The sequence below is a fragment of the Pituophis catenifer genome, unplaced genomic scaffold, assembly GCF_029215685.1.
Source record: "Pituophis catenifer annectens isolate HBS135680 unplaced genomic scaffold, rPitCat1.0.hap2 SCAF_2, whole genome shotgun sequence".
Lineage (NCBI taxonomy): Eukaryota > Metazoa > Chordata > Lepidosauria > Squamata > Colubridae > Pituophis > Pituophis catenifer.
The window spans coordinates 149,473,437-149,614,009 of NW_027256882.1; the positions used below are offsets into that span (position 1 = coordinate 149,473,437).

Genomic DNA, 140,573 nt, shown 5'->3' on the forward strand with positions numbered 1-140,573 from the left:
ATCTGGCTGTACACCGGCCTGAGTTCCCAGGAAGAAGGGCGGTATATAAATTCGAAGTAAAATAAAAAAATAAAATAAAAATAAAAATATAATGCACAGCTATAATGGACTAGTTCACACGTCATGTTAAACCAAAACTAAACCACATTAATTTAATGTGGCCTCTAAAGTAGCCTCTAAAGATTTATCTGTTATAAAATTCATTAAATATACACACCAGGATTCTAAAGTAGTGAAGCCATTTAATAGTTTGATGAGAAGCCAGCCTCTATCACATACAGCATTCTTCTTTGGTTTTTTGTGGCATAAAATGGTTTTGCATCTCCATTAAGCATAAAGGCCAGAAAGACAGTGCAGATGAGCAGGCATAGTAATTGCTTGAATTGGGCTTTATTTTTGGGGGGGAGCTGACTTTCCTTTGAACTTGGTTAGTTCTGCTATTCAAAATTCATCTGACCTTTCTGATAAGTATTGCTTATCAGCTCTAGCCTCACAGTAAGCTGATGAGGTAGGTTGCTGTGTTCTGAAGGGAAAGGAAAGGAAAGGAGAGGAAAGGAAAGGAAAGGAAAGGAAAGGAAAGGAAAGGAAAGGAAAGGAAAGGAAAGGAAAGGAGAGGAGAGGAGAGGAGAGGAGAGGAGAGGAGAGGAGAGGAGAGGAGAGGAGAGGAGAGGAGAGGAGGGAGAGGAGAGGAGAGGAGAGGAGAGGAAAGGAGAGAGAGGAGAGGAAGGGAGGGAGGGAGGGAGAGGAAGGAAGGAAGGAAGGAAGGAAGGAAGGAAGGAAGGAAGGAAGGAAGGAAATCAATGGGTAGAGAGTTGTGAGTATATGTGTGTTTGTTTATGACAGAGATAGAAATCAGACAGACATCTATTATGATTGGATAGGGATGGGCCTCTGGAGTCTTACCTTTTTCGGGGAAGAAGACAAGCAACCAAGAGATATTTTAGTATTGTCTTTAAACATAGTAATAAGAACCTTCAATACTGAAAGCCTGTCCTATCACATTCAACTGAATATGCTTCTAGTGCTTCTAACATGAATTAAGACAATGAAAACTACTAAAAAGATGGCAGGAAGGCAGCAATCATGCTCAAAAGAAGGCAGTTTCTGTCACTCACTCATCCTCTGCATGCGCATACACCTGTGCGCAAGCACACACACACACACACAACCACACGTACACACAAAGAGAGGCTTTGAGTCCCTGTATGCTGCTCAAGCAACCCACATTCTCCTCATTTTCAAAGGACCAAATCCTGCAACATATTCCTGCTGTTCTTGCAGTGGTGTCCCCGGCTGTAGAAAAATGGTACCGGTAAGCCACTTCTGAAAATGTTGCCGAGAAAACTGCGGAGATTTGTCCTTAGAGTCAAGGTCGACTTGAAGGCCCACATACCCAAAGGTAGATGCAGTTCCAGCTCTCAACATCAGGGTGCGCAGTTCATTGGTCTTTTCGCCCTGGCTGATGACCGAGAGAGCATTTCTTCAGACAGAGGCTGGCTCTTTTCTTCTCATCAGATACTGCTCAGCTTTACAAGAAAATTCAAAATCCCTGGAAGTAAAAACTCTTCAAAGGTTTGGCCTTGTCAAATCAATTGGCACAACCTCCACCGTTAAGCATCAGTTCCCCACAAGCGTCTGTTGTACCTCCCCTGAAAGGGTCATCCAGTGCCTGCACAACACGTAGAGAGAAAAGCACGCCAAGAGCACAGCTCCAGTGAGCATGGCTGGTGCCACTAAAAGGTCCCTCCTTAAGAAGCAATCTTCTTATCGCCAGGAACGTGAAAGAAGAGAGAAGTAATTAGGTTGAAACGGGAACATGGCCATCACTGTCTCCACTCCAGCTAGTGACCCAGTCTTTCTTGGTGATGGTGCCTGTCTTTTCCTCATGAAAAAGCTGGCGCTCCTGGCGGGGAATCTTGATTGCATGGTACTGGGGTAGCTTGGCTTTCTCATAGTGGGCACGTTTGAAGAAGCCAAGCTGGAAGAGAGGAAGCCACTTTGTGAATTCAATGAGGTTAGCATTGCCCTCCATTACCACATGAATGCTAGGAGACGGGTTCTTGAGTTCGGCTGTTAAGCCATAAGCTCCGCCCATCAACTCTCTGCTGTAGGTTAAATCCAGCACCTATTCACACTTCACCTAATGGGATGGAAACGCTCAACGCATACCATGCATTTAGAACAGGGGTTTCCAACCTTGGCAGCTTTAAGACTTGTGGACTTCAACTCCCACAAACTCTGGGAGTTGTTGAAGTCCACAAGTCTTAAGTTGCCAAGGTTGGAGACCCCTGATTTAGAACATAGAGCTTTTGGGACCCTCAAGTTGTGTTGGGATTTCAACTGTCACAAACCTCTGCCAACTTCTGGAAAAATTCTGAAAACAGAAGTCCAATACACTGGAGGGGGAAGTGGGTGGGTTATTTTTTACACTAAGAAAAATAAGGAACAGATGTATATTGTCCTGCTCTCAAAAAAAAATTAGACAAGCTTCCAAAACAATGAGAGGAAATGGACACATGTTTTACTGCTCTAAATTATCTATATATAGGTGCCCTAGGGGACGCAGTGGCTAAGACGCTGAACTTGTCAATCAAAAGGTCAGCAGTTCAGTGGTTCGAATCCCTAGTGCCACATAACGGGGTGAGCTCCCATTACTTGTTCCAGATTCTGCCAACTTAGCAGTTTGAAAGCACATAAAAAATGCAAGTAGAAAAATAGGGACCACCTTTGGTGGGAAGGTAACAGCGTTCTATGCGCCTTTGGCGTTTAGTCATGCCGGCCACATGACCACAGAGACGTCTTCAGACAGCGCTGGCTCTTCGGCTTTGAAACTGAGAATCAGGGACGACTAGCACATATGTGCAAGGGGAACCTTTACCTTTACCTTAGGTGCCCTATCTAAAAATAAGAGTACTTGCATTCTAACCTCAATTCTTCTAATAAATATGATTAGAGGGTTTTTAAAAATCAGATTTCCAGTTTGGACTGCAAATAAAGGGGGGGGGGTGACTTTAAGGGATGAGTGTAGAAGACTGATCTATTATCAAGCTCTCTGACACATGTATAGACAGGAGGATTCATTCACCTTAAACTTATCCTTTTGCAATGAGATTCAGATCCCCTCCTGTGTGCTCTCCTAGCCCCAAACTAGATGCTGAATCCCATATCCCAGTGTTTGTATTTTAGTGTTTACTTCATTAATAACAAGAATTATGGGGAACAATAATTCTTTCCTGCCCAACAGAGTCCTGTAGCTCTTATGAAAAATCAGCCAGATCAAATGCATATCATTTTACAGATGGTGGCAAGAATGCAGATAGAGCTGGATTGGATGAAAATTAAATTATTAAAGTTGCTCCCATCCACTGGAAACATTTGAATGTATCCTTATATACTGTCAATGTTCATAGGCATCTTTCATGTTCTTTCTCACCATGCAATAACTCAAGATTTGAGGGGCCTTGGGTAAGATGCCATTAGAAGACCCTGTATTGTGTTAATACAGCTCTTCCTTGCTACAGTTTATAGCTACCCATTTGTTCTTTAGCCCTATTCAGAAGAGTTTCAACTGAAGCCCCAATCCATTAGTCCTGCTCCACTCATCTATCCAGCCCCAAAAGTATATTCTTTAATGTGACTTGCGTACAAACATTGGCGTAATACTAATGTTAACACCAAACAAGCAACCAGGCAATAAACAATACTCTAATCAAAGAACTACCAATTCAGACAAACAAGCAGCAGATAGACAACAACTCAATCAAGGGAAAACATTACCCCCCACTAACACTGATAACAGCAAGCTACTGTATATGAAGAGAGAACAAAACACCGTCTCTGCTACACTGAAGATGTTAGCCAGGTAATGAAACATCTGCACAAAAAACAATCAAGCTGAGAGAGCACCAAGGACTCCACAGTTCAACCCTGAGCTACAAATTGGGTATGTCTAGTTTAATGAACAGAAGGACTAGGGATGACATGATAGCAATGTTCCAATAGCTAAGTGGTCGCCATGAAGAAGAGGAAGGTCAATCTATTTTCCAAAGCACCTGAAGGCAGGACAAGAAGCAATGGATGGAAACTAGTCCAGGGGAGAAGCAACCTAGAACTAAGGAAGAATTTCTTGACGGTGAGAACAATTAATCAGAGGAATGACTTGCCTCCAGAGCAAGGGTGAAATGCTCCCGGTTCGGGACTGGATCGCCCGATCTGGTAGCGATGGTGGCGGGTGGTTCGGAGAACTGGTAGCAAAAATCCCTGCCCCCCCCATGCCCAGCTGAGCCGCGCGATCATCAGAGGCTGTTTTTTTTACTTTTAAAAGCATTTTTTTCTGCAACCCCTTCGGCCGAAGAGGTTGTAGGGGGAAAAAAGCCTTTAAAAGCCTCTGGCGATTCCAGCTGACTTGCCTGATCGTCAGAAGCTTCTAAAAGCATTTTTTTCTGCAACCTCTTAAGATTGTAGAAAAAATGCTTTTAAAAGTAAAAGAAAAAAAAGTTGGCCATGCCCACCCAGTCACATTACACCCTACCACCAAGCCATGCCCACAGAACCGGTAGTAACAAATTTTAGATTTCACCCCTGCTCCAGAGGTTGTGGGTGCCCCAAGCCTGGAAGGTTTTAAGAAGAGATTGGACACCCATTTGTCTGAAATGTTATAGGGTTTCCTGCCTGAGCAGGGGGTTGGACTAGAAGACCTCCAAGATCCCTTCTGTTATTCTGTTAAATATTCTCTTCTATTGGAACTAATGTTCTTCATGCTTTATAAGTACACCTTTCATGCCCCCAAATAGATTCAGAATTATGTTGTGCATATACACATCTTGCCAATGCCTGTAAAGTTTCTAGGCTTTGCCAACTGTTCATAATGCCCTTAATAATCCATGTGTTATTGTATTGCATTCAATATTGAATTATATTGTGTTACACGATGCAACACAACTGTGAGTTACAACTGTGTGACCTTTAATATTTTTGCATCCCACAGAGCACATGCAGACAAGGACTGTAAACCCTCTTTATCTGTTAGGATCTGCCAAGTTCTGTAGACATGCTTCCCTATATGCTTGGGGACACAGACAATGGGATTGCTATTTGTGAACACAACATGCACTAGTACTCTTAGTGGGCTTACAGGAACCGCATTCCATTACTTGCTATGTGTCATCGGTGCTCTCACACACTCCAATACACATACAGGGGGAGGGTCAGTTAGGTAGGTGAGACCAGGCATTACCACTAGGCCTCCATGGCCTGCCTGTCTGCATCAGATGGCTGTATCGCCAGCCGGGCCCGATAATAGTTTGTGGAGTATTTGGAGACCTGGCTGGTCCTCTTGAAGAAGCCACACTGGGAATTGGGAGAAGGAAGTAGGAATAGTATTAGCAGGCTTGCTACACTTCTGCTCCTCAAGATGAAGCCTTCCTTTAAATGCCCATCGGAGTCCATGGAGGCATTCAAGCTGATACCATCTCCCCATCAAGCTCAGAAAGGGAGTTTTCAGACTCCTGTCAACAGATACTTCTTTCCCTAGCACAGGGGTCTCCAACCTTGGCAACTTTACAACTTGTGGACTTTAATTCCCAGAATTCCTCAGCCAGCACATGCTGGCTGAGGAATTCTGGGAGTTAAAGTCCACAAGTCATAAAGTTGCCAAGGTTGGAGAGCTCTGTGGCCTAGCAGATACTGTGAATCCTAGCAGATCTAGTGCAATTGTTCTGGAAGGATGTAATCACTGGAACATTTCAGCTACAAAGAATGGCCTCTAGGGAATGGATTGTTACGGTAGAAATAATCACCATGAAATAGAAAATACTGTTAGACCGCAATTATGGTGGCTTCGGATATAATACGACTTGGAACTATCAGCTCGACTGGAGGGACATAGAAGCACTTAAAATGCATGCATGTATGTTTGTAGATAAAATTTGCCTTGATATCAAGGCAAAGGGGACAAGAGGCCCTCTCAGTAGCCACTGGCTCTTTCTCTGGCCAGCTCACCTTCCATAAGATGGAGACTAACAGGCCCAGTACTAGGATTCCAGCTAGTACTGCAATGAGGATAATCCACCAGGGCACACCTCTTGTCAAGGCCACAACAGGATCCAAGTAGACAGTCACTGGAATCTGGGGAATAGAAATTGCAGAAAGTGAGAGCGCAAAATCCGAAACATACAAGGGGGAATACAGGTTACATTGCTGTTAATGAAATAGCCGTTACAGTTTCTGTTCTGCTTTTACATACAAAATCTCATAGCTCATTGAAGGGATTGATTTGGTCACCTTCACTTTTGGCCTCAGAGCCTCTTTCTTGTTCTTTTAATGGGCAACAATGACTTGTGAGGCCTTCTCCAAAATCTGGCACTTAATGATTTTAGTATCATCTCTCTCAGAGGTGGGATTCACTTACCTTCCCTACCGGTTCGCAAATGTGAGTGTGCACGCATGCGCACAGCCTTCCACACATGCTCTTTGCTCGCGCATTATGTCCAGGTGGGTGGGCGGAGCCTCCCACAGTTGCCACTATCGGTTCACTCAAACCGGAAAGAACCGGCTGAATCCCACCTCTGATCTCTCTCTTTCCTAATTCAGAAGCAGTAGATGGTTCAGTAAGGAAGGAAATGGTCACTATAAACTTTTTGTGCCTTGGTCCCCTCCAGATGTGTGTTACTTCAGTTCCCATGAGCTTCAGTCAGCATACTGTTTTACCTTATAAGCTGGAAATTATCAGAATAGAAATCCAAGACATTTGGAGGACAACAGGCTGGGCGAAATGATGCTAAAGAGCTGCAATTTTTGTTTATATTACGCAAGGAAAACATAAAGGGGAAATGAGTTGTGATAAGGCTACACCACCTGGGTTGTGGCATCTCTTAGGACCAGGTTGCGAATAGTGGAGCTCACTGAGATGTTGGCACGAACAATCACTTCCACTGATGTCATATGAGCAAATTCCTAGGAGGAAAAGGAACAGGATTCAGCATAGTCAAAAGCCACCCAAGTACCCTGCAGGGAACAGTACAGTCTCTTAGTTATAGTTATAACATCGCAGTTATAAAATCAAAAAACTGTATCACTTGCTATGTGATAGGGAGTTCCAAAACCCTGAGGTTGAGGACTGCAAGCCACAGTGTTAACAATGCTACAGCAGCTCCCATAACGGTATTGTAGAGAGCAACTGATGATTCATTTTCCCATCAGTAAATATTGGGTGGGAGAGAAAAAGACACTGGGAAATAAACCTACCACCACTTGAAATTATCGTGCATTAAGTCAGCAAGGACAGCAGTGCTTCCTAGTTTTGCTGCTGAGGCTCAATAAAGCTTGGTCACAGAGCACCAAAAATATGCTAATAATACGTTAAAACATATTTTTCTTCAACTCAAGAAAGAGGACAACTGTCTGTAAGGAAATACCCTTTCTGTCTATCCGTTTATATATGATTCTGTGTTCTTTTAACATCCAACAGGGGGAGTCACACTAACCTCCAGGAAGGTGCTGTTCCAGAGACGGGCCCAGATGGTGAGCACAGCTGAACGGTCAAAACTGTAGAGGGGGCATTTGTATAGCAGACATCGAGCAGTGCCCAATACACAGTCCTGAAGCAGGAGGGAAAAAATGTGACTGAGGATATTAGAGTCAGGACAGGAAAGACTATCTGATAGTCTCATCTACAGCAGAGATATCCTTCTCCTATTATGGCAGTGTTTTCTATAAAGAAAACTTCACTGGAATAGCTTTGCAGTGCTGACCATCCCCCTTTCTTGACTCTTTCTGACTATAAGCACAATAGCCTGTTTTATCAGCCCTTGATTCACTCGATGCAGGGGACCTCTTTCACACCCTTTAAACCCCATTTTGGCTACGATTTCTGAAAGTTGATAATTGTCTGTTATAACATAGGTAATAGATGGAGATGCCAGGGTAAGTCAAAATTAGGCAGATTTAGACACATACATTCCCATTCTCGTTATTTATTTTTAAAAAATAGTTTATCAAAATACAATATAAAATACAAAAAGAAAATAAGGGGAAAATAAAGGAGGGAAAAGGGAAGAGAAAAGTGTAGGGCAGAAGTGAAAAAGAAAGAAAAAGTTGACTTCCGACTCCTTTTGGTGCAGTAGAAGGAAGTAATAGCATAAAACCTCAACTTATTGCTTTTATATAATAATATAAACTAGCCATTTCAATAACAATACATTCCCATTCTCCTAACTCACGGGTCTGCAACCTTAAACACTCAAAGAGCCATTTGGACCCGTTTCCCACAAGAAAGAAAACACCGGGAACCACAAAACCCTTCCTGTGCCTGACTATTTCTTAAGCGGCCACAAAACTAGCATATGTAGTTGAATTAAACATTCTGTTTTCTTCTGAAACTTTTCTTTTCTTGGATTTATCCATGGTTGGCCTACCAGGGGTTGAAAAGCTCAATAAATCGCATGTCAGCAGGTGTCGCACATTGGCTGTTGTGACACATATTTTGAGTGACAGGGAGCCGCAGCAGAGAGGTGGAAGAGCCACATGCAGCTCCAAAGCTGCAGGTTGCTGACCCCTGTCGTAACTCATTCTTACCAATTGTCTCCCCCCCCCAAAAAAAATTCAGTCCTTGGCTACCAAAGGTTGCCCATTTCTGACTTGAAGCCATTCAATTCCTGAATATTTTTACGTTCAGAAAAAAATAAGTTTACAAACTTCATGGATTCCAGGAGTTCCTCTTTATGTTCCACTAACAAAGATACCTTAATCACCATTTTTAGACACCACATCCTCATGATCTCACCTTTGACTCATCCCACAGCCTAACACGGAGGCAGTTTAGATTTGTCTTCAGCTGTTCTGCCTCCTATGATATCCCACCCTTCCTCCACCTCAGCAATCAGTCAATCATAGTCTTACTACACAAGGTTTTACTCCTGTCATAGAAGAACACAAGAATCATACTCAGAAGTGATAGGTTACTGGCATGGAGCACTTCCATACCACCAAGCTACCACTCCAGCAGCTTCAAAGTTACTAAAACTCTCTATCCTGAACATCTATGTGGAAATGCCCAATCCCACCTACACCACAAATTAAAGACAGTAATTGGTGGTTGTTATTATTCTGCTGGAAGATGATGCTGGATAGGAGAATAAATGAAATCAAGAAAATCACCAACTCATCATTATACAGAATGCTACGCAGACAGTTCTGAAGGCTCCTTGGGTGGCACATGTAACGTCCCTGTTGAGCAAACTACACTAGTTGCTAGTCTGCTTCCAGGTCCAGTTGAAGATATTGGTTATCACCTTTAAAGCCCTTTATGACATGGATTCAGCGCAGTGGTGGGATTCTAATTTTTTTATTACCAAGGCGTGGCTTGGTGGGTGTGGCAGGGGAAGGATACTGTAAAATTTCCATTTCCTCCCCACTCCAGGGAAGGATACTACAAAATCCCCATTTCCTCCCGATCAGCTGGGACTCGGGAGGCAGAGAATAGATGGGGGCGGGGCCAGTCAGAGGTGGTATTTACCGGTTCTCCGAATTACTCAAAATTTCCGCTACCAGTTCTCCAGAACTGGTCAGAACCTGCTGAATAACACCTCTGGTTCAGCGGTATTTGAGGAGCCATCTCAACACAATGGGATTGGTCCATCCCACTCGTTCCAGCAGAAGAGGCCTAGTTGGGATCCCATCTGCGAAAGAATTGGCTGGCAGGGGCCAGGAGAACAGCCTTTTCTGCTGTGACCTCCACCCTTTGGAATATTCTTCTGTCCAAGCCAAGATCAGCTTGCACGCTCCTGGCCTTCCATAAGAGCCTTAAAACTTGGTTCTGTTGGCTGGCCAGAGCCTTGACTGGTGCACTCTATGCTGGGGTAGTTAATGGGATAGAGAGAAGAAGCCCACCCCCATGTCGCCTGTCCTCTTGGTTTTTTAGTCTTTATTTTTTCTTAATTTTTAATTGTTTTATCTTTTTATTATGCTGTAAGCCGCCTAAGATCACTGTATTTATATTTAATTTAAAAAAAAACCCACCATCATTTCTCTTGTAAATCCAGCTTCTGAAGGCTCTTTTTCAGAAAATCACAGTTTTGTCATCTTTAGCAGATTTCCTGTAATTTTGCCGCTACTTCCCAGTAGACCAGAGAAACACCAAATGTCATGCAGAGCAGTTTAACTACCAGTACTTTCAGGGCATTTTCACAGAGATGGTGTTCAATACACATGGTCCTGACAAATAGCGAACTTCACTTACTAAGGTAGCATTTTTTCGTCCTTTCCAATAAGTCAGTGAGGGGCTGGACATTTCTGCCTGCTCAGTCTCACGTTTCTTCCTTCTCTGAGGAGGAGGTTCCTGAAAAACAACAACATTGGATGAGGGGCACTGCAAACGTTTGCTATTTTCTGTTCTCAACAAAACAAAACAAATTTGCAGATAACTGGTTGACAAAAAGACAAGAATTAGTTCCTGGATTGGCTTTTTTTTTCTTTTTCTTCCCTCTTCCTTTCCCTCCTCTTCCCATTTTCTTTTGGTTATGTCTTTTTCAGTTTGTCAACCCGTCATTTTTACTGCTGGTACATAAGCTGTTTTGAGAGGTTCAGGGGCTGAAAGTTATAAAGGTTCTTGAAAGAAACAAATAAGCAAATCAATAAATGTGTATTAATGTTTTTAATGGATCTTACAGTTATTTCTCCAGTAGTGATTTGTAGCTTCTTCTGCCATCATCCAACCATTGATGTGCTAATATTATACTACAGCTACTACTTAGCTAATATTACACTACAGATACTACTTGATGTATGACCAGTCATTTAAGACCATTCAAATTTACAAGGACCTCAGAAAAATGATTTACAGCCCATAAAATATTGTTGCTCCCTCCTCTGTCACATGAGCTAATTTTGGGATCTTGGCAACTGGCTCACACATACAACTAGTTTAGTTGCCAAGTGCTCCGCAATCATGTGATCGCCATTTGCAATCTTTTCTGCCAGCTTTCCCAAAAAGTCAACAGGGAAAGGGTTAGAAAGGATGCAAGCAAATGAGGTAGAGGGGATCTGAAATACTTCCGTGGGCTGCAGAAATGGAGTAGATCTAGCTTTTCCACAAAGAAAACATTCAATGGGCAGAATTTTAACTGAACATGAAATGGATTGTCCTTTTGAAAACAGTGTACAACTGAGATATATTTAATTTTCTGGATAATGAATTTATTCAACTGAGTTACAACAATGATTTTGGAATCATGAATATTCCTACAAAAATTACATTTCCCTTTTGCAAATGTATGCCCTGAATGTGAAGCATTTGTAGTATGGAGCACAAATATATTCACAAAAAAAAACCCAGCCAATATTTGAAAGGGGGAAATCATAAATTCCTTTAAGGGTGCTTTCTATATTATAAACAGTGGAGAGTATCTGGAACTTGGCACCTCTAAATATATCTGCCCTTAAAAGTAAGAGAAAGATATTCTCACTAGCCAATGTATCCCATTGCTGTCTGGAATCCATGGTACTTACCAGAGCCAGGCCCAGGGGGTTGGGATTAGGGGTGCAGGTTGAACGATGTTGGGAATGGCTCAATAACTCCATCTTAAGGGGATAAAGAAGCCATTTTCCATTTGAAATTTCATAGGGCCACATGAGGTAGAGGAAGGCAGAGCCCAAGGTGCTCAAGGATTGGCCTCTGTTTAAGACCTAGTAGAGGCAAAGAAAGAGATAAGCAACTCAGGAGATCATATTGACATGTTCAATCACATCTCCCTAATTCAGTATTTCTAGCAGAGCCTTTTAAAGTGAAAACACAGGATAGAAATTGTAAAAAAGAAAAAAAAAGAACTTTGCCTTTTAAGAAGACATTTTTAACAATCTTGAAGGATAAATAATCCAAGAATTAATAAAATAAAGAAGAGTTATTTGGGTTTCCTCAAAAAATATGGGGAAGAATTCTCAATTCACTTTTTTTGCTTAGAAGCAAATCAGTAATATATATAGCAAAAATTGGGTATCACCGAAGAATTCTAGCTCACAGTTGTATATCTTTCACATCCTAGATTTTATTCCATAGGAAATAATGAAATATACGAGAAATACAACAGTATATTTTAAAAAATCAAGACAACAAAGCTAAACACCTAATATGTTTTAACAAATATTTAGATATGTCTATATAAGCGAAAGAAAGAAAGAAAGAAAGAAAGAAAGAAAGAAAGAAAGAAAGAAAAGAAGGAAGTTTCTTCATCTTTTCCCAAATTGTGATTCAATTTTTAAATTTGGTTCCTGAGTCATAGCAAATCATATTGCCCAGTCTTGCCTCTCCATCAATACAGAACTAATGGTATAAAGGCTGGTGAGAGGTGACAAATTTCATTAAATTAACATTTAGGAGAAATGGAGGATACAGACATTCTACCATTAACACATAATCACATTTTGCCACAGCCGAAGAAAAATATATGTGTTCTTCATAGAGTGAAAGTTTCCAGAGTCATAATTTAACAAATACTGCTGTTTAAATCTTTAACTCTCTTTGAAGAAGAGCCCATAATATGTTATCAAATTTTCTTCAAAGTTATATCTCCAGCATAAAAACAGGCTGAACCAATTTTTTAAAAGACATTCTCAGAGAGTTCCAATACATGGAACTGATGATCCAATACATGGAATACAGCTGCTGATACAGTTCTACAGAGAAATTATTGAGTCTGTCATCTGCACCTCTATAACTGTCTGGTTTGGTTCTGCAACCCAACAAGACAGACACAGACTTCAGAGGATAATTAGAACTGCAGAAAAAACAATGGCTACCAACTTGCCTTCCATTGAGGACCCGTATACTGCATGAGTCAAAAAGAGGACTGTGAAAATATTTACAGACCCCTCACACCCTGGACATAAACTGTTTCAACTCCTGCCCTCAAAACAATGCTATAGAGCACTGCACATCAGAACAACTAGACACAAGAACAGTTTTTTCCTGAATGCCATTACTCTGCTAAACAAATAATTCCCTCAACACTGTCAAACTAGTTACTAAGTCTGCACTACTATTAATCTTCTCATCGTTCCCACCACCCATCTCTTTCCACTTATGACTGTAATTTTGTTGCTTGTATCCTTACGATTTATATTGATATTGTTTCCTGATTGCTTATTTGTACCCTATGGCTATCATTAAGTGTTGTACCTTATGATTCTTGACGAACGTATCTTTTCTTTTATGTACACCGAGAGCATATGCACCAAGACAAATTCCTTGTGTGTCCAATCACACTTGGCCAATAAAAAATTCTATTCTATTCTATTCTATTCTGTTCTGTTCTGTTCTGTTCTGTTCTGTTCTGTTCTGTTCTGTTCTGTTCTATTCTATTCTATTCTATTCTATTCTATTCTATTCTATTCAAAAGAGATTTCCCCCCTCTTAAACTAATCAAGTTTTTCAGTTTAAACATAATTACAGTACTATTCTTTAAAACCTGGAACCGCTGATTAGGACAGCGGTCCCAACCTTTCCAGCTCTGTGGACTAGTGGCACTAGTGGCAGCAAGGGAGAGGGAATGGTTTCGTGCATGCCTGCCACTTGCACAAACACAGCTTTGCATACTCAAGTGGTTGCCCGCTGCTTGCGCAGTCTGGTTCCCAATAGTGCTGGGTCGCAGACTGGGTGATGGGGACACTTGGATTAGGAAGTATTATTTTATTTTATTAGATTTTTATCCCACCTTTATTACTTTATTAGTACCTCAAGGCAGTAAACATACCTAATACTACTTCCTCCTCCTATTTTCCGCACAACAATCCTGTGAGGTGGGTTGGGCTGAGCGAGCGTGATTGGCCCAAAGTCACCCAGCCGGCTTTCATGGCTAAGGTGGGACTAGAACAGTCTCCCAGTTTCTAGCCCGATGCCTTAACACTGGACCAAACTAGCTGAAGTATAGGAGATCATTATTCTAAATATCATTAACATTTATTTTTGAATATCTTTTTTTGTTAACCTGTAACTCTTACAATCCTTATTGCTGACCACAGGACACAAGGCTGCCTCACCCTGCTTCAAACATAACAGGTGACTACAACGTGAAGTGTTGTAATCATGAAACTACATCTCTGCTCTGAAGGCATCAGGATCACTCACCGTCACATTGAAGCTCACTGGGCTGCCCACATCACTTTCCTTCTTCATGGCGCTTTCGCCCCGGACCACCCCACTGAAGAAGAGTTGCTTTGGTTCAGGCAGTCTGCAGAGAGATGGGTGAAAGTCTTAAGGGACGGAAAGCTAGAAAGTCAGCCATCCATATCCCGCAGATAGTTCTAGGCCAGCGATGACACGTGTGTTATAGGCCAGGGGTCTCCAAACCTTGGCAACTTTAAGCCTGGAGGACTTCAACTCCCAGAATTCCCAGAATTCCTTTGCTGGCTGGGGAATTCTGGGAGTTGAAGTCCTCCAGGCTTAAAGTTGCCAAGGTTGGAGACCCCTATTATAGGTGACACACCATGCCATTTTTGGTGACATGCCAGGCCTTTTGGACCCTCTGGAAGTTGCAGGAAAAGGCCTGGTCTCATGAAGCCACCGAGACCTCCAAGAAGCATGTGAGAATGGGCTTTTCCCACTCTTTTCTGAGGCTCCAAGAGCATTCTCCGAAACTTCCAGGCCTCAGGCAACTTGAAGTTGTCTCAGATAGGCATTTCGAAAAATATTTACAATTATGTAAGTATTTGTTTATTGATCTATTCAATGGCAAATTTAAATAACTTAATGTCATTTATTACTCTTTTCTTATGAAGTGTTTCTCTTTTGTCCATATGTGCGTGTGTGTGTGTGTGTGTGCATGCGTGTATGTGGGTGTGAGGCACATCAGCAGAATCAAGGTAGGCATTTTCTGAACTTTCGACATTCAGAAAATGTCAAATGTCAAGAATTTCTGACCAAAGGTTCGTCATCACAGTCCCAAGCTGTTTGGCTGAATGAAAAAGGTAGTTTCTTTCAGTCATTTTTAATAGGTGTATGAATAGAGTCTTGGCTATCAATGTATCTTAACCTGAGGGAGAAAAAAAAAGACCTCATTATTTGGGGCAAAACAAATGCTTCCCAAATTGTTTTTACCCAGTAATTGAGAGAGGAAGCTCTATGATCACTCGGGCTCGAGCTGCCACTGGGGCCAACGCAGGCTGTTCGGAGATCCTGTGAGGAAGGAAATACAGGAGTTCAGCAGGGTAAGATTGTGTGCATATATTTATGTTTATTAGTTCATATCCTGTCTTTGTCCAAGGAGACAGGTCAATTTCTGCCATTCATATTCAACTTGTTTCCTGACACCCATGCAAATTTGATTTGAAGAAGCTCTGCTCTCCTAAATATAGAAAACTCAAGCAAATCCAAGCTGTGGCTTGGGAATATTCGGGTCTTAGTGCCTTAGCATGATTAAATTGTGTAGGGAATGGAGGAGTAAAAAATACCAGAGCTGTGATTACAACCACACAATTAAAGCTTTTTACATGCAGTGCACATAAAGAAAGGATCAGGGATGTATTTGATCCCATGGCCATGATCTGTAGAAAGTCAAGGAGATGACCTTGAAGGAAACAGGATATTGTTACATAAGCAAGGAAGACTGAAACATTCCTTAAATCCTGGGAAACAAAATGGCTTTTGGAAGAGATTCCAGAAAGGAATTACTTACGTAGTCAATTCTAGGTTTACTTCCAGTTCTGTGGTCTCCAAGGTAATGCCTGAAGTACTCAGAACAAGGTAGAACCGAAACTGGAGGTAGAAAGAAGAGAAGAAACAGGGTTGGAAGTAAGAGTTCTAGAGAAGCAAAGGAAACTCTGTTTTGCAGACAGAGTAATAAAGAGGAACTGCCCTTCACCTGTGCTCCACGTTTCATGGGGTTGCCAAGTTCACATTCCACATGTGTAGCATTATGATTAGACACACAAGTTGGGATCTTCTCCTATGAAAAGCAAGAAAAGTTCAACTACAATCAGTCTTTGCATATCTGGACCCTTATGTACCGGTATCTTACTCTTCCAAAATCTGGCACTTGAAGGAATTGAGAAAAATATAGCCAAGATTCAAAGGTGGGTTTCAGCAGGTTCTGACCAGTTCTGGAGAACCGGTAGCAGAAATTTTGAGTAGTTCGGAGAACCAGTAGTAAAAATTCTGACCGGCCCCGCCCTCATCTATTCTCTGCCTCCCACGTCCCAGCTGATCGGGAGGAAATGGGGGTTTTGCAGTAACCTTCCCCTGGAGTGGGGTGGGAATGGAGATTTTACAGTATCCTTCCCCTGCCACGCTCACCAAGCGACGCCCACAGAACCAGTAGTCAAAATTTTTGAAACCCACGACTGCCAAGATTGGACCTAATAAAAATGTTATGAACTTGTGTAGTCTTTTTTTTTCCTTGTGTGAGAATGTGCATGCATCTGAGAAAGTATCAAGAATTTCAAAATACGTTATCTACTTTTCTTCAAACAATATTAATGGCTAAAAACGTATTTAAATATTCTGAATCTGTACCTGAATGAATACATACAGCCCTGAAAGTGCTTCTACCCCCAGAGGAAGAAACAGTAGCACTTCTATGACATTATCATCAGAATGATACCATTGTTCAAAATCACTCTTGCCGGTGCTTTTTTAAATAATGCAAGTACAATCCTACTTTATCCACTTCGCCTTTAAAACTGAGAATGCTCCAATGCAACTCTCATTGGCCCTATCATCCTCATAACTTCTGGACTTTTTAACTGTGCAACTCTCTATGGGTCTCTGTTATCCTGGTACAACCCTCCCTGCCTCCAGAAGCATTCTCCCCTTGCCTCTGCCAGCTTAACAATAGTATCTTTAGTCATAGCCCACAGAGCTATACATTCCATCTCTGTGTTGTAACTCCTAGTACCAGCATGCCAGCCCAGCTGGAATCCTTCGTCAAATCCCACCTACAGCACCACTAATTCCCAAACCCAGATGTTGTACAGTGTTTAACAATCTGTTTCACTGTGTCGTGCAGTCCCTTGAGAACCCCGTCTTTAAACTTCACTCAGCTTTCCATCTCAGGTGGCACTGCCATCTCTCCAACATCATTAGGCTTCTGGAAGTCAATCAGTCTTTCAGACCGGCCCTTCCCGTGGCTCTCCCCATGGGCTACCCAGTGCAGCATTTTCCAAAAGGTACCGTTGCATTGTAGTGCCGCAGACTAGCATAAGTCAAAGTAGATGGCAGTGAGATAAGCAGCATGGCTTCATGGGCATCATCGCCATCCCGCTGCGGCTCAGCAGCAACTGAAGGAAAGTTGGTGATAGAGATTCCAAGGGCGATGCCTTTCTGATCGCTCATAGAAAAAACATCCAAGCCGTCATCACCTCTGGAGGAAGGAAACAAAGGTGATGATTGAAATGTTGATCTAACGTAATTATGGCAAATTAGGAAACAGTCAAAATGAGAACTTCTAATTGGATTAACTCTTGTTAACCTAAGCCAACTTCAGCCAGGGTTCCTTCATAATGTGAGATTTATTTATTTATTTATTTATTTATTAGTCAGCTTATTGTCCCCACAAACCGGGTCCTCAATTTACCTACCTTAGAAAGGATGGAAGGCTGAGTCAACCTTGAGCCTGGTGAGAATTGAACTCGCAGTAATTGCAGGCAGCTGGAAGCTAAATACTACCTTTTAACAGTAGCATTAGTCTGCTGCGCCACTCAGGCTCCTTCTTATTGCAGTTCCTTCAAGCACTCATCTTACCTCTTAAAACCCCTGATATTCTTTCCCCAAATGGTCTTTGTGTCAGCCCCGGAACCATTTTCCCCCTTGGCACTTCAGGGCTGCCACAGTGAAGAAAGTCAAGCTGTGGGAATGGGAGTGGGGAGGAAGAGATAGCTGGTGGATTGTAGCCATAATAAAATTCTTTCTCTTGAGAACCAAGAGTTTTCCCACCAGGTACAAGGAGGTGGGGTCTAAGATTGAGTGACCCTTGAACTGTGACCTGATTGGACCATGTGATGGACTGCATAGGCAGGGGAGGGAAAACTCTACTTTTTTTTTTATTGCAAAAGTTTTACAATTACATTTTCACCCCTTCCCCCCCCCTCAACCCACCCAAACTTCCCAACCTCATCCTCCCTAACCCTCCCTAACCCTCCCTAACCCTCCCCTCCCCCCGGACTTCCATACAATATACTCAGATCAAGGAAAAAAAAACCCTTTGTATAAAACTTGAACCCCTCCCTCCCCCTTATAGTTTTTCATCTTCATTACATTAAAATATTTCTATCTTAATATAACATTTTCAAATGAAAGCTATTTGATACTTCCTGGTTTGATATTTGTTCTGAACATAATCTATCCACTTTTTCCATTCCCATTCATAAGTCTCTTGAGAACAGTCTTTTAAATATGCCGAAATCTTCGCCATCTCTGCAAAACTGGCCATCTTCAAAGTCCATTCCTCGATAGTGGGCAAAGCTTCATTTTTCCAGGATTTACCTATCAATAATCTCGCTGCTGTTATCATGTACAATATCAACTTTGTTTCACCCAATATAAAACCCTTAACTATACCCAATAAAAACAGTTGTGGAGAAAATTGAATTTTTTTCTTCAAAACATTCTGCATAACCCACCAAATTGGAAAACTCTACTTTTAATTAGGGGGAAACCCAAAGGAGGCGCGGAATCGGGTTTCCCCAGATGTGCCAATATGACGTGCCTAATAAATCTATACTTTGAGGAACGTGCCTGCCTTGGAGTTTTGATTCTGTTGGGTTTGTTACTTGGAACCCTGACACTTTGACCCTTCATCCACAGTCTAAGCTAATTAAGGGCAATACCTCCAAAAAGGCTGAAGCTGCGAAGCCACCTTGGAAATGGAGATTCATTTCTATTCTTCTTCTTTGATACATCGGTTACACTGATAGTTCTAGATCCTAGAAGAATCTTGAGATACAACATCACTGTTACCATCAAATGGGAATTTTGATTTTGTTCATACCTGGGCAGCGGTTGGAATACAGCATCATCAACACGAGAGTGGAACTTGTATTTCAGCTGCAGGTTGCTTTGGCAGATTTTATCCTCCCCACATCCTTGCTTGAGGAAATTGACCTGCAGGGATTGATACAGGGATTCAAAATCAAACCACACCGCTATAAGGGGAAGTAAAAGGAATTCTGCAAGGTTTGACAAAGGATTGGGTTCAAGCTCCAAACTGACTCAGAGCATAGTGAGTAGACACTATGCCTGCTTCTTTGTTCTCCTAAGAAATATATCTTTGTTAGCTATATGCTACAAAGGAACTTGGCATCTTCTGATTGCAAACTTATTGGGCCTCCCCATCAAACTGCAGATATTGGCCCCCAAAGCAACATGCTTAATTGAGTCATGAGTCATGCAAACAGGAAAACTGGCAATTGTAATTGATACAAATGAGGCTACCATTATAATAAGGGAATAGATGATGCAATTATTGCAGATTATCTCCTTAGAAAGCAGCGATAAAATTTAGCAAGCTGTGACTAACTGACTTTTTGTTATTCTTTAAACACAGCAACATCATCGCCCATCTAAGCTGTAATATAATACATATAAAAATAGCAAAAGGCGCATTGAACAGCAAGAGAAACTCTTTTCTTTAAACAGGCTTGAATCATCCCCTTTCCCGCAGAAACCCTAGGGCACCTATAATAAAATGCATAATTAATTGAAACACATAATTTGTGTTTAAATGTTCCTGCAGTTTGCCCGAGGTGAGGTGGGGAGGGATATTACAATTTCATGCTACGTTTTTTTAAGCCTTCATTAGCTTATGACATTACTAGCGACTTTGATGCGCGCTTTGTGAAGTGCTATACATTGCACACTGCTTTGGAAGAATGTACACACAAATAAATCCATAACTCTATATACAAATAGAAAAACCAGGACCAGTCACAGATTTTTCTTATTTGACCCCTTATCCTCGGCTGTTTGTTCAACCTCATAACAAAGGGATTCTGAAACAGTAATAACAATGATTAATAGAGCCTGCTTTCTCTCCTAGTTAACCAGTGAACAAGGGGGTGGGGGAACCTCTCCTTCACATAACCTTGTCCTCGGATGCTTGCCTACCTCAATCCTCTGAGAGTTGTGTGGCACGGCATTCAGTACAGGCAAGAGGGGCCCCAGGGTGGTCCCTGGGATCTGGCGTTTGCTGCGGCCATGCTTGATGTTGTAGGTCATCATCACAACAATGGGATGGAGCTTGTCTCGGACTTGCTCCTATAATAAAGACAATCACAATATATGTTGCTTCTAGTGGTGAAATGTAAAATTTGTTACTACCGGTTCTGTGGACATGGCTTGGTGGGGGTAATGTGACTGGGTGGGCGTGGCCAACTTTTTTTTTTTTTTACTTTTAAGAGGTTTTAGAAAAAATGCTTTTAAAAATAAAAAAAAAGCCTCTGATGATCGTGCGACTCAGCTGGGCATGGGGGGGAGGCAGGTATTTTTGCTACCGGTTCTCCGAACCACCCGCCACCATCGCTACCAGATTAGGCGATCCGGTCTGAACCGGGAGCATTTCACTCCTGTTTGCTTCCCTAAAACAATTTTGGAATGCAATTCTCAAAATGTTTATTTATTTATTAATTGGTTCAATTTATATGCCGCCCTTCTCCAGAGACTCAGGGCGGCTTACAATGTGTTAAGCAATAGCCTTCATACTTTTGTATATACCTGCTTAGTAGGGCTTTCGGGGCCCCCTAAGCGGCGTTCTTTTTTATACAAAGTCAGCTTATTGCCTCCACAATCCGGGTCCTCATTTTACCTACCTTGGAAGGATGGAAGGCTGAGTCAACCTTGAGCCTGGTGAGATTTGAACTCGCAGTAATTGCAGGCAGGTGGCAGCTAAGTGCTACTTAACAGCACTTTAGTCCGCTGTGCCACCAAGGCTCCTGGTATTATCATAGTATAGTCAAAAGCCAAAAGTGACTTTGAACCAGTCCAGTCTGGAAATGGAGTCCTTCTGATCTAATGGTTCCAGAATAACATTCAGAACAGGTTTCCTTTTCTGAACACTTGGAATGGCCTATTCCAGGAGGAATGGTCTGCTTCCGTCTTGGAATATTTTATGACAAATTTTGCATACCTTAAATGTCTCCCCCTGTTATTTAGTTCCTCTGAGTGCCATGGTGACAAGGAGCCACAGCTGTGAATTCATAGCCAATATTTCAGGCAGGATGTGGTGGTTACTAACAGGCTGTTAGAAACGTTAGGGTGCAAAAGCTTAATTGGATGGGGGAATTGTAGGAATCAGTGCAATATGGCAAAACCTAAATGCAGATGAGTCTTATAGGTCAGTTTGTTGTTTGGATGTTAAGAACTGGGCCAAGAATTTGTAAATTAGTCATTGTGCTGGACTTCTTAGACATAACATGGGGAGATCTGAATAAAACAGCTTCCTAATGAAGGTATTTTAAAAGGAATTAAATAAATGAAACATCTTGAAACAGAGGCTAGGTCCAACAGCATGTTTGTGGACAAAGGACTCTTGCTGTCCACCCCCGCCCTCTAATTTGCTTTGGAGGCTTGAGAGATCTATCGAGAAAGAGGAAATACCATTGTGTAAGTAAAGATTCACTGACATAACCCTGGATGCAGGCCATATTTTATAAATGGAAATTAAACATTCAAAAAGGAGCCTGAAATAAATCAAGCCTTCCCTCCCACCTACAGAATAGCCAAGGATAGAAAATCCTCTGTTGTTAGAACAAAGATCTTGTTCACTCAAGGAACTTTATGACTATTGTTATCCAAAATCTACCGCAAGCACCCTGGCTTACTTGGCTCTTTTTCAAATTCAGTTTGTGGTGATTACAGAGAAGCTTCAAATACATGGTGGCAGGGACTGCCTGCATGGGGTAAACTATCTTCCTTCCATCTTTTTATTTCCAAGTTGTTCCATCAACAACACAAGGCAAAACGGGTAACTGCTTATGTCAACCCAAAATAGTGATTCTGGATCTTGTCAACCACATATATTAAGCCAGCTTCTTTTATGGCTCATTTAGAGCAGACCAAGGAAAGCTACTTAGGTACTTACATTTCTTAAAGTCACCTACTTTTATGTGTCTTACAGAAATCAAGAGCTAAGAGACCCAGCAAAATCGTCTATGACACTCACCTTCAGCTGCAGTATAGCCTTGGTGCAAGCCTTTGATTGTTGTTTGGGCAGTTCCAGTATTCCAGAGTACTGATACTCAAGGTCTTTGGCATTCTGATATCGGAAAAAGACTCTAGAAATTTTTCCTTGTTGCCGGCGGTCACCATCAGCCTCAAAACTGTATTCAAGTCCTAGGGGAAGAAGGAGAGGCAGAGGAGAAGGCAAAAGAAAAGAGACTAGAAGTTATTTCTAGTGGTGTCCAGATTTACCGTAGTTTGTTGAAGCCTTCTATTCCTTGAACAGGATTCCCTTGCCCAATTTTAAGAGGCTGACCTACTACACAAGCCATTGTTCTTCCCCAGCTACGGACTCCAAAGAACGCAGCACACACAAAGTCCGTACAAACCTTAATTTACTAATTAAAGACTACTAATGAGTTTTCTTAGTAGTTGTTCAAACACAAGTACAATAAATCAGTCTTTTCTGAACAAGGGCTGTTAATTTAACTTCATTAACAGCCGACAAGAATTCAAAGAATAATAACTCAGTTCTGAGGTATAGTATTTCAGATAACCATAATCTTACTGTGGTTGGCATAATGCCCAGAAGCAATTTGCAGAAAAACTGATAAGAGAGAAACAAGAGCCAAATCAAACGTTTTCTGGAATCAAGACGCGAAGGAATTTGAACGAAGTTGTTTCCTGCAAATTGCATCAGTTGTCGTCCTTCCTGAAATAGGCTAGGGGAGTGGCCAATTAGCCCCAAGCCTTACTCTCTAGGAGACCTCTCCTGAGGAGCCACTCCTGCCTTTTCGCAGCTCTGTGCACTTGTGCATCGAGTAGAGGCTCCTCCTCTTCCTCTTCACTTATGGGACCTTCTGGAGGTTCTGAAGGCCCTGGCTAAATCCCCAACTCTGGCACCACATCTTCTCCAGCCTCCTCATTGTCCGACTTGAGTGCCAACTGCACAGGCTGCTGGCGCAGCACCACACCAGCCTCCTTGCTGTTGGAATCAGCTACTAACTGCACAGGCCGCTGACAGGCCACAACAGCCATATGATATAGTGATCAACTAATTCGCTAACACCGTTAAGATTTAGGCATTGAAACAGCAACACAAAACCAAGACTATAAGGATATTGAAAACTTGAAAAGTTCCAGACAATACTCACTGATGGGTGGGCTATAGCTCGAAGGGTTGGCTGTATAAAGGAAACAGGCTTGTATTTCCACACTGCTAAAAAAGCAGAAAGAAAGAAGGAAAGTAGGCCCTGACCTTTTAAAAGCTAACTATTTACAGCACCATCACAATGGCCCAGCAACCCCAATTCAACCTTTTGGTTCTCATGATGTTGTTCTTGTCTTACTCCAAAACAAAAATTTACAAATTTTATTCTCCTGACTGCTTGCCAATCACAAAGCACACAGTAGAGCAACATACTTCTAAAAATGCTCATTCAGCAATGGAAAATTATTAGCTTGGGCTATGCGGTAACTAAACTCAAAGTGGTTTGAAACATGCAAGGTGTAGATACGTATTACATCTGAAGGCGTATCAAGTCTGGTTTTTTTCCTGGGATTGTAATGAGCAGGCCCAGAAAAACATCATAGATCTTTTCCTTATTTTATCATAGAACAGGGATTCTCAACCTGTGGTCCGCGAAGGCTTGAAGAAATGTTATGATTTAAATCTTGAGTAAAGTCTTGGGGGTCCATGACCACGGTCTATGGCTACAAAAGGTATTTAAAGGGGGCCCATGGCAGTGGTGAAATCCAAATTTTTTTACTATTGGTTCTGTGGGTGTGGCTTGGTGGGCGTGGTGTGGCTTGGTAGGCGTGGCATGGGAAGGATACTGCAAAATCTCCATTCCCACCCCACTCCAGGGGAAGGGTATTGCAAAATCCCCATTCCCACCCCACTCTGGGACCAGCCAGAGGTGGTATTTGCCGGTTCTCCGAACTGCTCAAAATTTCCGCTACCGGTTCTCCAGAACCTGTCAGAACCTGCTGGATTTCACCCCTGGCCCATGGTGAAGAAAAGTTTGAGAACCACTATTGTAGAACATTATTTGAGACAGCATCAAAGTTACAGGCATATTCATGAAACATCTGCTCGGTGTTCGCAAAGAAAAAGAGTAGGAAGGGTTGCAGAAGCAAGGAGATACAATCGAGGAAGAGGAGATTGTCCTCACCAGATGCCCTCCATATAGCGGCAGTTAACATTCTCCAGGTCAACATTTTGGGGGTTGGCAGTGATATTTCTGGAGATATGGATGACAGGTCGAGATCTAAAAAATACATTGGATAGCAGTAAGAAACTAAGCCGGTTGCACACAGTGAGGCTCACTGAAGCCCAAAATGTTTAATACAGGTGAGTTCTGACAGCATTTGGCAATGCTCAAATTCCTAACTCAACATCCAAATGGGATGGAAACGTTCTCACACTTATGGCAGAGATACAATATGATCCTTTATGTCCCTGCTGTGTTTTCCTCAAATCTATTTCCAGTTATAACTACAATAGTAAGAGATGACAGTCATATTATAGGTTATATACAGATCTAATCATAATTGATGGTGGAATTCCCAAACCCACCTCCTTCTTGTGCTCAGAGGGCATTTCTTTTACATAATCGTTTCGCTGGTAGTCCATGCTGTAAGTATAGCCTGGTATTCTATGCTTTATCAATAGCCCACCCTTGTTGCTGATATTTGCTATTCCTAAAATCTACACTAGTTTCTCTGCGGGAGGCTGCAGCTCGTTAAGATTTTTATCCTACTTATTGTATATAGGAGCTAACACTGTTCCATCCTCCCATTTTTCTCCATAAAACCATCCTTGTTTGTTGGCCCAAAGTCACCGAATGGGCTTCCCTTTAAGCCAGGGGCCTCCAACCTTGGCAACTTTAAGCCTGGCGGACTTCAACTCCCAGAAGCTGGCTGGGGAATTCTGGGAGTTGAAGTCCACCAGGCTTAAAGTTGCCAAGGTTGGAGGCCTCTGCTTTAAGCAATTTGATTATTGAAGATCATTTTCCTACTCCCCCCCCCAGGTTTACCTGTACAATACTACTGTGTCGGACAGTGAGCCCACTAGGAGATCTGGATAAAAGTTGCCATCGATATCCAGCCCTCCAGAAAAGGAATAGCCAAACATCTTGATGCCAACACTCTCCCCAGTCAGGATCTACAAAGATCAAGGGTGTCATAATCAGAAGAAAGTAATGATGATAAATAGAGGAAAGGTGTTTTTTTTCCCCATGTTTTATTTATAGTACTTTTCATCTCCATTGAACAGTGAACAGGGTACAATTCTTTAAAAATTCATATTCACATATTTGTTGTTGTATTCATTACAATGACATTGATAATATAACTATTTATCAAAATTTATTTATTTATTTATTTATTTATTCAATTTATATACCGCCCTTCTCCTAGTGGACTCAGGGCGGTGCACAGCCAAAACTAAAATACATAACAATACAAAATTTAAAATTAATTAAAAGAATTATATACTTTGGCCCGAATTAAAACAGTGCGAATTAAAACCCATTAACAAATTAAAACTAAACAATTAATAACCATTAAAAACTAAAAAAGGGGGGCGGGGTTCACGCCAGCCCTGCTTGCTGGAAAAGAAGAGTTTTCAGGGCTCGGCGAAAGAAAATAATTTATAATAGTACATAACATCATCATAAACCTCTCTCCGTAGTAATTTGTATAAAATTTGTATACAATGTTTTACAGATGGCACTTTGCACCGGCAAGGTTGGCTAAAATATATAAAGACAGATCAGCAAAATGTTGGAAATGTAACCAAACACCGGGCTCATACTACCATATGTGGTGGACATGTCCCAAAACTAAAAAATACTAGTAAATACATATCTGGTTGGAAACAATGACAAAGAAGCATATTGAACTGAGACCAGAGACATTTTTTTTGGGCATTCTACCGGAAAAATACAACAAAAAGACTACATATTTGATTTTACATGTATTGACTGCGGCTAGGATTGTATTTGCGCAACAATGGAGAGTGAGGAGATCTCGTCAGATGAGAGGGTAATTCAGAAAATAATGGAATGCGCAGAAATGGACAGATCAATGCTTATCATTAAGGACAGAAAAGATACTGAATATTTTCTGACAAAGGGAATGTTTGTTGTCAGCCCCACTAGATAGCTTAGCCAGGAAGGTTTAATTGACTTTTATTGAGAATGGCTATAATAACAGAGTCTGGCAAATCTGATTGTGCAGTACCTCCTCCCCTTTCTTATGCTCCAATGAATTAGTGACATATCTGTCAGAGTCGCTTCTGAACGTTAGCTTTAGACTTTAAAAATGCTTCCACTTTTTTATTTTTTTGGCCTTTTTTTTTTACCCATTGCCCCCTTTCGGCCTTGTTTTTCTCTTGTGGCTCCCTTTCCAGATCCCATGACTAGTAACTGGTACACTTTTTGGTATCAAGAAGACAATATTTAATAATGCAGTCATAGCTTTTCTGCATTTCCCCTTGGCACATGCCATGACTGCACTATATGTTTTTCACCTGTGGCCCTCTTGAAATACTCTAAGGCCCCCACGGGGCCCTATGGCCCTGTTGAGAACCACCAGCTTAGGCAACGGTTCCTCCACATCTCTATCAAGATAATTTCCCTCACTTTCTACCTATGTAGAGCCAAGGCAGAGCATAAAGATGTACTATTTCTCAATCATTTAATTAAGTGGAAAGGGAACTGACCTGAGCAGGTTTTGTTACAATTCCTAAATTACTGCCATGATAGATGTAGACTTTCCCATCACCATCCAGAGGTGCTCCAACCGCAAAGTCTGGAAATTAGGAAATTAGAGCAGAGGGAAATAAGAACCGTATATCACAGCAATTGTAATTATATGTCAAATGTCTAGCTTGCATTGGAACTTCTAACACAGATATAGCAATAGCACTTAGACTTATATACCACTTCATAGTGCTTTTACCGCCCTCTCTAAGCGGTTTACAGAGTCAGCCTATTGCCCCCAACAATCTGGACCCTCATTTTACTCACCTCGGAAGGATGGAAGGCTGAATCAACCTTGAGCCTGGTGAGATTTGAACTGCTGAACTGCAGCTAGCAGTCAGCTGAAGTAGCCTGCAGTATTGCACTCTAACCACTGCGCCACCTCGGCTCTTGTCCGTCTTCTATTTTCTTTTCTCACACATGCGTACTTCTCTATTGGTTCTCTTTCTATTCCAAGAGCCACCCGATACCGTCCTACACACAGGCTTTGAACCTTTGTCCCCCTGATCCTCAGAGGCTTGCTTCCGAGCATGTATATTTTGCTTGGCCCCCCAGAATTCCCCCTAACCTTAACTCAAGTTCACAGATAGCACACGTGGAACCAACCTAAGAATTCGTGCCCATCTTTCCCACCAGAGGTTCAAGAATCTCACCTTGAAAACCATCTTGGTTGAGATCCCCAACAGCACCCACTGTGATGCCAAACAGGGAGTCAGAGGTGCCATTGAGGCGAATGGGGAGGATGTTTTCCCAGCGCCCTGCCTGGTTGATGTAAACGTAGACGGCACCCCCGATTCGTTCCTTTCGATCGAAGAAGTTTGGTGCTCCAACCACCAAGTCCATCCATCTAAAGGAAACAAGCTGTAAGTGTGGCTCACTTCTTGCTCTCTTCCTCAGATGGCTTTTCCAGCTCTGCTCCAACAGTGTCCCCAGTGGTGAAATACAATTTTTTTTTACTACCGGTTCTGTGGGCATGGTGTGGCTTGGTGGCCGTGGCTTGGTGGACATGGCAGAGGAAGGATACTGAAAAATCTTCATTCCCGCCCCACTCCAGGAGAAGGATACTCCAAAATCTCTATTCCCTCTCCACTCTGGGACCAGCCAGAGGTAGTATTTGCCGGTTTGCTGAATTACTCAAAATTTCCACTACCCGTTCTCCAGAACCTGTCAGAACCTGCTGGATTTCACCCCTGAGTATCCCCCTGTGCACTCGTGTGCTTGGGCTAGACAGGGCAATGGACCATCCATTGCAAGACCAGAGTAGAACATCAAACAGAGCATGGAGCAAAAAGCCCTTCGTCCATAGTGCTCTCTTCCTCCCACATTACTCACCCATCATGATTGAGATCTACTACAGCCAGAGAGTAGCCAAAGGACGAAGCCAGCTTCTCTCCTGAGAGGATAACCTCAGGCACTAAGCGGTTAACGTTGTCTTGATGCAGGATCACCACGGATCCAATATGATTTGCTCGGGGTGCCCCTGTTACAAAGCTCAGCTCATTCTTCCTGGTTATCCCCACTCCAGAGTCTATAGAAAAGCCTGGAAACGGAGGAAGGGGTACTTTGTCATTTGAGAAAGAGGTGTTAACGGGCATTAACACAATATTTCCAGAATTTTCATTCCAAAACTTACAAGATGAGCTATCAGATCATGAGCTTTCGATACCAGTACCAATACCAGTTCTAGACTTAATGTGTAAATGCACAACCATGCACACACCTGCATGCTCACAGTCACATACCATTCATAGACATCACAGGCCCAAGACCTACTCTGAACCGGTTGACATTCTTGTTCTTGAATTGCTCCTGAATTTGCCACCCCCCACCCCCCCCCCACCCCGTTTTAGCAAAGGGGAAAAGAGTTGCAATAGGTCACATGACGACATGTCATCCCGAGTTTGACACCTCTGCACCACAGTAAGAAGACTGGTGAAGGGTACTGTTCTTCCTCTTTGGGAGCTATATTAAGGAAAGGGATTGTAACATTTTTATTGAATTCTAATTTAAAATATAATTTTTATAAGATGATGTATCGCTGGTATTTAACACCAGATAAGATAAGCTATCTAAGATGTATAAAGGTATGTCAAATTAATGTTGGAAGTGTAAGAATAAAGAAGGGACTTTTTAACATTTATGGTGGACATGTGATAAAGCAAAAAAAAATTTGAAATGTGATTCATATTTTAATACAGAAAATCCTGAAAATGGAGATAGAAATGAAAACAGAATTTTTCCTTTTGGGACTAATGGAAAAAGAACTAGAGAAAAAAAATTTGGAACTTTGCTACTATACATGTTGATACCAGCAAGACTTTTGTATGCACAAAAATGAAAAGACACTTTGATTCCTACATGGACGAATGGATGCAGAAGTTGATGGAGTTGGCTGAAATGGCAAAACTGACTATTCTGATTAAAGAAAAAAAAACATAAGTACTTTTGTTTCCACATGGAAACCGCTTCTGAATTTCGTGCTTGATGTGGAAAAGAATGTAATTTTGACTTTGGGTTTTACAGATTAGATTGACAGGTTTTTATAGAAATGAATTGTTCTTATTACTATGGAAAAACACAAAGTTGTGATTTGATGTTAATGCCTTATTCTATTGCAAGAGAGAGAGTTGAAAGTCAATGCTTCTTTTTCTTTTCTTTTCTTTTCCCTACCCTTCCTCACTTCTCTCTCCCCCCTTCCCGTCCCCTTTCACTGCTCTTTTATTTACTTTTGTATTTTGCATTTTATAATAATTTATAACCTAATAAAAATGTGTTGTTGTTGTTTTTAACAAAAGGATAGGGATAGCTGGATTTCCCTAGTATTGTCTCCCTTCCCACCAAGCATGCCAGAATGCATCCATCACAAAGACTGTTTGGGAAGAAGAGGGAAATCAATACTTTAAAACTAGAACAGCAGGAAACACAACATCTTAAGGACCAGGCAGGAAAAAAAGAAGTTGCTTTTATGCTACAGGGGCCAGAGAAGAGGATAATTTAGAGAAGGAAAACCTCTTTTAAGACAAAAAACATTCCATTCTGAAAACGGCAGGCGAACTTCATAGGCTCTGCAGTCTGATTAGAGTCTCTCTTGGCCTCTGTCTGTTGTCATTTCCCATTCCTAAGGGACTGAGAGCGTTTTTGGCTTGAGTAACAGCTCTTAGTCAGGAATGCAAAGGCTCCTTGAAATACACGCTCTAGTAATCTCCCAGAAGACCAAGTTTTCTATTCTAGAATCTGAGAGAAATTTATCTTTTCAGCTAATTCCCATGAAAGAGCCTGCGATTTATCTGGGACTGGAATACAGTAGTATGAACTTGTGGCAACTTAAAAGTCTAGGAATTTTGTTGTAGCATAAAATTTTGGGCCTACGGTCTACTTCATCAGAAGATGGTCCCAACAACAGAATATTATGCAATATATCACCGTGCTTGAGAGAGTTGGATAAGGGAGAAACAGTCATACTAAATTGGTGACTTTATTCAAAATATGGCAAAAAAAAGTACTACTAATAGAAGAGAATGTTTGTAGCTCTGGGATAGTCTTTGGTGCTCTCTAAGATTGGTTGTTTTCTTACAGATGTTTCATTACCCAACTAGGTAACAAGCTCAGTGCTAGAAGACAGCTGGGTTTGTCTTCTATCACTGATGATGTTACTTGGTCATTTTCTTATTAGCATTTCTCTGTAGTGGATGGAGGGCTAAAGGGAGCCAGAAAATGCTTTGCTTTGGCAGTTCCAACCTAAATCAAACAGGTGTAGACTTCAGTTTCAAAAAATATTTAAAATGCCTTTAGCTGCAAAGGAGGCGGAATACTGATCAAAATGGCTAATTCCTATTTTACTAGATCAGTAGTTGCTGTTCACATCAGTTTCTGTGGATCATCAGGTAGACTGTCCCAAAACCAGTGCCTTAGCTCCATTTGCTCCTAAACTATCACACAACAAATATGCCCTAGCAAACTTTTCTTCCTGCCCTAGTCCCTTGGAATAGGAATGATTAAGAGACCCAGGTTTTTATTTTTATTTTTTTTTAACCTGCCTTTGTTTTTATAAATAACTCAAGGCAGCAAACATACCTAATGCTCCTTCATCCTATTTTCCCCACAACAACCTCTCTGTGAGGTAAGTTGGGCTGAGAGAAAATTGACTGATCCAAATCAACCCATCTGTCTTTCATGCCTAAAGTGAGACTGGAACTCACAGTCTCCTAATTTTTAGCTTGGTGCGCCTTAATTACTAGACCAAGCTGGCTCTCATTCTAGTCCCCACCCCCATCCAGCTACCAGAGTTTTCTTTATGACTCAAAACCAGTCACTCTCTGACCAACCTACCTTACAGGGTTGTTATTAATGGGAAAAATAGGAGAGGGGACCACTATGAATGCCCATTTGAGTTCCTGAAAGAAAGGCAGGAGGGAAATCAAATCAATAAATGCCTCACTCAGTCATTGATCACTAGCTATTCTAGTGTAAATTAATGTTTTTCTTCCTTAAGCAGGCAAGACATCTTATCTGAGGCACTTGGCCAACCGTTCTGTTTGGCTCCAAATAAAAAATTGGTCTTTCTTATTTGTTTATTAACATTTTGCCATACCACTTCACAGCACTCAGGTTAGTTTCCAACAATAAAATTACGAATTAAACAGCATTAAAATATCAGCGCTAAAAACAATTGCCTTAAATACTGTTATCAAAAACGTAGAAATTTATATATGAACTTGGATAGGGCCACTCAAATCTCAGGGCTGCCAAGGGAAACAAGTAGGCATTTTATATAAAGGGTATAAAAATACACTCCATAAATGCAGCAAGAACATAGGTAGGTCTTTAGCTGTTTTCTTAAAAAAAAAAAAACAGATTCAGCCTCCTTGGATATTTTTTTCCAAAGGAATGGTACTGATATAGAGAAGGCCTGATGATCCACATGCTCCAATGATAAATAGCACTAGCACATTAAAAATTGGGACCAGTATTCCACCTGCAATCAGTACCGAGCTCTCAGAACAGGAGTCACCTGCACCCATTTCCAAGCTCCCCTGCTACTGCCCATCACTGCTCTGCACCAACTAATAAGGACTGTCACATAGGGAACGTTACAGTCATCCAACTTGGGAGCAGCAGGTGCACTATTAAAATCAGATTAGCTCCATCTGGAAACAGCCAGAGATGATTTACAACTAAACCTGTGCCCTGGTGATTCTAGTCACTGGCATCACATGCAGTTCCAGCAACAATCTGAAGCTAAAGAGCATCCTGAATATCTGCATATAGCCCTGTAAGAAGAATACCACCCAAACCACACTAGAGTCAAGGCCGGTTCCTGGGTTCAAGAACTACTCATCCAGAATTGCCAACCTTCTCTACATCAGTCAAGAAGCACCTAGCTTGACAGGGAGGAGAGATCAAGCATGGAGTCTCGGTGCAACTGCAAAAGGGTTAGGACTGACCTCCTCCCCCACCCCCCAAGATCCTTGGAGTCTTATTGAATTGTTCCCAAGGGAGAGTTACCAGCCTGGGGTGATTCCTCTAATGTAAGTTAAAAGGTAACAAAATCCCTGCAGATTTTACTCCATTAGTTCTTGTGACTATAGGGGGCGGGGCTCATCTGTTTCAAGGCCATTGAGCCATTGAAATGTCCAAAGACATTTCTGCAGTCATGTGGCCTACATGACATCACAGAACGGCCTTACCTTCCCTGCAAAGTGGTACCTATTTACCTACTTGCATTTGCATGCTTTCAAACTACTGTACTAGGTTGGTAGGAGCTAAGGCAAGAACGGGAGCTCACCCCATTGCGTGATGCTCAGGTCTCGAACCTGGGCTGCTGGCTTTCCAGCTGACAAGCCCGGCATCTTTACCACTGAATCACCGCAGTTATACACATTATTGGCAAAACACAATAAAGTAGTTTGAAGAGCTTGAACTCTGCACTTGTGGGTCTGGTTGTTCACGCCTGACACACCATGTCCCTAAATAGCCCCACCTGGCAGCTCAACTGAAGTCAGGGCCAACTGATTAGCAGACCCCAATCCTGCAAAGACTTCTCACTAAGTCAAGATGCGGTCCCAGCAGTCCTACTTGTACGGCAGCTACACCAGACAGATGAGATGTTTTCACTCTGATCTGTCTGGGAGTTAATGGTAATGTTAGGAAGGCGGAAGCATTGTGCCCATGTTCCATCTGCTTATATAGATTTCGTCCATCCTTTCAGAGCTTCCTGCCATGATTCTCCACCTTGGTGACTCCTGGGTATGTCGGCTGAAAGATGGGGACCACAACATCTGAAAATTATCAGGCTGGAAAGACTGGATCTTCCAAATGATTACATCCAGGAAGTCTATAGAGTGGAGGGGAGGTGTCAAAAAAAGTCAAGATGGCCGTCATAACTATGAGAATTAATCCCTGGCCTTTTTTACGTGCAGTGCATACATTCAAATAATCATAGCTGCTATCTTGATTTTTTTTTTTTTTTTACTTTTCCATGAATGCTCCTGATTACATTCTTTCCCCCCCAACAAACACACACACACACACACATACATACACACACACATCTGGTCACATTCCTGACTCTCTCACACCTCACACGCACTTACACACACACAATGCCAAATGCTCTGACATAAAGCATATGACTGCGACATACAATGGAAGCATGCAGATGTAGATACATTTCATAATGTATTTTGAGCCCAGAGGTTTATGCTCCTTAAACTCCAGAATATCCAATATGCCTTTGGAAGCAGACCAAAATAATGTGGCATTTCTCTACTCACTCTTTTCTAACATAGATTTTTTTTTAAAAAAAAAAAACCCTTCCACTTTTTAGCTGTGATACTCTTGATGCCCATGTTAATGGTGATAATCCCTATCGAAACAGGCTGCACTGAGAAAGCTGAACAGTCATTATTAAGCTATTTACTGAATTGCTTTTCCCAGATCCCCTATTCTTAGTCATATGCTCCCTGTTACAGCAGCCTGTTAAACAAAAAAAGCCATGATAAAAGATTCCTGTTCTTTTACAGTTAAAGCTGCAGCAGGAGCTGGGACTGGCACCCTCTGCTGGTTAAAAGTAGCAGGACTTGAGAATTTGATTGCCATGTATTTGGGGGAGGTGGAGAAGAGGGGAATGACAAAACACAACAGAAGGGGAAAACAACAGAAACTAGCTAAAAATAATAGTGGGGAGGAAGAGGCAGAAATCACGGAGACGGGCACACCAACACCTTACAAACCTAAGTAGCTATTCTGGGCTACGTCTCCAACAGTCCCGGGGACCCGTTCGCTGGTATCTGGCGTTTTATAGACCAACTGATCAGGGTCTGAGCTATCAATGTTTGTCACAAACAATATCCCTGCAAGGCCAATGGAAGGAGAGAGAGAGAGGAGAGAGATGGTTAGCGGTATGAGAAAGTTCGGCGCCCAGGCAGGGAAACACCACAGAGCATTGAGCAGGAGTCAGGGGACTTCCATGGGTTGTGCTCACACATTATCGTCTGGTTGGGCCCCAGTTACCACCCAGGGCACATATTGTTGCTGATCAAACCATTCTACTTCCCAGCTATAACTGCCCAGGTCCAAAGAACGAGATAGCAGCTTGTTACAAGTGAAATTTACTCTTCCAATTCAAGACTGAGTTTGAGATGATGATTGTCGGCCAGTCTTTAGTTCTCCCCAGGTGAAATTTTTGCTTCCCACCCCCAACACCCTGCCCTGTGATGGCCTGTCGGATTGCTCTGCAGTGTTTGGCCTGCTGGGCACAACCCCGTACCGAGGTAGCTGTGAGCTGGCAAGGGGATGAGCGAGGGGTCCTGGTCCTTTTCTCCCCCGGCTTCATACGGCCCATCGTCGTAGTGAATGAAATCCAAGACACTCAGCTCTGCCCGTATGGTCCCTGCCAAACCAAACACCTGTTAATGATGGGCAGAGTGAGGGAGACACTGGAGAAAATGGCCAGTCTCGCAGGATAGTAGGAAAACAAGGATGTTGTTCAGATTTGCCCTTCTGTAGGGGTGACTGAAGAGGCAACGGCTTGTTATCAAATCTACAGGGAGGATCTGGGCAAAGGCTTAAAACAAGGGTTCCCTCTAGAATAATGCTGGGAGCAAAGAGCAGAAGACACAATGAGCATTTCCTAGGGATACCAAGCTCTAGATTTGCTTGTGACAAGCCCATTGGTTCCATGAAAGATCCTGGGAGTTAGCTTGTCTTTGCAGCAACTGTGTTGAACTGTGCTGTAGTGATTGTGCCCATGATCTGCTCTTTCTGGTACAGAAGAATACTCCTGCCAGTACTGGTCATATTGGGGAGGTCAGATCCTTCAGAGGCAATGCATTAGATTTGAAAACCCTCCACATAATCCCTGTAGGATTGGAGGGTTAGGAGATACACCCATCCAGTGCCATTCAGTATAGAAAATATGGAAACCGCTCCCCCCCTCTATGGGCACTTAGGAGGACATATTCCCAGATTTGGGTAGCAATTGATGAGGGCATGAATGGTACTCACAACCATCCTATTTGTTTGGGGTAGAATATCTGCAGCTTCAAATGGAGGGTACAGTATGATTGAGCTGCTTGCCAAATTGTGGGTCGGGCTACCTGACTTAATAATATTCCTTGTTGAAAGCAAAGGCTTACCCTTCCAGTTGTATGTGCCAGGTGCCCCAAAGAGGATGTAATGTCTATCTGCAGTGAAGCCTGTGGCTATTCCCTGTTGGCAGTAACCAAAGCGTTCGTGCCCCTGTTCGCGCCCTTGACAGAACTTCCACTCGCCACCATCCAGTTCATCGGCCACTTGCAGCCCTTCGCTGAGTACGTAACAACGGCCAATCACGTGCCTCGTCTCCAGGGACTCATTCACACGGTTGCGTGCTTCATATAAGTGAGCGCAGGTCTGGGATTCATGGGAGGAGAAAAGAGACAGGGCAGAGAGGGTTAGAAAGTATGTGTGGCCTCTAGGCTCTCTGCACATACATTAGTTGTAGAAGGCATAGGAGAGTTTCTGGACTTCCCTGGAATGTACCATTTCAGGCTATGAGTGGGGTTTAGGCCATAAGCCCCTCTTTTGTAGTTCCTAAGCAATGGGGAAGAGCTTTAATCATGGTTTTAACCATCCTTTCTGAGGTAACTTTATCTAGAGGTAGGGAAGCTCCAAAGCAAGGCATGATAATTATCAAATAATAGCCAAATATAGTGTGTGTGTGTGTGTGTGTGTGTGTGTATACACACACACACACACACGCACACACGCACACATGCACAAAACAGATAACAGGGATAATTCCAAGACAAGCTTTAAACATTTTGACAAGTTGACAATGCCTAACACTCACTTTGAGATTGCTTCAGTGATAAAAAAGCTAATGCTATTTTAATTGATTGATGGATGGATAGAAACACAAATAGAAAGCACTAGAAAATTGCATTTTCTTTTCCTACAATTGCTCAGGAGGCCCAAAGTATCACATACACCTTAGCCCACTTATCATGACTAGAGTGGTGTGTACTGTATATTCAGACCCACTTAATGGACATCAGCAGTGAAATACATGTGACAAGTTTGTCACCTTGTGAATGGATTTAAACTAAATAAAAATGATATGTATTCTTTCCTGGAAGGTACCACTTCAGGCTATGAATGGGAGGTATGCCACAAGCCAACGACTTCCTAGGACTGTGGCAGATAAATTAGAACTATACTTGAAAAGTGTGCTCTATAAACCATCGTTCCTGAAATCAATAGATGGAGCTGAAAGTTGAAGTCTATAAATCAGGCCCTGTTCACCAGTGAAGTCCAAAAGACACAGTTCTTATCACAGAGTAGCCATCCCAAACTTTTATGTAGAAAACCATAATCCAAACAGGATTTAGGAAGAGTATCTTTGGTTTTCACTGTGTTTTATGGATTGTTGTGAGCCAGATAGACGGCCATATAAGTAAATAAATATATAAATCTAAGCATAAACAATAATCCATAAACTCCTCAGATGAGCCTTGGATGCCCTGATACACCATATGAATTCTCCCTACTAATATTATTAAATCAGTGCAAAAGGAAAACCTTTCCTACAGACCGTTTTCTATATGTAATGAAGAATGTATTTATTTAATTTCAATAGCCACCCAATTTAACCAAGAATTATTGGCATAAGGATTTTTAAATTAGTCATCTAAACTGTTCCACTCAGAGGCAATGTTCACATGGGTAGCTATTTCAAATGAGTTGTAATTTCTTCGGAATCAAGCTTCACTTATCTTTAACTTTATGGATATGGATTTTTTCCTGACAACAACTAGAAATGTTTTGCAATTGTCATCCGCTTGTATTTTTAAAAACTTCTCAGTCTAGCTTATATCCCTTGTTATTTCCTAATATTCCCTTTCAAATAATAACAGACCAACCCTGCTCCACTGTTTAGAAATCAGCCAGACATTTATATTCTAGCTTTCCCAGAATAGTGTTCATGTTGTGTGTTGAAATCTTAGGTCCAGAAAATTAGCCTGGTTAAGGATCCTGGGAAAATATCTGCACAGTGTTAGGCTGGGAAAAGGTTTTCTTAGCATATATTCAGTTATTTTCAAGTATTTCTAGGAAGACAACATATCTTTATATTAGACTGCTTGAGTTCTACAAATGCTACCAAAGTAGGTAGGATTCTTTAACTTTCCCTGTGCACTCTAGTTTTCAGCTATACAACTTTTTCTGTAGAGAGGACACAGTGTTAGGATATGTTTACATTATTTTATTCAACAGCAGTGTGAAAGGTGATTGCAGTGTAAAGGAGCTTCCTTTCACCCAGAATACTAAGCACAATTTTACCTGTGTGAACACAGCAAAGAAAAGCTTCCTTCCTAATTTTATCTTCCCCAACTTCACTCTTCACCATCACTACCCATTTGAAATCTATCTCTTCGGGTTTCTCCATTTCCCCCAATCCACATGACTTAGATTGTAGTAGCTTCTAAATCTCTTTCCTCATAGCTGAGCATGCTGCCTCCTCATAAACTCAGATTTATGCAATTTAGCTACACCAGGCTGGACTCTGTTAGGTTACTTGGCCAGAACCAAAGAGGTTAAACAGAATGACCACCCACCCATCCAGTCATGGCCACTGACCACAATCTTTCCTCCGGGGCCTTGGCTGTTGACAGTAACACCCAGCCACTGGTTCTCCTTGCTCTCCTTCTTCAGGTCAACTGCAAAGTGGAAAAGAAATAGAGAGATATTAAAGAACGAAGATTATTTGACCCTTTGTTACTGGGGCACAGAGGACTTTCTTTTTTTTAAATTTGATTTATATGCCACCCTTTTCCGGAGACTCAGGGCGGCTTACAATGCGTTAAGCAATAGCCTTCATACTTTCGTATATTTTATACAAAGTCAGCTTATTTCCCCCACAAACTGGGTCCTCAATTTGCCTACCTTAGAAAGGATGGAAGGCTGAGTCAACCTTGAGCCTGGCGAGATTCAAACTTACAGTAATTGCAGACAGCTGGTGTTAAATTACAGTGCTTTTGTCTGCAGAGCTATCCAGGCTCTATCCAGACAAGACTTGATCTTTGCTTTCTATGATACAACAAATTGCAACAAATACAAGAGTGGCTAAGGCACAGAGAGATAGTGGTGTTAAAGTGCTTTTTTAATTTATCAGCTGGCAAAAAACCCCATGATAGTTTAATTGCCAAAATGGCCATGGAGGGCAGTTTCCAATGACCAAAGAGGGCTATCTTGAGCAGCCAATAGGATCTAGACAGGTTTCCTCCTGACGACATCATCAATGAAGTGCGATATATTGCATCCCCAGCAAAAAGAGAAGAGGAAAAACACTATCTTAAATCTGGAAGATTTAGGAAGACATGAGGATATATCCTTAGGCTAAAATTAAACTGATTAGACAGTATTTTCTTTTAGTTCTTCCTTGGGAAAAACAAAACTATACACACACACAGATACACACAGCACTACCCATTAAACAATCTCAATTTCTTTAATTGAAAGAAGCTGTGTGGCTCTGATTTGGATCACAATTACAGAAAGAGGGCTTTAACCCTCTTCTGTATCTGATTCCACCAAAGCTTTTATCAGCTTGACAAAGGAAAATGTGTAAGTATCTGTTCTTCCATAAATTCTAAGGACTTTAACAAGAGCAATTTAGACCATGTCTGCAGCATGGGATAAAAAGTTAATTTCCCTCCCAGCCTCCTTGCTCCACTTCAAATTACAGCTGTACTTAGACAACTGCAAAAACTCCCTTCTCTCGCTGCAGGGGAATGTGCCCACCTGGGAACATTTCTGACAATGCAATGTGAAACCAGAATGAGGAAGTAGGACAAGATTCTATGCTGGAAAGGTGTCCAATCCGGACCAATCATCAGCTCCATGACCATTCTTCATCATTGCCTCATGAGTAACACAGGTCAGCAAGGAATTGCCCCCTAGAGCACATACTGAGTCAAATGCAGCTGAGCTTTTTCCTTTTAAAGAAATGCAAATTGCCAGGTTGCAATCATGCTAGCTGCTCTGGAAATCACATATTTTAACTATGCTTCCCAACAGAGGCATTCATGGGCAGAGAGAGGGGGTTACTAAGAAGTCAAGAGGGCAGATGACGAAAGCAGTGTTGTCCTATACTGTTGGGGTGTCAAATTGGCGGGCCACAGGCCAGATACGTCATACACAGGCCACGCCCACCCCAGCTCCACAAAGGAGAAAAACATCATGAAACATCACGTGATGGCAACATGTCACCATGAGTTTGACACCCATGTCCTACTGTGATGCAAGTCCCACCCTTTTTCTACATGTGTCATGACTTCATACAAAAAGGGTGGAGCTTATATCATGATGATGAGGTCCTGCTTTTGTCATTTTGATAAAAGCTTTCAATCCTGCAAACGGCCATGGTCCCCACCATGATAATAGTCTCCTGGTGTGTTGATCCCACCTTCTCAACACCTAGCTAGATGGCCAAGGGAATTGAAATCCAATACATTTAGAAGACACTAGCTGGTGAAGTGACTTATGTTTATCTAGCGGCCAGCAACTGAGACCTTCTGAATGTTTAACATTTTATTATCATGTGTTTCGGGCCACAGGCTCTACACTGACTGAAAAAGATTCTCTGCTTACCCCTTTAGTAAACTCAGGAGGAATCACAGATGGGTTTAGGACAACTTGCCACAGTCAATTCGGCATGACCAGCACGCCACAGCCAGCGTGCCCCTGCCATCTCATTGCAGCCAATCCGGTCCAGCCATCTTCCCACAGGATTGTCTTGCCAATCTGGGTTGTCTGCGATCAGAAAGGGACAATTTGCCGTACCCAATTTGCTGAGGCCATCTCACTACGGTCAACTCGCCCCAAGGCAACTCGCTGCAGTCACAATAAATGTTATCCGCCACTGTTTCTTCAACATGATTTCCATGATTTCCAGCGTAAAATCTTTGAGGTATCCCGCATGCATTGTCCCACAGCAAGTTCTCCCGTAGCGAGTTGCCCTGCAGTGAGTTGGCCATGGTGATATGGCCGCAGCGAGTTAGCTACATGGCAAGTTGTCCCATTCTGATTGCAGACAACCCAGATTCCAAACTGACTCCAGTTTAAGCCTGATCCAAATCAGAGAAGGAAGGTTGCTATGTGGAAGGAAGAGTTCATTTTCACCCCAATTTAACCATACTGTTCCATACCTCCGTCATCAATGGGCACACGTTCACAGTCCTTAGTTTCGTAAGTCAAAGGACAGGCATATAAGCCACCCGTTCTTTGGGCCTGTTGATCGGGCAAAGCAGTAGCCTGTGGCGCTCCCACCAACAGCCTGAAAGAAATGGAGGAGAAAGTTAGAGGGACTGAAAGAAGATGGGAAGGAGCAAAGATGGGAGGACATGTGAGCTTTTTACTGAGTGCTCTGCATCTGGACAGCTGTGGCCTGCTAAGTGAAGCATTTGATTCTTCAGTCAAGCCTTTTGTTGAATATGGGCTAGCACTTTGGTCCTTTGCAGTCCTGCTGTCTCATAAAATGGTTTCTTAAACTTCTTGTAATTTTGCCAAGTATCTTCTTCACGGTTTTATTCTTTGCATCTTGTATCCTATTGCACTGGATTATTTTTAATAACGAACAGTCAGTTGTATAAACAAACTAAAGTGTTGGTTTTTGTTTTTAAGGGGAGAAAAATTACTGCATAATGGAAACAGATTAAAGTAAAAAGAAGCATCGAATGAAAGGAGAAAATGGGGCACCGGAACTAAAGGAAAGCCAAGGATTCTGCAGGATTGAAAGAAAATAAGGGAAAGGTTGAATTATGGTTCAAAAAAAAATGAATAGATGTACAGAAGGAGGAACTGAAATTATTATTGTGATAGATACAAAGATGTGAGCGAGGGAAACGAGGAGGGCTGAGCAGCACACTTGGGAACCAGATTTCTGCTGAGCTGGCAAAAGCTGCTGGTCTCCTTTCCCCTTCACGCTAAGCCACAACGACCTTGAGTATTCCCCCTTCTGACATTAATGTGCGTTCTGAAAAGATCAATTAGTTTAAAGAGAGAATAAATTCTATCCTAGGCATTTTTGTCAGGAGCACATATAGGGGGAGAAGGAGGCAGTGAACAGCTGGGGGTGGGGAGTGTATTCATACTCTTTTGCCTCAAGCAGATGCAGGGCCCACTTCAGCTCCTGACCACGCATCACCTGTTCCTGCATCTCCATCACAGCTGTCCTTTCCCTCCAGCAACCAGGATTCCTAACGGGGGACATGATGTCACTTGGAACAGCCCACAACCCATTTCATGCTTGCATTCCTGACCAAAACAGCTGTATTTTTGCTCGCGGTCTACCAATTCCCAAGACAAAATTTCACCCACAAAGTTAAGAGTTCCCATGCTGAATCACATTCGCAGAATCCCTTTCTTTTCCAAACGATTACGTTTCATAGTAGTGCTATTTATTTGTTTTCGCAGGCTGGGTTAAGCTATAATGATGTGGCAGCAGGGGTGAAATGCTCCCGGATCGGACCGGATCGCCCAATCCGGTAGCAATTTTTCCCTGTGGTTTGGCAATCTGGTAGCGATCGCCGCCCAGGTGTCATTACTTCCTGGTTTTAACCAGGAAGTAATTTTTGTTACCTTCTGTGCATGCACAGAAGGTTTTGTGCATGCGCAGGTGTGCACACGCACATGACACGCATGCACGCGTGAGCGAAGCAAGCACGCACACACGGTGCATGTGCTTCCGAACCGGTAAGGAAGGTAAGTAGATTTCACCCCTGCGTGGCAGGTTTGTTTGTGATTTAGAATGCTGCGTGGATGCAGCCATTCAATAAAATATGGATAAGCTACCCTTGTTCCTGTTTGTATGTCACACTTAAATGAGAAAAAGAGAAAATCAGAATGCTGCAGGACATAGATAGGAGTTAATTATTAACCTGAATGCCAGCTGGGTCATCAGAATACGAGGGTTGTTGGAGGCTTAATCCTTCTGTCCCACTGCTGAAACAAAGTCAAAATCTTAGCCAACTCTAGAAGAACAAGAGTTTCATTGTCTTTCCATTCTCTTCTACACTTTTGCTCCCTTTTTGGCACACAAAACAAATAGGTTTTTAAGTGACTAATCTACTGAGGTTCAACCTGCTTGGCCCACTGCAGATGTTTAACCATCCCTCACCCCCACCCCAAGTGAAACTGATAGCTTCCCAGTCTCCTTTCCAGCAAGTGGGAGGATTTAAAAATGGCCACACCTCTTTTACCAAGACATTGGTAATGCTGCAGCTGTTGCCACACAGGGATAAGTCACTTCCCTAGGGAGTGGGTAATTCGGACAGCCTGACACACTAAACCAGGGGTGTCAAACTCAATTTCATTGAGGGCTGCATCAGGGTTGTGTTTGACCTCAGGGGGCCAGGGTGGGTGTGGCCTGCTCAATGTCACTCATGTTGGGGGCGCTTGTGGCAGGCCTCTGCCAGCAAAAATGGGCTCCCGAGCTCCATTTCCGGCTACTGCAATTCCTCTGCCAGCGAAAATGGAGCTCAGGAGGGCCACACGCGTAAAATCTTTGTAAGTAAAATCTTCATAAGGAGCACTATTGCTCAGCAGCAGGTGATATAGGAATAGAGGAGATCGTTGGATTTTGAGATCTGAAACAAAATCTGTCTTGTCCTTATTTCATGCACATTTTAGAGAATATGCAGATATCTCCAGAACTACACGAGTTATGCAGAAGTCCCAAGGAGAAACAATAAAACCAGCTGTAGCTTTTCCTGCACAATTATGCACGCACCACACAAAAGTGCCCACAAACATCTCAGAAACATCTCAAATTTGTTCTCTGCAAAAAGAGCAAACCCACAGAATCCTCTTTTCTCTCTCTCTCTCTTTCTCTCTCTCTCTATAGTGCTCCTTGCTGAATTGGCCATTCACAATAGAGGCACAGTGGACAGAAGAAGGCCCAACACATGGACATTCATATGGGTTCATTTCATTAGACTGAAGGTCACCAAATGAAATAGAAAATCATCGCAGGGGAGGGGGAAAAGGTTATTGCTCATATCAGTTACGTTTCAAGAAGCCCAGCATTGTAACTTTGTGGGCATTTCAAAACCCACAAACCCATAGTTTGGAAAATGGAAATATGGGTTCTTTCATTGGAGAAAAAAGGCAATTTGAAGAACTCTTGGCATAACATGAATCTGCATAGTAGTAACGTGGCTTCCATTTACCACCACTTTTATAATCCCTCAAAAGTTCATTGTCAAATCTGCCACCATCCCAATGCCGAAAATACTGGACAAAAGTCATTGCTTTCTGTTGTGACTCTGACTCCTGAGCCTGTCCTAACAGAGGAAGAGGACTCAGAAGGTGATGGGGAGGAACTGATAAGGCCTCCCTCTCCAGGACCCTCCTCTCTGGCAATGCCTCAAGTTCCATCCAAAGGCCAAGAGGAACAGCCTGAGGTATGCCAGGAGGAAAGCATATCGGAACAACAACAGATAGGGAGCGAGGATGATGAATCCTGACTTGATCCCAGGCAGCGTCGGAGGGAGAAGCGTGCGCAACAACGAAAGAAGCGTGGGAGGGCCAGAGATTGAGCTGAGTCACTGAGCCACACCCCACAAGGAATAAAAGTGGGTGTGATTGCTCTTCAGGCTTTGTGACGGTCAAAGTTAAAAACCTGAGAGTCACATCGCGTTACGTGAAATCTGGCTTGGGCATATTTGGATTGGACCTTGGCTAACTCTTGCTTCGTGGATTACTTTTTGCTACTGAACCGGACTGAGGATAAACTCTCTCTTGCTTACTGTGAGTGAAAACTGACTTGGCAGGCATTTCGCAGTTTCCTGCCAAAACTCTTATCTGCAAGGGTTTCTAGTCTGATTGTTTAATAAAATCTTGGCAGGCGTGCCTGGTTGTGTGTTTGCCTGGGGGGGGGGGGAAGGGGGACAGAACAGCTTTCAGTCCAAGCTACCACAAGTTGCACACTAACAAACATCCCCTCACCAGCCCCATTCCAGCCAAAGTGAAATAAACTAGTCTATACCCGTAAATTTATTTACTCATTAGCAAAAGAAAAAAAAGTCCAGGCAGTTCCTTTGAGGGGGAGTTGAAAGATGGCCCTCAAGCCATCTTTCTCCCAGAAACCTGAAGCTCAGGAACCATGATGAGGCAGGAATGGTCGCAAATGCAAAAATGGGCCATCCACAAGATACACAGAGTCATGCATTTAAGAAAAAAAAAAAGAAACTAGTTTTACTATAATTGAGCCAGAAGTAAACTGGCCGAGTTCTCTCTTACAGCTCCTAGAAATCCAGAGCTGCGTTCAAACTGGTGCACTGTTCCCATGGGCAATCCTGAATGGTAAAACACGTGACAGAAGCCACATGGTTTACATACTTTCATCCAGCATTAGGACAAATGCATGAAGTTGGGGTTTGCACTGTGATGTCATGATGTGCGTTTCATCATTTTTGCATCCTTTCATACCTATATTTGTGTGGAAATGTCTTTAAGGTGACCAGGGGTAAAGGTTGCATAACCTAGATCGGGGTGGGCAAATGTGGCTCTTTTACAACCTGTGAACTTCAACTCCCAGAATTCCTGAGCCAGCTGGCTCAGGAATTCTGGGAGTTGAAGTCCACAGGTTGTAAAAGAGCCACATTTGCCCATCCCTGACTTAGATCTTTCTTTATATCATATAATATTAATGGTTAGGGCTAAGAAGGACAGTCAGCTTAAACTTTGGTAAGTTATCTAGAGATGAAGAAAGGGAAGGACTCACAATATAGATCTGGAGCATGAGAAATTACAACGGTACTGAAAAAAGTGACTTATGACCATTTTTCACACTTACGACTGTTACAGCATCCCCATGATCATGGGATCAAAATTCAGATGCTTGGCAACTGATTCATAATTATGACAATCATGACGGTTGCAATGTCCCGGGATCCAGGAGTGGGTTCTACTTACCTTTACTACCGGTTCGCAACTCGGCCACGCGCACGCATTTGCTTCGCTTGTGCGCGCACGCACTCTTCTGCGCATGCACAGAAGCGTTTTGATGACGTTGGGGCCGGTTGGCAGAGCCTCCCGCCGGTTTTACTACTGGTTCTATAGAACCGCTGCAAACCAGGGGCAACCCACCACTGCCGGGATCATGTGATCCCCTTTTGCGACCTTCTGACAAGCAAAGTCAATGGGGAAGCCAGATTCATTTAACAACTATGACACTAACTTATCTATCTGACTAGGTGGCTCAGAGGCTAAGATGCTGAGCTTGTCCATCAGAAAGGTCGGCAATTTGAATCCCTAGTACAGGTTTCCTGCGTGAGCAGGGGGTTGGACTAGATGACCTCCAAGTTCCCTTCCAATTCTGTTACTGTTAAACTAACTTAACAACTGCAATAATTCACTTAACAACTGTGGCAAGAAAGGTCATAAAATGGGGCAAACGTCACTTAACAAATGCTTCACTTAGCAACAGAAATGTTGGGCTCAATTGTGGTCGTAAGTTGAGGACTACCTGTATTATCAAAATCACCTGGAAGACATCTGAACTGATTGATCAGGGGTCGTCCTACAGGCCTTGAAGTATAATACATATACTTCCCCCCAACCCCTGAAAGCTACTCACAGCATTCTTTCAAATAAATGCATATAGACTTGTAACCTTAAATGTGCTTCTTCAAAAAAGATGGGGGAGGAGTTGTAGCTGTTTTTTATATCTAATTATCAATGGTTTGCAAACTTAGATAAGATTCTGAGCCAAATCTTGCTTTATGTTTGTCTCCCTCCCCTTTCTGACATATTGCCTTTCATAAGTCAGCAGACATTATCCAGAGACGAAGAGTTCTGTCTTTCACACAGATGGAAGGTTTTGCACAAGCTTTTGAATAAAATATAAACTGAGAAATCTCCCTACAAAGTCCACCTCAATCCTATATCAATTCAACAACCCTAAACGCACAATATATCCCAACTTCTCTTCTCATCTGTAAAAGGGAACTCTGCTTGCAAAAACCATTACTGGGACAATCAAGAATTGTCATGTGCTCCAAGAACACTCTTAAATCTGGATGACTTGTTAAAATTAACACTCAAAGAACAGGTGGAAAAACTGGCCTAACTTTCTCGCATGACATCAAAGTGCTTAATCGAAACCACATCAAGCCAAAGAGATGCAACAAGCAAGTCACACCTTCAGGAAAACTCAAAGCAAAATGAGGAGTTTCAAAGACACAGAAATATCCAGTATTAAATATGCTTTCAGACAATTAGCCAAAGGGAAACAAAAACAAATATTTAACTAAAATACTGATTTCCTGGAATAGAGGAAATTGCTAAAAGTCATGACAATGAAGTTACAAGAATTTAATGGAAAGTATCTGGCTGCCAATTTCTTCACAGAGGAACACAATTCTCCTCTTTTCACAGACTCTGACAAGCTGATTTCCCAGTAGGCGCTTTCTCTGTTTCTTATGCGTCCCATGCTGATGGAGAAGGAATCACCTCTTTTTAAAAATAGAAAAAGTTAAGGTGGAATTTTCAACCAATGAATTCCAGTTAACAGTACACAAGTTAAATCTCAGCTAAAAGCCAAAGGAAGGAAAAGTCCAGATGTGAAGAGACATGACCTTGTAGAAAAATATTCAGAAGCCATTACAAAAACAACAAGGGCAGAAGCAAGCCCTGGAAATAAGATAGTATTAGGAAGAGACCAGGGGTGAAATCCAGCAGGTTCTGACAGGTTCTGGAGAACCGGTAGCAGAAATTTTGAGCAGTTTGGAGAACTGGAAAATACCACCTCTGGCTGGCCCCAGAGTGGGGTGGGAATGGAGATTTTTCAATATCCTTCCCCCAGGAGTGGGGAGGGGATGGAGATTTTGCAGTATCCTTCCCCTGTCACGCCTACCAAGCCACGCCCACAGAACTGGCAGTAAAAAAATTTGGATTTCACCACTGGAAGAGACTCCAGCTGGCTCCTCACTGATTCAATTTATATGCTACTAAAACTGTCCTTGTCGTGGCCTTTAACCAGTGAAAACAGTGCATGATAGGGCAACAATTTTTGAACTAAGGTACCTCAAATGGGCTAATTTACAGAATGTATCTAAAATCCAGGACTCATGACTCCTGAGAGAATGAAATTTGGGGAAGTTATGGCTGCTTCAGAGTTTCTGGCTGCTGCTGTGCTTCTGCTATGGTCATGTAATCTTCATTTACAATGTTCCATGACAGTTTCCAAGCCAATCTAACAATCCCTTGCTCCCTCCCCCACAAAGCAGCAGCCACTTACCTGGTTGCTGGGAAGGGGAAGGGAGAGGAAGGGAAGGGAAGGGAAGGGAAGGGAAGCTTTCCGTTGTCCTTACCATATTCCCACAAAAAAACGCAATGGGGAACCCAGCCAGAAGTTAGACGTTGCTTTCACTCCCCACTGCGTTTTTGCCTTTAATCATCCTATTTAGATAAGGAAATATCTCCAAAACCATGACCCCATGGGGTATGGCTTGTTTGATAAGATACAAGAGGGAGGAAAGATAAAACAAGCAGACTTACAAGGTTCTGTTACTATAAACTACCTCAATCAAGTATAAGTAGATGTTCCTGAGGAGTTGGCTTCTTGATCAAGTTTATCTTATAGCACTGACAAGACAAGCTCAACAAATTCCCCATTCAATATTTTCTTGCAGGAAAAACAAAGCAGAGAGATGTGAAATGTTTCCACAAATTCTCCTGAGCAAAGGCCATCTCCAAAAGCTTACATTTGAGCCACAAGCAGGCCTGAGTGCTTAAGAAAAGCTTATCAACGGAATCCAAAACATCACCAACATAGTAGAGTCTTCATAGATTGGGAGGAAGCAGAAGTGGGCTTGAGATTCCTTTAAAGCTGAGCTATGTGGTTAGACAGACTAAAAATGGCTTTCGTCCAAAAAAAAAAAAAAAGAAGAAGAAGACAGAGGGACAGATTAGGTTTCACCAAAGGCTCAGATTCAATCCCTCCAAGTCAATTGGGGTGGATTCCAGATTAAGTGACATCACCTTGTGATATCACTGGAGTCCCACCACAGACCTCACCTACTGTTTTGTGGAAGAGGATATGGAGAGTCATCTTCGCCAGTTTAATAGGACATGTTGCTGCTTCTAACATATATCTTCTCCACCAAGGCCAGCTAATCAGCTCTGCCTTGAGTCTCCCAGCAGAATCTTATTGGGGAACACCTACTTCGCCTGTGTCTCTTTCTTCCTCTGTGTGTCCTGGTTCTGTCAGAGTTCCAGCAATAACACTAGCAGAGTCTGTGTGTGTGTGATATGTTGCGGAGGGAATGGCTTTAGGGATAGGGGAGCTTTAGGGACATGGGGAAACCCATGTCCTGCTTACATTTCAAGGAACAATTGCAGAACAGAAATATAAATAACTCCTAAATACAATTTTCCTATCCAGGCCTGTTTAACCATATTTTTGATACCCTCCAAATGTTATTCATACTGCAGTTTCCTACAACTCCGGGAGTTGTAGTACCATTATCTCTAGAGGGGACCAGATTGCAGAAGATTGTTTATGGGGTTTTATCGTCTTCTCCAGAGAGGATAAAAACTGAATCAGAGCAGTGTTATAATACAGTTACATGAAGATGTAGACCAGCTCCATAAGCCTTTGGAACTTGTCTGTAGCTTGGAAGCATTCTATTAAATTCAGGAGAACATTCAACTAATGTCCATCCCCTTTTTAAAAAATGGGTGGGCTTCAAGAACTAACAGAACTATAAATCACATCCAGCGATATGCCCTATTCTAAAAAGCTACTCTGCACAATTCCTTCTATCATCAGCAATCTATTTGGAAGAAAGCATCGCTGATTTAAAGGTGCCCCTGCCTTCTACGAAGTGGAGCTTCAAGGAGAGGAGATGGGGTTAGCTTTCCCAGAAATTCTCTAAAGCAGCACCCCCCAATCTTTTGGGCACCAGGGACCAGTTCTGTGGAGAGAGGTTTTCCTGCAAACTGGAAAGGGCCTGGTTGCGCATGCTGCCTGCATTCCGCGGATGGGGCTTCGCTTGTTTGCATGGCTCCGTTCGCTTGTAGGTTGCTTCTCTCCTTGATTGGTAAGTTGTAGGTTGCTTCTCTCCTTGATTAGTTTCCATCTATTGCTTCTTGTCCTGCCTTCAGCTGCTTTGGGAAATAGGTTGACCCCCTTTTCTTTGTGGCAGCCCTCAAATATTGGAACACTGCTATCATGTTGCCTCTAGGCCTTCTTTTCATTAGTCTAGACCAGGGGTGTCAAACTCGATTTCATTGAGGGCCGCATCAGGGTTGTGTTTTGACCTCGGGGGCCCGAGTGGGCGTGGCCAGGGTAGGAGTGGCCATCTTGATGTCACTCATGTCAGGGGGGCTTGTGGTGGCCCGAGTGCTCTTACAGCAAAAATAGAGCTTGAGTGGGCCACGTGTGCCCCCCCGGGCCCTGTTTTTGGCCACAACAGCCTCCTGGAGCTCCATTTTTCTTGGCAGAGGCATTGGGGGCCGGTCCTTCGCTGTTTCCAGGGCAGCCTTGCAGGCCAGATCTAAGCACCCCATGGGCCGGATCCAACTCCCAGGCCTTGAGTTTTACACTCCTGGTCTAGACCACGGGTGTCAAACTCGCAGCATCACGGCAGTGACACATGATGTATCGGGACTTTTTTCCCCTTCGTTAAACCGGGCGGGGCCAGCACATGATGCATCCGGCCTATGGACCACAAGTTTGACATCCCTGGTTTAGACATTCCCAATTCCTGCAACCATTCTTCATATGTTACAGCCTCCAGTTCCCTAATAATCTTTGTTGCTTTTCTCTGCAATCTGCATTCCTTCCTTCCTTATCCTCCCTTTTTTCTTTCCTTTTTTTCCTTCTTTCCTTTGATATTATGAAGGCTTCTATACTCTCATTTGTCTTGAGGACTCCAGCAGCTACTAGGGAATGTTCTCTTCTCCTTTCTCACTGCATCTCCAGTTTCGGCCAGCTCCAGCTACCTGCTCTCAAATGTCTTTCTAACATCAAATTGGAAATCTGAAGTCAATTTTTCTCTCTGCTCCAATTCCCAATCTGGATTTGGCAGAGTTCTCAAGCACATTAAATGTTGTTTGTTAAACCCCAGACGGTCCAGCAAAAAAAAATCAGGCAATCCTATCTGACTATTAACAATGTTAACAAAGGATAGTCAATAACCATTAGCTGGCAATGCCATGCAAGCAAACCTTTTAATTTCTAAAGGATTCTCTCCTGTACCTACAATGGCTATCCTGAATTCTTCTCGGCTCGCTCATGGGAGCAGAATTAGAGACAGCAAGGCACCCCAAAAATATACCTTCTGCTCAGAAATGCATGGCAAAGTGTGGATGTCAAATGACAGAAGAAAAATGCATGTTAAAGGCAAGGCTGAATAAACAGAATTAATAAACAGGTATTTTGAAAGCATCACTGCAGGAGGCAGCAGCTAGCAGGCTTTGGGTGATCTAAAAGAGACTGAACAGGGTCAGGCCTAATTAGTATTTGGATGGAACCACCAAGAAAACTCAAAACTGCAGAGTAATTGAAGGAACATCCAAAGGAAGGCTGCAACAAGTCATTTTGACATTATTGCTAAAAATGTCCATGAAGTCATCATCCAGAATCCAGCTTGGTATGAAGGAAATTGAGTTTATCTTGGAAATACACTGAATTTCCTATTTACTTAGAAATGGTTACATATAAACACAACTGTTTGATCCATAGTATTTTTTTTTTAAATCTTCACGCAACTGCATACCTGGAGAAAGTATAAATTTGCCCATTGCATTGTAAGGGGTCCTCCTACATAGCTGTTGGATTACACTGTTTCCTTGTCCCACTTTATTGCCTTTTATGACTGCTTGAACTGTGAGTGTTTTACTTTTCCTGATTGGTTGGAGAAGGAAGTCCCTACCTCCAGCCAATCCTGGAGTTCTTGAAGCATTTTCTGCAAAGAATTCCTACTTCATCCTCACATTACAGATCAGGGTTAGGGAAGAGGATAGTTAGCAGCAGGAAGGCTAGGCCATGCAGAGGAGTGGAAGAAAGAGGGGGTGGGTGGAAGTGGGGAGGGAGAGAGAGATGGTAAAAATAAACAGGAATTCACTCAAAATAACTCAGCACCCAGCATGTCCAAAAAAGGAGGAGGGCCAGAAATATTCATGCAAGATCGTGTATATATGTGCATGTTCCTCTGAGTATCATCAGTGACTGGCCAAGGCAGGGGCACAAAGTGGCCATTACGGAAGCACTGAATAAGTTTTTTTTTCCAATCAGGGAAGAGCGTATCCATGATCCACACCAGATACTCCAGATATTTTTACCCATCTCAGAGTTCCCACATCTTTCTTTCCTTCCAGAAAAAATAAAATGAAATAATTAACATTGAGATCAATACGTATATGTTATTCTTCCGCTTCTAAAAGAAGTCAACCCTACTCGTAGCCTATTGTGGAAAATATTAGTAGTAATTATAGTAATGGTACTCAGGATGTTTGACAGCCAGGCAGTAGACAGATTATGACATGATAGTACCATGAAAAGTAGCACATTATTATGGTGCGTAATTTAAAGTGGAGAATTACCCTTTGGATTTCTTACTTCGCATACCAAAACAGAAGGTCTCTTCTGCCAAGACATCCCCCCCCCAAAAAAAATATAACTGAACCCACTATCCTGCTTTGAGTCTTGCCTAATTCTGGTAACAAATCTATAAAAAAGTGCTGTCCTTCTCCAAAAGGTCACAAACGAGTGAACAAGACAGAATACAGGAGCCTCTGCCACAAATAACTGCCTGGAACAACAAGCACAAGGACAATCCAAAATAACCAGAGACACGATAAGAATTTTGAGTGCTTCTTTGCTCAGCTCTGGCTTCTCCGGCCATCAGCTTCCCAGTGAACAAATGAGACAGAATTGGAAAGCACCATTTTGTTCTATCCCCAAAAGGTAAAGAGGCAGCGTGGTTTAATCCCTGAATAGGGAGATTTACACTTGTTTCCCAGCACGTCTCTCTTGCTTCTGACACAAAAGGATGACAGAAACCCTATAGATATCACTCCATTAAGCACACCACAGATGTGACCCGGTCACATGTACTCCTCCAGGTAGGCCACTGTGTCAGATAAAAAAGCAAGGGAATATTTGTACCCGCTTGAGTATTCAAGGGACCAGAGGTGGGCTTCAAAACTTTTAGCAAGGGTTTCTCTGCCCGGTTGTGGGTCGGCATGGCCATGGTGGGCATAGCCCAGTCAGCCTTCTGCAGCATGGCGGGCGGTGTTTTTGCCCTCCCTGGGCTCCGGAGGCTTTTCTTGAGCTTCCAGGAGGGCGAAAACAGCCTCCACAGGCTCTGGAGGCCCTCTGGAGGCCAGAAATGGGCCCGTTTCTGGCTTTCCCGAATTTCCGGTAGGCCTGTTTTTCGCCCTCCCCGAACCTCTGTGCGCACCCTGCACTTACCTGCATCCAAAACAGGCCACGTGGGGACTCCTGGGAGGGGCAGCGTGGGCAGGGCCAGCCTTGAGTGGGATTTGGGGATTCTCCGAACTGCACAGAATCTTAGTTAGAAGTTCTCCCAAACCCATGCGAACCCCCAGCAGCCCACCCCTGCAAGGGACTATTATAGGCTAAGGAATCAGAGGGGAGTTCATAGTATAAGTGAAGCTGATCATGCAGAAAAACAGCGATTTTTATGAACAGCTGAACAATCTGGTACAAGAGATGACAGAGGAGGAGCACTATTCCAATCTCTGGAGCCCTCCGCAGAGTAGGTCTTAGTAAAGGAGAAATTATTTATTTATGCCAAGTTCCTATTTCGTCTTCAATGAGTTCAATCCCTTGTTTGAAGTCTCTACAGACCCATTCAAGGATGAAGAATGCGAAGAATGTCTTGGGATGGGCAGGAAGGTGGGGAGAGATATAACAGAGAAGAATTATGTAATGATTGCTGTCCTGTCCATTTAACGAAAATGCACACATGGACACCAAATCAAGGAAACCTTGGTTCCCCACCCCCACCCCACCCCCAAGCTGCTATAGTAAGGACAGCATTCTTGCAGGAAGGGAAAATGCCAAAGCCCCTGTTTGATATCAATGCTCCAGCCCACAGCAAGAAGAGAGGATAAGCTGGAAGGCAGAAGCTTGGAGGGCAGGGTGACATCAATGATCCAGGTGAGAAGGCCAGAAGAAGCCTAAAAGGAAGGAACAGTGTTCCATGAAGGCCACTGAGATGTGCTTATAGAAGCAGCTGGCAAGTTCCTTTTCCTCTGCATACTTCCAAGGCTCTCACAGGCCTAGTCTTTCACACATTGCCTGGCTGAAGCTAGTGTTGGAGTGGCAGTACAGGCTGGAGGTTCACAGCAGTGTGGGCAGGAGACTGGACAACGGTCCCTTCTACTGCCAGAATCAGAGTCCTGCCAGGAAGCCAGCAAACACCATCCTGGAATCTCTGTGGGTGCCTGACTGACTCTGACAGCCAACCAACAAAAGACTCACACATAGATTTGGGAATACCAAGGTGCCCTTTCAGTACATTCCTTCCACAACTGCCAGCTCAGCCTCTGAGTCATAATGAGTAGACTGTGGGCACCGGCCAAGCATGCCACCTTCTCTGATTCAGTTGTTGATTGACAGGTGTTCCTTTGGACCTCAAAAGAAGTGGCAAACCCCAAAATTAACTGAAGAAAAATTCTTCAATCTATTCTGCTGAATGATCATGCAGGGAACTCATCTCCCCTCAGAAAACATAAAATTAAATTCCTACACATAAATCCTCTTCACTTAAGGATGTAGGTTCTACACGGGCACCCAGTGATCAAGCTCTCCTTCAGCGTGACAATCGGGAGATGCAAAATGTGTAACAGGAAAGAAATTTCCAGCACTATTCATTTGATCTGTAGGGGTAGATAAAAGTGTTTTCTCAGGAACAGACCAGACGTTTTACATGTACTGTAGAAGATTTCAGGATCAATCTCCAAGAATTATATACAGGCCAGAAACTTTTAAAGAATCAGTGTCAGTCATTTCATATATTTAACTAATGCTCCATTTAAGTTTTGGGTATTTTTTCACATACTGCTGATCCAGTTCTACAGAGAAATTATTGAGTCTGTCAGCTGCACCTCTATAACTGTCTGGTTTGGCTCTGCAACCAAACAAGACTGACACAGACTTCAGAGGATAATTAGAACTGCAGAAAAAATAATTGCTACCAACCTGCCTTCCCTTGAAGATCTGTATACTGCATGAGTCAAAAAGAGGGCTGTGAAAATATCTACAGCCCCCTCACATCCTGGACATAAATTATTTCAACTACTACCCTCAAAACGACACTATAGGGCACTGCACACCAGAACAACTAGACACAAGGACAGTTTTTCCCAAATGCCATCACTCTGCTAAACAACTAATTCCCACAACACTGTCAAATAATTTACTAAAACTATATTACTATTATTCTTCTCTTCCTTACTAGTATCTATCTCTTCCCACTTATTACTATAACCATGTTGCTTGTATCTTTCAATTTATATTGTTTTTTATTGTTTCCTAATATGATTTGATAGCTTATTAGTAACCTTGACTGTCATTAAGTGTTGTATCTTTTTATTCTTGAGGAATGTATTTTATTTTCCTTAAGTTCACTGAAAGCATATGCACCAAAGACAAATTCCTTGTGTGTCCAATCACACTTGGCTAATAAAGAATTTGATTCTATTCTATTCTACAAATTGGAATAAATTCCCTGTATAACATTTTTCTTTTCTCTTAGTGCAGCAGTATAATTGCCGCCCTAGAGACCAATCTAATGCTAGATGGACAGACAGACTCTTCTGAGCCTAACTTACATCACTATGGACGTATTTTGGGGTCGGGGGACCCAAAGGATCACTTTTTTTTTTTTGCTGTGAGGTTATCGAGTTATTAGTGATAAAGAAAGGCCACTTTAGGCACCTGGATACTTAAAACTGGTTTATTCAAGCAGACTGTGTGCTCAGGTGGGAGAGTAAGGGAATTGTATACACTCTCCTGTACTAAAGGAAGAAATATAAGAGGTTTGTAGATTTGTGAGACTATTTGCTATATTTGTCACGGCTGGGTTTAACCCAGAATAAACCATTCCAAATTCCTGTAAATATGGATGCATAGTTACACACTGTCCTTTTGTAGAGAATCTTCCATCTAGGATTATAAATGTGCTGGTTTATATGTGTGTGTTTGTATTATCTTCATTAATTATATAAACTGGATGACGCTTTCTGTAACTGGCAGCTAGAGTACTCATAAATGCACTAGTGCGTAATAGGATGGGAAGGAAAGGGAGCCTTTCACCTTTCCAGCCAAAAGTATAAAAGTATTAACTGTCCAGAATGGTAAATCATGAATGGCAAAATATAACAGAACCCACAATGGTTATTTTTCTCACACACCCCGCTCCCGTTGCTCCATTACACACTGCATTGCATTTAAGGTCCACTTTAAAATCAGCTTAAGGATTTTATTTATATGTTACGAACCCAGAGGTCTTATTATGGCCTGGAATGAAAGAATTCCCATTTCCATTTGGATTATTGATTTCAGCTGCCTTTGCATAATTGAGGAGTTGAGGGAGGGGGCAGGCCTGGCAGTTCCCAGGGAAGGAAATATAGCAAAGAAGGGAAGGAAGCAGCAGCTTCCCAGGTTCTTTAGATGGGAGATATTATTTCACATACACACCCCTAGAGACTCTCAATGAAGGCCGAAGTAGAGCATCTGGAGCTAAGTGGAGCTTGGGAGGAAGGGAGGAGGAGAGAAAGGAGAACTAGACTTGGGATGTCATTGCTTAAACGTCCCATTACTAATTCTGGGTGCAGCCAGTGGCTCTAGCAGTTGTGCTATAAATATTCATCATTACCTCCATTTATTCTCTACAGTCTCTTTCAGGACTATTAGGCCTTTGGCAGAGAAGCTGAGTCGGAAATAAAATTGATCTCGCCCTCAGAATTTTCTCACACAGAAGAAAAAAAATTTACAGTATGGGAAAAAACAGAGAGCAGGGGAGTGTAGAGACATTTAAATGTGATTATGCTCAACCATCTTTTTCTTTTTTAATGTTTTTTTTATTTTTTATTCCATATACATATTTTGTGGACAGTACATTGACTGGGTCAAGTCTTTTTTAAAAAACAATGTTAACACTAATAATCCAAATCAGTATATATAGTCCGAATCTTCCAACTTCAACGATGCTATTCTCTTTTTCATAATCCTTTTTCATTTTCCCATTAATTCATTTAAACCTAAATTACATTTCTTTACGCCATGTATTTGTTCCCCTACTAAATGCTATTATCTAATATTTTAAAAATTACTCATTATACCACCATAACATCCAGATTCCAAATGTGTAGGATTATTAATAGCGCCAAATATTAACAATATTTAATCAATCCCGGGAGTGTACCTACAAGTCCTCACAATTTCCAATCCTTAATATATAAAGTTCATAATATATTTTAACACACTGTAGATATTAATAATACAACTAAATTTCCTAATCCTAAATTTCCATCTACTCATCTTGGTTTATTTTATATATAATTGTGTATATACTCCATGTTAGTAATTTTCCCTTTTATTAATATATTTTCTTATATTTATATTTCTTATATTTTCTTATGTTTTCTTATTATCCATCGTCTCATAACCTTTTAGAATCCCATCATTTATTGACTTTTTAGTCAGCCTTTTATCTCTCTCTCTCTCTTATATAGAGAACTATAGTCCTATAGCTCTAATCAAGCATCTTTTTCTGAGAAACTGCAGCTGGTAGTGGCCCGCCAAGATTTACAATTGGGCAAATATATAATGAAAGAGATAACAGTGCATTTTACATAACTGCCATGCATTGTCTTGCACCAATGAGCGTTCTGTATAGGGAGATAGTAATGTCTGAAGAAGCCTTGGAAGGTCAGCGGATGAGAATAAAACTTCTTATTCTAGGGATCCTAGGGAACAGGATTACAGAAAAGACATTGGAATTGCTCTTCACACAACAAGGGCAATGTTCTTACTAATTTGCCTTGAATTGGGTTGGCAAGGAGATACACGCGTGGCACTGCTATAGCAAACTTTTGGACTACAACCAGTGGTTTTTATACCCTCCCCCCCGCAATAATAATGTTTCTGCACCAAAATAATTGCAGAAAATCATTTTCCAAAGTCTGTCTCCCATCCCCAATTTCTAAGGCTGTATGAATATCAAAGTTCTGGAAATTAAAATGAATTTGATGGAAGATATCCATAACCAATCTCCCATTAAAAACATCTGTAACTTCAAATGAATGTGAATTCCACGCACGGATTTGCTATACTAAATCAGATAATTACTGTAATTTTAGTATTAGCAATACTGGTTGGGTTCACATATCATGCCAAAACATATTGTGGTCTAATTGTTGTTTAGTGTGATGTGTGAGGCTAGCTGACACTGATTCTCTGGGACCTCAAACATAGGGGTTTTTTTCCAGTGCAGAAAAAAATGCTGGGATCTTCTGAGGTAAAATATATCATCTGTTATCTGTTACTGAGGAAAGGAGAAATTTAATTTATCTTCCTATACATTTGCATCCATCCCCTGATTGCCCTGTTAGATATAACACTGAAGAAACAATTAATTGCTTGGATGCAGAATAAATCTTTCTAGATTGAAACAGACTGAACAATATGAATTAGACCAAAAGTGCCCTACACAAGATCATGTGCAATGTGTTTATCACTTACTGAAGTGAAAGATAATTACACAAGGATATAGATAACTTGTAGGCATATTGTAACTGTGGTACAAAACATCCAAGCTACAACAATACAGGTGATCCTTGAGTTACGACCACAACGGAGCCCAACATTTCTATTGCTAAGCAAGACAGTTGTTAAATGAGTTTTGCCCCATTTTGCTATCTTTCCTGCCAAAACTATTAAGTGAATCATTGTGGCTGTTAAATTAGTAACCTGATTGTTAAGTGAATTTGGCTTCCCCATTGATTTTGCTTGTCAGAAGATTGCAAAAAGTAATCATATGATCTCGGGACACTGTAAGTGTGACACAGGTAGTCCTCGACTTACAACAGTTCGTTTAGTGACTGTTCAAAGTCACAATGGCACTGAAAAAGTGACTTATGACCATTTTTCACACACTTATGACCATAGTGGCATCCCCATGGTCATATGATCAAAATTTGGATGTTTGGTAACTGACAAAACCTTTCCAGGGCTGAGAAGCTAAGTATGGTTAGTATTTGAATGGGAAGTTGCCAGAAAACTCTAAGAGTAAGGCTAGATTAGGAAGCTGAAAGGCACCTCACAAGAAGGCAGTAGCATGTTGTCCCAAAGGTGCTTTTTCAAAAGGCAACTCGACTTCCTTGTTTTTCTTTGAAGACATTTTGCTTCTTATCCAAGAACTGAAGAAGCTTCTTGAATAAGAAGCGAAATGTCTTCAAAGAAAAAACATAAAATCCAGTTGCCTCTTGAAAAAGCACCTTTGGGAGAACTACAGTATGACTTGGATGACTGAGAATCTTCAGAGATATTTAGCAGCAGCATGTTGTTATCAACACAATTGCAAAGATCTGGTCTAAGAATTTGTCCCAAGTTTGATTTAACTTTACTAGCTGACCCAAAAGAGGACATTTAGATACAAGCACTATAAATGCAGAATTTAGTTCCAGGAACGCAAACCATTATCAGCTTTTATTCATTATTCAGGCTTTTGGCTACATTTGTGCTAGTGGCTCTTCATTTCTGGCGATTCTGTACTTCAGTGTGTGGCACTACAATGATGTTGTACTGTTATGCTTTCAGCAGTTTTGTGGATTTAAGTATGCCATTTTTAAGTGGAGTTTTAGTGAACAACAGCATCATTATGAAATACTAATTTCCCCCCTCACTGTACAGTAGTGTTGTGTTTTAAATTTATTGTAATCTTTTTTTCATTAATTGTTAAAAATAATTCCAAAATAAGAAACCAAGAATATATAGATTATAAAACCTGTATATGGATATTAATAACTTACTGCAAGTAATATATCACAGTTATCTTTCTCTGCAAGAAGCAGCAACTACAGAGGGAAAAGGCAATTATCTAGAAATTCTACTGGCATGTATCATAGAAGCAGAGCGAGTTAACAGTGAAGTTCTGAAGAGAAGAAAACTCACATTTTACATCATTTTGAGCAAAGGCGGATAGATCAGTATCTGTTGCAGACCTCTGGGTGATTTATAGTAGAAGAAGAAAGGCTAACTACAAGAAAAAGCAAAAAAGCATTTTCACTTCTTAAACCAGCTAACTGAAATCAAGAAAGCTTGGAGGAAAATAATAATAAGGTCAGGTTGTTAAGTTGAGCTTGTTTTCAGAGTCACCTGGTTTGACTATTTCTACCATCTGAAGGTGATTTTGTTTTCTAATCCCGGTACATTTCATTTGGGCTTGAAGGAAAATGGAAAATCTGTAAAGCTACTGTTTCATTGTAGGGCACTAAGATCAGGAACTGAGAGAAGATGTGAGGTAAGAATGACTTCCAATGGAAAAACGGAGCTACAGCATCTCAATACACCAGCAAGCAAACCAACCCTAACATCCCCCCATCTGCAGATCTCTTTTTGGCTACGCACAGCAGCTGAGCCAGAAATCAATCAGTTCGGCTCTGCGAACACCACTGACCTTGTGGGAATGGGGAGGTTTGCAGCCGCTTTCAAACTGGCAAAAAATCCTCACATGGATGTGTTTGGGGAGAAGAGTTGGAGGTATGGACTTACATTATCTGAAATTTTCCCAAGCTCATCCAAGGCCAAAAAGAAACAATTTAATCCATGAATTGAAATGAAAGCATGAGATCAGTCAGAGAAAAAGAGTGTTTGTGTTCTCCGCATACATTAAGGCTCTCAAAGGGCAGAAGAGCTCAGAGAATCATAGAATGCAGTGAAAAGGGGGAAGCTGCCGCTAGCCCTTAACACAACTAGGTGTGTAACTGTCTTCTAATACACTTGTGGGTGGTGATGGGGGAATGGAATGCAGAATTGGTTCATTCACTGAAAATTCGAAAATTCAGATGAAGAAGAGAGCAAGGGGGAAGTTCACAATTCCTCTAGAAACTGTCCCAGCCTTCATTTGGGATTTTCTTTGGAAGTTGTGATGAGTCGCCTCTAGGCGAGATGGGCAGCATGTAATTTTAATAAACAAATAAATGACTTGCAGACCAGATAAAAGCCTCCAAAGTAACTTTTACCAGCTTCTGCAATCCTAGCAAACATACTATTTTTGCTAGGATTGCAGTGTGTCCGAAGTTTTACTCAAATAATTCAAAAAATCAAATTGCAAGATATAAGAGTCCACACTATAATATTAGATACAGTAAGGCCTTTATAGATACTTTATACAGGTAGTCCTCTACTTACGACCAAAATTGAGCCCAAAATTTCCGTTTTTTAAGTGAAACATTTCTTAAGTGAGTTTTATCCCAGTTTACGACTTTCCTTGCCACAGTTGTTAAGTGAAACACTGCAGTTGTTACGTTAGTAACAATGTTGTTAAACGAATCTCCTTGCCAGAAGGCTGCAAAAGGTAATCACATGATCCCAGGAGGCTGTGACCGTCGTAAATATGAATCAGTTGCCAAGTGTTTGAATTTTGATCACGTGACCATGGGGATACTACAACAGTCGTAAGTGTGAAAAACAGTCATAAGTCACTTTTTTCAGGGCTGTTGTAACTTTGAACGGTCACTAAGGGAACTGTTGTAAGTTGAGGACTACCTGAATACTGTCAGAACATACATACCAGTAAATATGATGCTCTTGCTCTAATCATCTTTATGAAACCTTTTTGCTATAGACCAGATTATTTGCCAAATATTACTTTTGTGCAGCAAAGTTTAGTCTGAGTGCTCAGACCATTGTTCTCAGACTAGCAATTACTAGAATAGAGTCTTGCATTCAGTTTCATGCTATACCTGTGAAATTAGCCTCAGAACAGGGCTAGTCCTTCATGTTCCCCCAGATTAAGCTCAAGGAAAGAATTATTTTGCTTGTGGCTTTCATGTTGCAATACAAACTGCCACAGAAGTGTGCCACAAAAGTGTAACATCACCTACACAGAAGGATGGATCAAGGAACAGGGTTTGGGGAGAATGTAGCTTTTTCTATAGATGTGAAGTCTTTGGAACTGGAGGAAAAGACGAGGACTCATTCCCAAAATTATGCTGTACTTTTGGGGAACCTCCAAGCATCTTCAAAACACAGAGCGCAGGCTCATTGAGTTAATAACTGCCCTCCATGCCATGGTCCCTCTTTTGTTGCATGTGCGAGCTGCTGCAGAGCTTCTAACTATGCAAAAGGTGCTATTATGGCCATCTTATGAAACTCATAAGTGTTTGCTTCGTTACTTGGGAATAGGATGCTGAATTAGGTGGCTCTTCTTATGCTTGAATCTCAACTCAAGCGTAAGAAAAAGAAGGAAGCTATGATTTGTTATAGTGTCTTGTTATAACAAACATGTCAGGTAAAGTGGCATAAACATGCTGTGTCTGCAGTTTCTCAGTATCTTTGCAGGAAAATTTAAGTTTTTACATCCCACAATTTGATCCCTCTTATTTAAAAATCGAAGTACTTTGGAACAACTCAGTTATAACATTGTTTCTGTTGCAGTTGCTCATAATCCCAGCATAGATTAAACAGGGGGAAGTTATCAATGGGAACTAGACTGTGTTGCTTCTCCGTGTCATATAATATATGTGGGTATATACATATTTTTGTATTTATTTGTTTGTTTATTTATTTTATCATGTTTATGTAGTGTATATTAGAGGTGGAGACCCTTTGAGAGCCGTCTGCAATGAAATTTCATTTTAATGTATGCCGATTAGTGTACATTCAAAGTGACAATAAAGTTATTCTAAATCTAAGTCTATCACAGTTGGGTTGAATGGAGCTGATGTATCATCCACAAAATATAGATACTCTTTTTAACGATCATGATCCAAGGACCATGGCCAGGTAATCATTTCCTTGCTAGCATTTACCATAAAGCTGAGGACCTGTGACTTTTGCGGATACTGCTGAACTTCTAAAACCCAACAGATCCAACCAGCATCACTAATGGTGAGAAAAGATGGACGTTCTATGGCCTGGAATCATGTGGTGTCCTGCTTCAGAAGATTGGCAGACTTTTAACTGCTATCATATGAGTTTATCTGGGAACTATCTATAAAATGCAGTGAGTTCAATGTTTATAAATGTTGTCTTCCCTAATTATCAGTCATTCATAGGGACATTGTTAATCTGCAAAGTACTTTCCTGTCTACATTTGTCTTTTGAATCCTGCTACTGAATCATAAATATTTCCATATATAGATGAAGAAATGAGATTTAAAGCTATCAAATACATCCACGAATGACATGGTAACCTAGTGTTAAAGAACCTTTCTACCCTTAGGCCATAATGTTGAGTGCTAGTAAGACAACTACAGGTAGTCCTCGACTTACGAGCAAAATTAAGCCCCAAAATTCTGTTGCTAAGCAAGACAGTTGTTAAGTAAGTTTTGCCCCATTTTATGACCTTTCTTGCCAAAGTTGTTAAGTGAATCACTGCAGTTATGTAATAACATGGTTGTTAAGTGAATCTGTCTTTCCCATTGACTTTGTCAGAAGGTTGCAAAAGGTCTTATGTCCCTGGGACACCGCAACCGTCATAAATATGAGCCAGCTGCCAAACATCTGAATTTTGAGCATGCAACCATGGGGATGCTGCAATGGTCATAAGTGTGAAAAACCAAGTCACTTTTTTCAGTGCCATTATAACTTTGAACAGTCACCAAACAATGGCTGTAAATTAAGGATTATCTGTAGTTCATTTCTCCATCACTAGAATCACATCTTGGAAAGCAGTTACATTTTGGTAGCTTCAAGCTACTCTTGAAGAAATTGTGGAAGCCCAAGATTCTAATACAATATTATTTAAGTTCCAGAATTAGCCAGAGCCATTCGTAGCCTACCTTTCCAGGACAATTTCTTTTACTATTTATTTATTAAATTTACAGTTTATGCCACCCATCTCACAGTTCAAGGTGACTTGTCCTTCACTTTTCCTGTTTGCAAAGGTTGCTGATAGACGAGACCTGACTGCAAATGCTATTTAAATATATATATACAAGACAATAGAGTCCAAGAAGCTGACAACCACTACCAGTAAGGAAAAAAAACCGAGCAACATTTCCAGGAAGGAAGGTGAATGAGGCCATCATGGAAAGTTCAGTAGGACTGAAGTGATCTTCAGCGGCCTCTTAAAGAGCAAGGGCTAAAAGCTGCAGGCAAAGCAATTATAAGCTTCACTTTGTCAGTAGCCTCACGGCAACATTACAGGGGAAACAGATCCTAGGTCACAATATCCCCAGAGAAACCAAGCATGGAAGAAACCAAACACTTCAGAGAGTCTGAAGAATTCCCTCCACTCTTTCTAACTGAAGGAAGATACTCTCCCTCCACCCTTTGGGGACCAGAGGCCTCCTATGATGCCATCCCCAAGATCTCCTAATGCATGTGCAAAACCACCCAGCTGACAGGTTCATACAATCATGATCTGGCTTTCCGATTCAGATCACAGGGTCATCTTCTCCTCTGATTTCTGCTCCAAGGGGGGAATCTCAGCAGACTTCCCTGAGTGCATGGCCCCTTGCTTCTGTAAGACATTGACTTTCTTTCTTTCTTTCTTTCTTTCTTTCTTTCTTTCTTTCTCTCTCTCTCTTTCTCTTTCTCTCTTTTTTCTTTCTTTCCCTCTCTTTCTTTCTCTTTCTTTCTCTCTCTTTTTTCTTTCTTTTTCTCTCTTTCTCTTTCTCTCTCTTTCTCTCTCTCTTTTCTTTCTTTCCCTCTTTCTTTCTTTCTCTTTCTTTCTCTCTCTTTTTCTTTCTTTCTCTCTCTCTCTTTCTTTCTCTTTCTCTCTTTTTTCTTTTTCTCTCTCTCTTTCTCTTTCTTTCTCTCTCTCTTTTTTCTTTCTTTCTTTCTCTCTCTTTCTGTCTTTCTTTCTCTGTCTTTCTTTCTTTCTTTCTTTCTTTCTTTCTTTCTTTCTTTCTTTCTTTCTTTCTTTCTTTCTTTCTTGCCATTTCAGTGCTTCTGCATTTACTCCCTGCAAAGCAGTAGTCAGAATTGCTGTAGCCAGGAGCTAACTAGGAATATAGCCCTGGCAAAGAAGACATTGCCTTCAGCAATGATTCAGCTCCCTTAGCACTGAATAAGACAACGGCATCTCTCAGAAGTCCATCTTTCCGGTCTCAAGCAGGAAGAAGAAAGATTCATTTCCCAAAAAAAATCAGTTTATAAGCGTAAAAAAGAAAACATCTCATAATACGCTAGGGAATCTATTTAACTAGAGAAAACAGTAAGTTTGTGGGAAGGGGCTGTAAGGTAAGGTTTAAAAAAAACCCTATGAAGATACTCAATTATCACCAAAATAATGCAAACTCTGACAACACACCCATCAAGATCAAGGATTCCCTTCCCTGTATGGAAATATTAAAAATATTTAGGGTAGGGCAGTGGAGAATGTAACCACTGGCTCAATGGATCTAACTTTCACACCCTGTAGATGATGTACCCAAATTGCATTGGAATTTAAAAAACAAAATAACAAATATCTACCACGGGACCGCTGAAAGGAAACAAATTGCTCTTAATTTGGTCGTCCTCCTCCTACTGCCAAAACCGGAGGCATTAGCAAAGGAAATATCACCGATTGTATATTCCACGTATTTTACACCCAGAATCAGCTTGTGTTTTTTTTTTTTATTGCAATAGCCAGGGTATTAGGCAAGGGATTGATGAATTTACACGAGCGGCGTTCAAGCTCAAGAAGATCCCGAGAAAACCTGAATTCAGAAGACTCCCGGAAAGATGCGCGATCGTGCTGATATTAAATTATCAGGCGAAAAGTTTGATCGCCTCGTTCTTGTGACTCCAGATCGTCCTCCCAGGGAGACCATCCTCTTTTCGGGCTTGTCCCCGGGATCAGCATCCAAACCTCCCGTCCTGGAAGCCGGGCGTGTGGGGGGGGGGGGCGGACGGGGACACACGACTTACCAGCTGATGGGCTGCGGACTAAGCTGCTGGTGCAATGCCACGGAGAAGCCAAAGAAGCTGCCGTTCTCTCCCCGCTTGACGACGGGCTCGGCGACATCCAGGTTGAAGGCGGAATTCCCCCAGAAGCAAAGGCTGAGGAGGAGGCACAAGAGGCGAAAGTCCAGCGCCCCAAACATCCTGCGAGGCGTCGCAGCAGCAGCAGCAGCAACAACTGCAAGGCGAGCCCGGCGAGAGCCACCGCGGCTCCAAAGAGCTTCGCAGCCCGCCGTCCCCTTCGGAGAGGCTTTGCTGCCAGCTGTCCGCCTCAGTCACGGGCCTTGGCTCGCCCTCTGCGCTGCCCGAAGGCCGGCCAACCTCGGCATGTAACCAAACTCCCGAGGCGAGGCAACCTCGCCCGCCCGCGCGCGGGCTCTCTTTCCCTCATCCATTCTGGAGTGCCGCTGGGCGGAGCCCCGCGCTCCCACAACAAACACGCCCTCTCCGCTATTGGACACGAGGGAGCGGAGAGCTGGGGAAGCAGGTGCTGAATCCCGCGCCCAGGCCGCGCGATCCGGGTGGGCCGCTATTAAACACGAGGTCCAAAGGGAACCCCGTTAAAAAGACACTGGAGGAACCTGACTGCCACCCAGTGACGCAAGAAAGAGCTCCTCCTTGCCCACGATTGGCAACCCAAATCTCAGTCATGGTTGTCCCAAAGGTGCTTTTTTCAAGAGGCAACGGGACTTTCTGATTTTTTTTTCTTTGAAGACGTTTCCCTTGTCATGCAAAAAGCTTTCTTCAGCTCTGACTGGATGGAAGGAAATGGAATGATTTATACTCCTTTATTTTTTTTATACTATTGGCAACATTTTCTCTTTTGAGGATTGATGATAGAGGACTTCCAAGCTCCTCCTTGCCCACTATTGGCAACCCAAATCTCAGTTATGGTTGTCCCAGAGGTGCTTTCCAAAGGACTTCCTTCAGGGGTGAAATCCAGCAGGTTCTGACAGATTCTGGAGAACTGGTAGCGGAAATTTTGAGTACTTTGGAGAACTGGCAAATACTACCTCTGGCCAGCCCCAGATTGCGGTGGGAATGGACATTTTGCAATATCCTTCCCCTGGAGTGGGATGGGAATGGACATTTTGCAGTATCCTTCCCTTGCCATGCCAACCAAGCGACGCTCACAGAACTGGTAGTAACAAAATTTGGATTTCACCACTGACTTCCTTGCATATTCCAAGTGGCGGCTTGGAATATGCAAGGAAGTCATCAGCTTGTGACCAAATTGAGCCCAACATTTCTGTTGCTAAATGAAACATCTGTTAAGGGAATTTTGTCCTGTTTTACCACTTTTCTTGCCACAGTGGTTAAATGAATCATTGCAGTTGTTAAGTTAATAACCCAGTTGTTAAGTGAAGCCAGCTTCCTATTGACTTTGCTTGTCAGAAGGTCAGAAGTGGTGATCAGGGCATAGGACACAGCAACCATCTATAAATATGAACTAGTTGCCAAGCATCTACATTTTGATTATGTGACCATGGGAATGCTGCAATGGTCGTAAGTGTGAAAAATGACCATAAATCACTTTTTTTCAGTGCCGTTGTAACTTTGAATGGTCACTAAATGAACTGTTGTAAATCAAGGACTACCTGTATATTGAGACCTGTGGCTTATTTTTTCTCATTCCTGTACCTTTTCAAGCAAAAGGCTGAAATGCTTTCTCTCCAGACTGATCAGATAAGCAGGGATGAACACCAGACAAACAATCAGGTATTAAGCACTACTTTATTAAGGAATCACCAAGGAGGAAACCATGCCCACCCCCCAAAAAAAAACTGGTAGGGCAAGCTACTATATATAAACAGACTGCAAACCCCACACTCACTAGCATTGATGGTATTAATTAAATTAATGAAATATCTGCAAGCAAATAATCAGACTCAGACACCAGCAACTGCATAGCCACAGATATAGAAGTGTGTAGCTCTATTAAGCAGGACTAGAATTTACAAAATAAATCCCTCTAACTTCCTTTTTAAGGAAACCTAGCACCCACCATAAACCTTGGAAAAGTACAATCCTTATATTTATCTGAACATAAGCCTCCTTAAATGCTTTTATACTGTAAGTCATCCAGAATCATTTCATTACAAGATGGGCAGCAAATTATTTAGTAAATCAATCAAATCAATCAATCAATATATCAATCACTCAATATATCAATACATCCCATGGAACTGCTTGCTTTGTAGCTCTGCACCAAAACTTCCAGTGTTGGAGCATCCACAACTTCTAGAGGCAAGTTGTTCCACTGATTAATTGTTCTCACTGGCAGGAAATTTCTCCTTAGGTCTAGGTTGTTTCTCTCCTTGATTAGTTTCCTTCCATTGTTTCTTGTCTTGCTGTCAGGTGCTTTGGAGAATAGCTTGACTCCCTCTTCTTTGTGGCAAACACTTAGATATTGGAACACTGCTATCATGTCACCCCTAGTCCTTCTTTTCATTAAAGTAGACATACCCAATTCCTACAATCACTCTTCATGTTTTAATCTTCCATTCCCTAATCATCTTTATTTCTCTTCTAGACAGATCCTTGTCTGCATACCTGGTTTTGTTAGGCAAAACAGGCCTTTCATGAGAACAGCAGAGCTGAGGAGATCCAGTGTTAAAAAGATGGAATGTCGGAGATGATCAACTAATGGACAATGCACATTGGGATTTCTCTAGGTTTCAATTCAATTTTGCTGCCCTTGAGCTGATTGGGAGGCTTTTCTTATTTGGTTTAGATGGAATTGTAGGACTTTGGGGCAAGATGGGTTAATTTGTGTCTGATGAGATTAGTCAAAGAGTTTGGCCCTGGTCATGTCCAAAAAAACAGGAAAGGAAAGGGTACATTTGATTTGTTAGATTTATTTTCTCCATTGCATTTCATTTATATGACAGTTATACAAGTGTCCGGCAACATGATTTTAAACTATTAAATGTGAAGAAATTAAGTGTTTCCTTGGTCATTCTGACTTTCTGGGTTGTTTTCTGGGTTTTTTTTTTTAATTGCTTTTGATCCTCTGTGAACCACCCAAAGTTTTCAGTAAGTGGACAGCCTCAGCAACTGAAATTATAAGCGAACAATAGAAGCTTCCAAGGCAGATCTGTTCCTGGACGTCACCCAACAATGTCAGTTTTCAAGAGGGAAATGAGAAGCAAAATAATGAAGGACAACATTTTCCCCAAGGAATTCCATCGGAAAGAGAGAGATGTTAAGTTTGCTTCTGCTTTGACTATTAAAAGCTCCAGAACCTATTCTGACATATAAGACTACTCTCTGGGAGGAATACAGGATGGGTGCTGCCGGTTCCTGCAGAATGCAAATAGCCAGCTCTGGAATCATAACCATCAGGAGTTTAAGAATCCCACGGATCTGCTTGCGTAGGCTCCTAAATATAGGATCCCAGAAAAAAATTGTTCTGAATGGGATGTATCAGTGCAATTTAATGGTTTGAGGGCCATCAGACTTGTACAGGTAGGCATGAGCCTTGACAAAGAGATGTGAGGCCAGCCTAGGTTACACTAAGTTATCCGAGGACTGCCTATAAACATTTCAAAATGGAAAGCAACAATAGTGACCCTGATGCTATTCACCTTCCAGAAGGCCCAAAACTTTAACCAAACCTTCAAAATTTTAACCTTAGACTGTCTACTGTCGACCTCACCCCATTCCTAAGAGGCAGGTGTGAAATCCAGCAGGTTCTAACAGGTTCTGAAGAACCGGTAGTGGAAATTTTGAAGAACCGGCAAATACCACTTCTGGCTGGCCCCAGAGTGGGGTGGGAATGGAGATTTTGCAATATCCTTCCCCTGCCACGCCCACCAAGCCATGCCCACAGAACCAGTAGGAAAAAATTTTGGATTTCACCCCTGCTAAGAGGTCTTTAATGGGTATGCATAAGCGCACCAGCGTGCCTACTGTCCCTGTCCTAATGTTCCCTTTTATTCGTATCCATTTCATGTATTCATAATCATGTTTATACTTATATCTGTTATCTAATACATGCTTGATGAAAATAATTAAATAAAAATAAAAAGCTGGGGGGAAAATCTAGCTTTTTCCTCAGGTACTAGGACTGTTTGCTAGCCAAGGCTAATATATGTGCATTTGGGACTGGGAGTTATGTGTGAGATCCCAGGACATTTGCATTTTATATTTACCAAGTTTATTTTAAAATGCATTTTTGTTGCTTTATACAGTATTGTCTCACATTGTTAGTTGCCCAGAGTTATTTGCTTAACATGGGTAGCCCTATACATTTCCTTAATAGATAAATAAAAAACCTCAACCCTTACATGATGAGCCTCTGGCAGGAGGAAAAGCATCCATCATATTTTCCAGGACGTGAGGGCTATTTTTAAATAGCTGTGAAAGTTTTAAGGGACGTTGGAGTATTGGCAGAGGCACCACATCTCTGAGAGTCCAGAACATTGGCAGGACACAGCGATGGAGTGCTGCACAAATGTCACAGGAACTTGGAAGTTGTTCGTCTCTCGGGACCCTGTTCTGCTGTTAGTGGGATGGGCTTTTGTACCATTCATGAGACTTCTTTGTTGAGCTGAAGATATGGATCCATCCATGCCTTTGAGGACTTATCTTCTACCTCCATTTTAGTGCCTGGTCTCTTGACACGAGTGCTTCTTCTCTTGGCTACATAGCTGTCTCCCAGTTTTTGCTCCGGTTCAGTTAAACCACTGTCAGGACGTCATAAGCACCAGTTGGGAAAGGTCCCAGTTTCTTCTGATAATCCCAGGGAATATATGTCTTTATTCTTGCAGTTCTCCAATGGTCAGGCTGCTCCCAAGCTCTAAATAGATGTGTTGCACTATATCAGGCAACTCAACTGCAAATATTCCAGTTTAGAATATCCACTTGGTAATTTCTTTAAATTGCCCTTCTGGGAGGATCTTGGGACAGGTTGGATAATTATAAATACAGACCAGATTTATGAAGCACAGCCGAACAGCAGTGTCGAGATTTGCAATAGGGTTTGCTGAAATGACTGGACTTCGATTTAACAGCATTGCTGGATCATTTTGCTGGATATTTTTTTAAATTTATAATTCTTTTAAGTTTAAAAGAAGGTACTTTTAAGAAAGCAAATATTGCAGGCATTTCAAAATATCCAGGACTTAGTTCAAGCAAAGAAAACAATGTCAAAGGGTCCTTAAATAATCTCATTTAATATGTTCTACAATACATACTATTATTTTACATTTTGATTTGGTAATGTTCAATTGAAATGTGCTATGAATTTATGCTAGGCTTCCCTTTCCTGCTACTGAACAACTGTGTTGGATTCAGTTTTTAGAATTCCTAGCTAGCTACATAATCAAAGAAAATTACAGTCTAAATACATCTGGACAGCATCAGATTAGATAATGCTAGTATCTACTTTTTTCAGAAGAAATTCATAGCTAGCCAGGGCTTTTGAGCACATAAATAAGTCTTATGAAATGCACTTGGATTTAGCTGCAAGTGAAGGTACACAAGATTGCTGGCTTCTGGTACCAGCGATAATCGCAGAAGTAAAACTGGATTATGCAAAGAAACCTAATGACACTAATAGATAGGAATGTGAGCCCCCTGCATTAGCTCTATGAGGACCCAGTTTGTGGGGGCAATAAGATGACTTTGTATAAATATACAAAAGGATGAAGGCTATTGCTTAACGCATTGTAATTGGCCCGCAAATTTAAAACACACATACACCCATAATAAAATTCATATTAGGCCAGTCCGGCTTGCTGGAACAGGAAGGTCTTAAGGGCGCAGCGAAAAGTACGCAGGTCGGGGCTAAGACGGAGCTCTAGGGGCAGCTCATTCCAGAGGGCTGGTGCCCCCACAGAGAAGGCTCTCCCCCTGGTTGTCGCCAGTCGGCATTGTTTGGCCGACGGCACCCTGAGGAGACCCTCTCTGTGGGAGCGTATTGGCCGGTGGGAGGTTGTTGATGGCAGAAGGCGGTCTCGTATATACTCCGGTCCTAAGCCATGGAGCGCTTTAAAGGTGGTGACCAACACCTTGAATCGCACCCGGAAGACCACTGGGAGCCAGTGCAGCTCGCGCAGGAGGGGTGTTATGTGGGCGTGCCGATTTGCACCCATTTGCGCGGCCGCATTCTGGACAAGTTGGAGCCTCCGAGTGCTCTTCAAGGGGAGCCCCATGTAGAGAGCGTTGCAGTAGTCCAGATGGGACATGACGAGGGCATGAGTGACCGTGCACAGGGCATCCCGGTCCAGAAAGGGGGACGCAATTGGTGCACCAGGCGAACCCAATAGAAAGCTCCCCTGGCCAAATGTGGCAAGACAGGTCATAAAGGAGGCAAACCTTGTTTAACAATTGTCTTGCTTAGCCGTGGAAATTTTGGGCTCAATTGTGGTCATATGTCGAGGACTCCTTGTATATTGCATTAGTCCAATTGCATAGGGACATGTGTATGAGCCACTGCTGCCAAGTCTCTTGCTCAAGATAGTAAAACAACTGCTCCACCAGGCCATGATTTTGCCTGCTGCTGCTCAAGCAGGACTCAAGTCCAGGAGGATATTCATGATGAGACCTGCTCTTTCAGGGAGAATGACCAGCATATAGAGTTAATTCTGGAATCAATGTTAGCAAGAGGCCAAAGTGGGGGTTCTTTTGGCGGGGGAGGGGGGAACTACAACTCTTTTATCCTGAGGAACTTTCTTCTCATCCAGATCCCAACAGCCTTCAGATTCTTGTTCAGGACTTTCATAGCATTATTTTCTCACGCCCTCCTTTTAAGCTCTGTTTTGCTGGTATTCACTCAATAAATAGAAATAATTGTCTGTTCTTACTTTCTTTCCCATGAAATCCTGTTATTACAGAGACAATGACTTTGTACAAAGACAACACCATTTATGTCCAAGAGCACCAAATCCTTCCCAAGCAGCTCCTTATTCTCTCCTTAAATAAAATAACCCTATCAGGAAGCAGGGAAGGTAATGCACTTTTGAGTTAAGGTTAGGCTTCGTGGAATTCTGGGAGGAAATTGTCCGATTCAGGAAAGTGGTTTTCGCATGTTGGACATATCAGTTTCCCATTTTGCCTCAGTTTACCTTTACAGTAAAACGCATGCTAAAACCCCATTGGAGGAAAAAAACGATTTAGGGTTAGGGTTCGGCTTCCTTAAATTCCAGGAGGAAATCCAGTAAGTATCACAGTTAGATTTGATGAGGCTTCTTTGGTGTAGTGGACATCTTTTAGGTGTTTGCTTAGTTAACTGTAAAAGAAAATACATGAGAAAACCCCTTTGGAGGAAAAAAAATCCAATCTAGGGTTAGGGTTAGGTATATGGTTAGGGTTAGTATAAAATCCAGGGGTGAAATCTAGCAGGTTCTGACAGGTTCTGGAGAACTGATAGTGGAAATTTTGAATAGTTCGGAGAACCGGCAAATACCCCTCTGGCTGGCCCCAGAGTGGGGAGGGAATGGGGATTTTGCAGTATCCTTCCCCTGCCACGCCCACTAAGCCATGTCCACAGAACCAGTAGTAAAAAAAATTTGATTTTACCACTGATAAAATCCAAAATCATAGCCACATTCCTTGAGACTCTGTTGGTATGGTGAACTAGACTTTTACTGTAAATTTTCATTTACTTTACCTCTAAGGGAAAATACACGGAAAAACGCCACTGGAGAAAAATACATTTGGAATAGGGTTAGGGTTCAGCTTCAGTTTCCTTGAAATCTGGAAGGAAATGCAACATCAGTAGGATAAATTTCATGGAAGCTCATTTGGTGTGGAATGGGACAACTTGCCAATGGTCAACTCGCCACAGCCATCTCTCTGTAGGACAACCCACCTCAGGACAATTCAACAAACACAAAAGTTAAATTAATTTCAATGGAACAGTGGCCAATAATAATAAAGGAAGTCAATCCAGTTGCAATAATTTGGATGAAAACATGGTCACCAATGATAAACGTAACTGAATGAAATAATTAATACAGCTCTGAATTGTCCTGTGGCGACTTGTCCCATGGCAACATGGCCATGGCAAGTTATCCTAGGCCCCATTTGGTGTATTGGACATCTTACTTTTATGTTTATTGCTTACTTTATTTCTAAGGGAAAATGCATGAGAAAACCTAATTGGAGGAAAAATATAATCCAGGGTTAGGTTTAGGATTTGGTTTCCTTCAATTTGGGGAGTAAATCCAACATCAGAGTTAGATTCAGGGAGGGTCTTTTTGTCTAGTGGACATCTAGCCTTTATCTTTTCATTTAGTTTACTTCTGAGGGAAAAAGCACGGAAAAATCTTCATTGGAGGAAAAATGAAATCTAGAATGAGGCTTACGCTTCCTTGAGCACTGGTAGGAAATCCAACATCACAGTGTGATTTGTGTGTGTGTGTGTGTGTGTGTGTGTGCTCTTTTAGCATAGTGGAACTGGAATGGAGGCAGTGGGCAACCAACAGCTGCAGCACAATGCAACTGCCCTTTTGTTAACTTCACACAATTTATGCGACAGGTATGTGTAGAGGCCCCAGTGCCACCGTGTATCCCCAAAACTAAGACCTCTCCGGATAATAAGCCCCCCCACCAACTACTTACACACATGTGCAGCCGGTCCCGCCATTTTCTTTGGTTGCTTGCTACACAACCAAAACGAGTTGCGGCGGCAGGCCAGAGGGGGGGGGAAGATGCCCTCCCCTCCCTGTTCTTTGCGCCGGCCAAGTGGCTGGCCGCTGCCGCCGATATGTCCCGCCGCTATCTTGTGGAGCAGAACTCTGCAAGGCTTGTGCCGTTGCATGCACGAACTGCAGCACCGCCATGAGCTTCATCATACCGGCACAACTGGCGTCCTGCCGCTTACGGTTGCACCAGTATGTCAAACCTCGCGTCAGTGCTGCCACTCGTGCAAGGGCACAAGCCTTGCAGAGTCCTGCTCCATGAAGTGCCACCGGCGCAGCAATGAGTCTCACAAAGACTCATTTCTGACAGGTGGGGTGGGGGAGAAGCGAGATGTGTGGAGCAAGATGTGGCTCCCCTTGCTGTCTCTTCTCCCCACCCCTCACCGGGCATGGCTTAGCCACCCGACTCCTTTAGGGATGCAATTTGGGGGTGGCAAGTGGGGCGGGCTAGAAGCAGGATGCGTGTCTTACCTTTCCAGCTCCATCGCGTTCCTCGCCATCGTGTCCAGGGAAACACATTGTAAAAGAAAATTCAAGAAAGTTCGCGAGTTCAATCAAACTTCTCCAACTCGTTGCACGCACGAACGGCAGCACTGCCATGAGGTTTGACGTACCAGTACAGCCACGAGTGGCAGGACACCAGCTGTGCCAGTATGATGAAGCTCCGGCAGTGCTGCAGTTCGTGCGTGCAATGGCACAACAAGCCTTGCAGAGTTCTGCTCCACGAGGCAGCGGCAGCAGTGGGACAAGTCAGGACAGCGGCGGCCAGCCACTCGGCCAGCATGAAGAACAGGGAGGGGAGGTGGCAGCGACAACAGAACATCCAGTCCCACGCTCACCGCCTCCTCCACCCCAAAATAATAAGACACCCCCCCCCCCCGATAAGGCCAAGCCCTTATTTCAGGGTTCAAAAGAAAATAAGACCCTGTCTTATTTTTGGGGAAACATAGTAGAACTGCTGAAATCCTCTTGAAAGGATAAGCCAGCCCATTAAGGACTCTTTTGAACACATTTTCAATTGCGATCTTCGTTTTCCTTCCCTGTGGATTAACTCTTTCTGCCTCCCACAGTGTTTCTCCATTGTCACGTCCTTCTCTTTGCTCGGCTCTATGCACTTATTTCCCCATGCATACTATAATCTCATACAGACATACTTTGTATTCCAACAGAATTGCCATGTTTGGTAATAAAGAGCTCAACTCTTTATAGTAGTGAGCAAGACGATTGCCTTTTAGCTGGTTCTAAATGCACTTCTAGCAAGAACAAAATGCATTGTATAAATCCTTGTTATTCTTATTTTCTCCAAATGAAAGATGGGTATATATTCCTTTTAGGATGGACGCAGATATTTTTTGTTGTTGTTCTACTTTATAAGTAGGGCGAGGGTTTTTTTTTACAATGTAAATGCCAACTTCCAAATTAGGCTTAAAAATATATTTTGGGAGTAGCATTTTTGGAACAATTAAGATGCAGGCAGGAGGTATCCTCAATTTACAACCACAATTGAGCCCAAAATTCTGTTGCTAAGTGAGAAATTTGTTAAGTGAGCTTTGCCCCATTTTACGACTTTTCTCGCCACATTTGTTAAGTGAATTACTACAGTTCCTAAATTAGTAACACAGTTAAGTGAATCTGGCTTTCCTATTGACTTTGCTTGTCAGAAGGTCGCAAAAGGGGATCATATGACTCCAGGTCCCTGCAACTGTCATAAATGTGAGTCAGTTCTCAAGCATCTGAATGTAAATCACATGATCATGGTGATGCTGTAATGGTCATAAGTGTGAAAAATGGTCATAAGTCATTTTCAGTGCTATTGTAACTTCGAGCTGTCACTAAATGAACTGTTGTAAGTGGAGGATTACCTGTATAATGTACAAGGGGAAAATAATTTCTTGTTTAGACGATTTTGTTAGCTTCTAAAGCCTTTCTCGTAGTCAGTCAATTAGAAAACTCAACTTTCATTTTTAGACTGTTCATTTGACAAATAGCCAAACTGTCTGTTTGACCTTCAAAGAGTTGAAGGTGAAAGTTTGACAGGCTGCCAGCCAACAAATCTATTTCTATTGTCATTCTAAAGGGGGAACGAGGCTGTCCCATCACTCTTTGCCTCTTTCAACTGTAGTAGATTAAGCCGGCGGCCAACCTTTTGGGCACCAGGGACCAGTTCCGTGGAGAGAGGTTTTTTGGTGGACCAGTAGGGGCATAGTTTGTGCTACCTGCATCCCACAGATGGGGCATTGCTTGTTTGTGTGGCCCAGTTTCTGGTATGCCGCGGACCAGTGTCAGTGCACAGACCAGGGGTTGGGGACCCCTGGATTAAGCTATCAACACATGCAGAACATATTGTTTCCCCGAAAATAAGAATCCCCTGGTAATAAGCCCAATTGGGCTTTTGAGCGCATGGGCTAAAATAACCCTCCCCCACGAAAATAAGTCCTCCCCAAAAATATTTAAATGCAGAGCTGGAAATCGGGTAAGACAGCAAGAGGAGCCCCATCTTGCTCCACATGCCCCAAAATAATAAGACCTCCCCGAAAATAAGGCCAAGTGCTTATTTTGGGGTTCAAAAAATTGTAAGACAGGGTCTTATTTTCGGGAAAACATGGTAAGTACGAAGAGAGCTACATACAGGTTTATTTTTTTTCAAAACAGTCCAAGGAAGAATGGAACAAAGTAGAAAACACCAACCAGACTAAGTTTTGAGGTTACTAGAAAATGGAAGATGGGTACCCCCATACTGTGGCTGTGCCAAAGTACAAAGCCTTATGAATTTGCCCCTCACAGCACCTCCCATGAATCCATGGCATACTATCAAGGGACCATTTCAGGCGCTTAGGCGGCTGCTACCAGTGCAGAAGTGGGCAACCCGCCAACATATTGAGGAAGTGACATAGATGGCCAGCGCATTTTAAAAAATGGAAAATGTATACTAAATAGTATACAGTTATGTTTGTCTTGTTTTTTACTGTGTTTTTGTTCTTTTTTTCTGTTTTTAAAAGAAGAAATGCTTAATAAAAACTTATAAAAAAAACTTATAAAAAATAGTTTTTTGTTTGAATAGTGCTGAATAATGCTGAATTTTCAGTCAAAAGTCCCTGTGTGCAAAGCTTGATATTTCTTAGGGAACCAAAGTCTAGGGTCATGTTTTCAGCAAAATATCAGGGGGAGAAAAAGAGCTGCAACCTTTCAGCCCAAATGAGAAAGATAAAAAAGGATAGGCCCAAGCCTCCTGAAGGGAGGGGGCAGTCTCAGAGGCGGTTAGATCGGGGTGGATGATGGAACCCAGCCTCTTCTACCCCTTTACGTACATTCAGTTTTCCATGAAAAGGCTTCTGCTGCCACAAGTTGGAAAACACGATTTCCATTGCAACGTGACTTTAGCTATCTCAGTGGCACGCTACCAACAAGATGAAGGCTTTGGTGTAAGGACATGAAAGTAGGTGTGTCGTTTCTGTACTGATAAGAAAACCTTGCAGATAAAAGCAAAGATATGGAAGAAGAGGGCAAGAATAACAATTGGATACAAATCAGGTCAGGAAGTATCATACGGAATGGTCATTTTCTCAAGCAACAATTTCAAGAATGTTCAGCTAAAATCTGTGAGACATTTTCAATTTATTTTAGATAGAAATGTCTGCCTCAAGGCTTTCACATCCAACATGATGCAGATATCAATGTACCATTTCCCCTAGCAAGTAAAATTTTTGAATTCATCTTCTATTTTTCTGATTCCTTTCTATATCTGGGCCAACAAGAGCTCACAACTTCTTTTCACCTAAATTCAGTTGATCCAGCTCTGATTACCAGCAATAATTCATCATTCTGTGATTAAGCAAAATATGATATGGCATCTGAATTCAGTGAGTTCAGATGCTGTATCATATTTTGCTTAATCATCTTCTCTCTATTACACTGTGACAAGGCCCTACCAGTAATTCTTAATTTAATGTTCTTTTAATAAGAACAGCCAAGTTCATTCCCGCATGTTCTAATTACAGCCAGCCTCTTAAAATTATTTACTGTTAATTCATCATCTGTCGAATGATTCATGCACATGAGGTAAATTGCAAATTATCAGTAAATAACAGAAGTTGTATATTTTTATTGCAAGATAAACTGAGGGATAACATGTGATATTAGCTTTTCCCCTTATGATCTAACTGAAGTACAGATTTAATCTACAATATATGGGAGAGGCTCGCTTCAGATATTTCCCGTAATATATTTTTGATTTGTTGTCTAGATACCGCACACTCTATGGATGTATCCTATCAAGAGTGAGTTGTTTTTTGCCATTGTAAATGCAATAATAAAATATCGAAGTATTGTTTGCACATGCGAAGCCCATATTAGTTTTATAGATAAATGGATCTCTTACAGTACAGGTAGTCCTCAATTTATGACCACAACTGAGCCCAGAATTTATGTTGTTAAGTGAGAAATTTGTTAAGTGAGTTTTGCCCCATTTTACAACCTTCATACACATTTGTTAAATGAATCACTGCAGTTGTTAGTTACACGGTTGTTAAGTGAATCTGGCTTCCCCATTGGCTTTGCTTGTCAGAAGGTCGCAAAAGGTGATCACATGACTCCAGGACACTGCAATCTTATAAATATGAACCAGTTATCAAGAGTCGTGGTGGCGCAGTGGTTAGAATGCAACATTGCAGCTAATTCTGCTGACTGCCAGCTTCCAGAAGTTTGGTAGTTCGAGTCTCATCAGCTCAAGGTTGACTCAGCCTTCCATCCTTCCGAGGTCAGTAAAATGAGGACCCAGATTGTTGGGGGCAATAGGCTGACTCTGTAAACTGCTTAGAGAGTGCTGGAAAGCACTGTGAAGCGATATATAAGTTTAAGTGCTACTGCTGTCTGAAGGTAAATCATGTGACCATGGGGATGCTGTAATGCTCATAAGTGTGAAAAACAGTCATACGTCTCTTTTTTCAGTGCCGGTGCAACTTTGAACGGTCACTAAACGAACTGTTGTAGGTCAAGGACTACCTGTAATTGTTGCGAGCAAATTCCCCCCACCCACTTAGCTACATAAAAATAAGAATTAGTAGGAAGTTACAGAACAGGAATATGTATAAATATGCCTGTATACAAATAAATAAATAATAAAAATTGGGAGTATCCTTGGGATAAAAATATCCCAGGCTAAAGCCTTAAATTACCCAGTTTGGCACACTGATTAAGACAGGCTAGTAACCAGGAGACTTGGGAGTTCTAGTCCTGCTTTAGGCACAAAACCAACTGGGTGGCCTTGGGCCAATCATTCTCTCTCAGTTCGGTAAAGCAAGCAAGGGCAAACCACCTCTGAAAACCTTGCCAAGAAAATTGCAGGTACTGGTCCAGGGACTCTAACTGAAACTCCCCCCACACCCAAAAAACAAAACAAAACACAAAATAAAAGAAAACAAAATAACACATGCACACGCCCTCAGATACATTTTTGTCGCCTAAGCAGATGAATGCCAAAACTGAAGATCTCTTGACTCTTGCCATTACATTGGATGAGGGAGGGAGGGAAGGAAGGAAAGGAAAGGAGGGAGAGGAAAGGGGGAGGGAGGAAGAAAGGAAAGGAAGAAAGCAAGCAATGAAGAAAGAGAGAGGGGGAAGAGAAAGAGAGAAGAGCTGGCAGTGTCTAGAGTCGATGAGAATCACTTCAAAGAGGCGGGAAAATTCTTTGCTGCTAACGCCGGCGTGACTGGCAGACGTGCCACCGATGCAGCATTCCCCGAAGAACCCCCTCCGTCCTAGCAGCCAGCCATCGGACAGGGAGAGAGCTGAGCAAGATTCCCGCAGCAGAGACTCCCGCCGACACCGCGCTTTCCCAGCACCGCCCAGCAGCTCACACGTGAGTGCCGGGGTCATCTGACGAGGAGGAAGGCCGAGGGGAAGACTGGGCGCTTCGGTGCTCTCTCGCTCTCTCCCCGGGACGGCCATGCTCTCCCGCTTGCTGCGGGAGCACCAGGCCAAGCAGAGCGAGCGGAAGGAGCTGCAAGGTGAGCGGCCACGGGAGCCTCGGGAAAAAGCCTGGCTCCCCATTCGCCCCCCCACCCCACCCTCTCCGCAGCAAAACGCCGCGGAGTCGCCGCCTTTCAGCTCTTCTGGGAGCGAAAGGTTGCGGGGAGAGGAGGGCCGGGTTGGGGGGTAACGAGACGAGGCTTTAGTGGCTTGGCGCGTAATAATAATAAAAAAAAACCCGGCTTTTCGGAAAGTGTCATTTGAGCGTGGCTGCGGCTGTAATTCTGACGACACGACGCCTTCAAACTACATTGGAACCGCCCGCCTGGGAGAACCTTTTCCCCCCCCACCCCAAGGATGGATAGTTTTGTATGGTGTGAACTATGGGCTAGCTAGCCTGATACTGCCTGGCTAGGGTCGCTCTGGAGAGTGAGAAGGGAGGCGTACATATTTAATAAATAAACAACAATATTTTTTATTTATTTAATAAATAAATAAATAATTTAATAATACATACATACATACATATACATACATACATACATACATACATACATACATACATACATACATACGTCAATTATGGACTTACAACCATAATTGAGCCCCAAATGTATGTTGCTATGTGAGGAATTCGTTCCGTGAATTTTTGCCCCATTTTACGACTTTTCTCAGCACACAGTTGTTTAAGTGAATCACTGCGGTTCTTCAATTAGTAACAGGGTTTTTTAAGGGAATCTGGGTTTCCCCACTGACTTTGCTTGTCAGAAGGTCCCAAAAGGAGATCACATGACTCTGGGACACTGCGACCATCATAAATTTGAGTCACTTGTCAACCATAGGAATGTGAATCATGTGACTTACAGGGCTATCGCAACGGTCATAAGTGTGAAAAATAGTCGTAAGTCACTTTTTTCAGTGCCATTGTAACTTTGAATGGTCATTAAGTGAACTGTTGTAAATCAAGGAGTACCTGTATAGGTGGTCTTTGGCTTACAACCACAATTGACCCCAAAATGTCTGTTGTCAAGTGAGAATATTTGTTAAGTGAGTTTTGCTCCATTTTACGACCTTCCTTGCCACAGTTAAGTGAATCACCGCGGTTGATAATTTAGTAACCTGGTTGTTAAGTGAATCTGGCTTCCCCATTGGCTTTGCTTATCAGAAGGTCACAAAAGGGGACCACATGATCCCAGGACGCTGCAACCATCATAAATACATACCAGCTTTCAAGCATCTAAATTTTAATCCCATGATTTATGGGGATGCTGCAGTGGTTGTATGTGAAAAATGGTCATAAGTCACTTTTTTTCAGTGCCATTGTAACTTCGAACAGTTACATAAACAAATGTTTGTAAGAAAAATAAAGGTGGGATAAAAATTAAAAAATCGGTTCTTTCCCAATTTAAAGCAACCTTCCATCTACAGTCCTTGATGTGTGACCACAATTGAGGCCAAAATTTTTCTTGCTAAGCAAGACAATTGTTAAGTGAGTTTTGTTCCACATTCCGACCTTTCTTGCCACAGCTGATAAATGAATCACTGCAGTCATTAGTAACATAATTGTTAAGTGATTCTGGCTTCCCCATTGATTTTGCTTGTCAGAAGGTCGCAAAAGGATATCATATGACCCTGGGCCCCATAGCCATCATAAATACATACCAGTTGTCAAGCATGATCATGTGACTGGGGATTACCAAAGTTGTAAGTGTGGAAAATGGTCATAAATCACGTGAAAAAAAACTAAAAAACAGGCTACTCCCTTTCAAATTCATATTTATAAGAAGCCTGTGTGATCAGAACAGATGCTTGTACCATTCTCAAATGGTAAACAGTAGGGCCCATCCCAAGCCTTGATTAAATAAGCAATAATATGGTTGATTAAATTTGTGTGAGAATCCACTAGTTTACAGCTAGATCAACTAAAAATGGCTTTGAATTGTTTGAGATGCGAGCTGAGGAAAGAAACAATATCATGGGGACATGGCATTAAAAAACAATTCCTGAGGCATGTTCGTGGTTGAGGCCTGTCTTAAATTATTGAGATGGATATTATACAAAATCAATGCTCTACTAAACAAGGAACCTTAATATTCCAAACAGATAATTTAATGTACAGTAAGACGAAGGACATAACATGAAAACTGTGCCAAGAATGTGATGTAGAGTCATTTCACAGACATGTTGACTTTAATGATATCATAGAAGAGACATTTGCTTTTCTTTCTAGAACGGCGGCGGCGAGAAGCTATTGCTGCAGCAACTTGTTTAACAGAAGCCCTTGTTGATCATCTAAATGTGGGGTGAGTAATATTTTTTTTTCAGTAATTTTTTTTTATTTTTTAAGACAAACAAACATTTAATACATCTATCCTCCCTTCCCTGTGACATCTCGGTGTTATCTTCTGGGCTTCTTCTCCATCTTCCATAAGTTTCTTCTATCTTCATCTTCGTCCAGAACATTCTAACATTTCATTGCTAAAGTTATGTTGTGATCATCATTTATACATCATTTATAGTTATGATATCGGTCATTTATATCTCTTTTCCAACCAACTATAAAAATGATTCCATGTCTTAAAATATTCTGATTCTTCCTTATCCTTAATCATCAAGGTTAATCTATTCATTTCTGCACAATCTAAGATTTTTTTTTTATTACTTCTTCTTCCAAAGGTATTGTCTCTGATTTCCAATTTTGAGCATACACAATTCTTGCAGTTGTTATTACATATATAATCAAGTATACATTTTCCTTACTAATTTTTTCTGGAAAGATACCCAGTAGGAACAACTCTGGTTTAAATTCAATACGTTGCTGTATCATTTCTTCCAACCAGATTTTAATTTTGTACCAGTAACTTTTTTCTTCAGAACAGGTCCACCACATATGATAATAAGATCCTGGTATTTGATGATATATATAATATGCATATAAGGAAAATCAATATAAAATGTTTTATAGATGGCATATACCACCGGAGAAGTTAGCAAAAATGTTTAAAGATAAATCAGCTACCTGCTGGAAATGTCATCAAATACCAGGGGTGAGTAGTATTGAGAAGTGGGGAGTGATTGAAACTAAATATCCATGAAATTACATGGCATGGACATGTTTAAGATCAAACTGATATTCTAATATATCTATCTATGGTGCCCTTCCTCAAATGGGAATTTGAATATTTTGCCATCTGGCTCATGCCTCCTATTTGAAATTTGTATCGCCAAAATATAAGGTTTCTACGCAAACTTTCAAAAATATGCTTTGCTTTGGGGAGTATTTGAGTGAATCAGCTCTTTGAAACTGCTTCAGGAAGTGATAACTTCTCACATTTAACAGCAAATGGTTACTTCACTTTTTAGGAAGCTGCAATCAGTAGAGGCCACTTCTAGCTACTGCAAAAGTTTGTTGAGGCTGGAAAGCACTTTATGGAAACAAATCAGTTCTTCATTTCACTTTGCATTCATGGAGCAAAGTTCTTAACCAAGAGAAAGTGAATGTGCCTTGGGCAGACTTACTGAAAAATTAATTAATAACTCACTTGTATTTCTGGGGCAGGGGAAGAATCAAATTACAGAAGATCGAGTGCAGAAAAGGACACTCTTATTAGACACCTTTGTGTTCATGAATTGTTCCCTTATAAGGAAACAGTCAAGAGCCAGTAATGTGAAGGATGTAATCTCTGGACAAAACAGTTCAGTCTTCCTGCCTTGACTATAAACATAGCATATGCATATGACGAGCCACTCAGCTTTATCTCACCAATTCCAAGAATAATATAGGACTTTCCTGAGAATGCCTGAATAGTGTAATGAGCTTTAAACTTCACAGCCCTGTATAAATAAATACTTAATTTGATTCTCGCCATTTGTTGCATGTTAACAAAAATAGCTTTGTAGAATTCATGGGGCAATGCAGAAGAATGCAGATGGGAAACAACCTCCCATTTATATGGGTGTCCTTTTCTATAACTGTCTGTTTGATAGTTGTCTCCAGGAACTTCATCACAGTTGTCTTAGCCATGTGGACTGGATTTGTTACTTTAGCTTTGGCACCTTACGTTTCATTGATAACATTTTTTTCCTTGGTTTTAATGCGTTGTGAGCTGCCCAGAGTCGCACATATAAATTGATTAAATAAATAAGTCACAACATTACAATGTAAAATACCGACTTCTATAGTTTAAGTATCGCATAAATATTGCTTTTCTTGATCTCTTCTGTCTTACCCATGATTCATTTTTGGTCACTTTGAAGGGGGAAAAAAACCATACTTGAATACTCCATTTCAGATACAAATTGATGCAACTTATGACTATTCATCCTCTTCCAATAGATTTTAAATAATGGTGTTATAAATAGTTAGGTTTTTAGCCTCAATATGATGGCAAAATCTATATTCATGTGACATAAGATCATCTAAGGCTGGGTTGTCCAAGTTTGGCGACTTTTAAGACCTGTGGACTTCAACTCCCAGAATTCCCCAGCCAACCAATTCCGTCCACAAGTCTGATCTAAGGCAAAAGTTGTATGTTTCAGCAATGTCTGAAATACTAATTGGAAGGATGTGATTTCCTGTTAACACTTTGTGGCCTGTATCACGCTCTTCACCCTTTTACGCAACAGTTATTTTGAAAGAAGATGGGACTATAACTAGACCACCCTCTGTCTCGTCTGAAATGTTTATTTACATTGGGAAGCAGAAGCTGCAACATTTTATAACATGACTCCTGTCCTTGACAAGCTCCCACAGTTGCTGGCGCCATTTAGTTTTGTGGTTAATGGATGAGAGTGGGAATTATAATTTTATTCTTCAAGCTACATTTCCCTAGAGGCTTTCAACAGACCACAGATCCCTAGAAATTCCTTGGGACAATGGAGCAAATGATTAAGTAAGCCTTCTGTAGGTCCCCCCCCCCCAGAAATGCTGCATCTAATTCCATTTGCAATGACTATTTTTGTTGTTATAACTTTTTACCACACAAACATATGAGATCCTGATAATGGAATGTAAGAGTAGCTGTAGCCTGGGTGTTTTCCCATGTTTCTCTTCCTCATTAGTACCTTTAAACATGGAGTAGAATGCAGGCTTTCTTTGTCTACCCTATGACTAAGCTCCATAGACTTCTCCAATGGCTTCATATTTTTCATTTTACTATAATACTAGCTAAAGTTAGTAGGGAGAGAGGTATCAGCCCTTCCAGACAGGCCAGGTCAAGAAACATAAGCAGCAGGGATTCTAAGAATGTTGCTTTATTATTGTGGATCGCAATAACAGAATCTTGAAAACCAGTCAAAATTTCTCTCTATCCCACCTTATGTTGGAGAAAATCAAAGCGGGGTTATTTTGACTTTCTTTCTCACCTGTGCTTCAGTTGCTGAACTGCGTATTACGTGTCCCAAGTCCCTGCATAACTGGCTCTTCGTACCTTCTTCAAGATCAGTTCTGAATTCCTTTACTTCACCTCCCCTGTCAGAATGGTCCTCCCCTCCCTTGTAGGAAGATCTCTTGTAAAAGAGCCGCAGTGGCGCAGTGGTTAGAGTGCAGTACTGCAGGCTACTTCTGCTGACTGCAAGCTGCCTGCAATTTGGCAGATCGAATCTCACCAGGCTTAAGGTTGACTCTGCCTTCCATCCTTCCGAGGTGGGTAAAATGAGGACCCAGATTGTTGGGGGCAATAGACTGACTCTGTAAGCCGCTTAGAAAGGGCTGTAAAAGCACTATGAAGCAGTATATAAGTGCTATTGCTAAGATGAGCCAGACAGGTTGTTATGTCTGGGAGATAAGAATCCCTCCTTCCTCATCTGAAGATGGGCCTGGCATCTTACCAAGGTCAGTGGACAAGTCACCGAAGAGTCAGCTGTAAAATTCCCCCACTCCTCTTCCCGTTCCCGTTCCCGCAAATAGTACGGGACAGCTTACCCTGGGAAACAACAAGGAGTCTCCTTCATCCTCTGGCTCATTCTCTATTAATAGCAACAGCAGGTCACAAGGACAGAACTTGTACAGGAATATCAGATGGAACTGTTGTGCAAAGTGTGTAATATGGTCATTTCTCTCCCTCTCCCGTGACTTCTCTGGTTTGAGATAGCCCAGAATGCATTCTAGTTCATATTCCTCTTTCCCATCCATTCAGTATTCAAAAATTTCAAAATCATGAAAGCCTGTCTAGATTTCTTTCTATTCCATCTTAATATGAAACAAAATCAAAGCAGGATTATTTTGAGATTCTTTCTTATGCTTGCTTCAATGTCTGGACTGTATAATTTCTTGTCCAAGTCCCTGTTTCACATCTCTTTCATATCTTCCCCAAGGTCCGTTCTAAGAGGGGATTCACTTGAGGTATGGTGGATATCCTGGCAAGCCTGCGGTTCCTTTTCCCACTGTATACAGTGAACTGTAATATATATTTATGAGCCAAGGTGGCACAGTGGTTAGAGTGCAGTACTGCAAGCTACTTCTGCTGACTGCCGGCTGACTGCTATTTGGCAGTTCAAATCTCACTAAACTCAGCCTTCCATCCTTCCAAGGTGGGTAAAATGAAGACCCAGATTGTTGGGGGCAATAGGCTGACTGTAAACTGCTTAGAGAGGGCTGTAAAGCATTGTGAAGCGGTATATAAGTCTAAGTGCTATTGCCATATTTCATATAAAGGTTCAGAGTCTTCTTGACCCAATTTACTAACGTTATCCAATTCATTTCCATCTCCTTGGAATCAAGAAGAGAAGGATCATCCCTTCTCTCACACACTACCAATAATTCTCTGCCGTTTGGTCTCCACCTTTTACTCATCCTGACTACTAGTTCTAGATATGCCCTGCTCATCAATTGTCTACAGATGTTTTCATTATTACTCATGAATAATAGACTTCTTTTTATACTGATGCCAAGAAAACTATATGTCTACATGAAGTTATCAAGAATTTATTTATTTATTTATTGGTTCGATTTATATGCCGCCCTTTTCCGGAGACTCAGGGCGGCTTAACAATGCATTAAGCAATAGCCTTCATACTTTTGTATATACCTGCTTAGTAGGGCTTTCGGCCCCCCGCAAGCGGTGTTCTTTTTTATACAAAGTCAGCTTATTGCCCCCACAAACCGGGTCCTCATTTTACCTACCTCGAAAGGATGGAAGGCTGAGTCAACCTTGAGCCTGGTGAGATTTGAACTTGCAGTAATTGCAGGCAGTTGGTGTTACTTAACAGTGCTTTAGTCTGCTGCGCCACCAAGGCTCTGAATTGAAGACAATGCAACAGAAGCATTACTGTTTTGTTTTGGATTATTTTGTGGAAGAATGCACTGAAAACTTCACCATTTCTCAGTCTTAAAATATCTCTAGTTTATCTCTCCTGTTTATTTCACAAAATCCAGTTAGTCCAAGCCATCATTAATTGATCCAGTATATTTAAAGAACTATTTGTCTATCTGGTACTCAGTGTTGCAGTGTCATGAGAAAGTAATTTCCTCCCGTTCCTAAAAAGCTCAAATGACATTATCTTAGCTTTAAAAGCATCCCCCTAAGATTAATATTGTATTCGTAATCCCTTTCCTCATGGAGGCAGTTATAAGTTATTTTTTGCGTAGGCTTGCGTCTATAAACATCAAGACAACTTTTTTTTATTTTTTATGCAGGGCAACACTTTTCTTCCCCTTAAACATGCTACAACACTATCATGTTTTAATTTCTATAGCCACAAAAATAATTTTTAATGAATTCCAGGCATGGCTTTTTTCAACAAATAATCCATTCTGAAGTGCTTTCAGGGCCTTTAAAGAGGGTGTGATGGGATGGAAATGCAATAAAGCAGTTGCCTCACACATGGGAGGGACGGCACATATACAAAACATGGATTAGTATATAAAATTATTAGATGGCTATTTTTCATTAGAAAATCAACCAAATAAGGTATAATTCCATAAATTATAACTACCAACTCAGACAAACAAGCTAACAGTAAACCACAGCCTCATCAAGGAACTACCAACTCCAACCAACACTGACAGTGCAAACCAGTAGTATATAAACAGAGAGCAAACCCCACTTTCTTTTCACACTGATGAGGTTATTAAGTTGGGTAATGTAACGTCTATAACAGTGATGCCTAACCTTTTCCGGACCAAGTGGCCAAAGCGTGTGCGTGCCCGAACCCCCAAGATGCAATGCGTGTGCGGCCCCTGCGCACGTGACCCGCTATGCATACATGCGTGGCTCCCCTGCACACACCCCATCCCCCCGCATGCGTGTGCGGCCCCGTATGCGCGCCAGCCCCTGCACATGTGCATGCCCCCTTCAGGTGCCCTGCCCCCCATATGCACATGCACGCTCCCCCCGCATGCCCCCCCACATGCCCCCTGCCCCCTTGTGCATGCACAGCAGAAGTGAACTGGGGCGACGGCTGATGTGCCATCAGAGAGGGTGCTGCGTGCCACCTCTGGCACGCATGCCATAGGTTTGCCATCATGGGTCTCTAAAAAACAACCAAGCTCAGAGAGTACCAAGGATCCCACAGTTCAACCCTGAACTACAAATATTGTCTTGTATCAGTCCCACAAGTTATTTCAATACGTATTTTGTGTTTTCCAATCCATTCCCATTTAGTGGGCCGCTGACTTCAGTGGACAAAAATCAGTGGAGCAAAGATTTAAATTGGTACCAGATGCAATGAAAAGCAAATGAAAGGAGGGCTCAAACAGATACCTGTCCTTCCCCTGCAGCTGAGTGTTAAAAACCATTTCATTTGGTCTAACAAATGTCCGATTGCTACCAATATCAGAATATTGCTGTTTCTTCCCCAGATTTATTGTATATTTTATGTCAGATATATGAATGTTTGATAATTAACTCAATTACCGTACCTCAAGTTAGAAAAAGAGAATTTATCAGCTTAACATTAAAAGATATTTTCTGAAAATATACCACTTATAAAACATTCATCTATTCACTTAATATAACACAATTGTTACAGAATTCAGTTAAATGTTTAATTGGTTGCATAGTTCATTAAAAATGCAGTAGGTGATAATAGGAATATGGGGCTTGTTCTTAAATGGTATAATAGATTAAGCATCAAACACCCATATAAATACTCAGTTGATTAAAGAAGGGATTGCATTAGAAGCCCATAGTTTGTTAAAGAGCTTTAATTGACCTAGTTCAATTAAACAATCCAGATTACCTTATATTTCTCTGATCATTGAGGTCTCTTGGTGCTTTAGATCCTCAGTAGAATTAAAAATAAGAGAGTTGAAAAGCAATTACAAGCCTATTTAAAAAGGTCTGGGAAGGGTAGATGCCTCAATTCAATGGAGAATATTTTCCAGAGAACTGGGATGGTTACAGAAAAAGTTTGACCCTGAATTTCCACAAGATGAGCCTCTGGCAATAACAGGAAAACTTTCTCAGATAATCACTTTCAGCCATTTAAGACCCTCATTCATCCAACGGTGCAAAGCAAGTCTTAGCCTAGCACTTCACCTTTTAAACATAATGTCATTGTATAACAAGTCACAGTAGCCGCCAGAACAAATGTTTGGTCTTTGAAACATCTTTCACATCAGCTTACGCGACTGAAGATTTTAGAGTAAATCATATGCTCTGTATACCTTACATTCCTCCTGGGAAGCTGACAAAAAAATTGGAGAAAGCCTCAAGAGTTTTTAATTCCACAAGTAAAGTTTACAAAGTAGCATCTCTCCACTTTGAAAGTGCTGCCTTGGTGTGTTCTGCTTTCTCTATCTCTTAACTCTCCACCTGCCAGAGAGACCCATATTAGTTGAGAATGATCATCTTTCAGTGAAGCAGGAAAAGTATTCCTGTTCATTTATTGAGTCATAACAGAACAAGTCACTTACCTCATGCTGGGTAAGGTCTGAGACTATGCGTTATCAGAAGCTATAATTTATACAGGAAGGATATCATAGTTTTCTGGACTTTTTTTATTCAATCTGGAAAATTTGCTTCCTAAAAATACGCAGTGAAAGGAATTCTCAGAATGGCTTTATTTCTATACGTCATTAATGTGGCAGGCAGTTTTAGAAACACCCTGGCTGTTTGCAGGTTGGTTTGTTTTTCCTCTTCATCACAACCTCTTTATTATTTTGCCCTTCCCTTATATCCCTTATTCCCAATTTGGCAGTTCAAATCTCACCAGGCTCAAGGTTGACTCAGCCTTCCATCCTTCCAAGGTGGGTAAAATGAGGACCCAGATTGTTGGGGGCAATAGGCTGACTCTGTAAACTGCTTAGAGAGGACTGCAAAGCACTGTGAAGCGGTATATAAGTCGTAAATGCTATTGTTATATCTGCCCTTCTTTGGGCAATTTCTTCAATTCAAAGTGGCTCAGCTTCCTCACCATGCTGAATCTTTCACCTGACTTTGCCTTATTCACAAATGGATCCAGATGCTCCTTGTACATATAACGATTGCCAGATGTTGCTTATATACTTAATCTAGTATATCCTTGGGAATTTATCGGTCTACAAGCTCCCAGCGCCTGCCTTTGCCCCTGGGATTAGCTTGTTCTGAGCTGGGAAGCTACTTAGTATGGAGAAAAGTTTGAACAGAAAATAGAGCGGTGGAGGGCTTAGAGAAAGGAAGCCTGTTCTGATTCTCCCTTGTTGTCTTAAAGAATGACTGAGTCTCTCATTCCCAGGGTGGCCCAGGCTTACGTGAACCAAAGGAAGCTGGACCACGAGGTGAAGACACTGCAGATCCAAGCTGCTCAGTTTGCCAAGCAAACGGGCCAGTGGATCAGCATGGTAGAAAACTTCAATCAAGCTCTGAAGGTGAGCACAGTTCCTGCATGAAGGGCAGTGGTTCATATATTACACAGCCTCTCCTAGGTCAGCCTTAAAGGACTGGGCTGGGCTTGGTGGGTGGGAATAGAGGGAATCACAGCTGGGTTCAGCATATACAGAACCATCAGTTCACAGATACAAAAGAAGAGGCAATTCCAGAAGGAATAGCAAGCATCTCAACAAGACGGTCTCCCTTCTGGCACTTCATTTACAACTTCTTTACTATGAATTATGTTATAATTTCTGTTTCAAAAATCTGATGCAACATGCCCATTTAAAATTGCACTTTTGACCCTTGTATGCCCTCTGGTTCTACTGTGGCATACTGGGCATGGATCAGCAACCTGGGACATCTGAGAAGAGCAGGTGTAGCTACATTTTTATTTAAAGTTTACTGTCAGCAACTCGCTACCAAAACAGTGTTAACTTGATCTCTCAAATGTTATTTGTTGTTTTGTCAAGCTGTGATTAATCCTGGGCGTAATGGGAGAGCGCCATCTACTGGTCGTAGGTTTTTCAAGATACTGATTCTGTAAAAAAGGACAAAAGTGGTCTATGTGCATTTGTGGAATTTGTATTTCTACATTCTTCATCCTAGATGGCAGGGAGGGAGAGGATGGATGGATGGATGGATGGATGGATGGATGGATGGATGGATGGATGGATGAATGGATGGATGGATAAATAGATAGATGATAGATAGATAGATAGATAGATAGATAGATAGATAGATAGATAGAGTTTAGTAGACAAAGAAATGAAAGACTGTTTGAGCCTTGTAGTGTATTTAGTGAAAGAGATAAGGGCTAACAAAGGTCTTCTGTTAAAATGGTAAATTGTTTTCTGTACATTATCCTTGAATTCATCTAAAATTATTTCAGTGTCAGAGCAGAAGGATGCTCTAGAAAATTAGGTCCAGGCATGCATGGATTTGTGAAGCCAAAGAACAGGGGTTTGATCTTGATTTTTCTCTCTGGGCAGGAAATTGGTGATGTGGAGAACTGGGCACGGAGTATCGAGATGGACATGCGGACCATTGCCACCGCTCTGGAATATGTTTACAAAGGGCAGCTGCAGCCTTCCACTTCCTGATCCAGATGCCAGATTCTTTTGGTTACCAGAATTGCATCTCTCATGCTATGTTGCCAACTGAAGGCATGTCATGGCAGAGTACTTGCCTGCAACCTCTTCCTCTAGTTCAGTGACTGTTCTTCTGCAGCATTGAGTAAGCTTTTCCCCCCCACCCCACTCCCTGGCCCATTTAGATGGCATAAGAGGTACCATTGGGCCTTTTGCTTTGTCTGAGTATCCATGGGCAGCCTCTAGCTGGGAGGAATCATGAAACAGACTGGCATGGAAGTGCACATACCCACAAGGAAAGGAAAAGAAGCCATGCTTTTTCCATGCAAGCTGGATAAGTCTGTGCTATGAAGTTAGAAAGAATGAAATAAAAGCAGGTGGCTTAATTACATTACAAGTGTTGGTGTGAGTCATTGGACGGGGTGTTGGTTCTATCAGCTGCTTAACCCCATCTTGGCAAATGGTGAAGGAGGACAGAAAGCTGCCTTCTCTTCCTCAGACAGAGGAATGGGTTGGAGATGGAGAACTTCAACGTGGCTGGAGCTTTTTCTCATAAGGTCACCCAGCCTGGCCTCTTCATCCTCTTTTAGTTTTCAAATCCTTCTCTGGTGTTTTTTAAGCCTTTAAACAAAGGAACCCTTCTCAGATTTAATTTGTCCTAATCTCTCCTTAATTCGGCATGTGCTACATACTTGGGTAAGAGGGGTGTGACATGGAATGCCAAAAGTGTTCAGTTTCCATTTCTAGAGTGTTGTCTCTCCCTCCTCTAGCTTTATGGTAGAGGAGGATGGATATTTTAATACAGTCCAGTAAAATATCCTTCTTTCAAGGAAGCTCCCCATATTCCACAGATGCTTTTAGTATGTTCAGTTCTACCTCTGGCTTGAGTGGGCTTCAGCTAGCAAATATTCTGCTTTTTTTCTGATCTCGCGCACCTTCCATGTGCTTTTGTAGCTGCAAAAATTGGGGAGCTTTTGAGTCAATAATAATTATTTATTAAATTTGTTTTCTGCCCATCACAATCTTCTTGTTGCATTTCTTAAAACAGCCCTGAGACTCCCTAACATAGGGCAGAGTCTGGCTGTAAAAATTTAAACCATTTATTTTCCTTCCTTCCTTATCTGTATCTTTTGGCTTAACTGGGCCTTTTGTTACATCATTGGTCTTTCTAATTAACACAAGATTACCAAATCAAGATACCTGTATATAGAACCATTTTCCATATTTGCTTTATTTGGAGATCAGGAAACCACACATTTTGAATGTTTTTATGCATCTGAATGCAAAAGCTTTCTGACCAGACTGTAGAGGTAGTCCTCGACTTATGACCACAACTGAGCCCACAATTTCTATTGTTAGGTGAGCTTTGCCCCATTTTACAATCTATCTTGCCAGAGTTGTGATAAGTTAGTAACCTAGTTGTTAAATGAATCTGGCTTCCCCATTGACTGTCAAAAAGGTGATCATATGAACCTGGGACACTGCAACCGTCATAAATATGAGTCGGTTGCCAAGCGTCCGAATTTTGATCAGATGAACGTGGGGATGCTGCAGCAGACATAAGTATGAAAAACGGTCATAAGTCTCTTTTTTTTTCAGTTGTAACTGAATGGTCACTAAATGAACGGTTGTAAGTCAAGGGCTACCTATATTGCTCGTACTAAAAGAAGCAGTGGAAAATGGATTCTTGGTTTCTACCCCAAAGATGAGGTAGAAATCCTTTTCAATTATAGGTTCACATTTGATTTCAACTGCTGGGCTTGAGCTTCCAATATGCCTTCTCTTAACTTCGTTTCTTTGCGTCCTGCCTGATGATTTTTACAAATAACTCAAGGCGGTGAACATATTTAATACACCTTCCTTATTATCCTCACAACGAGCCCATGAAGAGTTGGGCTAAGAGAGAGAGTGACTAGTCCAGAGGTCTTCAAACTTGGCAGCTTTAAGACTTGTGGACTTCAACTCCAAGAATTCTCCAGCCAGCATAGCATAGCTGGCTGGAGAATTCTGGGAGTTGAAGTCACCAAGTCTTAAAGCTGCCAAATTTGAAGACCTCTGGACTAGACAAAGCTAACCTAGCCAGCTTTCATAGCTAAGTTGCAACTAGAACTCACCATCTCCTGCTTTCTGGTCTGGGGCCATAACCACTAGGCCAAACTAGTCATAAATTAATTGTAAGTGATCCCCGCGGCCAGAAAATTAATTGGGATTTCCCAATTTATTTATTCTCATTTCCTCCTGAATTCCTTAATTCATTCAGTGGTAGGTGGAAAATAGTTGGAACATATGGAGGCATCTAAACTGGGGACTCCCACCGCCTCCCTTCTTTGTAGCTGAAGAGCGGCAAGGGATGGATTTTCTTCATTTTTGTTTAGCTTTTAGTTCCAAGCAGGAAACTTAAGGTGATTTTTTATAAAAGCACTTATGCCCACATCCCAGCTAGAAAGACTCCCAGTGCAGCTTCTATATCAATAAAAAGAGAGTCCCTAATGTTATATTTACAATCTTTTAAAAACAAACATGGCAGTTAAACAAAAAAAAAATGTCCAAGATGGGAAAAGACATATTTGGAAACCAATTCTTAACGTATAGGGAACTTTATTGCTTCTTCAGCTATATCCCAGTAAAAGGTTGCTGAATGATTGTTGAGGGAGAGACAAATCCAGTTGGAATTGACTTCTAAGTTGTCTACCTTTCTTTCCCTTTCTCTGCTGATACTCTTAAAATGTATAACCTGAAATACTTGGGCATTTCGGTCATAAGTTTATTTATTTATATCCCGACTTTTTATTATTTTTATAAAGGTGATAAACACACACAATGTTCCTTCCTCCTCCTACCCCCCCACAATCTTCTGTGTAGTGAGTTGGGCTGAGAGATAGTGAGTGGCCCAAAGGCACCCAGCTGGCTTTCGTGCCTAAAGCGGGACTTGAACTCACTTAACTACAAGGTCAGACTGGCTATGCTTCTGTAACGGGGTTAAGGCAAGCACATCTCACTACCTATTCTTTCTTGGATTTAAATATATTTTTTCTTCTTGGATAGCACTGTATAAATTTGCAAAATTTATGTTAAGATAAGAGCCTTGGTGGCGCAGCAGACTAAAGTGCTGTTAAATAGCACCAGCTGCCTGCAATTATTGCAAGTTCAAATCTCACCAGGCTCAAGGTTGACTCAGCCTTCCATCCTTCCGAGGTAGGTAAAATGAGGACCTGGATTGTGGGGGCAATAAGCTGACTTTGTATAAAAAAGAACACCACTTGGGGGGGCCGAAAGCCCTACTAAGCAGGTCTATACAAAAGTATGAAGGCTATTGCTTAACGCATTGTAAGCTGCCCTGAGTCTCCGGAGAAGGGCAGCATATAAATCAAACCAAAAAAGAAAAGAAAAGAGAGAGAGAGAGAGAGAGAGAGAGAGAGAGAAAGAAGGAAGGAAGGAAGGAAGGAAGGAAGGAAGGAAGGAAGGAAGGAAGGAAAGAAGAAAGAAAGAAAGAAAGAAAGAAAGAAAGAAAGAAAAAGAAAGAAAGAAAGAAGAAAAGAAAAGAAAGAAAGAAAAAGAAAGAAGGAAAAAAAGAAAAGAAAAAGATACTTTACCAGTAAGGGGCTTTCACACATGGAGAATTTATGGCCACTTTCTTTACTTGCATAAAGCTCAGCAGCTTAGACCTCTTATTTAGAATCTTCTAACGAGTTGAACTAAGCAACAAAGGCTTTTTTCACTTCTAAGCTCTCCCTCTCTCTTCTGTTCTCTTCTGCAAAAGCATAAAACCCTTCATAGGTTTTTGTAAGAAGCCTGGATTTCATTTCTCTTTACTTCTCATCCTTGATGTTATCAGTAATGATTGAGGCCCTGTAAATGTACTACAGGCAATCCTCAACTTAACAACCACAATTCTGCTCAAAATTTCCATTGCTAAGCAAGGCAGTTGTTAACTGAGTTTTGGCCCGTTTTACGACCTTTGTTACCACCATTGTTAAGTGAATCACTGCAGTTGTTAGTAACATGGTTGTTAAGTGAATCTGGTTTCTCCCTTGACTTTGCTTGTCAGAAGGTCTCAAAAGGTGATCACATTTATTTATTTATTTATTTATTTATTTATTTTATTTTATTTTATTTCTATACCGCCCTTCTCCTGCGGGACTCAGGGCCGTGTACAGCCGAGATAAAACATTGCATATAAAATTTAAAAACAGTTTAAAAGCAATTAAATAATTTCGGCCCAAGATTTAAAACAACCCAATTAAAACCAAATTCAATTAAAACTGAGAGGACCTTGGGACACTGCAACTATCATAAATATGAGTCAGTTGCCAAGTGTCTGAAATTTGATCACGTCACCATGGGGATGCTGCAACAGTCATAAGTGAAAAACAATCATAAAGGCACTATTTTTTTCAGTGCCGATGTAACTTTGAATGGTAACAAAACACATGGTTGCAAATCAGCAACTACCTGTATTCAGGTTGGAATACTGATCCTTAAGTGATGCTATACAGCTCCACAAGGAGCAAGTTACTGATATATCAATACTGGAATATTCAGGAGAATACAGAAACCTTCTCCCTTCTTGCAATGGCTTCTTGCAGCCAGCAGAGGAGAATTGGTGTAATCTGTATGAGCCACGGTGACGCAGTGGTTAGAACCCAGTACTGCAGGCTAATTCTCCTGACTGCCAGCTTCCTGCAATTTGGCAGTTCAAATCTCACCAGGCTCAAGGTTGACTCAGACTTCCATCCTTCCGAGGTGGTTAAAAGGACCCAAATTGTTGAGGGCAATAGGCTGACTCTGTAAACTGCTTAGAGAGGGGTAGAAAGCACTGTAAAGCAATATATAAGTCTAAGTGCTATTGCTGCTCCCCCCTTTTTCCTGAGAATAAAATTTCAGTTTTCTTTCCCAGGTCCTTAAAAGGATAGGGCAGATGCTAAAGAGAAATTAAATAAGAATATATGTACAGTTCCTTGGATAACTCCGAATTAACTTCCATCTATTTAGAGCTGTATATCTGATGAGCTCTCAGAAAGATGAAAGGAATGGTTTGCTTATAATGGCATTAAGACAAGAAATTAATTCCCAAATCATTCTAAAATAGTTGAATGGTTTTCAACACAAGGTTCCTGCTGAAATATGCCTGAGAATTGTGTGTGTGTGTGTGTGTGTGTGTGTGTGTGTATTTCACTCTGAAAGTGTTTTATTCCATCTTATCTCATTTCCAGATGCAACATCCAAGCAAAGTAGAGAACACATGTAAAGAACAAAGTAGAGATGCACATCAGGAGAGGGACTGAAATGACATGTTCTGTTGGCAAAATTGTGACTCTAGTTGGTACAGCCAGATTCCTATGGAATCACCCCTTCCCATATGATTTCTACCCTTCTACGCTCTTTTGCCCCTGAGGAAAACCAGCACCCCAACTTTTACAGTCACTTTTTTTTTTTTAAAGATTGGCTGGTTAACACAGAATGTGAAATCAATTAGCCTATCTCTGGATTACTTGGAAGTGTACTCAAAAGAATTACCAGCATCTCTTGTACAATGTAGCCTGCCCGGAAGATAATTCCTTTCCTAGTAGTTATTGCTCCCAAGAGCAATAGCTCCTCAATTTCTTTTCTCGCATAATGTTCTTAGGATAGTTTACAGCAGTGGTCCCCAACCTTTTTATCGCCGCGGACCAATCAGCCTTTGATAATTTTACCGTGGCCCGCTGAGCGCGCGCAGGGGTGGGGGCTTTGGGCCACACGTGCGTACCTGCGCGGGGCTCTCTTCCCTGGAGCCTTTGCGCACGGCCCAGGAGCTTTTGCACACGGCCCAGGAGCCTTTGCGCTGCAGCGTTCATGTCCCCCGGCCACTGCGCGGCCCGGTGCCAGGTACTCCACGGCCCGGCACCGGTCCGCGGACCGGGGGTTGGGGACCACTGGTTTACAGTGCCCATTCTGATTTCCGTAGCTTATCTCCCTTCTCCAAGTCAGGTTCTTCAACGCCATTTATCCAGTGGCTGCACAAATACAGAGGACCACTTGATGACAGTCAAGATACAAATAAAAACCTAATTCTATGCTGCCCTCTAGTGATCGAAAGCAGCGGTGAAATCCTATCAGTTCACACCGGTTCATGTGAACCGGTAGTAATAAAAACTAACAGTTTGGGCGAACTGGTAGTAAAAAATCCTACTGGTTCCTCTGAACAGGTATTTCCAACGATCAGCTGTGCCGTGTGATTTAAAATTGCTAGTGAATCTAGCGATCTAGCGAATCTAAATCACGCAGCACAGCTGTTCCCCCTCGCTGTTATACTTACCTTCCCAAGCCTCCTTTTTCCATGTACTGTGCATGTGCGTGCACACATTTGGTACACACCGCACATGCACACATCACACATTTGGCTCACTGCGCATGCGCGGCCAGCAAACCAGTGGCAAACCGGTTCAGATTTCACCACTGATCAAAAGGTCTATTGGTCAACCTCAGGTGCTACCAGACTCTCGAACCCTTAGTATAGTGCAAGTTAAAAGCTAGAAGATAATAGTGTAACATGGACCCATTCAAAGCGTATAAAGGGCAAGCTTGCAGAGGCGGCAAGATTTAAGTCAGCATGACTTCCTGCCAGCTCTGGATAGGAAGAGAATATGATAAAGCAGTTCTCTCTGTGTGTGTTGTTGGTGGGGGAATGTCTTAACCATGAAGCTTTCTTGGGGAAAGAGGCGGTCTCTCAGTTACATCTACCTCCCTTATTGTGAAGTTCCAAAACAGAACATACACTTAACTTTGAGCTCCTGGGATTATAAATGAGTGAGCCGCATTCTATCACGATTGCTTCAATATCAACTACCTTTGACTGCCATTCTGGCCTGCTTCATTTTCCAGGAACTCAGCTTCCACATTCACATCTTCAACCCATTTCTTCACACAGGCTCGGTCCTGTTTTTTTTTCATTCTCCGCCTTCACTTTCACAAGAGACTGCATTGGAATTGGCACCATTGGAGGGAGACTGGTTATTTCTTTTTGTTGTTAGCAGCAGCGGCAAGAGTTAAATGCTGGGCTGAATCGCTGCCCTTGGCATCCTCCACCAGAGTCCTGATTGGGACGGGCTCTGCTTCTGCCCCTCGTGGACTTTGACAAGGAGCAGAACTGTTACCTACTAAAGGCTAAAGGCTCTTAAACAGAGTAGGGACTTGCTGTTGCTTTGAGCGGGCAGTTTGCTCAAGTTATCTCCCTAAGCTTATCTTCGGAAAAGGTAAGGAGGAACAACAGGGGCGGGAGCTGAGTTGACGTGGCTCGGTGTCCAATCCCAGGGATTTTCTAATTGACTCATTATATTTTCCATCTTGCAAGATTGCAAGCCTATAGGAGGGGTAGGATGTTATAGCCAGGAAATTCAGCCAGTATAGTCAAGGCTGAAAACTGGGTAAACTGGGTGGGGCGGGGAGGGGGGGGAAACCTGGCCTGAAAAAAACTCTTCCCATTTTACTCTGTAGATAGGGACTATCTCAGGAATCAAAAGCCTAGCTGTGCAAGATGAAAACAAGAGAATGAGAAATCGGAATCCCAGGTTCAATCTTCAGAAGGAAAGTGGACAATTAGTAATGTTTAAGAGGGGGGAAAAAAAAGAATTTCTACTTTAAAATAGGATGTAGTGTTTGTTTCTGCCACTGTATGTCCTTATATCTTTTGCCTTATGCCTGGTTTACAGAATTTTGTCTCTTTAGGTTCGCTTGAGGAGAGCTGTTAGCATTCCAGTTTATAGCCTGATTAAAGGAAAATAGTGGGTTATAGGAAAAATTGCAACATTCTTGAGCATCTTAAAGAGTAATCATTTTGTTATGTTCTCCATTAATGGACAGAGCTCATTCTGCCAATCAGTTTTTTCTTTCTTCACTTGTATTGTGTTGGTGTTTTGGGTCACGATCCTAAAATACAAAGAGAACTGTTTATTGAATGCGTTAATATCTGAGGGTAGATTGACACTGTAACATCCCTGGAATAGTCCAGGAAGGGAGTAGAGAAAATATACATACCTATTTCACCTAACCTCTACATTTTCTTAGAACGTATTTATTACATTTTTACACCACCCACCTCACCTGAGTGACACTGGGCAGTTTACAAGTAAAAACAAAAAACCACAGTGATTGAGTGAAACAGGGAGCTCTCGATGAGAGATACCAATTATGAATGGGTATCTATCCCTGCCAATAAAGAAGTAGCAACTCGAGATCAGTGATGGTTATACTTTTTGTTTCATTGAAGGAAGGGAAGGAAGGAATTGTCTTAATCATCCTCTAAAGCAGGGGGTCCCAACCTTTTCTAAACCCCCCACTCCTAGAACACTTCTGATATATTCTCGCACCCCTTAAAAAAACAAATAATTATATGCATATAATTATACATATACTATAATTTTGAAACTTCTAAACCCTAAGTTTTTGGCCCCCCTGGAATATTGTCTCACACCCCCAGGGGGTGCAAGCACCCCTGGTTGGGAACCCCTGCTCTAAAGAGTGCAAAAAGAACATATAATGAATTGTAGTAACAGAGAAGAAATGTAGCTGATTGAAGAACAGGAGATGCTGCTTTGTTGTGAAGTAGCAAATGCCGATAGATTAGACTTTACCTTTTATTTTTAAGCCAAGCAAAAAGCCATTTCTGCATCTTGCATCCATCTTTTGGGTACCACTAGTCATTTTTCCTGTAATGCTCTGATGGAAAACTATAACTTTATTTCTGTGCCAAATAAAGTCAAGGCTAGCCCAATCTGGCAGAATAAGGAAATTGTCACAGACAATAGAATTGGGGAGTTAAATGCTTCTTTGTTATTTTTCTTGTGTTTAAACTGTCCGGGATAAGGAAGAAATTCAGGTGCCGCAATAATTGGACTGGATTTGAATGCACAATTCCTTAATATCTGTAGCCTTGTATGCATGTGTTGGTGTCAATGTCACCCTCTGACTAACAGCTAAATTTTTGAACTGCATTGTAGGTTGGCTGGGTTCACACAGCATGCAAAATGCTACGCTTATATTATATATGCTGACATGATGTCCTGCTTCACAAAACTTGTTAAGAAGGTGGCTGGGTTTCCACAACATGTTTCCCAACTCTATATTCTGTTGTTTTATATAAATACAGTTACTGACAAGCATGTGCAAAAAATTCATGTAATGTGCAAATCATTAGCTTATGAAGATCAGGGATGTGACACATATTCTTGCAGAATTATTCTCATCCTAATGTGAATGGGAGGCTCTAGGGTTGTGATCCACTCCAGGGTAAGAGAAACCATCCAAACTGTATACTGTATGCAACTTGTGTAAATGTCAATTTAATCCTTTAATCTCCTCCCGAGCTTTACTAGAATGAAGCATAGAACTGGACACACATTAAGCAGGACCAAAGCCAATTACAAAACCGGCCTATTAAACCTATTAAACCTATTTAAACTGGAATTCCGGAGGAGGGGGGGTCTTATCCTCGAGTATTTGACTATCCATAGCTGAATCTTCCCTTCAAGAGAAAGCTGGATATCAGATTCTTAGGAACTGAGTTTGACTTAATGAGTTGTCTGTAATGATCCTTCTAAATGTAAGTGTCACAAATTAGATGCCACAGATGGTAGAATGGTGCAGTTTAGACCTTAAAATGGAGTCCCAAATCTAAACCAGTAGAAACACATTTGATGTTTACTATTGAAGAGAACATCCCACTGGAGTTATTAAGCAATTTCACCCTATTTGAAATATAAGAGTCCACACTTACTTGGGTACCAAGTCAACAGATTGAACCATCATAGCACAGTGCTAATTTGGATCAGGTTCATCCAGTCCATTTCTTCTATTTATTTGCAACACAAAGGCTGTTAGGTGAGAATACATTAATTTCTAGTTTCCCTCTTTGGAAGGCTCCCTAAAAATTCAAATTGTGTTGATGATTCATTAACTGTTTTCTAGTAGCTCCGTTTGTCATTATTTCAATTAGCATAGATGTTTAGCAAGAGAATTAATAGGGCTGCTTAAATACCAGCAACTTGATCAATGTCCCTCAAGGGCATTATTCTGGAACTAGAATCCTAATGATTGATGCAGGCTCAGAAAACCTCATGACCTCCATCTCTGTAGGACTGCAGATCCTTTAATGAGTAGCCACTTGTCCCAAAGGTGCTTTTCCAAAAGGCAATTGGATTTTCTTGGGGGGGGGGTTCCCTTTGAAAACGTTATGCTTCCCATCAAGATTTTTTCAGTGAAGAAGCTTTCTGGGTGAGAAGTGAAACATTTTTGAAGAAAAAACCCCAAGAAAGTCCAGTTGTCTTTGGAAAAGCTCCTTTGGGACAACCATGACCTGGATGACTGAGAATCTCCATAAACATTGATTGCCCTGATTGTATTGACTATGGCTGATGGAAGTCATGATGCTAAAAAAATGGAAATTCCCAGATTTCTTCTCCCTGAAAAAAAATATGGCATGTGTGGATTGAGTTAGATAAATGCCATTTGGACTTTTGGAAGACGACAAAAGTGGGAATACTGGGGTCCCATTCTACTTTTCCCATCTCTGCAGGCCTTCAGCCTACAATGTGGTGCTGCATTCTACTCATCAGTGTGGTTTGGGCTGTGGTCTGGTTCTTCCGTGACCAGCAGATTTTGAGCAACTTCAAAGACAAGTATGTTTTCATCACGGGTTGTGACACGGGTTTTGGGAACATGCTAGCCAAGAAACTTGACAAGAAGGGTTTCCACGTGCTGGCAGGCTGCTTGACTCAGAAAGGAGCTGATAACTTGGACCGCACCAGCTCGCCAAACTTGCACACCACATTGATTGATGTTACCAACTCCGAAAGCATCTCCAAAGCAGTGGAATGGGTGAAAGCTGAAGTGGGTCGAAAAGGTGAGTTTCACCCCATCAGGAATCAAAGAGAAGACAGGAAAGTATGTGGAACCAGGAATAGAATTAGCTGTTTGAGCTACTTCAGCTTTCCTACATAAATACTCAACACACTATTCTTATAAGCCAAGGTTTCTCAACCTTGTCAGCCTAAAGACGTGTGGACTTCAATTCTCAGAATTCAGCAGTTTCTTTGTTTCTGTTGTGGTCACAGAGTCTGCTTTCATAAAGCTATCTTTAGTTCACCATACCTTCCCTGGGAATCCCAACAAAATCAGATTTTTCCAGCAGACCAATCAAAGCAGTCTCAGCCTCATAGCCTGCCCTGAGTCTAATTGGGTCAGGTTTGTCTCATCCTGAAAAGTCACCATGCTCTTACCTTACCCAACTGTGGGAGGCTAGCACCTTGTTGTAATTGCCCATCTCTGAGAAATTCAGGGCACGCTTCTTAAGGATGGTCTTGTAATTGCTTCTTTTTAAAAAAGGAGACATCCTGCCTTCCCTCAGAGAAGCATTCATGATGTTAGCCAGGTGTCACTAGAAAGCTCCAGGCTAAAGTATAAGCTAAGTTGGACAAGGATCCAGAGGACAAGCAGTGGAATGTACCATTTCAAGGACTCAATCACTGTCCTTCTCTATCATAAATCAAAACCAATCTATTATATACAAAAAAGTGACAAGACACCCTACTGTTAACTCTATACCAAAGGTGACACCTGGATAGGCTCAAAGATGCCTTCATCTGCAAATAATAATAATAATAATAATAATAATAATAATAATAATAATAATAATCCCTTATAGAAAATGGTGTAAGTCCAATATTAGTGTATACATTTTTATATAATAAAATAAAAGTCACAACAAGGGGAAAGATGGAACAATTGAATAACGATAGATTGCAACATAATATAAATGTGCATTATTAGAAGAACATAAGTTGGTTGAATGTAATAATTATGATTAATTTTATTAGTTTTGCTTGTAATAGAATGTAAGACACATTGATTTGATATATTTGTAAAAAAATAAAATAGAATTTGAAGCTGGAAAAAAATGGTATAAATCCTCCAGAGGTCTGAGAGGAGGAAGAAGTGGAAGAGTACAAGGTAGTTCTCTTACACACAAAACAACTCAACCGGCATTTCTGTGGTCATGTGGCCAGCATGACTATACGCTGAGGCTTATGGAACACTAGTTACCTTCTCACCAAAGTGGATCCTATTTATCTACTCACATTTGCATGCTTTCAAGCTGTTAGGTGGGCAGGAGCTGGCGCAAGAACAGGAATTCGCCCCATCGTGTGGCACTGGGTTTCGAACCCAGGCTGTTAGCTTTCCAGCTGACAAGCTCAGTGTCTTTAACCACTGAGGTAGTATAGAGCTACCTTTAAAAGGGGTCAAACAAAATCCTTGAGAACAACAGTATTGATGGATCTAGCAAGCTCTATATTCCATGTCGTGGATAATGGTAACTAGTGCAATCAGTCCAAACCCTTTCCATGTTGCCTTGGAATCTTGGACCGATAATCTTTACAGATAGACTATTAGTACATTGCCACTAATTCAACCTTAACCACACGGTGATCCATCCAAGACAATGAAAAAAAATGAGGTGAGGTGCCCCCACCCACAGACCATCTCAGATATTCAGAACAAATATAAAACAAACACAAGACCTATATTATATATTCCCAGTTGGGTTAGACGTATAGCTGTCATGGGTACTATGAAGTCCTAAACTGTTCCAGACGAATCAGCACCAGAGTAGATTTTGAAACCCTTCAGCACCAACTCAAGTTGTCATTTCAGTCCATGATTCTGTTAGCCTACAGGGTGGGGGGTTACATTAACAGAATTCCTAATCTATCTTTGATCCTACATCTTAGTTGCACACCCATTGTGCAACTTATATCCAATGATCCAGTGTGGAATGTGGAATCAGAGATAGATCCAGGTCTCTCACTGGTATCTTGGTAAGGGAGATTATTTTTATGAATTGCACCCAACCACTTACCCTGGCTTGGTGCAGAGTACACAAATTGGGACCACACAAGACCATGATCAGTTGGCTTCCCTACAATTGATGTTGTAGCATAAACAGAAAAACACCCAGTAGCTGAAGAGGAATCCCTTTGCAGTTTGTTTAGCGAACAGTACAATGATTTTTCTCATTTTCCTGTCTCTCTCAATCATCTCCCAGGACTCTTTGGTCTGGTGAACAATGCAGGTTTAGGCAGTTCTATTGGCCCCACGGAATGGATGACCGTGGAAGACTACCGCAAAGTCATGTCTGTCAACACTTTTGGAATGATCGAGGTATCATTGGCCTTCTTGCCGTTGCTCAAGCGAGCACGTGGCCGAGTAGTCAATGTTTCCAGTGTCCTGGGGCGGATTTCAGCCAATGGTGGTGGCTACTGTGTTTCCAAATACACAGTGGAGGCCTTCTCTGACAGCCTCAGGTAGGTGGCTTTGATGTGTGCTCATTCCTCAGGTCCACAATAGCCTTTCAGAGTCTCCCTAATGCCTGCTCTTAGTGTAACAATTACTGTTATTAAAACGGATGTCTTACGCCAACCCATGTTATAACCATTCAGACTGGGCTGTTTTCCGATTTTCAAAGATTTTATGGTGCCTGTTGTTTTTTGAGAGGTAAAGGTATCGCTAAATAGGCATTATTATTATTATTATTATTATTGTTTAGACTTCTACACCGCTTCATAGTGCTTTACAGCCCTCTCTAAGCGGTTTACAAAATTTACAAAGTTAGCATATAGCATATTGCATATTAGCATATTGCATTAGCATTAGCATATTGCCCCCAACAATCTGGGTCCTCATTTTACCCACCTCGGAAGGATGGAAGGCTGAGTCAACCTTGAGCCGGTGAGATTTGATCTGCTGACCTGCTGAACTAGCAGTCAGCTGAAGTAGCTGCAGTACTGCACTCTAACCACTGCGCCACCTCAGCATGTTGATCATACAAAATCTGTGGCAACAACTAACCGACAACCCCATTATTGGAGACTCAAGGAATGTTATGGATGCTTTACGTATTGGAATAAAGAATATGATTCAACCGTTCACAATATTTTGGGGTTTTTTTTTTCAGGAGGGACATGTATCATTTTGGGGTAAAAGTCTCCATTGTAGAGCCAGGCTTTTTCAAAACAGCCATGACTAATCTTGAAACGATAGAGGCCACTCTGAGGCACTACTGGGACCGAATGACCCCCGAAACTCAGCAGAGCTATGGTGAAAGTTTCTTTCGCAATTGTGAGTACTGATGCATACTAGAATACGAGTGGAAGCAGGAAAGAAAACTACTCCCATTTGAAGCCATTTTCTGTAAAATCTCTTCCAAACAAATGCATCGTGGCCATAGCCATATCACAGGGTTTAAAGAGATTTTTTGTTCCCATCTCCATTCTCAAAATACTAAAACCTGCAAAAAGGGCCTGAAATCACTCTGGAAAAAAAAACCCTTTTTGGGTAGGCCTTGCTCCAGGGATGGGTTCTACTTACCTTTACTATAACGGGAGTGCGTGCACGTGCTTTGCTTGCACACTTCTGCGCATGCGCAGATTATCAATTATGACATTTGGGTGGGTGGGCGGAGCCTTCCACCACTTTTACTACTGGTTCTATAGAACCGGACAGAACCAGGAGCAACCCACCACTGTCTTGCTCCCATTTTCATCCTTACTTTTGCATTTTTAAAAAAGCTTTCAAAATTTGGTATTTGGCTCCTAAATTTCAATAGGTGCATAGCAATAGCACTTAGACTTACATACTATTTCACAGTGCTTTACAGCTCTCTCTTAGTAGGTTTACAGAGTCAGCATATTGCCCCCAACAATCTGGGTTCTCATTCTACCGATCTTGGAAGGATGGAAGGATGAGTCAACCTTGAGAGCCGGTCAGGATCGAACTCCTGGAGTGAACAGTGAGTTAGCCTGCAGTACTGCATTCTAACTACTGCTCCACCATGGCTTTTCAGCATGGCAAGTGCTAGGAGACCATTTCATCTGCATGTGCAACTTCCTATCTGTTCTAACACCATTGAAAGAAGGGTGCAGATAAGTCTTGCATCCCAGCCGTGATTTCAGTCAAATTTTGCAGTTTGCTAGTTAAATACAGAACGGAGAAGAGTTTTCTTAACATGGTGCCCATCAGAAGAATTGGACTCCCATCATTTTATACTGTCGGGAGTATAAACATCTGCCTTTAACCAGCTGTCTGTAGACTGAAGATCATCTGATTGAAGACAGTTAATTTAGGTCTAGGAGAAGTCAAGTGTTAGCTTGATGGGACCAGCTAACAAGGAGTCAGTATCTTGCATTAAGACAAAAGACATCCTAAAACAGTAACCTCTTATCAGGATAAGGTTAAGTATCAGGCAGAAAGTTTAATTTCTGATGATTTCCATCTCTGTAGACTTGAAAGTCCAGAAGTTCATCATGAACATCGTCTGCGATTCTGATCTCAGCAAAGTGACGAACTGCATGGAGCACGCCCTTCAAGCTAAGCACCCTCGCTCTCGTTACAGTGCAGGATGGGATGCTAAGTTTCTGTGGCTGCCAATCTCTTATTTGCCTTCCTTTTTGGTGGATATTTCCCTGTCTATCATCTTACCAAAGCCAGCTCAGCGGATGCACTAAAAGCTGCTCCATTATGATCAAGCTTGAGGCCTAAATGTTGACAGATCAAACTCCTGAAAACCAGTAATAAATAAAAGTATTCAAAGAAAGCTGTTGTCTCGCCAGCTCTGGTTTCACAGGAAGGTATGGAAACATTTCCATATTGTAAGCTACTTGCTATCCAGATGCTGAGAGATCATGAAGAACAGGGATATTTGGATGCAGAAGGGAAACGTTGGGCAAATGAATTAAGTAATCAGTGCCAACATAAAAAAGCACCTGACAAAAAGTGATTACCATTTTTTTTCAAGCATAAGCTTTTTTAGTGAGACTCTGAAGTACACATGACAATACAGGAAAGGACAATATTTAAATATTAATTGCAGCCTTGGAGGAAAAATTTAAAGTAAAACCAGTGTTCTGAATGTCCAAACACTTACAATTCATTGTCTTAACTCCCATCACCAAATCACACCACTGTTGCAGACTTTCAGAGGCAGAACTTGGGAAGACCTTATAGCCGTGAGCTATAAGTGCCCGAAGTGGCATGCGGAGCCGTTGCCTGGCACATGCGTCGCCCGTTCTTGTTCTGGGTTTCTGGCGTGCCTGCGCATGTAACAATCAGCTGGCCTGTTTGCATGCAGCAGTGCCGGAAAATGGTAGAGCTGGTCTTCCGTTTTCCTGCATGAGCATGTGCGCCAGCCAGCTAATCGTTGCATGCATGCCAGAAACCCTGAAGAGCAGCTGGCCAGCATGCGTGCATTGGAAACCGGAAGTTCATTTTTGGGCGTGCATATGCGCCCTGGGCAACTCTTCTGGGTTGTGCCCCAGACGAGTGCATGTGCAAAGCGTGTACAAGCGCGTGCTCCCTTTTCGGCACTCGGTGCCAAAAAGGTTCGCCATCACTGCCTTATAGGATGTACTCCAAAAGACCTGCTAACTATTGTGGTAGGTTGTAGATTGCCCAAAGGTCCAACTTTCATGCAGCCATACACTCTGTGGGGAATGTTAAAGCTAAGAGTAGAAATCTCTACTGGTTCTCGTTGTGGAACCCCCAAATATTCAAGAGATCTCAAAGATGGTCTCCAGTCCATAATCTGATAAACCTTTGCTACCTTTTTGTACACATGCCCAAGTCTTCTATTTAGAGGAGGAATAGATACCAAAGATTCAACTGGAGGTTAGGTGAACGTATGGAGAAGTGGTGACCTAAAGACATGTTTAGGATAAAACCATTTTCCCAGAGTTTGCATGCTTTCCAAGTTTCAATCCTGATGGATAATGGATGATGGAAGTTCATTAGGATTCAGTATGGCAGCTTGGGTTACATTCAACCAACTTGAGTTACATTCAACCAAAAATCTCTCAATTTTTCACTGAGCCCAAAGGATGACCTAACAGCCTTTCTTTGACTCTGCTTCAGGCAAAAATAGTTCTTAAAGTTAGAATTCTATTTTTAGCTAGGCAGCTCTGTTAAGGTGTGTGTATATTAACCTGATTTTTCAAAAATGCCAGCAAACCTAGCACAAATGTACTACTACTTAGCAGCAACTGTTAAGAAAGGGCAACCAGGTACATAAAAACACTAAAAGCAGATTGTGTCCGATGACTGGAGATAGAGGCAAGAGGAAAAAAGACAAGAACTTGCAATTCTCCACAACGGCTATCAGAGGGCGATTTGGGCACCATGGGAAGTTCCTGGTATAACCACATAAATTTGATAAACAATCTATTGCTTATGTTGAAATTTAATATGATATTAGCTTCACTGGGAAAGGGTAACTTTTAGAGCCAACAGAGATTGATGAGCTTTCTTTCATGATGCTAATCTAGGAACATGGCTGTGACTGTCATGGCTCATAAAAGACAAGACAGGAAGTGATTTAATCCAAGAACTAAAGTCCTGTTGAAAGCCAAACAGAGGAAGGAGGAGGAGAAGAAAGGAATGCAATTCACACTTCTCAATACAGGCAGTCCTCGACTTACAACCACAATTGGGACCAGAATTTCCATTGCTAAGCAAGGTAGTTAAGTGAATGCATGACCTTTTTTGCCATGGTTGTTAAGCAAATCTGGCTTCCTCCATTAACTGCTTGTCAGAAGTTGGCAGGGAAGGTTGCAAATGGTGATCCCATGTCCCTGGGATGCTGCAACCACCATTAATACATGCCGGCTGCCAAGCACCCAAATTTCAGTCATTTGACCATGGGGATACTGTGATGGTTGCAAGTGTGAGGACCAGTTGTAACTTTTTTCAGTGCCACTGTAACGTCTGACAGACACTAAACAAATGGCTGTAAGTAAAGGACTATCTGTAAAGGGTAAAAATACATACACCCACATCAAGAACCTGCCTGATCCAAACACATCCCATAATTCAATGTTAAATAAGGTCTCCTAATTTCTGAAGCAGTGCAGGAGTTGTTTACAACTGATTATATCCTATGTAATTCCAGTATTACATAAAGAAGCCATGTTCTACTAACCATCCTCTCTTTTTTAAGAGAGTCATAGGATGAGGCAAAGCTAAAAAATGGTCAGTGGAGAAAAGGCACCATACAAATAAGTCACGACACGTGGGTGAAACAATATCTTTTATTTTCCAAATAGTGAATTACTGACTAAAAATATTAGCCCTGACAATTTTCCTTCTTATTATAACCTATATAGAATCAAGAGCTTACCTTTCCAAAGGAAAAGAGAAATATAGCTGAACACATAAGACAGTCTACTTGAAAGGACTCATAAGGTAGAATAATGTCTTTAAATATGTTTGCTCACATCTATTAAGGGCACCAGTAACATATCACCAGATGCCCAGTAGGTGGCACACAAGTCTCACATGAAGGATAATGCAAGGTCTAGGAGTTGCAAGTGAGGTGCAAGGAATGGATTTAAACCTGCCCATTATGGGAGAGGAAAAAAAAGAGAGATAAGGCAGCGTGTGAATCCTTTGAGGGCAGCATATATTTTCCTAACAGGTAACAGAAGAAGAGGCATCCACCCAACCCTGTCCCATTGGCACATGATGGTCAACTGTATCCCCAGAAATGGAGATGAAAGTATTCCAGAGTTTTGTGATTGGGCCTCATAACAGCCAGATGTACAGGAACAGAAACGATTACATGACCTCATAGCCACTGCGGATTCCTTTCATGAGACAACAGGCAAAAATGATGCCCAGGAGCTGGAAAAAAAATGAGAGAAAAATTATTTAGCCCTGATGTTTTATTTAGAAAAAGCAAGACTACTGCACTGTAGGAGCCGTGGAGATGCAGTGGTTAGAATGCAGGATTGCAGGCAAACTCTGCCCACAGCCATATATCTGTATAGTCATGTTTTAACTGTGTTTGTGAAAGTCTGCTTTTTTGTGATGTGAAATTCACTTTTTCAAGAACACAAACCGGAACAAAGCTGCTAGTGTTTTCCAGCAAAACAAAGATGCAGGTAAGCATGTTCAGATGAGAACACGTTCCCACAAAACAATAGCTTTTGTACCTCAAAGAAGGCAATGCCCAACGCAACTGCAGCCACGATCACGATGTGTCTCTTCAGCCAATCTTCTATTTTTTTCACACAACCCTGCAGGGAAAGAAAACGTTTGGAGGACTCTCTCAAAAAACTAAAGCTGGAGCAGAAAATCAGTGTAGCATTATAGGCAAGGTTTGGGTGTGGGGAAACTAGGATTAAGCTCCTACATAAACTAGGCCTCACTGGGTGATTTTGGATTAGGCAAGGATGTCTAACTGTGGCCACTTTAAGACTTGTGGACATCAACTCCCAGAATTCCTCAGCCAGCCATGTGAACCAGAATACTGTCTGGGGAACTCTGGGAGTTGAAGTCCACAAGTCCTGAAGTGCCGAGGTTGGACATCCCTGGACTAGGCATATCCTCTAAGCCTAGCCCACTTCACAGGGTTGCAGCAGGGATATTATTAGGGCAGATTTCTCTATGCTCTGCCTTTTACAAAGAGCTCAAAGAGAATGAATACATACGCCATCCCAACACTCTTTGTCATACAAACCTCTTCGAAAGTATTTTCACGCGTGGGATTTTTGGTACAGTCCGTGGTATTCTTGCAGCAAGAGGAGGGTACTCTTCCAGGCTTAAATTGTGTGACATTAAACCAGTCAGTATAACTGTTGATTCCACAGCAGGAATACTATAGTTGGGGATGAGAGAAGACAAGAAGAAAAAGAGGTGAACATTTTAATGAAATCGGGGTTTGAGTTTTGTAAGTCTTCAATAGTGTTGTGGTTCACCAGCAGCCTGCGGAGCTGGCAGCAGAGTCGGACAGCGATGAGGCTGAGGAAGAACATGGGCTAGTCCTGGAGGCTGGGGAAGGCCCGGATGAGGGCTCTGCTTCGGAGGCAAAGATGGGGCCAGGGCCATCTGGGAGTGATGTGTGGACTCTGGAGCCTCCAGAGGCTGACAGCAGAGGCAAAGGAACAGGAGGAGCCTGTTCCTAGTGCACGTATGAGAAGAGCTGCCAGAAGGCAAGAGCAGCTAAAGCAAAGAGGACGACTCAGGAATAGGGCCAAGAGATGATTGGCCCCTCCCATAAGGCTTAAAAGATCAGCAACGGCTCTTGGGCTCTTTGTCGGAAAACAACGTTGATAGTTTTGCTGCACTTATCTCGTCGGCATCTTCTGCTTTTGAACTTTTGCCAAGAGAAGCCTTTGTCAGTTTGCCTAATTATACCAAGGTTGGTGATTAGACTGAAGAATTTGTGTTATGAAGAGTTTGTTTTAATTTAGTTTGGACTATGCTGAGAATGAGTTAATTCTCAGCTGTTCTAATAAAGTCTGTTTGTTTTGGAACTGTTTGCGTCGATAACTACGTACTTGGGCCTGGGTCACAACAGATACTTGACTTGCATCTGATTAAGAGGAAACTTTTTATTAAATGCACGATTGGGCAACATCTAATGCTGGACGGAGCCCCAGCATATGTCCAGGCAAGCCACCCATCAGCTTCATTCTCACACCTATAGACCTGGAATGGTTAGTGCTCAGCCTTTTCCTCTCCCTTTTTAACAGACAATATCTATGTTATATCTTCTTTGACGCATATTCCAACTATTCTGTTCTTGCCACTTTGAGCCCCCATCTCTCCTGTGCCTTCCGTCTTCCTCTTCCAGAAGAGGAAGAAGCCTCATCCACCTTTCCCCCAGTTGTCCTGTTTCCAGCAAAAATGCAGGTTCTCCACTGCTCTTCACTGCAGGGATTCAGCTGCATGCTCAACAGGACTATATTGTAGGAAAAGCAATGCAACAAGTATCACACAGACTGTAACTATGGACATTTGGACAAGTTGTTTTGGAAAGTGAAGGACTGTCGAAGGTAATACTGAAATCAGGAAAAGGGAATCTGCAAACAAATCAGGAACACCCCCCCCCCACTTTTTAAAAATCCACTATTTATACCATCACTGCTTTGCCAACCCTCAAGTCCTAGAGGCAGACCCTTATGGCAGACTTACTCTCTTCTGCAAATCATCCAAAGTATTTTTCATGGATGAATTGTAGTTATTCATTTCTTGCTGGATTTCATCTTTAATCACTGTTTGGACCTGGGAAAGAAAACAAAGGAAGAGAGGTAGTAAGATTCAAAAAGTTTCCCTAGGAAGAATGAAACAACTCCATTCAAAGTGGATTCTCTAAAGGTGGACATCCTAATTTGAGTCCTAACCTGTACTCCAGCCTTTGCCTGTGCTGGCTGAGGAATGCTTGGAATTGTGGTCCAAAATCTTTTTTTCCTTAGGAAGTTTCAATATTTAAGGGTAGGAGGTTACTGTGGCATCATTCTTGAAGGTCTTTCTTACCTTGTCTTTAAAGATGTATCCTGTAATGGCAGCTGCAATCTCCACCAGGAAGATTATAGTCAACAGGACAGCAAACTAAAGAGGGAGGAAAAAAATCTGTAAACATCCTGGAGTAACAAATGGATCCCAGTTGTCACATCTCCCTTCATTTGGGATTTTGGAGACAAAAGGAGACAAAAATGTACTGCCAGTTTGGCTGACATAACCCACCTCCAGATTAAGATTGTCTCCATTCAAGAAATAACACTATCCCCAAACTGGGAAATATTTTGTCAAACAACTCTTCAATTCTAGTTCTCTATCATGGTCTATACTAGGCTTCTCTTACATCAGAATGTTTGGTTGGGAGTTTAGTAAGTTTAGTATTTATATATGACCACCCACTCACTCACATCTAGAAGGCACCAGTTGAGTAAGGCTGTACCACCAAATAAAGCCATTAGGCCCAACTTTAGTCAAAGGCTTCCATGTTCATCTAGGAAAAATAGGTTTCTTAGCCTCCCAATAACCATCTGCCCCCCAACTTTATAATTCTCTCCAGTGTTTGTCAATGCACTTCATCTTATAGCAACAATTTTAGTGTTATCAGACCCAGCACACAAAGACAAGTTTTAAAAGACAAACGTGTAGCTACTACATCTCTTGTGGGCCCTTTTAATATTCATCCCCAATTGCTTGCCAAGACCTTAGATTTATCCAGAAACACCCACTCAGAGTCTACAAGATTTTGGCCAATGAGGAATCTTTTGCTACTTTGATTTTAAAACACATTAAAGGCCATTTCTGTTGGGAATCAAGAAGTATTTCTCCACAATAACACATCGTGCTCTGTGTATTTCCATGAGGGAACCAGGAACCGAAATTATGCAAAAGAAATACATGGCTGTTGACATGACTTTGCACAGAATTTTTGCCAGAGAGAAATTTTTAAATGATTTTAAAACACAGTTTTTGACCCAAGATGTTAATTTCTTATAGAAAGGCCAAAATAAAACTCCTGAATGGATTTCATAAGTACTGTTAAGCCTTGAATATTTCTGTTCTTATTACCATTTCTCCAACTCTCTTAAAAGTGCAAAGATTATGGACCGACAAAGTACTGATAACGCCTTCAAAGTTTTAAATATGTAAAACTGTAGTTTTAATATTTTAATTTTACTTGTTTTATAACTAGTAAGCCCGCCTGGAGTCACCTTGTAGGGGAGATGGGTGGCAATCTGGGAGTCCTCCTGGATACGCAGCTGTCCTTGGAAGAACATCTGACGGCTGTAGCCAGGGGGACCTTTTGTCAGGTTCGCCTGATTCGCCAGTTGCGACCCTTTCTTGATCGGGATTCCATGTGCACAGTCACTCATGCCCTCGTCACCTCTCGCCTGGACTACTGCAACGCTCTCTACATGGGGCTCCCCTTGAAGAGCACCCGGAGGCTCCAACTGGTCCAGAATGTGGCCGCGTGGGTAATTACGGGAGCTGCATGACACTCCCACATAACACCACTCCTGCGCGAGCTGCACTGGCTCCCAGTGGTCTTCCGGGTGCGCTTCAAGGTATTGGTTACCACCTTTAAAGCGCTCCATGGCATAGGACCTAGTTATCTTTGAGACCGCCTGCTGCTACCGACAACCTCCCATCGACCTGTGCGCTCCCACAGAGAGGGCCTCCTTGGGGTGCCATCAGCCAAACAATGTAGGCTGGTGACCTCCAGGGAGAGGGCCTTCTCTGTGGGGGCACCTACCCTATGGAACCAGCTGCCCCCAGAGATAAGGAGAATCCAAGATCTCGGTGCCTTCCGCCGTGCCCTTAAAACTTTCTTTTTTCAACAAGCCGGGCTGGCTTAACATATTTTTAAATTTTTAATTTTTAATTGGTTTGTCATTTTAAACTGGGGCCAAATTAATATATATTCTTTTAATTGTTTTTAATGTTTGTATTGTATGTTTTTATCTGGCTGTACACCGCCCTGAGTCCCTTGGGAGAAGGTGCGGTATATAAATTTGAAATAAAATAAAATAAATAAAATAAATAAACATTTAACGAATAAAAATATACTTTCTGATTTATTTTTAAAAGGTTTTGGGTTAAATTGGAATGTCTGTCCCATTCCTTTTTGAATTATTTTCTCAACTGCAAAAGTATTATTACAATACGGTCTGCGGCCATAATACTATAATCCCCAATATGGTACTGATAGAGGTTACTCTTGTTGCCCGCTAAGCTACCTGATTCACCTGATAGTTGAACCTGTTTTTAAAATGAAATGGGAAGCTGGCAGGCTAAAAAGTAAAATGCTAATTTCCAGCAACTTTTTTTAAAATTCCAATTAAAGCTTCCAAATCCCACAAGCATCCTTAGAAAATTAGCAGCTCTTAACATTGCAGGTATGCCCACCAATTCAAACAACTGGGAATAGCAGTTGCCAGATTACATATGTTTCAGCCCCAGGGGCCTGAGGTTAAGAATTGTTCAGATGGCACATTCCTAGGAAACATTTCTGCAATGAGACATAAATAAATCTGCACAGTGGGTGCATAACACAGTCTGCTTGATTTCTCACGTTTCCCATTTCTCAAGCTCCAAGAAATAACGCTACAGCTCCAATTCTTTGTCTGAATGCAGCATCAGAAGCTGGAACAAGTCGTCAGCAATTTCTTAGCCCCCCTGCCTGTTTCTTTTCCATCATCCCCCCCACCTCACCGTGGTGACCATGCAGTAGTTCTCTTTCACTGCCCCACAGCAACCAAAGAAGGAGATGAAGAATACTATGACGCCTACGGACAGGATGACAATAGGAGCAGCAGAAGCCGATGCTGGGCTGGTCATCACCAGCGTGTTTTTGAGCTCGATTTGTACGAAAATCCCCAGGGCAATCAAAGCAATTCCGCAGAGCTGTAGAGAAGGAAAACAAAACATCAGCATGGTGATGATGAGAAGCAGGGAAACAGCAATGTACGAGAAATGGTGCCTCCTCTTCTCTGGATGTGTTCCAGATGAGGCTAGATAGGTATCTGTTGATGCTTTAATTACATTACCGCACTGAGCAGGAGGCTGGACTTAAATAGAGCTTTTCCAACTCTTAAGATTCTGTCATAATCTTAGAAGGGCTGCATCTACAAAGGAAAATAGGCTGCAGGTGTATAAGACCTTTAACCCAGTTTGTCTCCTCTTAAAACCCTCTTGCTATTGAGTTTTAATGGTCAGAAATTGGTGGCATGCTTTCCTATTTCTTTGAGTCGTGAAATAAGAAAACTGAAATAAGTACTATTTTACCTACAATCAATCTCTTTGGTATACATAAGGCACTATGCCCCACCTGCTTTTATTCTGTTATTTCTAGATGTTTAAAATTTAAGCAAAACAATTGAATGGGAAGTTATGGTGCCATAAAGCTTTAATTTCAAGAAAGCTTCAGATATCTATCTATCTATCTATCTATCTATCTATCTATCTATCTATCTATCTATATCTAGTCCTTCCTCCAGGGACATTCTTAAAAAATAAAAACAGATAACTAAAGCTTAGTATTTCATTTGACTGTTGAATTTCAAATGTGCTCACAAGCTGAGAGATCCGGCTGTAATGCAGACCTTACAATAAGTTTATCAGAGTCTTTAAGAAAGGAAAAAACAATAGCTAAATTCAGGAAAACAGAAAACCACATCTCAATGTGTGGGTGATGCTGTTCTGTGCATTATCACCACATCCTCCAGGGGCCTTGTTTACGTGTTATTTTAGATCCCACCTTTCTTTCCAGAGTCCAAGGTTCAATAAAATATGCACATTCCCTCCTCTGTTTTTCTTATTAAAAACAATCTGGTAAATTGGCTCGAGGGATAGCAATTGCCGCAAAGTTACTCAATGAGCTTTCAGGGCCGATTGTGGTTGAACCTGAACCATCCCTGCCCAACAACTCAACCATCACACCAACTAGCTCTTATTCAGTGCAGCTCCCCAATCATTTCCTCTCTTCTGATGTAAAGGAATCTGTATCAACTTTGGTCCAAATGTTATCCTCCCTTCAAGCAAAAGAGTTAATCTGAGAAGTTCCCCTATTGTATATATTTCAATGCTAACTCCCACTAACCCAACTTCAGCCTCAAAATGGTGGCATAGGCAAATGGATACATTTGGAATGCTTAATGTTTTGTCCTCATCCTCCCATGGAAACATTCCAATCTCTTACAGGGCCAATTTTGGAGAAAAGCCTGCTAAGTTATTTTCTACGTGTTGCTTTCAGGTAAACTGAGTGAAACTCTCATCAGTCCAGTCACTAGTGGGCTGGATCATGCATGGAATGAGTGGGACTTGAAGTCCAATCCCTAAGCAGTGAAGCCATCTAGAAAGAGGACAAAAGCTATTTTTGCAACATATTGTTTGTGTCAATAATCTAGTATCCTCTAGATTTGTTTGCTTACAATATCAACCAGTTAGAAATTGTGTGTATTGCCATCCAGAACACAACGACCTGGGCATCGGTTATTTATTCCGAACAGCATCACAAAGGGGAATAGATTCATTTATTTAATTTCAGCACCATCCAACTCCAGAGTGACTCTTAAGAGATTTTAAGTGGCAGTAAAGAAATAATTTCATGAATTCTATGGATCACATCAGAACAAGCTTCTTAAAAATGAAATGGGGACGGTAGATAAAGGTAATAGGTTAGTATGCTAAACTGAGACAAAATAAAGAAAGCAATACTTGTGTATTTTTTGCTATCAAATCACCCATACAATTATTAAAAACTGCTTAATACCTACTCATTAATCTAGTTAAAACTTCAGTTTTTAGAACACATATATCATGCAACACAACTGAACTTCTTATAACTTTTTAAAGCTCATCTCATTATATGCTACTGTAAAGAAGGTGTCCTATCCTCTTACATTATCTCTCCTTCCAAGATTAGCAGGTCTGATCAAAAAGCTCGGTCTTAATTCTGCAAGAAAACCACCAAGCTCAGAGAGCACCTTTCATGCATGTAATCATGAGAATTTACGTTAATCCCCAGTTTATTTATTTATTTTTGTATTCTACATTTCATAAACCAACCAAGGTTGGTAACACACCGATGATATAAATCACACACCGATGATATAAATCAACTAATACTAATCAATCTACTAAATACAATCCAAGTGAACAATTCACCACAGATCCAGCCATAATTCATGATGGGCAATTAAGTGCTCATGAATTCCTGTCTAAATTAATCTTAACTGGGTTTCCAAAATCTTGTGGACTTTCATTCAAATATTAACTGAGTCCAACTTCTTTAAGATCAGCCACTGCCAATGAGATGAGATCACTTCCTGCACTTATAATGATGAACCACCATGAATAGTCAGTGAAATAAGAATCAAATGTGCCAATACCACAAACTTATTTTAGCCATTCTCCTGTGTTGTATGGCTCTTGGGGAAATACTTTCAAAACCATGCCCTCTTTTCATCATTCAGGTGAAAACCAAACACATTTATATACATAACATTTAATTTTCAAAGCAATAATTATTGCTTTCCTTGCTTAAATGAAAGGTCTTTCAATTTCCCCTCCCCAACAAATCTATTCATTTTGCGATAGCCTGTTTTTAAATGGCTCATGAAATCAGATATGTAAATACATCGTCTCTTGATTTCCTTTTCCTTTTAAAAAATGCATATTTAATCTCACCAAGAATCTGATTGCACACACCACAAATTTGGAACTCAAACGTATGTGGAAACTTTCTCTAGGAAGATGACTAAGATGAAGGAAAAAATACTTTTTATACTTGAGACTCTGCTGGGGTTGGATTGTATCATGTTAAAGTCTGCTTGTTTTTTCTTTTTTGTTAAAGATATACGTGCAGAAAATAGTTGTGTTCAAAACAAACCATGGCCTCAAACTATAAAACAGCAGGCTGTATATTAGAAAACACTTTGGCACATGTGCTTAATAGAATCAGATTACTAACTGGTCTCTCAAGGAAGGCTAGCAAGGACAAAGAGACTAAAAGCTTCAGAACAGGAACTGCAGTATTTTTAAAAACAAACAAAAAAGATTTTTTTAAAAGGGAGAGGGAGAGAGAGAGCTTCTAATAGCATTGAGACTAATCCTAATAAAAAGTTCTGGATCTCCAAAACACAGAGTCTTCTCTCCAACCTTTGCCACACATTTCCCAAATAATTAGAACTTCCTGGATTTAGTGTTTACCTTTTCCTATCACAGCAGGATGGACCCACCCGAAAGCAAAGAGACGGCCTATATCCTGATAGCACACACAGCTTTTTTCCACAATAGCCCAACTGTGAAAGGCAAATCCAGAGAGAATTATGTCTACTGTAACCACAAGAACATTTTATTTGTATCCTGCCTTTTTTATTTTTATTTTTATAAATAACTCATGGAGGCAAACATCCAGCACACTGTCCTCCTATTTTCTTCACAAAAATTCTGTGAGATGAGTTGGGCTGAAAAAGAGTGACTGACCCAAAATCACCCAGCTGGCTTTCATGGCTAAGGCAGGATTAGAACTCACCAGCTCCTGGTTTCTAGCCTGGTGGCTTCGCCATTAAACATAGGCAGCCAGCAGCAGAAATTCCTTTTGGCCCAACTCAAGGGAACATGAAACTCTCCAGGTCTGATGTGGATAGGAGAGGACACAGAAAGGAAGGTCACAGAGTGCACATTATATTTTTGATTTACGGCTGTCATTTACAGTAGATTGACCCACACTTGTTATGATTCACCAATCTCAAAATATTTAGGATCCATGTTTTACCCGTACACACATGTATAGAGGACTCCTCCAAAGAACAAGCAGAGACCCAGTATTGGAACACTGTGAATTGGAACTATAGTTAATTTGCTTTGCAGAAGTGGTTTCAATACTTGGGATTATAAAGCAATTCCTTAAGGGTCAGGAGGAAAAGTATGTTTGCTTTCCAGCATCAGGAATAAGGATACATCGAGTTCTTTATATTTTTGGAGTGTTGGTGGAATGGGTGGGAGAACAAAGGAGGGAACTACAAACTGTGGATGCAAAATAACTATTTTAAATGGAAAAAAAAATCCTAAATGGAAAAGATCTACTGCTCTTTGTCACTGAATAGAATAGTATTAACTTCTCCGTTAGGGATACTGCTTTGATCAACAGGATACTTCGGGATTAATGTTTCTATAACGAAAGAGTTAAGAAAAGGTTTTAAACCTTTTTTGTCCACCCTTACAAAATCTTCAAATTGTTTCTAAAATAAAATGAGACTCCTCATGACAATTATTATTATTATTATTATTATTATTATTATTATTATTATTATTATTAGACTTATATACCACCCTTTCTCCACAAGGACTCAGGGCGGCTCACAGCTATAAACAAGTCCAATTAAAATTCAACAATAAAAACTAAAATTCCCATTAAAACCCCATTCAGTCCAGGCCAGCTTGGCGAAACAGCCATGTTTTAAGGTCACGGCGGAAGGAGCGAAGGTCGGGGGCTACCCGGAGCTCCAAGGGGAGCTGATTCCAGAGGGTAGGTGCGCCCACAGAGAAGGCTCGCTCCCTAAGGGCCATCAGCCGACATTGTTTGGCCGACGGGACCCCAAGTAGGCCCTCTCTATGTGAGCGCATGGGGAGATGGGGAGCTGTTGTTGCCCACTGGTGATCCGCCAAATACCCTGGGCGTAACCCATGTAGGGCTTTATAGGTAATCACAATGGTATGGATTTCCTGATTAAACTAGCACATCGACATGGTAGCCTTCTTCCCTATCAGTTTTCTCACAAATTTTTCATTCAGACTATACCGAGAAACATTCTTTTGAATATTTGTCTAAACTGACTTTATACATCCCTTAGGTTTTCCCTTTTACTAGGAGCCTCCAAACTTGGCAACTCTAAGACTTGTCAATTGGCTGGTGGGGAAATTCTGGAAGTTGAATTTCCAGAATTAATTTGCCAGGTATGGACACCCCATCCTTATACTATCAGGCTTCTTTCAAACAGCCATCAATCCTATTCTTTTACTACCTGCTACTAATTGTTATTCATAGTCCTAAGATGAATACATTAATAGCCAGTTCAAAAATAGTTCAATACAAGTGGCACAGCAACCAGAAACAAAACAAAAAAGTGAAGCAAAAAACTTCACAACAATTACTATTTTTACCTTTGCTTTTCTCTTTATATTCAGATAATTCAATTGTGAAGAGACTATACTGTCTGGACAGTCATAATCAGACTATCTTTAAACAGACTAAACAGAAATCATTTCCCAAATAACAGTCCCTATTAACTGCTATCTTTGTTTTTGCATTATAGCCAGGCAACATCTGGCTGCTGCGTACATTAGGACAAATAATCCCACCAATTCCACTGTTCTGCCAAATAAAAGTTGGCTTACCGTTCTAGAGAACAAAAACCAACTATGATGCTTTTCCAAAGTAGAAAAAGGACAACTTAACACTTTCATGATTTGATTCCTGAACCACCCCCGATAATTTTTATATGCAGCTAAACCTGTTCTGAGACAGATGCCAATTCTTGTCACTTTGGTCCAAACAGAATTAAAGAGAGGCATAATCGTAATTTATTTTCTCTTTAAGCGTTAGACCACCAAATTTTACGCTGACAAATGAATTTCCAGTTCATACAGTTTCCTTTATGTAAATGGGGCCTAACAACAGGAAATAAAGCAGTATCTAAATTTCAAAGCCTACACAGAGGTTCCTACACAAAAAAATTGGTCCTTATTTTTAATCTCTGGAAAGTAAAATCACAACTATCAACCGCTCCTCTATAAAGCTTAAACAGTGGAAACCTAGCACGTATTTGGGCAGGGGTGTGCAAAAAGGGTTCTCCCACATTATTTAGTATCTTGATAATTTTCCAAGAGAAGAAAATGTGTTATACAATTCTTCAAAAGCAGGCAAATAGGTATTTGAATCCAAGAACAAATGCCATCTTGCCACCAAAATATATTTGCATATATATTTTCACTGTTCAAGTACAATTAAAAACATATACACAAAATCAATTATCAAGATGCATCTCATTACTGAAATGTAGATGCTGATATATATGGCACATAATAATACTACAAATTATTTCAGAGTCTAGAATGAGGGATAGAAGACTTTTTTAAAGGCAAGATTTCACATTTAACTCCCTTTTCTGTTCCATATCACAAGAATGCTCTTCACCCAGTTGTATTTATCATTTTGATTGCACTGAGAGAGAAAGAGAACAAACATATGGCTAATTCGCCCTTCTTGCGGTTGGCAAAATAAACATTATACAGTACTAAGAAAGGTCAATAGTTCCTATCAGGTTCCTATATTTGGTCCAATAAAAATCTCTTGTTTCTCCAAAAGGAAATTCCAAGTTCTTCAAGGATACTGGGGAGCTGGAAAAAGCACTGAAAACTTCCTTATATATTAGCTCTTGCAATTTAACAAATTTAATCCAACTGTATCGACATAAAGCAAGTGCTACTGGGAAAAACCAATATCCTTTTCTAATTACAAAATCTCAAGTGATCCCAGGTTTCCAGTTAAGTAGCATCCTTTGCTGCCACCTGCCCCTCACAAACAAAGCCAACACCAAACCTTCTGTCTGCATACATGCATTTTTTTCGTACTACTCTGTCAGTTCACCCACAATTTGGTATTACTCCATCAACTCTGGTTCTAGCTAGGTATTAACAGGTACTGAATTTTTTTTAAACTATTTTTTGCAGAATTTCCTTCATATAAAGAAAAAGTACATATACAAAATATAAAAATATATTAAAAGCATAATAACAAAAAATAGGAACTGGGGTATTTAGACCCAAAGTAGGAAAACTACTTCAGATCTTGTTTGGGCACAATCATGTATCTATCAGCAGTTCCTTTAAAAAAATTGGCCCTTTTCTTGGAGCTCACATGATAGTCACCAGGACCCCCAGAAAACCCTGGATGTGTTTGAGTTAAGGAGACAAACACAATCACAGAGCAGTTATAGGGCAAGTCCATGTCATGTGAACAAATGTCCCATTTTAGACTTACATTGCAACAAAATGAATATTCAGCTTTTAAAACTGTCTGGTTTGTACCACCCAGAATTTGTCACAGTAGATATTGAAAAGGGATGTTAGAAAACTAAGTTTATTTCTGTGGTTGGGCAATGTAGCAAGTCATGTTATTTCTACAGAATTAGGATATGCAATCCAGATCAGTAGAAGTGCTTTGAAAGTCTCACTAACATTCCACAGAACCTTGTTTGCCAATACCAGGAACTGGCCCTGCGCTGAAAGCAGATCAGCAGCAACCAACCATACAGAGAATACCACAATGGCTGCTATGGTAAAAGCAACAATTTCTGCCACATCAGTCTTTGAAGGGATAATATGCAGCTTCTAGTCTAACAGGAAACCACCAAGTTCTGGAACTTGGTGTCTGGCAATTTCATTGGCCAAACTAATACAGAAGTCTCAAAACGTTCAGCTATTTGTGGGCTGAACTTTCTACTTCAGCAGTTCTTCATGTTTTTTATGGAGAGTTATTTGTGCATTGGCCGGTTTTATACCAAGTCAGTAGTTTAGCATCTGAAACCACTCCTATATGGAGAGGCAGAGAAGCATATCTTCCTTCTAGCATATTAATTATATTCACCCATTGTAGTAATAGCAATAATGTGGTTTGTTTGGCTTGGCTTAGCAGGCCATGTAAATCCAATTGTTTTGGTTAAGCCCGTTTTACAGAAGTTGAGTGAACTGCGGCTTACTCAACATGATGATTGAATAAGCCATGACCTAGTAATACTGTATGAAGCCAACCATTTTCTTACAACGGTGGTTTCCAACCTTTTCACTGAAATCTTTGTAGGATTACCACAAAAGTCTAGGTGAGCAATGCAAATCCTATGGGCACCAAGGCACAACCAACCCTTTTTCAGATATTATTCCAGGGACTTCAAAATTAATCGATACAAATACAGTTGAAATTTCATGAGATGTTGATGCTCTTCTCCAAATTCTCCAATTCAATCAGGAACACCAATACCTCGTGGGATTTGGTGATCTTACAAGATTTCAACTATTTAAGGAGTACCATTAAAGTGAAGTTTAAATTTTTACTGGTAAATTAATCTATTTATGCTATTTGTGAATTGTTTGGTATCATGGAATTATAATTCAGTTTTATTTTTGTTTTCAATCCAGGATTTTACATTTGGGGCTTTTGTATTGAAAATGATACTGTTCTTGGAAAAGAATTAGTATGACTAATTTTAGCATTACTACTAGTATTTCTTCCAATTCTACCAGTCTTGGTTACCAGGAAAATTACTGATTTAATAGGTTTCAGATATTGACTATTGTAGAAATCTAGTACAAACCCAAACACTGACCAGGTCAACAATCAGATAAAACTGTAAATCTGGAGTTCTTCTACTAATGTTTTGAAAACCTGTTAAAAGACAATGAAATGTCTGGCCAAGCTTTCAGGAACATATAGTAGCTAGCAGATGGGAGCTTAAACTGGCACCCCATGGCTATATATAAAGCTTCTCCAGGGATAATAGTACAAACAGAAACCAAACATATTCCAAGTAAACATACCCCAGAAACCTTGGCTGGGGAAGGGGCACAACAAGTAATCCACAATAAATAATCTTCACCCTTCAGAGTCAGCCCCCCACCACCACCATTAACTTACCCAGAATATAAAGTTGAAGAAAAACATTAGGTATTTAATACATTTCATCCCACCTTCCACTCCCATCTTGCGTTTTTTGTTTGTTTCTGTAGGGAAAAGAACGAGAGAAGAAGGAGAGAAAAATCATTACAGGAGTAAGGATAAGAAACAGTCTTTATTAATAAAATGGAGGTTGTTCAAAAAAAAAAAAAAAGAAGGAAACGGGAAGCTTTCCCGAGGAGGCAGAAACAAGAGACCTGCAATTCCAGGAATCGTGATCAGCTTTACTGAAGGAAGGGGAGGAACCCTGGACGAAATCCTTCGCTTATTATCACTGTAGTAACTCGAGAAAGTTTCGACGGAAAGAGCAAGCAGGCTAAAAGCAGGACACGTCCCGACGGCCAAGAAGTTCCCAATCCGGGACAACACCCAAACTTCCCGTCCTCCCGCCCCACCTTGCTCCCTGACGTAAGCCCCAGCGCTAAACCCCGTAAGTGCCGACTCCCCCGCCCAAAGGCCGGTCCTTTCCCACCTCCCACACTCACCACCCACCCACTCCCTGGAAATGTTTGTGTGTGTATTGGTGGGGGGGGGCGAGACGGGGAGTGAGTGAGTGAGGGGGAAGAGGATCCTTGAACAGCGTGGCGACGCGCCCTGCCTCGCCGACCTAAAACCACGTCCGCTCCTTAAGGGCGTCGGGTCCCCTCCCTGCCCTCTCTTGCTAAGCGGCAGCAGATTTCACAATCCGGAGCCTCGAGAGAGGGGAGGGTGGCCGGAGAGAGGGAGGGAGGGGGAGGACTGGGGCAGAGTGGGGGGGAAAAAAGCCCCCAAGTAGTTGTCCAAGGCAACTAGCGGACATCTCTCACTCCCTCCGACTGCATTTCCCCCCCACCCTCTCCTTTCTCGCCGGCTTTTTCTTTTCCAAGACTGCCATTCAACCCGTCCCCCCACCTTCCCTCTCCCCCCCCCCCTCCCCACTCTCTTGTCCTTTGGCTTACCTTCCTCCTCTTCAATCAAGGGAAAAAAACAAAATAAGAAGCCCGCACCGACAGGCTATGGACGGAGTAGTAAAAAGCAAAGCGTCGCTTCTCCGCGTCTTATACTTAGCCTCTGCCCTCCCTCCCCGCGTGCGCCTTCTGACTCCGCGGGCGTCACTTATTCCTCGGCTCCGTCCCCTCCTCCTCTCCCCTCCTGCGCCGCCCTCCGCGAGAGGGAACCCAGCTGCCGGTCATGTGAAGGAGGGGGTGAAGGAAGGGGAAAAAAAAAAAAAAGGTGGTTGGGGAAGCGAAGCCTCAGCAGAGGCTCCGCCAACTAAGTCAACAGGACGCGTGGAAGGGGAAGATAGCGGGAGCAGCTGACTCAATCTGGAGTCCGAGGAGCGCCGACTTTCTCCGGCCTTTCCACACACACACACAAACACACTCCCTCAACACACACAAACTCCCCACCACCAACAACCGCCCTTCAGCCAGGAGGAGCCGCCGCCTTGGGACTGGCTGGGCAGTGGCGTGGAAGCCGGTGTGGCTCAGTGCGCTCCGTCGGATCCGAATGAGCGGGCTGTAAACTCGCAGATGGAAAGGCGGGGAAGGGGGAAAAGGAAAAAGCAAACACGGCCAAGGGATTCATAGGAAAAACTTTCGCCTGAGGGACTCCTGCATCTGCCTTTCTAAATTCACTTTCCTGGGAAGTGTGTCAAAAGTAGTTGAACTCGGTGTACAGATAGTCCTCGATTTACAGCGGTTCGTTTAGTGACCGTTCAAACTTACCAACAGCACTGAAAAAAAAGAGACTTATGACCCTTTTTTCACAGTTACGATCTTTTCAGTGTCCCCATGATCACTCGATCAAAATTCAATTGCTTGGCAACTGACTTATATTTATGACGGCTGCATCTTCCTGGAGTCATGTGATCCCCATTTGCAATCTGATCAGCAAAGTCAATGGAGAAGCTGGGTTCACTTATCAACTGGGTTACTAACTTATCAACTGCAGTGATTCACTTAACAACTGTGGTGAGAAAGGTCATGAGGCAACATTCACTTAACCAATGTCACACTTTACAGAAATTTTGGGCTCAATTGTGTAAGTTGAGGACTACCTGTATTAATTGCTTCAAGAGTGGGACATTATGTAATACAAGTAATCCTCGACTTACAACAGTTCGTTTAGTGAGTGTTTGAAGTTATAAGGGCAATGAAAAAAGTGACTTACGACCATTTTTCACACTTAACGACCATTGCAGCATTCCCATGGTCATGCCATCAAAATTCAGATGCTTGGCAGCTGACTCATATTTATGATGGCTGCAGTGTACTGGAGTCACCTTTTGCAACCTTCTGACAAGCAAAGTCAATGAGGAAGCCAGAATCATTTAACAACCGTATTACTAATTTAACAACTGCAGTCATTCACTTACTAACTATGGCAAGAAAAGTTGTAAAGTGGGGCAAAGCTCACATAACAAATGTTTCTCTGAGCAACAGAAATTTTGGGCTCAATTGTGATCGTAAATCGAGGACTAGCTGTACCTAGTTTTGTCCCCATGAAAACAACCCTGCAAGGGAGATTGGCCTGAGAGATATTGACTAGCCCCCAAATCATCCAGTGAGCTGAAGGTAAACTTCCATGGAAGTCTCCCAACCCGAATTCAACATCCTAACCACTACATTACATTGGCTTCCAACCTCCTTCCTCCTTGGCTGGGTTAGGAATTGTAGTTCAAAAAAAAAAAAAAGTATAGAAGTCTACAATATGTCTCACCTCAAAGTTTTAATTTCTTTGGACTGTTTTCTTAATTCCAAAAACTTGTCTGGGTGTGTATGATCGCCTTTTTAAGACTTGAAAGACCAGGTTAGGGACAAATCATCATGGAGAAAAATATATGTGGTTGCTAAAAGACCATACCAACTTTCTCCTTTCAGAAATGCTTGATGGCTGGCTCTGCTGGTTGCTTCAGGCCCACAGAGGAACATGCAGCCATGTGGCCTTCTTAGTTTTTATGTCTTATTTGGACACCCCCCAGAGTTGCTGTGTATACAAAGCAGATGGTTGGCTTCTAAATACGATATAAATAAAAATAAAAAATGAGATGGGGAATAACTTTCAGCATATTTTTAATAGTTGTGCAGAAGATGGAATTTGACTACATAGAATTTTTATTTTCCTAAATCAGTATCCTTTCCCATCAAGACTGCCATATCAGGATTCTCAGACAACATCTGTCGGGGACTGAGTTGATTCAGAACTGCTTTGGAAAGAGTGATACTACAAGTAATCCTTCAATTTATGACCACAATTGAGCCCAAAATTTATGTTGCTGAAACAGTTAAGTGAGTTTTGCCCCATTTTACAACTTTTCTTGCCACAGCTGTTAAGTGTATCATTGTAGTTAACTTAGTAACTTGGTTATTAAGTGAATCTGCTTCCCCATTGACTTTGCTTCTCAGAAGATTGTAAATGGGGATCACATGATCCCAGGACATTGCAACTATCATAAAAATATTAACCAGTTGCCAAGTGTCTGGATTTTGATCATGTGACCATGCGGATGCTGGAATGATTGAAGTGAAAAACAGATAAAAGTCTCTTTTTCCAGTGCCATTGTAACTTTGAACGGTCACTAAATGGACTGTTGTAAGTTGAGGACTATCCATATCATATGTTTCTTAACTGTCTTCTCCCTTTAAATCTGATACAAGAATTCAAGTGAATCATTAAAAAAACAATAATTTAGACCTGAGGGAGACAAGGCCAAAAAATTAGATTGAAAGAAGGGATCAGTATCTATAGCCAAACTAGCCCTTTTAAAAAAATCATTTTGAAGAATGTTTCTTTGGACTTGTCATGTAAATGGACTAAATATTTTTTTTTAAATTTGATTTATATGCCGCCCTTCTCCGGAGACTCAGGGCGGCTTACAATGCGTTAAGCAATTTAAGAAAGAAAGGCATTATGAGTGCAGATTGATAAATGAGACTGGCTTTTAATTGACAGTCGGGGGAAAAAATACAGAAGCAGAAGTACAAAGAAGAAGTTAACAAATAAACTGCCTTTTGTCAGGCAATGGCTGGGAAAACCAGCCTGACTAGTGTGTAATTTAACTGGCAATACCAGGCTTTCTGTAATAAAGCCTACTGAAGTGTTTATTAAACTACTGTTAATTTTTAATGGCGTTATCAGCTGAGCTGGCAGCAGACAAAGTATAACAGGTCATTTGTACATAGAATGTTTCAAAAGAACGGCTTTGTTCATAAGATTATTAATTGCTTTTGATTACTTTCTCAAGTATAAAACCAAAGGTTGTTAATGTAAAAGAAATCAATTCTTTTAAGGCTAATTTTCAAAATATTACTTTCTCTCTCTAGCCTACCTAGATTAACTAACATGACAATACATATCTGCTAAGAACTCTACATACACCTTAAACCTACTGACTGAATTCCTGATATAATCGTTATTAAGCAAACCATCTCCATTGAATTAAAAGTAAAATTCCCCCTAGAAAGAAAGAAAAAAAAGAAAAACACTCCTGAAAATAGAAGTTTTTCAAGTTGTTTCCAGTCAAACTTACAGCTTCTCATACACAACTCCTGTCTGAATTAGGGCAGCATGCTTTCAGGGATTTGTTTTCAATAATGCTCGTTAGAATGTGTTTTTGGCCACTGTTATACACAGAGAGGGAAAGAGAATATTTCTTAATAGGTATTTAATTTCAACCAATTCAATGTGAAGCCATTGGCACACCAGTCAAAGCTGAGCAAAGCACCCCTAGCTAAGGCCTCTCTTCCTGTTCTTCTAGCAGGAGCTACAAGTCTAAGTCATGACCAAGTCATGAACCTGCCCCTTCAGGGGAAGTACTTCCCCACCAAAACACCACTGGAGTAGGCAGAGAGCCTTGATGAACAAATCGCAGCTCTGTCTTGTTGGGATTCCATTTTAGCTTGTTCTCTCCTATCCAGACCTTCACAGTCTCCAGGCATCTGATCAGAACTTCAACAATATCATCAGTAGCGTAGTATAGTTTTTTAAATCATTGGCAGGGTATAAAAGCCCAAACTGTTGGATGATTTTCCCTTGTGATTTCACGTAGATATTAAACAACAGTGGGGAGAGCATCAATCCCTGTGGCACCCCAAACGAAACAGCCACTGAGCCAATCTCTTCCCCATCCCCCAACTGAAACCATAGATAGAAGGAACAGAATAACTCCAGAATAGTGCCTCAGCTGCCAACCCCTATAGTGGTGCAGAAGGATAGCATGATCAGTGATATCAAAAGGACCTGAGGACCAACATTAGTACACTTATCCCATCTGGGTACCAACACAAGTCACCCGGTATCACATCAACTCCCCCTTCCCGAAGTTACCTGAAGGAGACACACATGGTGGGGCTGAGGGTCATCCTAGAAAGCAGTCTGTCCAGTTCCTCATAGGTCAAAAAGAAACCCAGGTAATAATTTAGAAAGATGGTGATACAGTCACTACACTAGGCCCTGCCAATGTGGAGTCAACATTGTGTAAAATTCAGCAATATTATTGGCATAACAATGCAATTAATTGATCACATCGGTTGGCCTCACCCTCAGCAAAGCATCGGGCACCCTAAACAAGGCTATTGAAAAGATAGATGTTGGAGAGACAATGAATTAAGGTGATTGTTCTTAGTGCCAGATTAGGCCTAAACATGAAGGGACACGGTGGCTCAGTGGCTAAGATGCTGGGCTTGTCAATCAGAAAGGTTGGCAGTTCAGCGGTTCAAGTCCCTAGTGCTGCATAATGGGGTGAGCTCCCATTACTTGTCCCAGTTTCTGCCAACCTACCAATTCGAAAGCATGTAAAAAATGCAAGTAGAAAAATAGGGACCACCTTTGGTGGGAAGGCAACAGTGTTCCATGCGCCTTTGGCATTTAGTCATGCCGGCCACATGACCACGAAGACAGCGCTGGCTCTTCAGCTTTGAAAGAGATGAGCACCGCCCCCTAGAGTCAGGAACAACTAGCATGTATGTGCAAGGGGAACCTTTACCTTTAGGCCTAAACATGGCGCATATACATCTGTACTCGGACAGATCTATTACTTGTTTTCAATTTAATCTCTACATGTTAAATATTATAAAAGCTCTTTGTAAACATTTTCCTGCCATAAATAAAGCAACCTCTAAACAGAACATGTTTCTTTCAGAAAAGGAAACGCCAGAACAGACATACAACTAAAACCTCAAGGCTGCATGCTACCCCAAAAGTTGAGTGCACCGAGATTCTGTTAATGTAATTGTATAATAAAGTAGAATTATCTCATCTGGTCATGTTTCCTGTCTGGTCTACCTGAATGTCTGACATTTACCAAAAAGTCCTTAAACTAATTTCCAGTGACTCTACACTTGTTTAGTGACTGCCTTGTTTAATGACCGCAACTTTGATGATGAAAAATAACTTTATGACCAATCTTCTCATTTATGGCCTTCGCAGGTCTGTAAAGCAAAGAAAACCTGGTAGAGTCACAGTTTCATTTAACTGAGTTGTGGGTCCCAATTGTGTTTGCTAAACAGGAACTACCTGTACTTAGATGAGGTTCAACCTCTACTGCAATTAGTGTTCAAATTCTTGTGCCTTTTTCTCCTGTTTGCTCAAAATAATAGTGGCTAGAAGCTACTCTCTTTGGGGCAGGATAGATAATTTCTATCCCAATCTTGTTATAACATGTCTCCAACCCTGATAAGTGAACATCTATTATTTTTCTGTTCATAAATCTTGCAAGGACAACTATGTTCAAAGAGTGCGCTCATTTATTTGTATACACATAAACTGTACATCAGAATATTAAATATGCATTTAATGCTAATGCATGTATCAACCTACACTTGCATCTAAAATCTATCACAACTGTCCAGATGTCTCCCACAGCTCTAAATCCATGCAGTTTACAAGGCAATTATGTAGAATCTCCATACAAACAGGTTCCAATAGGAAGGATTTTCTCGATTTATGACCATAATTGAGTCCAAAAATTCTGTTGCTAAGTGAGAAGTTGTTCAGTGAGACATTTAAGTGGCGCAGTGGTTAGAGTGCAGTACTGCAGGCTACTTCTGCTGACTGACCACTGACCGCTGATTCAAATCTCACTAAACTCAAGGTTGACCCAGCTTTCCAAGGTGGGTAAAATGAGAACCCAAATTGTTGGGGGCAATATGCTCAATAAACTGCTTAGAGAGGGCTGTAAAGCACTGTGAAGCTTTATATAAGTCTAAGTGCTATTGCTATTTTGCCCCATTTTACGACTTTTTTTGCCACGGTTGTTAAGTGAATCATTGCAGTTATTAATCTGAGTTGTTAAGCAAATCTGGCTTCCCCATTGACTTTGCTTGTCAGGTCACAAAAGATGATCATACGACCCTAGGACATTGCAACATCATAAACATGAACCAGTTGCCAAGTATCTGAATTTTGGTTATGCGACCATGTGGATGCCATAACAGTCGTATGAAAAATGGTCTAAGTCACGTTTTCAGTGCCATAATTTTGGTCACTAAATGAATTGTTGTACATTGAGGATTACCTGTACCCCTCAACTTATTCTGAACCAGTCAGGTGACAGGGACAATAGAATCTGCTTCTGACTCTATGTACCCATTTCCTAGAAATTTGATCAGCTGATGATCTCTAATAGCCACAAGTCTGAGTTAACTTATACTGTAACTATGTTGTATTTAACACTGTATTTAATAAGATAAATCTGTCTTGGATTTCAGAGAACATGTTCTTCTACATATTAGAATACTTTTTTGTGAAGCACTCTTAATTCATTCATAGCATGATTATACTGCTACATTTCAGTAACTTTGCCCAATGATACCCAGTTCTTTATAATGCAGAATGATTAGTAAAAAAAAACCCATCACATGATTAGTGACATATATGGAAAAAAAACTCCCCATGATTAACTGTGACTCATGCAATGATGTTCTCTTGCCAATGTACTGTATCCTGAAAAGGAATTGCACAATCCCATGAATTTACACATCATGTGTTTAGATTGTTACTGCAAAGTCTGATCTTCTATTTTTGGTTGATATGCAACTATATTGCACTGGTGCAGCCAGTTGCCATTTTACAGATTCTGATGAGGTAAAAGGTAACAGAATTCACATATTGAAAATTTGGGACATTTTTTATCTTTTTCATATAGACTCATTTTCTTATTTCAATTACTAGTATCTAATGGTGAGAGAACAATGATAAAAAGAAGTTACCCTATACTCTTTAGTTGTTCCAATACACCTGCAGTATATTTTGATTTAACTGTAATCTTACATAATAAAAACCCTAGAGTATACAAAACATATTAGTATTGTCTTAATGTTGCTCCATGCTACAGATGCCGTACATCTCTATTAAAATACAAGAGAAAGCAGCTAAAACTAAATATGAATCTATCCATGTAAATTATATAGACATAAAGTCTTGAGTTGAGCTTGATTCTTGGGGAGAATTACATCATGTACTTCTTCTATCTTTGTTGTTTAATCCCAAACTAATTTGCTACAGCCTTCCTTCAGGTTTACTCAACTTCACAGTCTAGTTCACAATCCTACTGTAGTTTTTCTGGTACCGGTGGTCCTTGATTTACAACACTTCACTTAGTGACTGTTCAAAGTTACATCACTTAAAAAGGGATTTATGACCATTTTTCACATTTATGACAGTTGCACCATCCCCATGGTCATATGATTTACACTGGTTCATATTTATGGTTGCAGTGTCCTTGGGTCATGTCCCTTTTGCAACCTGACAAGCAAAGTCAAGGGGGAAGCCAGATTCATTTAACAACCATGTTAGTAATTTAACAACTGCAGTGATTCACTTAACAAATGGGGCAAAACTCACTTAACAAATTTCTCTTAGCATTTCTCTTAGGCTCAATTGTGGTCGTAAGTCAAGAACTACCTGTAGTCTCCATCCAGTTAAGTTTGGCTAAGTGCTGCCATCTATCTGGGCCTTTACGATTCCACCCACTTTGAAGATCTATTTTTTTCTTCTGGCTCCCTCGAACAGGTTTTTAAGATATACCTTTTTGTACCAAGACGGCAACAAAAACAAATTCACAGAGTATTCTTCTCCCACAGAAGAATATGTGTATTATTTTGAATCTGAAACACAACTTTTGCTCACAAAGGATTTTGTATATCCTTCTATTAATAACTCAGCTTTGTAGTAGAAAATGAAGATTTAAAATGCTTTCTAATTTTTCAAACTACAGGAATTGTCGTCACCTATATTTCTTTCCTTGATCTGTTTTTGCTTCTTGAAATTCATAACTGTTCATAAAAGCATTCATTTTGACTTCTTGGATAAGGCCCATAGCAAGATTGCTAAAAAAAGGAAAGCAATGCAACATACATAAAAGTGAAGTATTTATGTATGTGCATTGTTTTTATTTTTTTGTATTGTTGCTATGACCCTTATCCAAGATGTCAGTCTAATCACAGTAGATCAACCTGCAAGAAGCTACTGTAAAATTGTATAAGGTAGCCAACAAAGCAGTTTTCATCTTGCAATCTGTTTGCCAATTTTTGCTTTACATCTAGTTTTAAAGTTTATTTTGGTTCTCAAAAACATGAATAAACCCTTTAGTTTATTATGCGTATAGTTGCAATGATTTATGACCATGTCTGACTACCATATACTCAAATACAGGTACAATTTTGTTTCTAAAGGAGGGAAAGAAGTAAAAAATATTCATCACTCTGCATCCTGTTTTATTAGTTATTTTGCTAATATGCTTCTTTTGCCAAGAACAGGTGACCTACATTTAAAGCATTTTTATATCATTTGCACAGATTGCTGAAATGTGATAATGAAAATGTTTAAGAAATAAAATACTCATACCAGTTTTTTTTTTTAGTCTTTTTGTGTGTGGGGAATATAACTATAAGTTTCCATAACTATCTTGTATCTTCTAATTACTTTATAGAGAAATAGTAGAAGAGGAACTTTATTTTCAGTTGAGGCAAATAGTATCCCTTTAACAATCATCACCCTCTTCCTCTTCACAACCGTTGTGTTTCGAAGAGTAGTTTGAAAGAGACATGACCTAACAGTTTCCCAGAGGAAGAGGAAGGATGATTCTGATAGTGAGAATTCTGGTAATGCAAGAGGGGAACCCTCTGTCTTCTCCGTATGGCTGAAGTAATATTCTAGCATTATTCATCACTGAAAATGCTGGGGAGCCTACATTATTGCATGCAATATTCCAGAATAGTTTTTCAGAAAACCTGAAGAAATTTCACTAAACACAGCTCTACAACTGATGGAAAGTTTCAGTCATGGAGCCTTTATTCTATTCAGGTTTAATGGGACTCTCTACAAAATAATAACTTATCCGTAATATAATTGTAATTGAGCAGCTGTAACAATTTTATATTTTATTTTTTATGTGAGCTGTGAGTTGTCTTTTTCTTGGCATACAAATATGTTCAGGAAGCAAAATGACACGAAAGATAACACATGGGTCAAGGAATTGATTCAAGTTTAATGAATGAAAAAAAGGTATAAAGTTGTCAAAGTGTACATTTGAAAATGCTGCCAATAAGAATCACCAACACTGGAGCATACATAAACTACTTTTCTACTTCTTCATCTCCATCTTTACATCACTGATCAACAAAATGCTGCAGGATTGATAAATAGCATTTTTAAAAAATACTTACCGGTTTCCCAGACCTGAAATGATTCTCTTGATTTCTGGAATTGCTGGTGTCTGCAGGACTATATAAGTTGCACTTATTTGATCAAAACAAGATCAGAGGATCTGTTACAATATTCAAACTAACAACATACTTCGATGGATCATCAATCTCACTGCAAAGCCGAAGTCCAATAATAAAAAGGACAAAAGTCTGCTGTTTCACACAACACAGTATTATTTATATTAATGCAAATAAACGGCCTATGTATTGTGTGCATTGTTTCAAAATCCGGAGGCTTGTTATGTAAATGCAAGTAAAATTAGAATTAACAGATATGAAACAGTATGACTCTAAGTCAGTACTAACATATGGTTTATTTTGTACTACCATAGCTTGAGATGTATTATTATAACTGCAAATTAAAAAACAGGTGCTAATGCAATTTTAATAGCATTATTAATAGCAGAATTAATGTGTGAATTATTACATGAATGTTCAACTATGAAACTACACAATCCACTTGCCTCTGCCACTAGGTGTTCCTTTAACAATCAAAATTTTTGCAAACTTCTAAGCATTTACACTCTGGACTCAATATAGGTACCCATATAATGAGATTCTGGTGACAACTGCACAACCAGAAGAGCACATGAATTCACACACTAATTAAAGTGTAACTTTTCTTAGTTAAAGGGTGCAGATAAGGAAAGAATTCTTATTTCCTCAGAAAGATAGTTATTTAATAACATCCCAGGACATTGAAAGGGCAATATCAATGATAGTTTTTCTGCATTCCCCCCCCCCCCCCGGCCCTCCTCCCCAATCAGCGTCAAAGTAGTTAAATCTTAGGCAGGGATATGCAACATCTTTCATGCATGGAATACTGTAGTCGATTTCAGATTTGTGATTAAATGAAAAAAATATGTATTTGAATGTTCAATGCCTGGAACAAAATGGAGCTGTTCTGAACTGAACAGAAATGAATTATGGGAGGTAGAGGAAAAAGCTAAGGATATCAGTAGCTGAATTAGGTAGACCAGGAGGCAGGGGCAACAAGGGCAGACCAGCCAGTGGGATATTTTGTGCTGGGACACCGGCAACAGCAATGGTTAACAAAAGCAAAGGCAGAAGGTGCTGGGAAGACTGGAGCTTTTGATCCTTATGAAACAGCAGATCCGAAACAATTCAGCAGAACTCCCCTGGAACATAATTTCTTCTAGGTTTAAAACAAAATTTCCCTCTATTTTATGTATATTCTTTATCTTATGGAATTTAGAATTCTGGACATCAGTAAATACAGTGCTCAAGCGTAGCTTGCTTATAATGGTAATCACATCAGTACAGTGACTATATCCTCAAAAATTGTACTGCCTTCACATCTATGCTAAGATGATAAATAGGGTGTATTTCTGTAGACAGCCTTTATTCATAAATTAGATTGTTCATAATGAAATTATTTTTCTGATGTATCTATTAATATGGAATAAATACTTGAAATAGTTCTACATCCTAAGCTATTAGTTAGTTTTGAAAATTGGGGTAATTTTTAGTCCCATAACCCAGCACAACATAAAAACCTCCCACGTTGGTAACAGAAAATGGTTATTTTCAGCTGCATTCTAATTCAACCCTAAAGCAAATATTACTGATGTGGAATAATCAATTAGTAAGAATCGAATTCAAGTGAACTAAATTATATCAACTCTGGTATATTTTACTTAACCTTAAAATGCGAGTTTTAAGAAAAATCTATTAAACCCTTTGCTTCTAGGTGGAAATTTTGGCAAAAAGAAATTCCATCACTATGGAACAGCTATTGTTTCATAAACACGCCACAGATGGCATTGAGAAGACTGAAAATGCAAAGAAGCAACAGTGTCATATACATGGAATGCTTAGGGAAAAAAACATATTTGTGTAGTCATGTTATAGTCTGTTGTAGATAATCCTTACTTAAAACATTTAGATAACTTGAGCTGCTACATTTACAGTAAATGTTTATAAGTAGCTGAGATGATAATGTTGGCTAGACAAAGCAGAAAATTAAAGATATGGAAACATGCAATTCCAATGAGGTGCAACTACAGCTTCACACAAACCACCAATTTAAGTAGTACAGCAGTGCTACAAAAACATTTACTTGAAAGAATACTAGATACCCAGAAGCAGCTGTAAGAGAGATGAAACTACTTGAGTGAGAACAGTTTATATTCTGTAGAGTTGTCAATTAGGGGCCTAGACTTCAGAATATAGTGAATAATAACTAAAAGCCCATCATAACAAAGATGTGCTTCTCATCAATAACGCTGGTAGGCGTATTTAAGGAGAAAGAATCAAATATTTCATTTATGCTTTTCTGTTTATGGCAAAAATATCTTGTGTTTCCCCATAAATGACAAGATTATTTTTCAACCAACTCCTCAAATGGTTTCCAACTTCAAAGAAGTATATCACTTTAATCTGACTAAAATAAATCCATACACTAACCCAATTTGCCTATATATTGCAATCCTTACTCCCTTTTGTAATGGGAGCTTATGTGTCTTAGTTTTAGATGCAGGAAGATATTTCCCTCCTAATGTTACTAGTGACTTCATCCTCATGTACTAACATATTATTTGTAGTACAGGATTTCAAACAAACATCACGGTACTTACAGATTAAACTAACCTGTACTGGCAGTGCTGGGATTTTTTCTTCTCTACCAGTAAGAAGCAAATGCTGAAATTCTGCTGCTAGTCAACAAAAACATAAATTATATTAAACAAAAAGGAGCTTAAATCATGATTTAAGTTTAAATTGTAAAAATCAAACCCCAGGTTTTATACTTATTTGAAGAAAAAAAAATCCTCATGATTTATTAGCCAGTTGAACACTTGACTGTTAAATGGTTGTTGTGCTATGATGTGGAAATCTTTTTAAGAGCTTCAGTGAAAACTCTGTTCTTCCATCACTTCTAACACATACATGGAACAATTAAACCCTCAAGAATGGTTTGTGCAGAATAAAAATAGAATCACTGGTTGAATTTGACCTAAAAACATGCCCCTTTTTAAGATTCAAGATAATTTATTTTCACTCCAAACATTTAGCCCATATTATGCCAAGTACAAAATTTTGAAAGGAACATTTGGCAAGATATGCCAATGTTCAAGAACTGTTAGCAGAGATATATTAGTGACTTTACTGATAATAAAAGGAAATTATCTGCATTATGACTACACTGTATATCAACACATTTCTGACATAAATATGTATTATCCTCAGGTGTGACAGTAGTGCAGTGACTTCCATTTAAAAATAAAATAAAAATTAAATGACAATGTGTTTTGAACACAAATTTCAATTATAGCATCTTGTAATTGATTTTCTTTGGATAATTAATGAAAAACTCACAAACACAAAAGCAAGCCTACAAATTGACTTTAACTTCACAACAGAGCACAGTAAATTGAAATCTTAAGGTCTCAGCTGAAATGTAATACCAAACTTCCTTGTAAAAAATATGAAGTAGAATACATGGTTTTTCTATTTCAGTAATACTCAATTCTTTTATTCCATTTATAATTGCTTGGATATTTTTGTAGCTGAAACACCATTAATCTATTTCAGACAGCAAGATGTCTGACATCTTTTAATGCTCTTCAGTGCAGTAAATATTTTAGAAGCAACTTTATAGTTTCTTATAAATTGTGTATCACATTTATGGATAATTTATAGATATAGCATTTTAATTATATAAAATATTTTTCATTTGGGAAATGATTATCATAATGCAAATCAATCAAATGATGTCTGGACATGCAATTTTAATGCCAATTATGTGTTTCTGTTAAAATCTAGGTTAAAATAATGAAAATGGCCAAAATCAAAGAACCATATTAATTACTCAAACTGTTGCTTGCCAAATAGGGTTGTTAGTAAAATTAACCTATAATATACTTAGGCTATTGGTCTAATTATAAATTATTTGAAGTATCTTTTTAGATTTAGACAAGGTGAACATTGCATTCCGGCAGCAACAGTCCAACCCAAGCAAAGCTGTTTCCTAACATACAATCAATTTCTACAGTTTCACATAAACACAAGCACCATCAATACAACAGCATTATTTGTGACACCAGATTAGGTTGGATTAAAACAGCATTCTAACCATGCATGTATCAATACATGCATACTTATCAATATATTTTCACAAGTTGTCCTCCTAGAACTCTGAAACCACTGCTTAAACTTTGAAAAGAAACATCTCAAAACTAGAACTCTTACAGGGAAATTGAGAAAGGAGATGTACAATGTGGGAATTGGTGGTACCTTCTCTTTGAATTGTCGACACAAACCCCAAACTGCTTTTTCAGAAGAGTTTGGGTAATACTTTGAAATTCTGTGGTGATATTTGTCACAGAATTGGTAGAACATTTATTTTCAATGATCAGAACGAATGAGTCAAAAAATTTCAAGGCGTTAATTCCTGGTTATACTGTGATTAAAATGGTCAAAGTTGTCCAACAAGAAGCATTTATCCATACCATTATAACTATGTACACTAGTTGAAAACTAACGCTTAGACTAGAAAAAATCAGTGGTGTGTAATAAAACAGACCTAATGTGGATAAAGACATTCAGTGTTAATGACACGTTTTTGCGTTCCCTATTTACCAAGTAATGACATTCTAAGCTGATGCATTTAGATCAAGAGGCATTCTTATATATTTTTGTTATGATATAAAGACAAAAAGAACATTATTAACATACTGACTTTCTAAACTCTTATGGTTTGTGTGTTAAACACTGAATAATAATTTGAATGCAATTCGTACTAAGTTGACAAAATCATATGGAAAATTCCAAAAATTAATCT

General features: G+C 41.1%; 4 protein-coding genes across 10 annotated transcripts; 2 read left to right on the plus strand and 2 right to left on the minus strand.

Moving 5' to 3' along the window:
- Window positions 1-222: 222 nt before the first annotated feature.
- Window positions 223-65,909, minus strand: ITGA7 (integrin subunit alpha 7). Of its 6 annotated transcripts, XM_070937771.1 has the most exons (27): window positions 65,507-65,909; window positions 40,590-40,717; window positions 38,020-38,099; window positions 35,541-35,796; window positions 34,673-34,795; window positions 34,137-34,256; window positions 28,237-28,444; window positions 27,558-27,751; window positions 26,865-26,953; window positions 25,177-25,304; window positions 24,313-24,408; window positions 23,293-23,357; window positions 22,143-22,312; window positions 20,090-20,239; window positions 18,975-19,087; window positions 17,159-17,348; window positions 15,852-15,935; window positions 15,666-15,745; window positions 15,089-15,166; window positions 14,120-14,222; window positions 11,506-11,682; window positions 10,238-10,336; window positions 7,485-7,598; window positions 6,856-6,954; window positions 6,001-6,126; window positions 5,237-5,349; window positions 1,890-1,978 (listed from the first exon to the last, which is right to left on the minus strand). In XM_070937771.1, exons 1-26 carry the CDS (start codon window positions 65,680-65,682, stop codon window positions 5,239-5,241), a joined length of 3,357 nt encoding a protein of 1,118 aa, XP_070793872.1. In that variant the 5' UTR covers window positions 65,683-65,909; the 3' UTR covers window positions 1,890-1,978; window positions 5,237-5,238. The 6 variants fall into 6 exon arrangements, with proteins under 6 accessions (XP_070793871.1, XP_070793875.1, XP_070793873.1 ...); XM_070937770.1 differs by lacking the exon at window positions 5,237-5,349 and having other exon boundaries at window positions 223-1,978; XM_070937774.1 differs by lacking the exons at window positions 5,237-5,349; window positions 65,507-65,909 and adding an exon at window positions 59,597-59,682 and having other exon boundaries at window positions 223-1,978.
- Window positions 65,910-79,862: 13,953 nt separating this feature from the next.
- On the plus strand, window positions 79,863-92,426 carry BLOC1S1 (biogenesis of lysosomal organelles complex 1 subunit 1). Its single transcript, XM_070934784.1, has 4 exons — window positions 79,863-80,192; window positions 82,385-82,457; window positions 90,811-90,943; window positions 91,937-92,426. The coding sequence occupies exons 1-4, from the start codon at window positions 80,132-80,134 to the stop codon at window positions 92,045-92,047; spliced, it is 378 nt and encodes a 125-aa protein (XP_070790885.1). The 5' UTR covers window positions 79,863-80,131; the 3' UTR covers window positions 92,048-92,426.
- Window positions 92,427-99,189: 6,763 nt separating this feature from the next.
- On the plus strand, window positions 99,190-107,617 carry RDH5 (retinol dehydrogenase 5). Its single transcript, XM_070934785.1, has 5 exons — window positions 99,190-99,267; window positions 102,585-102,911; window positions 105,111-105,369; window positions 106,020-106,183; window positions 107,345-107,617. The coding sequence occupies exons 2-5, from the start codon at window positions 102,599-102,601 to the stop codon at window positions 107,566-107,568; spliced, it is 960 nt and encodes a 319-aa protein (XP_070790886.1). The 5' UTR covers window positions 99,190-99,267; window positions 102,585-102,598; the 3' UTR covers window positions 107,569-107,617.
- A 2,511-nt stretch (window positions 107,618-110,128) lies between these two features.
- CD63 (CD63 molecule) lies at window positions 110,129-126,202 on the minus strand. Of its 2 annotated transcripts, none has more exons than XM_070934786.1 (8): window positions 126,026-126,202; window positions 125,049-125,134; window positions 116,066-116,257; window positions 113,372-113,446; window positions 113,030-113,119; window positions 111,573-111,710; window positions 111,046-111,129; window positions 110,129-110,734 (listed from the first exon to the last, which is right to left on the minus strand). In XM_070934786.1, the coding sequence occupies exons 2-8, from the start codon at window positions 125,112-125,114 to the stop codon at window positions 110,669-110,671; spliced, it is 711 nt and encodes a 236-aa protein (XP_070790887.1). In that variant the 5' UTR covers window positions 125,115-125,134; window positions 126,026-126,202; the 3' UTR covers window positions 110,129-110,668. The 2 variants fall into 2 exon arrangements, with proteins under 2 accessions (XP_070790887.1, XP_070790888.1); XM_070934787.1 differs by lacking the exon at window positions 126,026-126,202 and adding an exon at window positions 125,285-125,419.
- Between the last annotated feature and the right edge of the window lie 14,371 nt (window positions 126,203-140,573).

Bases quoted from the DNA above. Each gene is read 5' to 3' on its own strand.
- ITGA7 (XM_070937770.1), bottom strand. From the start codon at position 65,682: ATGTTTGGGGCGCTGGACTTTCGCCTCTTGTGCCTCCTCCTCAGCCTT. The intron at 40,718-65,506 runs GTAAGTCGTGTG...CATTTCTTTCAG, and splicing joins AGTCCGCAGCCCATCAGCTG to GCTGTTGGTGGGAGCGCCAC. The intron at 38,100-40,589 runs GTATGGAACAGT...TCCACTTTGCAG, and splicing joins TGTGCCCATTGATGACGGAG to TTGACCTGAAGAAGGAGAGC.
- BLOC1S1 (XM_070934784.1), top strand. From the start codon at position 80,132: ATGCTCTCCCGCTTGCTGCGGGAGCACCAGGCCAAGCAGAGCGAGCGG. The intron at 82,458-90,810 runs GTGAGTAATATT...TCTCATTCCCAG, and splicing joins GTTGATCATCTAAATGTGGG to GGTGGCCCAGGCTTACGTGA. The intron at 90,944-91,936 runs GTGAGCACAGTT...CTCTCTGGGCAG, and splicing joins ACTTCAATCAAGCTCTGAAG to GAAATTGGTGATGTGGAGAA.
- RDH5 (XM_070934785.1), top strand. From the start codon at position 102,599: ATGTGGTGCTGCATTCTACTCATCAGTGTGGTTTGGGCTGTGGTCTGG. The intron at 102,912-105,110 runs GTGAGTTTCACC...ATCATCTCCCAG, and splicing joins AGCTGAAGTGGGTCGAAAAG to GACTCTTTGGTCTGGTGAAC. The intron at 106,184-107,344 runs GTGAGTACTGAT...CCATCTCTGTAG, and splicing joins TGAAAGTTTCTTTCGCAATT to ACTTGAAAGTCCAGAAGTTC.
- CD63 (XM_070934786.1), bottom strand. From the start codon at position 125,114: ATGGGAGTGGAAGGTGGGATGAAATGTATTAAATACCTAATGTTTTTC. The intron at 111,130-111,572 runs GTTTGTATGACA...CTTTCCCTGCAG, and splicing joins GTGAAAATACTTTCGAAGAG to GGTTGTGTGAAAAAAATAGA. The intron at 110,735-111,045 runs GTACAAAAGCTA...TTTTTTTTCCAG, and splicing joins TGGGCATTGCCTTCTTTGAG to CTCCTGGGCATCATTTTTGC.